This window comes from Chenopodium album, chromosome 23, assembly GCF_948465745.1.
Source record: "Chenopodium album chromosome 23, dcCheAlbu1.1, whole genome shotgun sequence".
NCBI lineage: Eukaryota > Viridiplantae > Streptophyta > Magnoliopsida > Caryophyllales > Amaranthaceae > Chenopodium > Chenopodium album.
Genome location: NC_137856.1, coordinates 36,552,736 through 36,689,795, shown reverse-complemented (window position 1 = coordinate 36,689,795; position 137,060 = coordinate 36,552,736). Strand labels below are relative to the sequence as shown.

The 137,060-nt window shown below is 36.0% G+C and overlaps 13 protein-coding genes and 4 pseudogenes across 20 annotated transcripts; 6 read left to right on the top strand and 11 right to left on the bottom strand.

Annotated features, from left to right (window-relative positions):
- Positions 1–7,462: 7,462 nt before the first annotated feature.
- LOC145606789 (beta-carotene hydroxylase 2, chloroplastic-like) lies at positions 7,463–11,838 on the bottom strand. Its single transcript, XM_081662619.1, has 7 exons — positions 11,249–11,838; positions 11,063–11,122; positions 10,438–10,509; positions 9,479–9,613; positions 8,984–9,109; positions 8,151–8,207; positions 7,463–7,884 (listed from the first exon to the last, which is right to left on the bottom strand). Exons 1-7 carry the CDS (start codon positions 11,684–11,686, stop codon positions 7,807–7,809), a joined length of 966 nt encoding a protein of 321 aa, XP_081518745.1. The 5' UTR covers positions 11,687–11,838; the 3' UTR covers positions 7,463–7,806.
- A 5,736-nt stretch (positions 11,839–17,574) lies between these two features.
- On the top strand, positions 17,575–22,774 carry LOC145606861 (putative polygalacturonase; annotated as a pseudogene). The gene is made up of 6 exons (XR_014105450.1): positions 17,575–17,698; positions 17,799–18,141; positions 20,542–20,662; positions 21,305–21,479; positions 21,649–21,719; positions 21,991–22,774. The product of XR_014105450.1 is annotated as a putative polygalacturonase (transcript).
- A 788-nt stretch (positions 22,775–23,562) lies between these two features.
- LOC145607537 (putative polygalacturonase) lies at positions 23,563–26,194 on the top strand (annotated as a pseudogene). The gene is made up of 6 exons (XR_014105578.1): positions 23,563–23,595; positions 24,054–24,381; positions 24,809–24,929; positions 25,044–25,218; positions 25,310–25,380; positions 25,479–26,194. The product of XR_014105578.1 is annotated as a putative polygalacturonase (transcript).
- Positions 26,195–26,785: 591 nt separating this feature from the next.
- On the bottom strand, positions 26,786–31,104 carry LOC145609043 (protein GET1-like). The gene is made up of 8 exons (XM_081664614.1): positions 30,951–31,104; positions 30,337–30,519; positions 29,779–29,861; positions 29,468–29,538; positions 29,017–29,087; positions 28,853–28,934; positions 28,582–28,631; positions 26,786–27,191 (listed from the first exon to the last, which is right to left on the bottom strand). The coding sequence occupies exons 2-8, from the start codon at positions 30,430–30,432 to the stop codon at positions 27,123–27,125; spliced, it is 522 nt and encodes a 173-aa protein (XP_081520740.1). The 5' UTR covers positions 30,433–30,519; positions 30,951–31,104; the 3' UTR covers positions 26,786–27,122.
- Positions 31,105–32,059: 955 nt separating this feature from the next.
- On the bottom strand, positions 32,060–39,729 carry LOC145607727 (glutaminyl-peptide cyclotransferase-like). The gene is made up of 11 exons (XM_081663322.1): positions 39,369–39,729; positions 38,560–38,616; positions 37,623–37,658; positions 37,301–37,365; positions 36,561–36,624; positions 35,347–35,464; positions 34,700–34,797; positions 33,988–34,058; positions 33,834–33,861; positions 33,453–33,507; positions 32,060–32,681 (listed from the first exon to the last, which is right to left on the bottom strand). The coding sequence occupies exons 1-11, from the start codon at positions 39,642–39,644 to the stop codon at positions 32,578–32,580; spliced, it is 972 nt and encodes a 323-aa protein (XP_081519448.1). The 5' UTR covers positions 39,645–39,729; the 3' UTR covers positions 32,060–32,577.
- Positions 39,730–48,299: 8,570 nt separating this feature from the next.
- LOC145606644 (heat shock protein 90-1-like) lies at positions 48,300–51,798 on the top strand (annotated as a pseudogene). The gene is made up of 4 exons (XR_014105409.1): positions 48,300–48,609; positions 48,712–48,853; positions 49,436–49,716; positions 50,032–51,798. The product of XR_014105409.1 is annotated as a heat shock protein 90-1-like (transcript).
- Positions 51,799–62,804: 11,006 nt separating this feature from the next.
- LOC145609225 (heavy metal-associated isoprenylated plant protein 39-like) lies at positions 62,805–63,818 on the bottom strand. The gene is made up of 3 exons (XM_081664764.1): positions 63,631–63,818; positions 63,405–63,480; positions 62,805–63,290 (listed from the first exon to the last, which is right to left on the bottom strand). Exons 1-3 carry the CDS (start codon positions 63,634–63,636, stop codon positions 62,977–62,979), a joined length of 396 nt encoding a protein of 131 aa, XP_081520890.1. The 5' UTR covers positions 63,637–63,818; the 3' UTR covers positions 62,805–62,976.
- An 8,852-nt stretch (positions 63,819–72,670) lies between these two features.
- On the top strand, positions 72,671–75,457 carry LOC145607535 (uncharacterized). The gene has a single exon (XM_081663160.1). The coding sequence runs from the start codon at positions 72,671–72,673 to the stop codon at positions 75,455–75,457; it is 2,787 nt and encodes a 928-aa protein (XP_081519286.1).
- A 113-nt stretch (positions 75,458–75,570) lies between these two features.
- LOC145607534 (uncharacterized) lies at positions 75,571–76,083 on the top strand. Its single transcript, XM_081663159.1, has one exon. The coding sequence runs from the start codon at positions 75,571–75,573 to the stop codon at positions 76,081–76,083; it is 513 nt and encodes a 170-aa protein (XP_081519285.1).
- A 7,310-nt stretch (positions 76,084–83,393) lies between these two features.
- On the bottom strand, positions 83,394–84,626 carry LOC145609458 (heavy metal-associated isoprenylated plant protein 39-like). Its single transcript, XM_081664937.1, has 3 exons — positions 84,505–84,626; positions 84,179–84,257; positions 83,394–84,035 (listed from the first exon to the last, which is right to left on the bottom strand). The coding sequence occupies exons 1-3, from the start codon at positions 84,508–84,510 to the stop codon at positions 83,752–83,754; spliced, it is 369 nt and encodes a 122-aa protein (XP_081521063.1). The 5' UTR covers positions 84,511–84,626; the 3' UTR covers positions 83,394–83,751.
- A 17,235-nt stretch (positions 84,627–101,861) lies between these two features.
- LOC145609338 (heavy metal-associated isoprenylated plant protein 39-like) lies at positions 101,862–102,919 on the bottom strand. Its single transcript, XM_081664842.1, has 3 exons — positions 102,739–102,919; positions 102,457–102,535; positions 101,862–102,321 (listed from the first exon to the last, which is right to left on the bottom strand). The coding sequence occupies exons 1-3, from the start codon at positions 102,742–102,744 to the stop codon at positions 101,987–101,989; spliced, it is 420 nt and encodes a 139-aa protein (XP_081520968.1). The 5' UTR covers positions 102,745–102,919; the 3' UTR covers positions 101,862–101,986.
- Positions 102,920–108,739: 5,820 nt separating this feature from the next.
- LOC145607532 (uncharacterized) lies at positions 108,740–109,423 on the bottom strand. Its single transcript, XM_081663158.1, has one exon. The coding sequence runs from the start codon at positions 109,421–109,423 to the stop codon at positions 108,740–108,742; it is 684 nt and encodes a 227-aa protein (XP_081519284.1).
- Positions 109,424–109,446: 23 nt separating this feature from the next.
- On the bottom strand, positions 109,447–111,297 carry LOC145607531 (uncharacterized). The gene has a single exon (XM_081663157.1). It carries the CDS (start codon positions 111,295–111,297, stop codon positions 109,447–109,449), a length of 1,851 nt encoding a protein of 616 aa, XP_081519283.1.
- A 1,328-nt stretch (positions 111,298–112,625) lies between these two features.
- LOC145609081 (heavy metal-associated isoprenylated plant protein 39-like) lies at positions 112,626–113,802 on the bottom strand. The gene is made up of 3 exons (XM_081664645.1): positions 113,705–113,802; positions 113,328–113,403; positions 112,626–113,134 (listed from the first exon to the last, which is right to left on the bottom strand). Exons 1-3 carry the CDS (start codon positions 113,708–113,710, stop codon positions 112,803–112,805), a joined length of 414 nt encoding a protein of 137 aa, XP_081520771.1. The 5' UTR covers positions 113,711–113,802; the 3' UTR covers positions 112,626–112,802.
- A 3,082-nt stretch (positions 113,803–116,884) lies between these two features.
- On the top strand, positions 116,885–126,434 carry LOC145608056 (protein REVEILLE 6-like). Of its 4 annotated transcripts, none has more exons than XR_014105710.1 (9): positions 116,885–117,250; positions 119,935–119,992; positions 120,309–120,432; positions 120,674–120,832; positions 120,924–121,046; positions 121,744–121,853; positions 125,151–125,210; positions 125,402–125,522; positions 125,956–126,434. XR_014105710.1 is itself a non-coding variant. In XM_081663660.1 (8 exons), exons 1-8 carry the CDS (start codon positions 117,000–117,002, stop codon positions 125,977–125,979), a joined length of 909 nt encoding a protein of 302 aa, XP_081519786.1. In that variant the 5' UTR covers positions 116,885–116,999; the 3' UTR covers positions 125,980–126,434. The 4 variants fall into 4 exon arrangements, 2 of the variants coding, with proteins under 2 accessions (XP_081519786.1, XP_081519785.1); XR_014105709.1 differs by having other exon boundaries at positions 125,951–126,434; XM_081663660.1 differs by lacking the exon at positions 125,402–125,522.
- A 190-nt stretch (positions 126,435–126,624) lies between these two features.
- On the bottom strand, positions 126,625–127,477 carry LOC145609077 (uncharacterized protein PAM68-like pseudogene; annotated as a pseudogene).
- Positions 127,478–128,332: 855 nt separating this feature from the next.
- On the bottom strand, positions 128,333–136,830 carry LOC145606749 (DUF21 domain-containing protein At5g52790-like). Of its 2 annotated transcripts, XM_081662572.1 has the most exons (14): positions 136,704–136,830; positions 134,647–134,865; positions 132,362–132,448; positions 132,174–132,250; positions 132,015–132,098; positions 131,750–131,863; positions 131,046–131,132; positions 130,748–130,887; positions 130,569–130,656; positions 130,203–130,276; positions 129,922–130,100; positions 129,577–129,821; positions 129,073–129,119; positions 128,333–128,781 (listed from the first exon to the last, which is right to left on the bottom strand). In XM_081662572.1, the coding sequence occupies exons 3-14, from the start codon at positions 132,429–132,431 to the stop codon at positions 128,487–128,489; spliced, it is 1,500 nt and encodes a 499-aa protein (XP_081518698.1). In that variant the 5' UTR covers positions 132,432–132,448; positions 134,647–134,865; positions 136,704–136,830; the 3' UTR covers positions 128,333–128,486. The 2 variants fall into 2 exon arrangements, with proteins under 2 accessions (XP_081518698.1, XP_081518697.1); XM_081662571.1 differs by lacking the exons at positions 134,647–134,865; positions 136,704–136,830 and having other exon boundaries at positions 132,362–132,542.
- Between the last annotated feature and the right edge of the window lie 230 nt (positions 136,831–137,060).

Genomic DNA, 137,060 nt, shown 5'->3' with positions numbered 1-137,060 from the left:
TAGTCATAATAATGTTGTTTTACTTTGTATTTACAAGGTGACACGTAAATGTTTGTCTTGATTGAAAACTTCCAAGTATAAGAAACACATTAACAAATGAAACACTAAAGTAGGATGGGATAAATATCTCTCATCAATAAAATGAGATTGAAACATATTGAGTACACGAGTACATCTATATATTGACTATTAAGCTAAACACAAACTTTTAAATAAAACGGATACTGAACATCCGTTATAAAGTGACAATAAAAGGCGCAAAAGTTACACTAAAACGCACAAAAGTTACTCTGACATATATAAGAGTTATTTATGCTTCATTGATAAATTTGACAAAAGTGATACTAAATTTGACAAAAGTGACACTAAATTAGACAAAAGTGACACTAAATTAGACAAAAGTGAACTCGATGTTATTGAAGTTACAGTGATGAAGAATCATTGTTTGATCATAGTTTGATAGAGAGAAAAATGTAGAGGAGAGAAAGAGAGAATTATCATTGATTGATCAAGTAAGTGATCAGAAGAGAGGATTCAGCTATATATAGTCTAGGCAGTTATAACAACCTGCACTAACTAATTATTACATCAGCTAGAATTTTGTTATGATAGAATATCTCTAACAAACTGTTGTCTAGTCATCATCTGACGTGGCATAAGCCATATCTTCACCAACATCCCCCCTCAAGCTAGGAACTGTATCAGAATACATTCCTAGCTTGGACATAAGCTTGTTGTGCTGGAAAGAGCTCAAGGCCTTAGTCATAATATCAGCTAGCTGTTCTGTTGTAGGAGTATAAGTCAACACAATCAAGCCTTCTAACACCTTTTCTCTGGTGAAATGACAGTCAAGCTCTATGTGCTTAGTGCGTTCATGGAAGACAGGATTCTTCCCAATGTGGATAGCACTCTGATTGTCACAGTGCAGAGCTACAGGCTTCAGATGCAGGACACTCATCTCTGTAAGCAGTCTTACTAACCAAGTAGTTTCAGAAGATGCTGCTGCCATTGCTCTATATTCAGCCTCACTTGAACTCTTTGAAATAGTGGGCTGTTTCTTTGACTTCCAAGAAACTGGAGATTTCCCCAACAATAGAACATAACCTGTTACAGATCTCCTTGTGTTGGGACAAGCAGCCCAATCTGAGTCAGAATATGCTGTCAAGCTGAGTTGATCAGTAGCATATAGAATAATACCCTGACCCAAAGTGTGAGCAATGTATCTCAATACATGTTGTAGAGCTTTCACATGTTGTAGTCTTGGCTGCTGCATAAACTGACTTAAAGTCTGAACTGAAAAAGCCAAATCAGGTCTTGTATGTGAAAGAAAATTTAACTTCCCAACAATCTTTCTGTAATGTTCAGGATCTGAGTACAGCTCTCCCTCTTCTGCAAGTAACTTCAGATTTGCTGGTAAAGGAGTCTTTGCAGACTTTGAAATATCCATACTGCATCCTAACAACAGCTCCTTTGTAAACTTCTTTTGTGTCATCACTATTCCAGCTTGTAAATGGCTTATTTCAATACCCAAAAAATAATTCAAAAATCCCAGATCCTTTATACTGAACACATCATGCAAATGTTCCTTGAACCATTTTATTTCAGCCTCATCAGAACCAGTTACTATTATATCATCCACATACACTACAGCAATAGTGATCATACCATTAAGCCTTTTAATGAACAATGAATAATCATTCTTTGATTGTTCATAACTCATCTTCAGTAACTCTGAAGTCAGCCTGGAAAACCACTGTCTTGAAGCTTGCTTCAAGCCATACAGTGATTTATTGAGTTTGCAAACCTTATTCTCAGCATTTGCAACACCTTGAGGAACTCTCATATACACTTCTTCAGTGAGATCCCCATGCAAAAATGCATTGTTAATGTCCAGCTGATACAAATTCCACTTCCTGCTAGCAGCTACAGCAAGTAGACACCTCACAGTTGCCATTTTTACAACAGGTGAGAAAGTTTCTAGATAATCCACCCCATATTTCTGATTATATCCTTGAGCAACCAACCTTGCTTTCAATCTCTCTATACTCCCATCAGCTTTTAACTTCACTTTATACACCCATTTGCAACCAATGGGCTTCTTACCCTTGGGTAAAGGCACTAGATCCCAAGTTCCATTTGCATCCAGCTCCTTTTTCATAGCTTCAACCCAACCTGCATCCTAAGAAGCTTCTAAATAGCTTGCTGGTTCTGATATTACAACAGTCTTGTTGATAAGAACTTTCATAGGAGAGAGCAGCACATCAAATTCAACAATATTACACCAGTGAGTGCTTATTGTGTCTGTTACACAAACATATTTATCCAGGTAACTAGGTCTTTTTCTGGGTCTACTTGACTGTCTCAATTCTGCAGATTGAGATGTGTTTGGAACAACAACTTCTTGTTGGATTTGAGGTAAGGAAATAGAGGAAGTTTTAGATGTAGGTATAGATGGAGTAAGTGGTTGAATATCATTTTCATGAAATGGTTCAGGTTGTACAGTTTCAGAATCAAACTGGAAAGGTTCAGGAATTGTATATGCTGTGTCTAGGTCAAAAGGAGTATGAACTGGTAAGAAAATTGGATATTTTGTGGGTTTATCTTGTTTTTCAAAATGGTAGGGTAAATGTTTCTCATAGAAAGTGATATCCCTAGAAATAAGCACTCTTTTGGATTCAAGATCAAAGACTTTATAAGCTTTTTGATCTGGTGGATAACCTAATAGAACACATGGTGAAGACCTTGAATCAAACTTTGTTCTACCCATTTTCAAAGTAGATACATAACACAAGCAACCAAAAACCTTTAAATGCCCTAAATCTGGCTTCTTTCCATTCAGCAACTCATATGGAGAAACAAACTGTACAGAACTCAGAGGCATTCTATTTATCACATGTGTAGCAGTCAACAAACACTCTCCCCAAAACCTTTCTGGAACTCTTGACTGAAAAAACAGTGCTCTTGCAGTCTCTAACAAGTGTCTATGCTTTCTTTCCACAACTCCATTTTGTTGTGGTGTATCTGCACAAGATTTCTGATGTCTAATACCATGCTTCCTGTAAACTTGTAGAATGTCTCCCTCACACAACTCTTTTGCATTATCAGTTCTCACAGACAAAACATTGCTATTGTATTGAGTTTTAACAAAAGCAAGTAAATCTGTAAAAAATTTCACAGCATCACTTTTATTCTTCATGAGAAAAATCCAAGTATTCCTTGAACAATCATCTACAATAGTGAGGAAATAACTAAACCCATCATGAGTTTTAGTTTTATATGGCCCCCATGTATCTATATGAAGCAACTCAAAACACTTATTAGACCTTGTAATACTATCAGGAAAAGGTTTTCTGGTATGTCTAGCCTTATGACATACTTGACAAACTATATCCTTCCCTATTTTATTATCAAAATCAGATAAAACTAAATGCAACTTATTGAAGGGCATATGTCCCATCCTAAGATGCCAAAGTTTAACCTCTTCAAGCTTTCCATATACTGCTGCTTCAGCAACTGCTACATCCTGAGATGATTCTTGAACTTGATTTGCTACACTCTTATCATCAACAGCATACAATCCAGAAACCAATTTACCAAGAACCACTGACTGACTCAAAGTTGACCCCTGAATTAAGCACTTATCATGAGTAAAAACAATCTCACAGTCCAAATCTCTACACAATCTATGAGTAGAAATCAGATTAAACTTCAGTCCTGGAACATGCAACACATTCTGCAATACTATACCATTGTCAAAAACAACTGTCCCTATATGTTCAACCAGCACATGTTTACCATCAGCTACAGTAATAGTGTTAGGACTCTTATCAAACACCTTATAATTGTCAAACAAATCTAAACTTGAACAAATATGATCTGTTGCACCAGAATCAACAATCCATTTCTCATTTGAACAAGTTAAAAGGCAAGTACCTGCAACATGAGCTTGGAATTTTGCAGAATGATCTGATTCTTGAGATTGCAAAGCCTTGAGAATATTATTGAACTGATCAGAAGAAATATGGGTAACATGTTCTTCAGATTCACCATCTTCATCCATATGTGCCACAGCTGCTACTTTCTTCCCCTTTCCCTTTGCAAAATTGGGTGGGTAACCATTCAACTTGAAGCACTTGTCTATAGTATGACCAGGAAATCTGCAATGATCACAGAAGGGTCGTTTTCCTGCTACCACAATCTTATTACCATTTGACTGAAAAGTCATTCTAGAACCTTGAGAATAGTTCCTGTAATTCTTCTTATAATCTGCAGCAAAAACCATAGATCTATTATTTGGCTCTTCATCAACCAAACTAGCCTGTCTTTGCTTTTCTTCTTGAACCAGTAACTTGTAAGCCATAGAAATCGTTGGCAAGGGCTGCATCATCAAGATGTTTGTTCTTACAGCTGTGAACTTATTGTCAAGCTTCATCAACAGTTGCACAAGTCTTTCTTCTTGCTGTTGTTTTAGAAAAATCTGAGTACAAGTACAACCAGAACTTGTACAAGAAGGCAGAGGATTCATTTGATTAATCTGATCCCATATTGCCTTGATCTGAGTAAAAAACTCTGTAATAGAAGTATCTGAACCTTGTTTCAGATCTGTTAAAGACTGTTGTAATGAATACAACTGAGGTCCAGAAGTTTGAGAAAATCTTTCTTCAAGATCTTTCCAAATTTCTTGAGAAGTAGTCAAAAATAGAACACTCCTAGCAATAGAATTCTCAAGAGACCTTAAAATATACGAAATGATGATAGCATCACAACGTTTCCAAGCAGCACAGTTAGAATCAGATTCAGAAGGTTTTGGAAAAGTACCATCCACAAACCCTAGCTTATTCTTAGTAGCTAAGGCTATCATCATACTTCTTTTCCATTCTTCATATCCTTCACCAGAAAACTTCTCAGAAACAATAGGTAATGCAGTATTTTCAGAAGGATTGATGTAATAAGGTGAAGTAGGATCAGATGTTACTGGAATTGATGAATGTGCTGCCATTTTCAATCAAAATTGAACTGAAAATTGAAATGCAGACAAAATCGAATGATCGAGACAATGATATTATCAAAGAATTTGTTCAAACTCTCAAGATTTTGATTAAATCCGCAGAAATTTGAATCAAGAATAGCGATGAAAATCGATGAATTATCGATGAAAATACGCTGATTATCACAAATTTAGGAATAATGCGGAAGAATTCAAGCCAAAAACTTACTGAAATCACTGTAAAAGATCGCAGAATCTTCACAAATCTTCAATAAATTCTTGCTCTGATACCATATTGAAGTTACAGTGATGAAGAATCATTGTTTGATCATAGTTTGATAGAGAGAAAAATGTAGAGGAGAGAAAGAGAGAATTATCATTGATTGATCAAGTAAGTGATCAGAAGAGAGGATTCAGCTATATATAGTCTAGGCAGTTATAACAACCTGCACTAACTAATTATTACATCAGCTTGAATTTTGTTATGATAGAATATCTCTAACAAAATGTTGTCTAGTCATCATCTGACGTGGCATAAGCCATATCTTCACCAACAGATGTACAGTAAATTACTGAAAACCGGGTGTATACAAAAGTGATTGTAAGCTAAAATTGAATTAAACGATACATTATCAACATATGAATTCACTTATTAGCGTAAATAAACATTCTAACTCTTTCAACTATGTTACGGGTATTCTGTAGTTATTATTCGTGAGAGATAATTCTTGTTTAAGGACATGAATTTGCTTAAGAAAGCTAAGATTTTTTAAATGCTACTTCGTATTTGATAATTTAAAACCTATGGAAGTACAAATTCTCTAGCTAGAAGATTTACTTTTTACTATAAATCAATCTTTAGTGCTTTTTAATACTTGATAAAAAAAATATACTTGTATATAACTCCTAAAGATACTTATAGAATTATAGGACATATGAAGTAAAGATATTTTGAAAAGATTAGAGCAAGATATTTTTATTGCTTGTTGTTTATCAGAAAAACTTTCTTCCAATAGTAACGTGGACGTAACTAAAAAAAGCATGGTTTTGTTAATGTGATATACAATACTATTATTCGTATCATATGATGAGCTTACTAGATAAAATAGAAAGTGGCAATAATAGAAACGTTAAAGGTGAACTAACGAGAGACGGACACGCATTACTTAAACAAGTCCCCACCATAATTTGTGTTTGTATTATTAGTGTTTAATAAGAGCTTATCTATTACTAATCCACATCAATGTGCTCATGTATGATTTACAATGGATCCTACTGGTGTATTTTAGTACTCCGCATAAAATTATTGTAACCAATGTTACTCTGAATCCCATAATATATCTAGACGTTCGCACATCTTATATTTTTTCAAGATAAGAATAAAAGAATTTTAAAGAACGTCTTAAAAGAGAAACTACACATCTAATATGGAGTAATAATAATTTAAGTTTATTTTTTTTGATAAAATATTAGCCTTTATAACATGTTTAACCAACACAAACTTTTAAATAAATCGGATGTACAATAAATATTGTACATCCGTTATAAAGTTACCCCTAAAATAAGCAAAAGTTACCCTAATATGGATAAATGTTACCCTAACATAAATAAATGTTACAAAGTATTTATACTTTATTGATAAAAGTTACCCAAAAAATTGTAAAAGTGACCCTAAATTTGATAAAAAGTGACCCCCGATGTACAGTAAATTACTGTACACCGGATGTATACAAAAGTTATTGTTTAACCAATCAAGATAATCATAGAACTTACATCAAAAGAAAGATAGCACAATCAAATTAGTGACCAATAAGGGTTTTTTCTTTTTTCAATTCCTTAATTAAATGTTTTACCAAATCTTGTTTTTATTAAATTACCTAACGAATATGGAAAAAAAGAACAAACATTCTAAAAACCTACTAAACAAACCATCTAGTAGTAGAGGGAATGGGAAAAAATAAAAATTTGAAGAAAATTGAGAAGTGGAGCAGATAGTGGACTAATGTTCCCTCAACAAATAATGATTACTCTTATCAACTATAGGTTTCATAAGATCCCTTTCAAAATACCAAACTTTTCATATCACATAAGCTAAGCTTTATTACAAAAGCAGCAACCAACTTAAAATGTGAAAAGACAACAAAGGATTTAGTACTATTACTGGTCAGGACTTGAATAGTTGAATTTACAAAAATGGTTTAACTTCATGTATTATAGCCTTCAATTGAGCATTCGTGAACCTAACATGGTAAGGTCATACTTCTCATGCTTTCCAAAGGGCCAATTTAGTGTACGAACCATCCAATTCATTCATTAGCCCATGATTTGCATCCCTCGTAATCATGTCTCAAATCGCCTTATATGCATGATCTGCCTTGCTCATGCATTTCTAGACTCGGGCTCATACCTTGCCTCCCAGATCATGTATTGAGACATTAAGCATGGCGTATGTTCACAATGAAAGTTAATCACAACTTCACAAGAAAAGCTTCTTAAGCTCCTTGTTTATTATAATATAATCCATAAAATGAACAAATATTTACTATCACTAAAATCAACATTTTTTCCCCATTGCAGGGTCAATTTTACATTCAATCAGTGACTGTTCATGTCCAAATTTCTTCTCCCATTTGCAGGATACAGCATGATACACAGCGAAAAATTCTACATCTATACACAGAATGCAGCCATCCTAGATTAACATTTACTTCCTCACTCGTAAAGAAATCTCTCTTTTTTTTTTCTTCTTCTTTTTTTTTAGATTCCAGCTAAAACTCTAATGATAACAAAACAGGCTTGATCTAGATCATATTGATCAATCATGAGCCCTTGGATGACTTGATCCTACGATTTATTTCTTTCTCCAACTCCTCGAGGCCTCCCACCTCTTCAAGCTCCTACACACATAACACAAAAGGTAAGAAATTGCACCATATAACCATAAACTCTTTAGTCATTGTTATAATAGTAAATCAGTTCTCACATTGATTGTATATTTTCAATTAGCCATGTCTCCATGAGCCAATTACACCAGAACAGAGGGAGTACAGACATAGATGTATATTTATAAACAATATAAAGGATATACGAAGTACTTTTTTTTCTTTTTTAACAAAAATATTTCAACATAAAACAAAACAAGTTTGGAAACAATAGGTCCTACCTTAGGTCCCAAGAACAGCCCATATGGAACTCCATTGAATTTATCTGAGTGGTGTAGCTGACATACCAGACATCAAAATCAAAGAAGATACCGACCGTTAGATTCAGTTACAATATAAAAACCATAATAATGTAGCTATAGTAAAAAATTAACATAATACACCTTACACATGTTACTCGTTCTATAATTAGCAAGTAATTGCATAAGCTATATAAACATAGTAAGGACTTTTTGAGATGCATTGAATATTTGAATCCTTAAAGATAAAATATGAAATAACATGAGGATCACGCCACTAATCTTGTCCCCCATACGTTCATGATAAGGAAGGTGGGTTTCTTTTTTTTTTTTTTTCCTTTTTAATAAAGAAATCAACTGTAAATCCGTTCCTCGTAATGACTATCTACTCAAATTGAGAGTACTAAATTGTTTCTTTAGTTGTACAATATATAAAAAGTAAACTAGCATTTTTCTAACTGTAAAGGTCTTCTTAGATCCAACACAACGCATTCTAACTAAATCAACTGTCTTGGTATAGTGTATTGAAATTACTAAAACACCTATATTTTGGATAAAGTATATTAAAATGTGTATAGTGCAACAAAAATTGAGATTATTTAGAGCAATCATGCAATGAAATATATTAGTAGTAAAAAGTGTATGATTGTTGATTTAACCTTAATTTGTTGATGCTTGCAATTAGTAAAAAGTGTAATTTAAAGCAAAGTTCCAATAATCCTGTCAAACTAAAGCCGGCTAAAGTTGTAATAACAAGGTCCTTTATATCCTTTCTCCTTATCTGAAAGAAAAGGTGAAATCCAAGTTGAGCTAACCTTATGGGCAGAGGCTACCCTTCTGAAATAAGGAACATCGGCAATAGGACCAACTGGGAATCGCTTGTGAACAAGGCCATCATGCACAAACATGTAGGCTATCCCAAAAACTGTAATTCCAAGTCCCTGTAAAGTATTATATGAATATTATCATTCTGTATATGATTTTATTATCGTACCTTAACAAATAATATAAAAATTGATAAATCATCATGGGTGACTAAAATGATCCACTTCGTGAATCATTTGATTAGAAAAGCAGACTTCCACCATAGTCTTGTCCACTAAATAACCAATGTACAACAGTCACATATCCAATTTGGGAACAGTTCTTTTCCGATACATAAAATATTGATGCATTAAGAGTTACTCATAAATAATTGGATCATTATTATGCCAGTAATCTCCAGATTAGGTCACTGATAGTTATAACATCATATTTGCACCCAGATTCATCACGCAATACAATCTAGCAGGACAATTAAGGAAACTTACAGCTCCAAAACAGAGACCGGGTACAAGACCTTTGTGGAAGAAACCATAAGAAAGAAGGCCAATAGCTGGGACTGCATTAATAATGGCAAACACATCATTTAGCTCAAAAGGTCCTTCTCTCGGCTTGTGATGTGACTGCAACCACAAAACACAGTATAACACATACGGTCAATTTCTATGGCAGATGAGTGCAACCACAAATCACAATACATACTACAACACATCGGTCATTTTTTATGGAAAATGTGACTGCAACCACGTAATAAGAAAGATGGACATAGCACACATGGAGTATGCCCATGGTCAGTAAAATAATTGAGCATCTTTAAAAACATAAAATTCATGTTTCTACATATATGACGAGGCCTACAAATCAGTATATATTTAAAAATTCATAATACACTCCTTAATTAACCTCCATTCCGAAAGGAAAACAAATTACTGTTTGAAACAAAAGTTATTTATCCAGCCCCATGATTACCTTGACTAACTTACTATATGCTTCTTACATAGAATTAGAATCCAATTTCATTAAAAAAAATAAATAGAAGAGCTTAGGACTTAAAAGAAGCCAAAGCGTCATACAACACATGGCTGTATGACACCTACAAAAGTACCAAGAACATATCTAAGAAACAAAGATTGAAGCACCAAGAAGACTGTTGACCAAGTCCCTTAAGTTAAGTTCCAAAAAACAAAAAGAAACAAAAAAGGTTTTGTTGTGTTCTAATAATGGTTAATAAGGGCTAACAAAGTTCAATTTACAATTAAAATAAGTTTTATAACGTTAAATAAGTTCTAGGGGAAGTTTAGTGAAACTCAAGTAAATAAAACACACCCTAAGTTTTCAACAAAATTAATTAAATTTAACACACACATTTCAACCCAGTAAAGATAATTGAGAAGTTCAAAAATAAAATCAATAATTTTTCAAACATAAATGAGAATAAGAAATCAACCTCATGCATGTGCCACAAAGAAGCATGCCATAGAGCTCTATGTGCCCATCTTGCCCAGAACTCCATTCCCACCTGGAAAAAGGGCAAATAAAAATATTAAATTCAACCCCAAAGAAATCAGCATTCTAGCAAAATTAATTCAACACCACTCATCATTAAGTACATTAACAATTATTCAATCTATCACTTCAATTGTTTTTCGACGAAAGAAATTTGTTTAAAGGGATGAACATCGTAAATTAGATCATGAACACAAGCGCATGATGACTAAAGACCATTTCCTTTGTTTGTTTACAGGGAAATTGTTGTACAGTAATCAGCCTTAACAAACACCATTAAGGTACATTTGGAATAATCCGTTAACATCAAATGAGACACGTGATTTTGTCATGTATTCCCTTTTCCCAATCGGAAATAAACAATTATTCTTTTTACAACACTTTATCATATGCTAGGCCGGTGGGAAATGAACAATTTTAATACTTCAAGTTGATTATTCCGTATTAAACAAACATTTCCACCAATAATCTAACATTAATTCATTTTATAATAACTGTTTTAATAATTGATTATAAAATAACTAATTGTGTCACAATTATAGTATAGTAATGGAAACAAAACTTACAGCAGCACCAACTGAGAGTGCAAACGTACCCAGCATCTCTGTAACCGGCACTTCTCCACCCTAATTAAAAAAAAAAAAATTATAACAAATTCCAACGAAATTCCAGCATTATTTGCTTAAAAAAATAACTCGACTCGATCGAAACCGAGCCGAGTCAAGGGTTACGTATAAGAAGCTATAAGTTACCTCCATTTGCCAGTAAAAGCGGTAATAAACAGCCATGACAGCCATAGAAGTGATACCCAAGCTAGACATAACAGCAGCAATCAAATAAGTGAACCGTTCAGATTTCTTCCTCGCTAATTTCTCCGATAATCGTGCGGCCAAGATTTGACTGTCATCATTCTCGGCACTTACCCGCGTAACATTAACAATATCATCATCATTACCGCTCGTACTAGTACTCTCCGTTTCGAAACCCCTCAATCCACGCTGTTCTTCCAAAACGAAGCAGATAGTGAGCCTTTTCTCTCTCCTATTTGACCGGTAAACCGGGAATCTCCGGTTAACCGGACGGTAGAGGAAGGAGATTGGGCCGAGGAAGGAAGTGGGCTTGGGCCCAGGCCCAGGTCCAGGCCCGTAAAGGGCCTGGGAACTCCCGACGGTGGAGAGCCCAATGGCCATTGAAAGTGGGCCGAAAAAGTGGTGAAGTTGGAGAAGGTTGAAGAAAGTGAGAGAAAGAGGAAGTGGGAGAATGAATGAATGGCGTAATTAAATGAAGAAAGAAGAGGAGAGAGAAAATGAGGAATTCAGAAAATGTTAAGTGCATGAACACCACATGTTTTAAGGTGTTTAAATTTATAAACTCGGGTTTTGTAAAATACAGCGCCTTTTATAGTCAGGTACTTGTCATCTTCACCGCCCTTCTCTACCCTCCATTTTATAACGGTTTAACAATCGAATTACTTTTTTGGAATATTTTATTTTTTACTTTGGTAACTCCGTAAATTTTACAGCCGAAGTCAAGATGACTAGATGTCTAGATGAGTGATTGTTTAGTTGATGTATTACGAGGGAAATTGATTTTGACTGAGAAGAGCATAGAAAATTGTGCTCTTATATAAAGGTTTGCCAAAATCAATTAAGGGTGTGTTAAAATCGTTTCCCTATTTTGAGTATTAGGAAAGAAAATCATTTCATATCCGACCAAACAAATAAGTGATATACTAAATTTAGAACATACTGTACTCCATGATGAGGGTAATTTGGTGATTAAAAATTCTACTCGTACTTCAGCTTGGAAAAAGTCAATAAATAGGAGTAAATAACTTGATTTTTCAGAATTGTATCCTTTTAGCTCAAAGCTAGCCCCGACATGGTCTAAAAATTCATACCATGTCCAACTCTAATATATCGAATCAAATGGCTAAAATTAAATGTTGGTCGAATTTAGCTTGTGTTGGCCATTTGTGTCATCTTTAGGTTAGGGTTAGGCTCATCACATTGCTTCTCCCCAATGAACCAAATCTTTGAATAGCATATTTCGTAAAGGAAATATCAGTAACCTAAAAAGGACAACTTTCTTAATAGTTCAGTCCAAAGATAAGAGGAAACTAGGGCAATTTTGTATACTAAAATGATAATATATAAATGGTTACAATTTAACCAAGATGTTTGATTGATATCACAATCTATCATAGCTAGTATAATTATTGACATATGCCTATATAATCATATGAGAAATGTGATACTACCAACACTTATTTTCTTTACTTAGGGCATGTTCATATTTACTGAACTGAGCTGAACTGAACTGAACTAAACTGAGCTGAAATGAATATCTTATGTGAGAGGGAAATTAAGAGCTGAACTGAACTGATTGGAACTGAACTGAACTGAAATTAAGTAAATGTGAACAGGCCCTTATTTGGGTTGGATATTTCATTCATCTTACTCAATACAGTATTATTTAGAGCTTAGTATCCTAATTTATGTCACACAAAACACCTAAAAATGTAAGAAAATTTGAAATTATTGGATGAAATGTCCTTGCCCAATGGAGTTATGTAACATAATATAATTAAACAAGAGCAAGAACGTACATTTAAATACATTATTAAAACTCCAATCATATGGAAAACCTAATCGAGAAATTACCATTTCATCAAACTAGAACATCCATAAGTCTTAAAGTAAAAATAATAAAATAAAACGAAACCAAATGTAGACCAATAGTCCAAAATGTGTACAAGCCACAAAGCTAAATAAAACCTCAATACTAGGTGGTGCTCTATTTTATGCAAGTTGTATTGGACTAATGGCACTTAAATTCTTGAAAGAACAAACAAAATACAAACCTCCTCCATGAGGTAAAGGAAAATTTATGGCAAATATGGAGTTTGGCGAGAGAAAACAAAGAGCTGACCACAAGTTGGCACATTATAGCATTGTGTAGTAACACAAATGGACAACTAACGAATCACACACTTAAAGACGGTACACTTTTTGCTGGAAAACGTTGTGCTTTTGTGCGTGTTGGCATTTTCTTGGCCCGTCTTTTGTTTCACCCTTAAATGTGGCTTAGGTTTTTAAGCCATCGTCTACATTAATATAAGGAAAATGATGTATTAAGTCATAAAGGCTATATTGAAAGATTTTAAATAGAAATAATCTATACAACATCTTTTATGTGCATTCGGGTGTACATAGAGGTAGGTGCATCAAAGGTTTGTTCTTTACTAATGAATGAAACGCGTATGTGCCTACATATCTGATGTTATCATTGAGCAAATAATGACAAATGAAAGATATATGTAGCTGACCAATAAGTCCTTTTTTTTTTTTAATTTTTTTTACATATATGCAAAGCCGATCAATATGTTTAGTTGGTTAAACTTTGGAGAAAATGTATCAAAGACTTAAAATCTTATCTCAATAATCAACAATTTCAGCACTCTATCTCAAAGAATAGACTAAAAAATTTAAAATCAAGTCTCGACTACATTATTTGTCTTATTGACTTTCTCTACACCAACCAAAAAAAAAAAAAAAGAGAGGATACTCGTATCTAGGAAACGAAAGAGAAGATGAAATTGGAACGTTGGGCAATAATGGGATGTTATTATAGTTGAGATCGAGTTTGCGACATGAGTCAGTTTTAAGTGGAAGGTGAGACCAGAAAATTCAGTTCATATTTTTTGGTTACAAGGATTCGACATTGGGACCTCCACCAATAATAACATGCACCTTAGAATTCTTTCCCACTCTCAAATTCTTTATAGGCCTATACGCGTCGTTTAATAAAACGGTTTCACGTCCCCTACACCTCCACGTGTCCATCCTACACTACACTAAAGTAATGGCGTAATGCATATCCCATTTTCACCACCCACGGCCCACTCCAACCTTTATATTTGCGTGTGCTCACATGAAATTAAATTACTAGTAGTCCAATTTAATTCAGTCGGTTTGGTTAAACTTTGACCTTATTTATATATTACGGAGCTTTTTGTAATAATTAAGGAAAAAAAATCATTATTAAGTGAAGTTTGTCAAATTTATCTTATTAATTTCGTATGCTTTATATAAAATTATGTTTTAAATATTTTATACGGGATATTAAGTAAATTTTATTAAAATATTGGGTATGATGGTGATTAATGGGCAAATGAGAGTCCAATACATTGATCCACCTATTAGGAATTTAGGATCAACATATTAATAATTATTATTGTTAATTGATAAAAAAAAAAATAAAAAAAAATAAAAAAAATTCTTTTTAATCTAATTGGATGTTCCCCAAAGTCGCGCACAAGAGTTTGATGTGTTAGTTTCGATGACAAAAGTTTTATTTTAATAAGGGTAACAAATAGCTATTGGTTTACTAGCAATTGGATTTAAATCAAGATATGGGGTGTGATAAAAGGGATGAATTGATTTTGCAAGAAACATTACCTAATTCTTTCGGATTTTTTTTTTTTTGACCCACTATAATTATGTCAAAATTGTCAAATGCCAACACTACTTTATAACTATAATTGATCGAGAATTAAAGTGTACATTTTGTTGGTGAAACAATTTGGGACAACGATAACAAATTTGTATGTAGTTCCATTAATAAAGGCTCATGTCAAAGTCCTTGATAACGATGTTATATCTTCAAATGTCATACCTAATCTTGTATAGTGAGCAAAATATAGCATGGACTTCATGTCCTTATATGAATAATGGTTCAATTATGGAAATAGACATCACTTACCCTCAAGATTGTTCCTAGATGTGCATGTCGTAAGGTTTGCATGTGAAAGATTGTGGCTCTATGCATTTTGTCAACAATTCTACGCAAGCAAAATTTTCACAATAATTGACACTGTGGATTTCTATATAATCTCAAATTCTCAATTTACTCTACAATTCGTATATCATTAAATCACAATTTGAAAAATTTCATACAGATTAATTATTCATCAATTTGCGCCTTTTCGAAATATCCTTCGATTTACCCTTTTGGATTTAGATCCGGCACTCTACTTATTTTTGGTGTGGGATATTTTTATCACCCTGGCTGTACAAATATCCAATAATGTGGGATAATTTATTTTTTTTAGTTTTTTCGTAATTAATATTTTTCTAGATCTAGACGTGATATAATACAACGTACAAAGCAACCCAAATTTGTAACTAAGTAACTAGCCCTAAGCTTCATACATTCGGGTGCAGTGTTTAATTTGTCCATCATTCACAAGTGACATATTATGATTGCATTCACGAGTGAGTATTGAATTGGTTGCATGACTTGCATCCAAATCTCATACTACGAAGGCATGTTAGTATAATGTTATCTTATGAGATATTTTATACTAGTATAGTAGTATATATATCTTTTTCTCCATGAAAAGAAGTATATGCTATTCCGCAGTGCTTTTACATGGGGATTGGTGAATTAATTACAATATTCATGATACACAACTTATATAGTTATATTAGAATCATTATTTATAAGTGTCATTTGAGTTGATTTCTTAATATATCCTCATTCATGTATATGAAGTATGAATTATGTAGTTATGAGCTAGGATACATGGACACTTCATCCAACTACCGTGTCCGTGTTGGATATCGTGTCAATTACCGACACTCGTGGGACACACGATGATACGTCTCGGACTGTATCTTATTATGATATGGGCTATTCGGCTTCTTTTTTAATAAGAAATTTTAAGTAGAGTAAGATAAATAAACAAGGTAATTGTTAAATAATATGGGTGCCTTCATATATAGCTTATTGTTAATATAATATATTATGATCAAACGAGATGACATAATGAAAATATATGGTCAAATTCTTAATTTTAAATATATATTATGAATCTTAATATCCTGTACCCGTGTCCCTTATTTTGAGATCAGTACCCGTTCTTGTGCACTCTAGGTTATGAGCTTATGACTATCATGATTCATGAATGAATAGAGTGATGGATTCATTTCATGTAGTAAGTCAATATGTTGAAGGATGCTGAAAGATAGACCAGATAATTTGAAACCCGAAATCTTTACTGGGCCTAAAATATATTTTCCTGTGGTCTACGATCTGAACCATAAATATATAAATATGCGGCCCATATTACTGTAATTTGTGAATGGGCTACGTTTCATTTCTCACACACAGGCCCTATATGTGATGTGTTTATAGTGTTTTCTATTTTTAGAGCTTGTTTGGAGTTTGGACACCCTTTTGTGGAGCTTGGCTTGAAGTCTTGAACAATAGACCAACTCTGCCAAGATTTAAAGTCAAATGAAATTACAATTGTTTGTGTTTTCAATACACTGATCAACATTCATGATGGTAGATAATACTTGAAAGATGCAATGGTAGAACAGTGATTAGAGTTTGATCTTGTGGTGAGAGGTTCAACTTTCATACCTTCTTTCCTAAGACACTCGTTGAATCCCATTGTAGCCCACTTATGAGTGTCCCACATTGGAGAAACAGGAGAGATGGTTTCACTTTATAAGGTAGAGGAGTACCTCCTACTATTGCCAATTGGTTTTAGTATGGAAGCTCCAAAGTCTTGTTTGTGGTCCTAACTCTCCTCCTTCTTGTTCGGGTTGCCCATGCCCATTTCATATTGTTTCGAAATTTAATAGCACTTTACTCTCAACACACTTCTAAATAAAAGCTGTCGAAAGACATCTACAACAGGTATTCTACGGCACCAACTATAATCTTAGGTATATCAGTACATGCAATAACATATCTGACATTATTGGTTGTATATTCCTGATTTTCTTGTTTTTTTTCCCCAATCACTCCTCTTGATTTCATTATTTATTTTTACATCTCTCTAAGATAAATTCAATATACAAAGCATGTAGTTTTTATTTTTATTTATTTTTTTTAAATTTTTTTTAAATAAAAAATTATAAATGTAGCAATTTTGAATATTTTTGAAAAATAATTGGTACCACATTTGCTTCTAGACTTTAATCACTTGGGCCCTCCACTGCCTGTATCTAAAATTACTCCATAAATTCACCCTTCTCTTCATCTTTCTTTCTTCACTCTACTCGACTTCACTCCAAACCAAAAAAAAAAAAAAAAAAACACCACAATCCAATTACTTTTTTTGTTGTTTTTAAATAAAGCTGCAATTTTTATTCAGAGACATCAAAATTATGTCACCCAAGTACCCTCTTGTAAGTTCCCTTCCTATTATTTCATTTTATTTGTCAAAAAAATTTACTCCCTAATTTTTTGTTTTGTTTTGTTTTTAATTGTTGAAAAAAAAAAAAACAGGTGAAAGCAGGGTTGCTATACAATGTAGCAATTTGGCTGGTTTTGATGAGCGCAATAAGAGGAAGTGAGGGCAAATTGGTAAAAAGACATCCAACAATATCATACAGAGCAGTAAACTGCAGAAAACACAGTGCATTTATAACTGAATTTGGTGCCAAAGGAGATGGAAAGACTCTGAATACCAAATCATTTAAATCAGCAATTAATCATCTTTCCAAATTTGCCCCCTGATGGTGGGGCCCAGTTGATCATCCCTCCTGGAAGATGGTTAACTGGCAGTTTCTCTCTTATCAGCCATTTTACTCTTTACCTTCACAAAGATGCTGTTCTTCTTGCTTCTCAGGTTTGTCTCTTTTTTTAGCTGTTTATGATGATCACTATCATGTATGTGTCAAATTGTGTGTGTTATTGCGTTACGTTTCAGTTCAGTTCAGTTCATTCTTGTTACCATCATTTATCAGTGCCCAACTTAAGGGTAAGGAGCTGATAGAGTTTTTGTGAATGTAGGAAATGAAATAGAATGAAAACATATAAGAAAAGTGAAGAGTGATGCTTATTGGTATGGTAGTACTCCTTTCGTCCTATTAAGATTGCGCTGTTTGACTATTTTTATCAGAGCTTTTGGGTTAAATAGGGCTATTTAGAAATTGATTCCCTTATACTTGTATCAAATTATGGATTGATTGAAGAGGGTAACATTTGTAAGGTTGGGAAGGGAATGTGAGAATATAGGAATTGAAGTTTGTTACTCATGGTCATTGTTTTGACTTTTTAATTGAGAGATTTAAAATGGGACAAAATTTTAGGAGCGAAAGGAGTACAAATTAATGATTTATAATAGACTCGACATATACCTACAACGGCTAGTAAGTAATAGTGTGATAAAGATTTATTCCTAATATTTGTTGCTCGTATTGTAAATTCAAGCAGTTAGTTGAGGTCTTTTGACCCAAATTAAATCTTAGGTGGAAGTAGTAGACTAGATATACTAAACTCTACTGGTGCTTATCCCGACAGTACTAGGATTTATGAGTGTTCATTTGTTGAAAAAGGGGTCCATTGACCATGCATCTACTCTTTAATTCCTTTCTTAATCAACCTAAAAAGTGAAACAAAGAAAAAGAATTGCCTTAATTTGCTCCATTAACAAAGGGATACAAATTCTAGTAAAGAAAGAAAGGTATCCCCTGCCTCTCTTTCTTTTCTTTTTTGTCCAACAAACAGGATTTGGACATTCATGTTACATCCACATCTACGTGTAGTGTTGCACACATATTAATCGTGTTGTACACATATTAATACATGTGAGTGTGCAACACATAATACGTTGTTCATACACGCATTGATGTAATGTACGCGTCTTTACTATGCTCCAAAGTGCTCCTTATAATAGGAACAACGGGGGATCATACTAATACCTTACATTTAGATCAAATCCATTTTTGGTGCAAAGATAACCATAAGATAAAATTATGGATAATTGAAAAACACTTTTGCATCGTAAGCTGCTGGTATAATGGTACATATTAGATATGGTACACATTGGAATCCTAGACAAAAAGGAATGAAACGAAACAACACTCTTTTTGACTTAAAGTGTAAAACAAGCAGGAAATAAAGGAAAGATGCCACAACTTTGGGAGTTGGGGAAGTTTTGCATCTTAGATCAGCAGTATGGATGACCCTATACTGATGATGGGCAAAAGGGACAAATTACAGAAAACGTTAAGCACTTCAAACACAAGGCTTAAGGATGAATCTAGTTGCCTGATTTCCTGTTCTAGACTTGTGCAATGTCGATAAAATTTGTTATTTTCGATAAAATTTTTGCAGGTTTAGTTATCATGTTCCAAAGCAATCACAAACTACAGATCATATTTAATTCATCAATCGATAGTTGACTAGTTGTCATATTGTTCCAACCTCTTGTACGTACCTTTATACTTCGTAATTTCGTATATGAGAAAATTTTAATAATGCTCAACATCAATGTATCATTATCCGGATTATGTTGATAGAATTATGATGAAGCATGTCTCCAAGCCTAGATCTTGCAAAGAAAGGTTTCATTATTGCTATCGACTTTTACTGCTCATTTATCTTCAGAAATGATATGTTGGTCATGAGTCTCATGACTCATGGGTAAGTTGGTCCCAAGGGCCTACAGAATTTATGTTTTTGTCTCTAAATTTGTATTACACTTGAAGATGTACCATTTTTTTGTAATAATTAGACATCCTTTATTCTATGAATAAATAGGAAAACAATTAATAAATAGGAAAACAATTAACATTTATATTATTACTTGGAAAGAAGTTGAAATTTATAACATTACAACCTTGCTTTGAACACCCAAGTCTTGCTTTAAAAATCTGTTATAGCTCTCATCCTGGACAGAGTAATGTTTAGCCCAGCACAACCCTGCTACGAAGATTTTATATAAACGTACGATTTTGGACTGACTGTGGCTCGATGGCTCGGTGCCTATTGCCTTAAGTGTCCTGAGCTTGTTTGTAGATTACTATTGGGGTTATGGGACCATGTCAATAACTTGTCACAAAATTCGTTTGTTTTACACTTTTACCCCCTTGTCTCTTGTATGTATGTTGTACTACCTAGTATTCTTTACATCGTAAAATATCGTTTGTCAATTCACTTGCAAATAACATGAGGAAAAAGCAAATATGACATTATTAAGAAAAGTAAATCTGATGATTAAGGTGTATCTATCTGATTATGGCAGGATGAGAAGGATTGGCCCATACTTCCACCGTTGCCATCTTATGGTAAAGGAAGAGACGCCCCTGCTGGTCGTTATCAAGGTCTTATCTCTGGAACCAACCTTACTGATGTAGTTATTACAGGTACTTTTCCAACCCAACTTTAAAACTTGATCATATTCTCTTATAAACTTACATGAGTAGTATTAGGTGAGACCATCTCAAAATATATTATTGAACTCAAATTATGAGAATGTGTGCTCTCATCTTTGGGACCATCGCGTGCTCTCATCAATAGGACCATTGTGTGCTCTCATCTTTCTACAGCATCCAAAGGCAATACGGCGAAATTAGCCAATACATCCTGTGAACCCTAGGTCCCCTGTATCATCCAAACGTCAACTGAAATTTCTTAATAAGTCTTATTCATTTATTGCATTTGAAATTTCTATTGGTGCTAAATTTTTCTATATGTTTCTCTGCTTATGTAACCATAGTAGCTAATCCTCATAATAATTGGTTTTACAATTCAAAAATTGATCTTTAGAATGTACAACAATTGGAAAGATGATTTGCCAGTATTAAATTTCTTTGAGTAGTCATTTTACATGATATCTTTCTTAGTGAATCTCAAAATTATATCAAGTTAATCATGTTCTAATGTACTGACTTTGTTAGGATTATCTTTCTTAGTGATACCTTAGCAAGTTTATTTCAAATGGATTAAGCTATCATTTGTTCCTCTAGTTACAAAAATTGAATGTCACATTTCATGATTGGTTACAGGCGCGAATGGAACTATTGACGGGCAAGGTGAAGCATGGTGGACGAAATTTAGGAGCAACAAGCTAACTGAGACTAGGCCTCACATGATAGAACTCATGTACTCTAACGGTGTCCAAATCTCTGATATCACCTTGCTCAACGCTCCTTTTTGGAACGTTCACCCTGTTTATTGCAGGTACATTCTGCCACAAATTAATTTGCTTATGAACTAGTAATAAGTACTTTACAAAGTTGCCCCTTTTAAGGAAAAAATTAAAGTACAAAAATATGGATGATTTCTTAATTAGTGAATAATGATGAGTAGGTGATTAACTGATTAAATACTCAACATTTAAATATTGCAGAGATGTCATTATTAGTGGATTGACCATCCTTGCACCAACTCATTCTCCTAACACTGATGGTATTGATCCTGGTAATTTTCTAATTCCCTTGTCTATTTTTTCAATTTGTAAATCTTTCGCAATTTTTTTTGGGTGTAGAGAGAGCCACAAATGACAAATGGTGTAGACGGAAAATTCATCACAAATTCACAAGTCTTGAGTTTAACCAATTAAACTAGTTGACATTCCCAGCCTTTCGCATACTTTTTAAAAAAGCTTAAAACATAGTATGTGCTACACTTTGAAAATAGTCTTATGAATAGTTGTTGCTTAACTAATGATCTTTATATTGTTGTTATACAGATTCTTGTTCAAATGTAAGGATAGAGAACAACTACATAGTCTCAGGAGATGATTGCATTGCAATCAAAAGTGTTTGGGATGAGTATGGAAATCGGTTCAACATGCCAACGCAACACGTGATCATCCGCTACCTCACGTGCATTTCTCCAACAAGCGCCACCATTGCACTCGGGAGTGAGATGTCAGGTGGGATCCGCAATGTACAAGCTGAGCACATCACTGCCATAGACACCGAGTCAGGGGTCCGAATCAAGAGCTCCCCGGGCCGGGGAGCTTTTGTCAAGGACATCTTTGTAAGAAAAATGACAATGAAGACCATGAAATATGTTTTTTTGGATGACAGGGTACTATGGGGCGCACCCTGACCCGTATTTCAACCCGCGGGCCCTACCTATCATCAAGAATATTAACTATATGGATATGGTAGCAGAGAATGTGAGCATGCCAGGATATATGGAAGGGATTAAGGGGGATGTTTTTAAGGGGATATGTATGTCAAATGTTACAATTGGTTTGGCCTCTAAACCTAAGGAAATGTTGTGGAATTGTACTAATGTTGAAGGGGTTACGAATCGGGTTACGCCTCGGCCTTGTGGGTTGTTAAGGGAGGATAAGAATGTTATGGAGTGCCCTTTCCCTGAGGATAGGTTGCCAATTGAAGAGGTGGAGTTCAAAAATTGTGTTGCACCTATCGCGGTTTAAGTTATGTAAGGTGTGCTCTGTTTTTGGTTATTTGCTACGAGTACTTATGTAATACTAGTATGTTTATGTATAACTAGTTAAATTACAACTCTTAATAATAATGAAGACTTTGCGTTTATATGATTGTTTTTTAAATATGTTTTGGTTTACCATAAGTTTTGACAAGGGTAGTACTAAATCTTCACCCTACATACATAATGTTAAACTATACGACTATACACCATACACAATCAAAATATTTTAAAAGAAACGGAAGGAATACTAATCGAGAATTCCCTAGACAATTGTACTTGGTTGGAAGATATCGTTCACCAATATCTGCTTTAACAATAATGAATATTGCCATTGAATATCTACTGCCCTACTGGTCTTATATAGTTATATTAAACAAATAAAGTAGGAAATCATAAAGATCAATTAAGATTTACTCGATTTAGGAAATTTATATAACCAAAAAAAAAAAAAAAATCCAAAAAATTAAATTCCAACCATATATCATATGGTATATTGGTATGTACTCCTCCTCATGCAAGCCCCATGAAATGAATTGAAGGGCGACAAACCAAGCGAACATCATTTGGCCTTTTTTGCTGATCTCACTCATCTCTGCTTTACGAAATCTTCTTACTCAGACTATCTTAATTTCTTATCAGATTAGATAGAATTAATAGATAACAATCTATTATTACCATTTTACCAATTTAATGTAATTGAACTCCTTGATTATTTCTTTCCATTTTTATAAATCAAATAAAATCTTTCAGTTTCCTTTAAAACTGATATATTTATTTATTTCTTCTGCCTATAAAATTCTTCATATGACAGTTTTTATTTTGTATTTATTTCACAAATTAAAGTGCTCCTCCAATAATGTCTTCTTCTCTACTGTTCAAAACATACCATGTAAAGTCTCAACCTTTGTCTATCAATTCTTCGTTTAGTTCTTTGATGCACCAATTTATAGGGGGTTCGATTTTATTTTTATACAAATTTTTGTAATTTTTTTTTAAACATTTTCAAAGTTTGGTACTAGTTGATAGTTAAATTCTTTTCTAATGCTCCGTAAATTATTTTAAAGGGAAGATTATTCTTGGTTATTGAATTGAGAGGGGGAAATCCTTTCAGTGACGGGATCCTTACTCGAGAGGATCCCGTCCTAAAAGGACTAATTGTATGCTTTTCATAACTTTTTATTGATTAAAATTATACTTCGTACTTTGTAATTTTTACTCCATAATTTTTTTTTTAATAAATAAATCATTTATGTCAATAATCTTTTGGATATGATGAGAAAATTGACTAATGTTGTTTCATGAATTTTACCAATTGTCTTGATTTTTAACATTTTATAATTGGAACAGGCTTGTGAAGTGGTTTTGGCCTTGTTATCAGTTATCTTACTACTAAGCATCAATTTAGTGGAATGTCGAACGGTTAGTGTTGGAAGATGGAGTTCCAAAAGGGTGTCGAAAGCATGGAGCATTTTTGACGGATTTTGGTGGCGTAGGAGATGGAAAGACATCGAACACCAAGGCGTTTCGAACGGCCATTGCTAGCCTAAGCAAGTATGCATCGGATGGCGGGGCAGAACTCATTGTTCCACCAGGGAAATGGCTGACTGGCAGCTTCAATCTCACTAGTAGCTTCACTCTTTACCTTGACAAAGATGCCGTTCTTATTGCTTCGGAGGTAATAAAACTCAATTCTAAACATAATTAGTTTAAATGTTCTCACTAATAATGTCCCTATTTAGTGTTTAGTCAAATTATATCGTGCACATGAGAGTATGGAGAACCGTGCTTTTCGAGTGATTACATACACGACCTCTCATACTCTTGTTAAATTTAACACTTGGATGGACAATGGGAAGCATGAGATCCTCTATTGTGTATACACGAATATAAATTTAATTCGTACTTATCAAATTTATATATCGATAAAGGAGAGGAACAGGATTTTATTACTTCCTTGGTCCAACAATTGGCAACAATTAGGTTATTAGGATGTCCAAGTCCAAAATAACAGGCTACTTTGTAAATCTTGGAATTTAAACTTTTAGTATACCCATATGACCATATTACACCTAATATTTTGATCATTCTTGTATGTTAAACAGGATGAATCAGAATGGCCTGTTCTTCCTCCCTTGCCTTCCTATGGAAAAGGCAGGGATGCACCGGCCGGGAGATACGCTAGTCTCATCTTTGGAACCAACCTTACTGATGTTGTGATTACTGGTAATATTCTTAACACCTTAATCATCCTATAACCAACTTCTCTAGCTAATATGTCTTGCTAACAGACTGTTATGTTCAAAATCTTATGCATCTGTTTTTTGGTTAAATCAATAGGAGGCAATGCAACAATTGATGGCCAAGGGGCTTACTGGTGGGACAAGTTTAAGAAGCAAGAGCTTAATTTAAGGCGTCCTTACTTAATCGAGATTATGTTCTCTGATCAAGTTCAAATCTTTAATCTCACTTTACTGAACTCTCCTTCATGGAATGTCCATCCTATTTACAGCAGGTTGATTAGTCTTTAGATAACTTGTTTCGACCTGAATATATACTTCTCTAATTCTCTTCCTATGAAATTAATCTTTAGAATTTCGTTGCAGCAATGTTATAGTCCAAGGCCTAACCATCTTAGCTCCTGTGGATTCTCCTAATACAGATGGGATCAATCCAGGTGATTTTTAGAATTTCAGTAACACTGTGGATGTGTGTACAAACTTATATATCGCCAAAAAACTAAACTCTTCAACCTATATTCTTATAATCATGCAGATTCTTGCACGAATGTCAGGATTGAGGATAGCTATATAGTCTCAGGAGATGACTGTATCGCGATCAAGAGTGGTTGGGATCAATATGGGATCAAATTCGGAATGCCAACACAACATGTAAACATTCGTAGAATAACCTGCATTTCCCCTGATAGTGCAACAATTGCCTTAGGTAGTGAAATGTCAGGTGGAATCCAAGATGTAAGGGCTGAACAAATCACAGCAATCAACACAGAATCAGGGGTCAGAATTAAGACAGCCCCAGGAAGGGGTGCCTTTGTTAAGGACATATTTGTCAAGGGCATGACCTTGAGTACAATGAAGTATGTGTTTTGGATGACTGGCGATTACGGATCCCACCCTGATCCAGGCTTCGATCCCAAGGCGTTGCCTATAATCAGCGGGATCAATTACCAGGATGTGACAGCTGAGGATGTTCAGATGTCAGGAAATCTTGCAGGAATCGAGAATGATAAGTTCACCGGGATCTGTCTCTCTAATGTGACTATTTCTTTGGCTGAGAAACATAAGAAAGTTCAGTGGAATTGCACAAACATTGAAGGGACTACTAGTGGAGTTAAACCTCAAGCTTGTGATTTGTTGCCTGATAAGCAGCCTGGTAAAGTAGTGCCTTGTCCTTTCCCTACTGATAAACTTCCTATTGATGATGTTGAGTTGAAGATTTGTACAGTCAGGCCAAAACCTCCTAGACATTAGGCTTAGGCTTATCAAATGTAATTCAATCTTTGTAACTTCGTGATTTTGGTAATAAGATCGGTTTCTAATTTAACTTTCATTTTAAGTCAAGGACTAAAATATTTTCTACTCTGTCTATATTTCCCCTGTTTTCTAGGCAAAAAGCTCTTATTCTTTGTAATTTTACATCTCTTTCGTCTTTTAAAACATTTATATAAATACCATGCTTTTTACTCGTAATACGTCCTAAAACAGTGTCTTTAAAAAAAAAATACGGAGTAGTACATTTAATTAAGCCAACTTGAGGGAGATCTTGAGCCAAATTTCCAGTAAACACAATAATCAGAATGCCATTGTTAAGGACATATAGTGTCAAACTCTATTGGAAATATCTCATACGGATGAATCTAATTCATGCATGAGTTAGTATTTTCATTTTAAATTTTTAATGTCACCATAAACTTAGCGTGAGATGATTTCAATTTCAATCTCGGCTAGTAGTTTCTTAAACCTGATTAGCCACCTACGAGTACTAAATTTGAAAAGCACTAAAATAATATTTACTTAAATCAGTGAAATATGTGAAAATGAAATGATACTTTGTCCTTTAAACCCAATTACAAAGCACATAATAAAGATTTACCTCATATTAGGAATCAGCAAGAGACATGTATTCATCAAAGAATCCAAAAAGAAAAAAGAACATAAGAAGCTCAATTATAATTCGTTTTTATGAGATATCTGCATGAAGACCAAGCAAGATCAAGTTTCAAAGCCTTCCAGCGTGCTATATATGTTGATCCTTTTCTATTGATTTACGCTTGCTTTGTAACTTTGTGCCAGTGCAACAAAAACAGCAACATGAACCCATATATTTCAAAATGCTCACTCAGACTTCAGAAATCTGAATTAAACAGCTAGCTGCTGACCACAGAACACCAGAAACATCTTACATGATCTTCCGACAAATGAGCTTACTAACCCTGGAGCATAATATTAGCCAAGGTACAATACCAACCTGCGTACGCAAGATTAACAAGAATTTCTTGTTATAATTTATTTTTATATTGAAACTAACTGTATCAAAATCAAAATATGAACATCAGAACATGATAACCTACAAACTAAAAGAAAATACATGATAGATTTTTCCTGCCCTCGGAGAGAGATAAGGCTAACAGCTAAATGTAGTTGCGCATGCAAGGTGGAATTGTGAGATGAATGTGGGATCTTTAGTTAACCTAAATCCAAAAATGTCATATAAAAATAGCACCTAGAGGAAATTCAGCAGCTGAAAGCCTGAAAATGGAGACACTTCAGAGTTCAGGCCATCCACTAAAGAAACCCAATGGAAGGGAGTAAGTGGCTCTGACCTGCTCATCCCAAATATTTCGAACAAGGGTGAAATCTGTTTCGATGACCAGAAGGCATTTATTTTGGAGGGCCAACTATCGCATCTCAGATTCCATGTAGGATACAAGTATAGGATCGCTAGGAGCCTCAGACAGTAACCTAGCTGCATCTGAAGATGCTTCTTTTTAAAGAAAATTCATTGTTGTGTGATATGGCTATTAAGACAGGACAAAAACACAAGAGTAGGGAGTAAAGGATAGTTTCACTAATGTCAGGGAAAATTAATTATTCCATAAAGGTTCCTATGAAGAGGATGCTGAGGATGCTCAAGATTTCTTGCACATAGGTCAGGTTCATAAGAGTCATAAAAATCATAAGACATGGCACACTGAACAGGATAAAAAAGATCTTTTCTACAACATGAGCAAGTTACATATGTCATACCATCTAGCAAGCACCCTGGCTGACTGGCAGATAGATGAATAAGGATAAAATCTCAAGGGTCTTGAATGAAAGACATCAACTATGACTCCTATGAAGCCCGTGACTAAGTGTCAGCCTGAAGTCAGACTAGAAGACTCCATTTAAGATAATGGAAGCTGATATCTTACAGAAGGCTGGTGACTGATGTGGGAGAAGTTGTTGGGGAATCCAACCCAGTGTATACAATTTGATATAGAAAAGCATGGGGGTGGATGGATTCTGCCAGAAGTTTAGAGGTAAGTAGTGCAGGTTGCTACAATGGATGCCATGCAAGATTGCTTCTGGGTATAAGGCAGGATAGGCATGAAGCAGGATAAAGACTCAAGACTTGAGGTCTGTGACTCTGCATTGGCAGATCATTATCAGGATTAAAGCTCATTAAATTACTTCAAGCACTTAACACAACAAATGCAATTTTTTTAAATGAAAATTCAACTTTGCATCCTACAAATCTATCTAAAACTTAACAACCATAGCCTTGATAGGTAAGTAGTCAACTTGCAAAATGAGAGGTGCAGGAATCAACCAGTCATGCAAAAATTAAAGAGAAAAGGACCATATCACACTCGTACCATCACTTTGTCCTGTGAACCACCACCAGATTTCCAAGATAGCATCCTTCCTGCACCAAGAAATTATATAAATTACAAGACTGTAGGCAGTAAATTGTATCATGAGCTGACACCCAGACACCATCTCTGATTCTTCCAAAGATTGGTGTAGGTAGTTTCCAAAATGGGTTAGTTGCTAATGTCAAAACGATACACACAAAATTTTTAGATGCTTAATAAAGAAATAAAAACATTGCAATAAAATGACTTGCAAGTGGTTGAAGCTCCTTACCAAATGGTTGTACAAGCTCCTTAGATATTGATGCAACAGGATATTTCCAAAACCAAACTCCCAGCAAAAGATAGGTTAATGCCTGAAACACAGATAAATTAATTAAAAACCTGAAATGTACAAGCACAAAAGAACTAGCACAAGCAGAGTCTGCAAATAGGCACCTTTACAGGGGTCACATACTTCATATATGGATCATATAATGATTTCCTATCTAGAATTTGTTGTTCTTGACCTACAAGTGATGTCAAACACAAGACCGATATCAATATTATGTAACAACAAATTCAAGATCCCGCAGGAATTCTGAATTTGCTAATACAGCTGTATAGTGTATAGTACTGCGCCAAATTACCAAATACTAATCTGACAGTACATATGGCAATTAGTAAAAGCCAGAAGAAAAAGTACATCCAAAGTTAAATATAGAACACAATATACAATATCAAAACCAGCACTTTGGTCTCAACAAAGATAAAAAAGATACACATTAAACCGGCTATAAACCAACTCTGTAATAAATTACAAGTTGCATAACATGACCAACAAGTCAAGATGATTTATTAATCTTTGTTCTCTAACAAATTGACAAGTTATGATTTGCCTTTCACTTACATTTTGTAAGCTCCTTTTCCTTAGCTGCTGCTGTTCTCCTAAGTTTTGCTGCTTGTGCAAACGTCGATGGTCTATTGTCAACAATATACATGAAGGTAAGAAGACACGAATCACACGATATTGCCAAAGGAAGTATAATATCTAGAAAAAGCAGAAAAGTCAATAATATTTTCCTTGAGATAGCTACATGAAGGTCTGTATAAAGAATATGTCAGGCAGCACTAATTCGCTTCGATCCCAGTCCTGGGTGAAGAGTTCAACTTTAATGCATTAATCTGATTTATCTATAGCAGGAAATAACAAGACTCAACTGTGACAACGTGCTAGCTTCTTTCAAAAGCTGCTTTATTTCTGCACGAAGCTCCTTTTCCTCATCACTCGGAGCTAGTCCACTCTGGGGAGAAAAATAAACATATAAGTCAATATAGTCTCAGTTAGTGCTACACGTTAAAAAGGTTAAGCATATTGCAGGATAACCCAAAAAAAAAAAAAAAACAATGCAATTCAAAGAAAACCACGATCATTTAGGTCTTAATCATCAGAATTCATGGTACCATTCTAAAAGAATTCGAAGTCAAAGTGTGCACAATTTTTCTTAGAATAAAATAGCAGTATAGAGTTATATGGCATCTTTTCTGATACCATAACTGACTTGAACAACGACAGCTTTTAAAACAGGAAATGATTAGTTTCATTACACTCCTTAAACCCTAATACATCAAAATGTAATCTACTCGTCGTATTATTCAAATCTTGAGCTCATAGAAATTGATTACACTCTTCCTTTTAAATACCAGCATGTGCACTAATACTCAAGTCGATATAATAATAAACAAAGAATAATGATGTGAGCTAATGTAATGCATTACCTTAATTTGGTGCTCTAAGTATCTAGGAATAAACTGAAGCAGGGCAACGAGGATAAAGATCGTCGGAGCTGCCAAACTACTTCCATCATCATCCATTTTCTATCCTGCTTAATGAAATTACAACAAAACCGGCAACGATTCGAGAGTCACGGCCCACGGGGCACCGTACTTCGGGAGAACAACCTGTTAAAGATATCCAGTTGATGAATTCTACAGCATTGGTACAAATGATGACATACTTAACAACTAAACAAGGAGACATTTATTTTAATTAAAAAAAAATATATATATATATATAAATCTATTACATGTGAAACAACTAGATTGGATTCGTAAATTTAGGATCATTAACTATCACAAAAATAAATTAAAAGCAATAAGACATGAAGAATTGCAATTATAATGACTAATTTGTCAATAAGTAATTGAATTAATTGAAATAAATCATTATCGATAAAGCAATATACAAATCGACAATTAAATGCAACAAATCATCATAAATAAATGAACAAAATGACCGATAAAAACAAATCACATGTAAATATCAGTAGTATAAGCTGAAATTCACTAGAAATACAGCTGGAAATAGAAAATGAAGAATGAAGAACACTTACCAAAATTATTGAGGAAGCCCCTAACTAAAGAAGAATCACGAACCCTAATTTATGGGAATAAAAGTCAAATTAGCCCTAAAAATTGACGAATTGATGAAGGACATAGAAATTAAAAGTATGACTATGAAGTATTGAAGATGCAAGAGGTGGATATTGCGTAATTCAGCCAAATTAATGGTAAGCTGAACCGGGTTTTTTTACTACGAGTACTTTTTTTTTTGAGGGGAAACTACGAGTACTAATTACTTTTTTACTACGAGTACTAATTACTCCGTAATTTTCCTGTTAAAAATGCTATGGAGTTTGCATCCAAAAAAAAAAAAGTTACGGAGAGATTGAATAATTGATTACAAATCGACTAATCGTTTTTACTTTAGTAATGTCCAAATTATTAAAGTTGGTTTTATTGTACAAATGCGGTTAATGGTTCCGTCAATTTTTTTTATGAGCATGATATGAGTAGATAGTTACTTGTAACCTTTTACTTGTATTAATGAAGTTACTTTTTTTTTTTTTTTTTTTACTTCCTACTTCGTATTATTTAATAACCATACGTATAATTTGAGGATTTTGGTTTTTGGAGCTTTCTCTTTAAAAATTGATATATGTTATCGAATTGAAACTGTAGCTTCAAATAATTTGATAAAGCGTTTATTTATTCTTATGCATTAATCACAATATGTCTTTGAAGAAAGTTGAAGATTGTGTGAATAATGTAAAAATGCAATCAAAAGAAGTACTGCATAAGATCTCAAATTTGTAAGTTGTATGTTATATAAAGAACAAGGAGATTGGTGGTTTCCAATCCTACTTTTTGATTGTTGAGCACTTGAGCATCAGTGACAGACATGGCCTTGTATAGTTTAGAGTTGTTGTGCTTCAATTCAAAGGTTTCAAAATCTTCCAAAATAAAAACAGCAGCTTCAAAAGGCAGCAATAAGCCATTCATTTAGGAAGTGTTAAAAGTGTATCCTAGGCCAGAGCTAGGTATACCGAGGCTACGTTTTAACTTAAAACCATCCAAATGAGCAACAAAAACACTCGTAACCCTGCTTCCATTAGTTGATTTTTCCAACGACTATGTAACTAGTTTTCCAACAAGGCAACAATAAAAATTTTAACAACCGATCCCTAACAACACTCAAATAGATATGGCAAAAATTGATCAAACCCAAAGACTGATCAGAATTCGAATCCAAAAGTCTATACAACAATATGCCAAAAAAAAAAGGGGGGTTCAAAACTTCAATCTAAAAGTAACCGAAGGGGTTCAATCTAAAAGTAACCAAAAATCCGGCGTAAACCATAAAAAGAGTTGGACATCATGATAATTACAAGCTTTTACCAAGCCCCCAATGCTTTTCTAGTGATATGTATTCTATGTATAGCCAAATAAATAGAGTCACAAGTTTTGAGATGGAGAAGAGGGCTCGCAGGTCTCATATTCATAGGCAGATAACAAAATATAATGCACAACTATCAGAGCTTTGCTTCACGTTCCAGCTTCACTGACTAGTAGGAACTATCAACCAGATCCTACGGGAACTGTATATACAAACCCAGGTCCATTTGTATCAAGAACAAAAGAATAACTAACTTAATATCTTTGTTGGTGTGCCCGGCTGCTCTAGAAACGAAACTGCTCTCGGATACATAGCTGCTTAATATCAACACTTTCCTTTACTGGTAGCAACTTGATCTCATACAGCTTTGGCCAAAGTTTGCCAGTCACTGCAAAGAAAGAATGTTATAAACCGAACCAGGTCACAATGAACTTAAAAGACCTTTTTATAATCTATTAGTTCTCTTTATTTGAATTTTTTAACCTTTAACTGTAATGCACATGAGGCACAAAGGGAAGGGGCAATTGAACCTAGGTACTAATAAACTTAGGAGGCTAAGGCCTTAATCTGATCCAGTATCTCACATGGTAACACATGTTTATAAGTCTGGCCATTAAAAATAAGACAGGCAGCCAAAAAAAAACATTGATCTACAGACTATCAAGCAAAGAGGTTGCTTAATTATGTTGCCTGTGCATGTCAAAAAACCAATATTTACTTTTCTGTTATACAGATACTTACCATCTATTTGCTGTTATTTATAACAGCTTAAAATAATTAAAAGTTTACATCATAGAGGGAGTGATCCTATTAAAGTTAGAAATATATCAGAAAGGAAAACTTACTCACAATGGAGACAGAGCTAATTAAGAAATTTGATATTAGGCTCAGAACAAAGAACGAATTCAGAGACATTAAGGTAAATAACCCAGTTAAGTCACATAGGGTTAAAAAGTCATGTGGGAAAGGGCATATGATGAGCATTAAAAAATTAAATAAATAAATAAATAAAAATAAATAAATAAATAAATAAACTAGTATTTATCTCATCAATGAAAGCACTGTGGCTTGTGAATCAAACTTTCAAAATATCTCTGCTTATGCATTACAAAAATTGATCGATTCCTCATGCAGGTAACATGTAAAAGAAATAGCTCACCAAAGATGCGCTGTTTACTGCTGTCCCAGGCGATGCCATTCAACACGTCAATACTCTACAAGAATGTAATAATGTCATATATGAGAATTCAGAACCTTTTATCCTTAAAATGGTAAACTTACAATAGTGCCCTATCGCAGGGCTCACAACAAAACCAGTACCCAACCCCCCCCCCCCCCCCCCCCCCCCCCCAATCCCTCAGATAACCCTGTTTACCAGAAATTCCCAAAGATCATGTGCTATCTATATCACTGAGGCAATCACATTACATAAGTAAACTTTCAAGAATATCACTTGTAAAAACACTCGTAAAAAAAAAATTACATAATAATAATAATATAAAAACAAATCATGGGCCATCTGATACAGTCGAATTATTACCTTTTCACCAGAAGCTATCAATCCTTCCCTGAAAAATGGGCAAAAGAAAAGAGTGTCAATATGATATTGGTAAGTTAAAAAAAAAAAAAGGAAAAGAAAAAAAAAAAAAAAAAAAAAAAAAAGATGATAGTAGTTGCATAAATTCACTGAGCACCTCAAATTTGGAAGAAGAATCCACCCAACCACATTGCCATCTCCAGGTGATATTTTAACAATACAATCAGTCTGCCCACGAAGAATAAATCAACTTTAGAAAGCTCACATGGCCCCGAGAAAAACACATGCTATCAAGCCCCATTACAAGCAACCTTCAGGCCTTATATTCACCCCACCCCCCAAATCAACACACACAGACACTTTAGGCTTCCTAGGAAGCATAAAAATACTTTCTAAAAATGGACTTATTACCTATAGAAATCATGAGTTAAAATTATCTTATGTAAAAGAAGAGTTTCAAAGTGATATGAAAGGAGTTACTCAATAAGCACTATTAATTAGCCCATATATAAAAGATTTACAAAAGTTGATGTCAGCACTACAATAGTACAATCACACCCTCTATTTGGTACTTGCATTATCACAACATAACATAATCAGACTCTTAGCTAAATGATAGAGAAAATTGTTAACTGCCAACATAAAATAAGTATAACTTTTTGGAACTGAAGGAAAGTTGGCATCAGATTTTGACAGGAAAAAGATGAAATAGTCCACATGAGTTTGCACTGCAAGCTCAATATGCAAACACAGATGCTAGAAAAAGGTTCAAGCAAAAGTTTACAGACTCAGTGAACTTCTCCATAAGTCCTAAAACACAAGTAACAGAGCAGAAAGCCACAGTATTAAAATTGTTACAAATGTATTACCATCCAAACATTTGCCCACACTTCACCATTCACAAACTCTAATTCATTCAGGTTGTGTACTTCAAGACCTTGATATCTAATGGTTTGCCTTTGAATTTCTGTAAACAAGTGCTAAATTAAGTAAGGTAAAGTATGTCATTAACTAAAATCAGCAGAGCAGGAAAATATTCTTATAATTGTTAAAAAGAACCAAGGGTATATGAGAAATGTTATGTGCACCCACACCTGAGATTACATTCAAATTACACAAGTTTCAGAAAAGATAGCAACAAGTAGAAAAGTAGACACAACACAGACATTGAAGTTGAAGGTGCAATATTGCACACAACAGTTCGTGCACACACTTATTCCCACTGCACAACAGCAAGTGAATGACATCTTGGCACGCAAGTTTTATGTATATGAAAGTAAAACTAGGTATCACCTAAGATATTACCTATTCCACCTTTTTCCTATTGAATTTATCTTTGGGAGGATGGAGGGGAATAGAGAGGTGGAGAACATTCTACATATCAGGCTGAGGAAAGATAATACACCAAACAGCAATGTGTGGAAATAGCAAATGAACTTTGAGATCAGGGATGCTTCAAATAAAATGTTTAAAATCGTAGATCAGGGATGCTTCAAATAAAATCATAAACAGGTACCTTTCATAGTTTGGGGATCATATTGATATAATGTTGAAGAGCCATCACTTCCAAACAATATTTTACCATCAGTAGCAAGTCCCCAACCGTCATTCATTTGATGCGTAAATGCTGCTAGCTGCAAGAACCACGTAGGCATAAATAAGTAAAGCATCTAAACTAATCAATCAAAGGCATTAAAAAGAGAACACGAAACAGGAGAAAACGAATTAGATCAACTATATTGTTTTTAAAATATGTCAAAAGAAACACATAACATCCACAGCAAGTGCTTTCACTACAAGTCTACAATGACCTTCTGATATGGTGTTGGTGAATGAATCAGCAAAAACAGACTGTGAGGCTGAATATCGAAATATGAAAGAATGAATACTATGATATAAAATTTTTATAAAAAAAAATAAAAAAAATAAAAAAAAAAAAAAAACATAAATTATGTGCAGCAAGCACAAGTAAGGTGCAAGAAAAGAAAACATGGGAAAATAAATAAAGAAAGAAAGAAAGAAATGGGAGAAACACAGAATGAAGTGTATACAAAAACTGTTCACTTTGGGCATCATATACCCTATTTGATTCTATCTCATACCTACAATTAAGATCATTTCACAAGTCACAGAACAAGTTTAGCAGTATCCACTTGAACAAATTGGAGTTTTAGTCGAACACAATGAGCAGCCAATTGCATGCCAAATATTTTTGTATCACAGATAAAACCAGACACACATCAAAAAAAAATGATTGAAGTTCACTGAACTGTTATAAAGCTGTAAGCATCAATAATCAAAATGCAACAAATCTCACAACAGCAGACAAAAAGCGAAATGCTAGGTATTTAAACAGAAGACAGTTCTATTAACCAGCAAATGAAACCAGACATACATCAAAACAAATGATTGAAGTTTACTGAACTGTTATGAAGCTTAAAGTATCAATAATCAAAATGCAACAAATCTCACAACATGTCAACATCAGTCAAAAATCGAAATGCTAGGTATTTGAACAGAAGACAGTTCTATTAACCAGCAAATGAAACCAAAAATGGACTTTAATTGAAGCAATGTGATGCAAATCCAGAAGATATGGACAGGCCAGACTTTCAGAGACGTCTAACATCAATATTCTATGGAAAATCAGACAATACATAATACTTTTAAGTCATAAAAAATTATAAACAATCAAAATAGATCAAGATGGGTAAAGAATGTAATACAGACTCTGTTTAAATTTTGTCTGTCATAGATGTAACCCATCTTCTGCAACCAAGTTAGTTGATACAACCTACAAAAGCAATAATCAATGAATTAGAAAACACATCAAAGTATCGTACCACTGAACATTTTCATTCACTTAAGACGAATAATTAGTTACAAAGTAAAAGAAAATAGAATAAGGTTCTTCAAAGGCATACATAAATTATAAGTCTGAGATTCATTAGACAGGAAGTTATAAATTACAGAAATTATAGTACAAAATAGCCATCTTTTTGCCTTGATATAAAAGACCTCTTTTTTTTACCTTAATGAATAATGGCCGATATTAGAGCCACAATTAATTGCTTGCTAATTTAAGATTTCCATTTGGCTAATCGAAGGACTTGTTCAGTTACCATTTTTCTAAGTCAATCGATATGTCCAATACACAATGATTTTTCATTTATAGTTTAATTAATTTCTCACTATCGTAGCCCATATGTGAACTTGCACCAAATGAAGGACAAGAGCGTATGCCGTATATGTAGCATACGAAAGAAGCTGCTTATTTGACAACATACCCAAAAGTTGAGAGCAAGCCAGCAGGAAACTTTGCTAAGAAAAAAGAAGCATACAAACACAGCCATTCAATTGGACATAAATTCATATCCTCTACAGAAAACAAGGACATTTCTACATACAGCATCAACGAGAGAATGACCAAAAGTCCAAAAGTTGTTACCAAACCAATTAGGGATACATACCTTTCACCAAAGAGAGTTAATCCTTCCCCAAAAGAAGAATAATCCATCTTATACTCAGCCTCAACCTGTTAATTCAAGGGATGCAACAATCAGAAGCAGTCAACAGAATTCAATAGATGAAAAGCATAATAAATATGTGCTCACACGTATAACACAAAAAAAATTCCATCTGGACAGAATTCAGGGGGGAAATAGTACAGAAATTTAAAATCTAGAGCCAATTGACATAAGGAAAGCCTCTACAAAAGCAATAATTGGCAAAAGTAAATAATTAAATAATTTACTAAAAAGAACATAAAGTACTACAGGTAAAATGATGTACCTTCCCTGTTTGAAGAGCAACTCTCCTCACGGCAGACTGCAAGATTTAAATTGAAGTCAGAATACAATCTACAAAATCAATCAATCAATCAAAGCCTTAATCCCATAAGTGGGGTCGGCTAACATGAATTACAATCTACAAAATCGCAAACATTAAAATATATAAACCCCAACAACACGGATGAATAATATTATTTTATTTTATGTTTTGGATGATAATGAAAAATAATAGGAGCTCATAAAGCAAAAATAGTTTTGAGATGGTTCCATCATAAAGGCACGTTAATGAACCCTAACTTCCTTTCTTAAGATAGAAATGGGAAACAATATACTCCCTCCGTGTTTTTTTAAGTGTTACACTTCCCATATCCGGCCGTGTTTTTTTAAGTTTTACACTTCTTTTTTTTGGCAAAAAGCTACATTAAAATATTATCTCTCCTCTCATGATCCCCACCCAAATGCACTACTACTTTTTTTATTATATTTTTCCTCTCACATTCATTATTTTTCAATAAACTATTAACCCCACTATCTTTCTTTTACAATTTTAATACTCTAACTACCCCACTTACTTCTTATTTTATTTAAGTCAATTAAATTGCCTAAAACTATGTGCCGGTCAAACTGTAACACTTAAAAAAACACGGAAGGAGTAACAAGGACAGTAACAGTGGCAACAGAAAACCAACAGGTGTGGCAAATAACAATAGTCTAAAGAAATCAAAATGTGTATAGTCTATAACTCTATATCTAATTAGTTTAAACTAGCAGGGAGAGTGTCATCAAATGTAGAGAAGCAGAATAACTTGAAGTAGTAACATCAAGCAATAGCCAAGTTATAACTTGTGCACTAAAAAGATAATCATGCTCGATTCATGACACATTAAAGTTCTTACTTCTTCCAAGCATACCAAATCAAAACTCGAGGAAAAACTCACCTGGCCATAAAGACCAATTGATTCATAAAGAGTGTCATTTTTCCAATATAGAAGCCCCTGGAAAGAGACACATAGTGATGTTAGTCTCTGGCTAGCACACACATGTAAAAATGTAAAATTGCTTGTTTAACATAAAAGAACACCCACTGGCACATTCAGTATTGAAACTTCTAAAACTCAGCATAAGCACACTCAAATGACCCACCCCTCTGAACCTCATTCGATATATTCGAAAAATCTTAGATAGCTCCGACCACAAATCCACAACTAGTAATTTAACATATTGAAAGCTTAACTTCTTAAATCCAGACTCATTGAACATCATATAAATAAATTCAAGGGATAAACTATCGTCGACAAAGTCACCCAATCGATTTTAATCATCCTGATATGGCACATTATCATGATCATCTAATTCCTACAGTTGAAACAACTTCTTGTTGTGACAACATCATTACAATCCACCTATAACAGCACAAAAATTGGAGCAAAAAACTATGAGCTAAGTCTTAAATCAACATATGCAAACCCTAAATCCAGAAATTCAATGTATACCTATCACAAAATTCCAGGCAAATACATTGTTAAACCTCTCATTTATATGCAAATCCCCTTCCCCCCAAGATACATCATGAACTCATAACAATCAGCAATTCAACGATAAATTAAATTACAAATAAAAAACCCTAATTGCTACCAAAAATTCAGGTAATTTAGCACAATGAGCACAATTTCTCAAATGATTAATCAATTGCAACAATCAAAATTCATAATTAACAACAGAAATCCACAACTTGAAAAATAAGAACCTGGGTAAAGGCTTTGGGATCATGGGGAAACTCATTAACAACATCAATGGAATAAATCTGATCAGAATGAAATTTCTGAGAAATGTGAGGGAGTGCAACCCAGGCGTTCGACGAAATGCCAAAAAGAAAAATGACAAAGAGAACAAGCACAATTGGGATAACTCGAGTTAGCCATCGATAAGGAGAAGGAGAGGGAGAAGACATGGATGAGTGAGGAACTGAGTTGGATCGTTCAGTGAATTTCTTCTTCTTCCTCTGGGTTCCTCCACCTGCCATTAACGATCAAAGTATAAGAGAGAAAAGTCCAACAACTTTCTTACATCATTTTCTAGGCACAGTCCTACGGAGTACTGTATTTTGTTTGTTGGGAAACTTTGGACGAAAATATGAAAAACGTTTGTTCGTGCGTTACTAGACGAGGTCCACGAGGATTGGTCAATGTCTTCCCCGGTAAGGACGAGAGTTTGTCATATACATCTTGGTGTACCGTACGCTCATAAGTGATTTGTTTTCCTTTTGATGATTTACTACTACCTCCGTCCCCTTTTGATAGTTCATGAGCATTTTTTAGTTTTTTTTTTTTTAGTTAAAGTACATTGAAAAAGTAAATTGACATTGGATGTGCAAAAAAGTAGAAAGATATTAGGAAAGATATGATATATTATTTGATTACAAGATATATTTTCTTATAGTTTATCTTAGGAAAAGATAATTAGTTTCCTAAGTTAGATAAGTTTTGGTTTCCTTGTTGCTCAAGGAGAGATCTTGTATAAATATGGATGTTGGGTGGAATATTATGATCAAGAAATACAATTCTAATTCTTCTATATTTTCTAAACATTATCATGGTATCGGAGCTAAGGTTGCTTCAATAAACAAATCTTGAATTTTTATTTTTTTTTTTTAATTCACCATGGGTAATTCATCCCCACCAACCAACCGTGTGAATGGAAAGTGGATCGTGGATACCGGTTGCTCCCATCATGTAACCGGCGATCTTTCTTGCTTGGTTGACGTTCATGATGTCCCGTCTTGCAATGTTGGTCTTCCGGATGGCCAAAGTGTTGTGGCCATGAAAGAAGGAGTTGTAAAATTGACGGACAAAATCACTCTTTATAATGTTCTTTTTGTCCCAAAATTAAATTGTAACTTGATTTCGGTTTCACAATTATGCTCTACAAACAATTGTGAAGTCATAACTAACTCTATCACTTGTACTATACAGGATCAACGCACGAGGGAGGTGATTGGCACGGGTGATCTAAGGGATGGACTATACTATTTTCGAGAGGAGGCATCCATAGCGGCCGTTTCTATTGAAGACTCATCCAACTTGAAGCTTTGGCATAAAAGATTGGGGCACCCTTCCGAGAAAGTTGTAAAACTCCTACCTTTTCTCAGTAATTCTAGAGGTCATTTAAATAAAGATTGTGAAGTGTGTCATCGTTCTAAACACACTAGAGACAAATTTCCTTTAAGTGATAATAAAGCTTCTCGTATTTTTGAAATAGTTCATTGTGATTTATGGGGGCCATACGACGAACCCTCTTCTTGTGGTGCTCACTATTTTTTGACTTTGGTGGATGATTATTCTCGTGCCGTTTGGATATATTTATTGATTGATAAAACTGAGGTGTTTAAGATGTTTATGTCTTTTATAGCCATGATTGATAGACAATTTTCTCAGAAAATAAAAATAGTACGAAGTGATAATGGTACCGAATTTTTTTCTTTGAAAAATTATTTTTTGGCTCAAGGCATTATTTTTCAGACCTCTTGTGTGGGTACTCCTCAACAAAACGGGAGGGTTGAGAGAAAACATCAACATATCCTTAATGTTGCTCGTGCCCTTCGATTTCAGGGGGGGTTACCAATTTATTTTTGGGGAGAGTGTGCTCTTGCTGCGGCTCATCTGATAAATAGGACACCTTCAATACTTCTTAATAATAAAACCCCTTATGAGTTGTTATTTGGCACCCCACCTTCGTTTAGTGAGTTACGTGTGTTTGGGTCCTTGTGTTTTGCTCATAATCAAAAGGCAAAAGGTGATAAATTTGCAAGTCGTAGTCGTAAATGTGTCTTTGTTGGTTATCCTTTTGGGAAGAAAGGATGGTATTTATATGACTTAGATAAAAAGGTTTTTTTTACCTCACGGGATGTTCGATTTTTTGAGGATGTGTATCCCTACTTGGATGTTGAGAGTACGAACATTGATATTTCGACACCAAATTTGAGTCAAGTATTGATATGGGAGGTGACTTGGTTTTCCCATATAACCCCGAGGAGAGTTGCACCACTCTCGAGGCTCCCACTCAGCAGCAGCCGGCTGTGGTCAGTGCGCCATCACCACAGTCGGCCGAGGCTCTTGCACAAGAGCAGCCGCATATGGCAGCCACGGACCCCGATGCTATGGGTCGTGGGCATCGTCAGAAATTTGCAAATAGCAAATACAAGGATTTTGTCACTCATACTCGGATTTCTCAAAATAGTCCATCTTCTTCACCTACTCCAAGCATCCCACCTCCCTCAGGTATGCCGTATCCTATAGCACATTATGTTAGTTGTGATAAGTTTTCTGCAAAACATCGAAATTTTGTTGCAGCAATAACAGCAGGTAGAGAGCCTCGTTCCTTCAAAGAGGCAATGCAGGATGAAGATTGGAAATTAGCAATGAGTGAAGAAATGCGTGCTCTTGAAAATAATGGTACTTGGACCTTGGAGAAATTGCCCCCCGGGAAGAAAGCCCTTGGTAGCCAATGGTTGTACAAAATTAAGTACAAATCTGATGGAAGCATTGAGCGACTCAAAGCTCGCTTGGTTGTGTATGGTAATCATCAAACCGAAGGCATTGATTATGATGAAACTTTTGCCCCGGTAGTCAAGATGACAACTGTTCGTGCTTTTCTTGCTATAGCCGCCTCGAAGAATTGGGAACTACATCAAATGGATGTTCACAATGCGTTCCTTCATGGTGATTTACACGAGGAAGTTTATATGAAACTCCCTCCGGGTTTTACTGCGGATGACCCTGATCTTGTTTGTCGTCTTCGAAAATCCTTATATGGTCTTAAACAGGCGCCTAGGTGTTGGTTTGCCAAGCTCACAACTGCTTTGAAGAATTATGGTTTTGTACAATCATACCCGGACTACTCTCTTTTTACTTACACTAATGGGTCCATTCAACTAAACGTACTTGTTTATGTTGATGATTTAATTGTGGCCGGAAATAATTCGAATGCTATACAATTATTCAAAAATTATTTGAGCTCTTGTTTTCACATGAAAGACTTGGGTGTGCTCAAGTATTTTCTTGGCATTGAAGTGGCTAGGAGTTCTAAGGGGCTATTTTTGTGTCAACGTAAGTACGCTCTTGACATTATTTCGGAGACGGGACTCTTGGGGTCGAAGCCTGCTAACACCCCAATGGAACAAAACCGTCGTTTGGCACGTGCCACCGGGCCACTGCTCACGGACCCAGCAGCATATAGGAGGCTAGTTGGACGCTTGGTTTATTTGGGTGTTACACGCCCAGACCTCACATACTCGGTGCACGTTTTGTCACAATTTATGAAAGCACCGAAGCAAGAACACTGGGAGGCTGCCCTTAGAGTTGTTCGTTACCTCAAATGTACCCCGAATCAAGGCATTTTACTAAGGTCGGATAGTGAACTTGCTTTGCAAGGGTGGTGTGACTCCGATTGGGCAGCATGCCCTCTCACTCGGAGGTCCCTGTCGGGGTGGCTTGTCTTCTTAGGCCACTCTCCAATTGCTTGGAAAACAAAGAAGCAAGACACGGTTGCAACGTCCTCCGTCGAGGCTGAATATTGGTCTATGTATGCTATTACGTGTGAAATGAAGTGGTTGAAGGGCTTACTTCTTAGCTTGGGCATTCAACATCCCCGTGCTATACCAATTTATTGTGATAGTCAAGCGGCTATTCATATTGCTCAAAATCCCGTGTTTCACGAACGCACAAAACATATTGAAGTGGATTGCCACTTTGTTAGAGATGCTATTCAGGAGGGCCTCATTACTACTACTCATGTGCGTACAAATGAGCAATTGGCCGACATATTTACTAAGGCCTTGGGTAGATCACAATTTGAGTATCTCTTAAGCAAGTTGGGCATCTTTGATTCAAGTGCTCCAACTTGAGGGGGGGTATTAGGAAAGATATGATATATTATTTGATTACAAGATATATTTTCTTATAGTTTATCTTAGGAAAAGATAATTAGTTTCCTAAGTTAGATAAGTTTTGGTTTCCTTGTTGCTCAAGGAGAGATCTTGTATAAATATGGATGTTGGGTGGAATATTATGATCAAGAAATACAATTCTAATTCTTCTATATTTTCTAAACATTATTTTTTTAGTTTTTTTTTTTTAGTTAAAGTACATTGAAAAAGTAAATTGACATTGGATGTGCAAAAAAGTAGAAAGAGAAAGTAATAAAAGTACATAAAAAACAAAATTTATGAGAAATATAAATTTGCACAAGTATTAAATTGGAGGGAAGTTTGGTAAAAAACTAATATTTATTGTTGTTGGAAAAAGCAAATGGGGTGAACATTTTGGGACTAAAATTAGTCCATAAGGGACTATCAAAAGGGAACGGAGGGAGTATTATTTAATCATCAAATGAAGAGTAAAAGCTAACCTTGGGTCAGTTGGGTGTACTGTACACTCGGGTGTATATAACAAATTCTAGGTAAGGACGAGGGGTGAGCAAAATTTAATTGAAAATAAGGGGGTTGGCAACTTGGCACTCTTGGCAATTGTCGAGTCAAATGGTAGATCTATTTGGCTGTTTTACGGGGCGGGGTGGGATGAAGGGAGGTTTGGGGGGTGATGGGGCAGGGACTGACATAAAAAGTGTACTCTTCACAAATGAATATGGAGCATGTGTAGAGTTTAGAGAAAACCTACCCCATCCCCTCTCCACTTCAAATACGGAGAGAATATATAAAATTAAAATAAATAAATAAATTATTGACATTATTCTCATTAAATACTTATTGTTTATGGAAAATTGTTGTTGTACATTATACTTTGTACTATTTGATTGAGCTAATTTTGAAAAAAAGTTATGAGTTCAAGCTTATGTTGAGCTCAACCGAGCATACTATGAATAACAATAATTTGATCATTTATGAATACCTATGATTAGGGGTGACCATAATTCGGATAAAAACCGAAATCCAATCCAATCCAATCCGTTTTAAGTTGATGCCTCATGTTGCCTTGTGTTGGAATTAGTTGCTGAATTCTTGACAAAAAGTCGTTGCTTCTTACTTTGAGCAAAAAAAGTTGCTATTTAATTGTTGTAATGAACTCTTAGTGTTGCATCTTAGACTAACTACTTTATTTGAACAATTTAATTTGACTTGATGTTAAACAAATTATGTTAATTATGACTACAATTTTATATTATCGTACTAGATTATTAGACATTATTAATCTACTTATTTTTATTCGGATTTTCGGATCGGATCTAAAATAATCGAATTTTAATTCGGATCGGATTGGAAGAGTAATTCGGATTGGATAGGATTTGAAAAATTGAAAACCGAATTATAATTCGGATTGGATTTGGCCAAAATCCAAACCGAAAACCGAATAAACACCCCTACCTTTGATTTGCTCATTTATGAGGTACGATCTCTCTCACTTATATCTAATCTTTCTCTATCTTTTTCTTTTAAAAAATCTCTTATCTCCTTTCTTATTCACATAAATTCAAATTGGCCTTATCATCGAAGTGGTTATCCTTGAACAAACGTTGAAATTAGCTGATCCATATTGACTGTGTAGGTGCTTAGCTGGACGATAGGCTTTTACTAAGCCTGGATACAAGTTATTAGAGCTCATCGATCATATGTTCATGAAATCATGAGTGTATTAACTAAGGTTTTGTTTGGTTAGAAGATAATTTCCTTGGAAACAGTGGTGGAGCCATAGGGGTACAAAAGGGGACAGCTCCCCCCCCCCCCCCCCCCCCCACTTCCGCAAAAAAGTCAGTTAAATAAGTTATTGTGTGGGATATTGTACTAGACAAATGGGATGGTGTGGTGGTGAGTGGAGTGCAATTGTTAACAAGTAACATGAGTTCAAACCTTGTTAGCTGCAAATGTTGGAATATTTCAAAATTCCGAACTCATAAACAATTATTTTGGAGGAAAAATTGGTATATGATGTTGCTTTTTTATTAAGTACTCCGTATATTGGATTTTTTGAGCTATAGATGTTAACCATTGAACTTTCTGTGTGTTTAAGTATTGAAGTTTTTTTTCTCCAACATTTTTGTCAAAATATGTAATGTTCATCTATCCTCCCGATTTAAAATTTCTGGCTCCGCCACTGCTTGAAAATAGAATTTCCTAAATAATATTAAAATGAATGTGTGTTTAAGTGGAGGGAAATAAGGTAAACATACGGGGTAGGAAATATCAATTCTAAGGTCCTTACTCCTTAGTGTGTATTAGGGGTGAGCAAACCGGGTACCCGGTCAAAATTTTAGGACCCGGACTTGGAATTGGTTGGAACCGGGTCCTAAAATTCGGAATTGGAATTGGAATTGGTTTAACCAAGTCCTAAAATTTAGGAATTGGAATTGGAACCACCGGGTACCGGTTCCGGTTCCGGGTACCCACTTATGTATGTAATTGTTAAAATATAATACAAATTATAATTCTTATTTTAGTTAGTATCATTATTAGTGTTTAATACTTATATTTATATATGCATTAAGCTATTTGTATTCATGTTAGGTATTAATAATACTTTTTTATTGTACAAATAAGATACATTTAACATATTTTTATTATTTAAAATTTATTTAGTTTAGGATATATTTGGTAACCGGGTACCCAACCGGTTCCGGGTCCAAAATGTTGAGAATTGGAATTGGATATAACCGGGTCCTTAATTTATTACCCGGAATTGGAACCACCGGGTCCAATCTCGGTTCCGGACCCACCGGTTCCTAACCGGTTCCGGTTCCAATTCCGGGTACCCAGAATTTTTGTTCACCCCTAGTGTGTATCAAATATTACTACATCAAGTTATTGATAAAATATACTCTTATCAACGAAAATTTTATTAAAATTTTTTACTCCGTACTAATTTAAATGGATTCTTACAAAAATTATCATAAATGACATACATTGCCAAGTATTTCAAAAAAGATAACCAAGTTTTTCAAAAATAGATATACGTAGGATTTGTACGTAGATAATAACATTTGGTTGGGGAAATCAATTATTATTAACCTATACTAAAAGCAAATCTAAAGTGACACTTGTCACGATATCATTACAAAATTTCCCGCCTTTTTTACTTTCCTTTTTTTTTTTTTTTTTTTTGTGTGTGTTTGTTGTTGAAATTTAATGACTTCCATTTTATAACATACAAATAATTCTTATTTCCATTTTGATAGCACATTTAATCCAATCATACTCAATTAATTTTTTTAACATATATTCTTTCTATATACGAGATATCTATTAATTACAAATATTGAAATATACTATAGATTAAAAATAAGGTATTGAAATACATCATTATCTAAGATTATTATAATATTATCAATTTTTTTCCTATTTGACAGTCTAATTTATTTAAATTAAAAATAGAAAAATAATTTTGGTAGCATACTTTGAATAAATCTTAAAATTATATCTAATGTTTACAAGAACAACTAAACAAAATCATAAAATCATTCTATTATATTATACTCCCTCCATTTTTTATAAGCTAGAATTATCGAGACACAACTTTGACCATCTATATTTTTAATTAAATATTATTAAAATTATGGAAATAAAAAATTATAAAAGCAAATATTATGACAATAATCCAACAACATAGGATGTGTTTGGTAACTAGCTTATCTGACCTACATTAGCTTATTGACTATTAAATAGGTCAATTCAAGGTGTTTGGTAAGTAGCTTGTTTAAAGAGCTTATTCCACTAAATAAGCTCTTTTTCAAAAAGCTCCTTTTGGGAGCTTTTTCAATTAGCCTATTCAATTCTTATATTGAAATGACACTTATATCCCCATTTAATTAAAATTTCTAATATGAACTACCTACCCTATAATTGGTTTATTGGTCATTTCACATAATCAATTAGCTTTAAACAATCAGCTATTTACCAAACACTTTTCTACAATCTAATTACTTTGATCTATGCATTTATGCAATGTAAAACCCCTACTCTCACTAAAAATATATATTTTAAAAAAGTTAATTACATAATACTAATTATCATAAAGTAATATAAAATCAACTAAATTTTTATATTATGCCGGTCAAAGTGTGTCAACAAATTATAAGGACAAATGTACATGAGTTCATATATGGGTCAAAGTGCGTGAACAAATATAAGCTAATATTTTCATTTTCTTATGTAAAACCTTATAGCTTCTAAATTTCTATTACTATATTATTTATTTTTTTTAATAAAATTCAATTCAATAACCTTTATGAATTTGGTATTAATTGGTATAAATTAAAATTCAAGTTATTTTGTTACAATTTTTTTTTGGATAAATTATTGTTGAATAATTAACACCATCATTTATAATTTTTGTTGTAAAGTTTAATTATGACCGTGCATGGCACGGGAGTTAACCTAGTTGTTAATGACAAATGAATGAAAAACCACAAAAACGTTTGGTTTCCCATTCTTTTCGTTACCCTCAATCTTTCATGTAAACCTTCACGAAAAAACCGGGAACATTCCAGACCCAACTAGCTGGCTCGAACCTTCTCGAATCCCCCCTCTTAAAAAAACACGACTTCATCAAAATAGTAAACGCTCAAAACGCTGTCGTTTCACTCCAAAAAATTTCAAAAAAACCCACCAAAAAAAACACACACACTCTTCAAACTCTAGAGAAGGGTAGAACACTCCAGAACCTTAAACACATTCCACTCTCCTATATAAACCTCCCTTCCTCTTTCTCTCTCCTCCATCACAAAATCTTCCATTGTTAATCGCAAGCAAATCTCAAAGCATTTCTCTAATTCACAATCAATTTTTTCTCTCCTTTAAAAAGCGAAATTTCTAGGGTTTTTGTTGTTCTCTTGAAGGTTCATCAATGGCGGACGTAGCAATGGGTGAAGCAGAGACATTTGCATTCCAGGCTGAGATCAACCAGCTTCTTAGTCTAATTATCAATACTTTTTACTCTAACAAGGAGATCTTCCTTCGTGAACTCATCTCCAATTCTTCCGATGTATGTTATTTCATTTCCTCTGATTTTTTAATTTTTTTTTTTTGATGATTTTGATTTTTGTGCATTTGATTGATGTTGATTTTTGTGGTTTTGATTTTGTAGGCATTGGATAAGATTAGATTTGAGAGTTTGACTGATAAGAGTAAGCTTGATGCTCAACCAGAGTTGTTCATCAGGCTTGTTCCTGACAAGGCTAACAAGACCCTGTCGATTATTGACAGTGGTATCGGTATGACTAAAGCAGGTAATGTATCTAATTAACCTGAATTTGAATCACATTATACTCGTATCAAATTATCTTCTGATTTTTTTTGTGTTTTTAATCCATGAATTTTATTCTTCTGGAATTTAGCTTAGAAATTTCGGATTATGTGATGCTTAATTTATTTGCAATGGCCATGATTTAGATCAATTATGTGTGCTGTTTGCATTGTTGTTAATTCTATCTGATTATTATTGTTCATATTTACCTGAGGTTGAGTATGTAAATCATAATGTAGATGAAAATACATGATTATTAATATGTATTTTGAAGGACATATTTTGAAGTTTTACCTAGATTTATAAGAAATTTCTCAGTTCTGTTCTTCAGTAATCAATTTAGATATGTATATTGTAGCACAGTTGTTTATGTGATGTTAGTAGAAACAGAATTACAGAAAGTCTATACATTACATTATGTACAATGAAAAGTTTGTGTATTATTGTTGATTAATTCTTATGTTTATCAATCTTATGAAATTTCTTGTGCACTATAATAAGATAAATGTTTGGTGTATACCAAAGATCTGTTAGAAATATACTCATCATGATTGAATTACTGCAGACTTGGTGAACAACTTGGGTACCATTGCCCGATCCGGCACCAAGGAGTTCATGGAGGCATTGCAGGCTGGTGCAGATGTAAGCATGATTGGGCAATTTGGTGTTGGTTTCTACTCAGCTTACTTGGTTGCTGAAAAGGTCATTGTGACCACCAAGCACAACGATGATGAGCAGTACGTGTGGGAGTCTCAGGCCGGCGGTTCCTTCACCGTCACAAGGGATACAACTGGTGAACAACTTGGAAGGGGTACTAAGATCACTCTCTTCCTCAAGGAAGATCAGGTACATTTTAATTGACCACATTGTATTCTGTTCATTGTTTCACATAATCTTTCTGTTTTGTTGATTACCTGTGAGTGTTGGTTGTGTTATGATCAATTAAAATGGTAATTGCAAGCTAAAATGAGACTGCCACTTGACTTCTTGAGAGTTAATTTTGATATCTAATTTGTAGTAAGAAAATGATTATATTATCTGTTTATTTGAAGATTATGGAAATGAAATTTGAAATCAGGGGTGAGAATAATTAATTTGTAGTAAGAATATGATTATATGAAGTTCTTTGAGTACTAATGAGTCTGATATGTTTATGTGCAGTTGGAATACTTGGAAGAGAGAAGGATCAAGGATCTTGTGAAGAAGCACTCTGAGTTCATCAGCTACCCAATTTACCTATGGACTGAGAAGACTACAGAGAAGGAGATTAGTGATGACGAGGATGAAGATGAGCCCAAGAAGGAAGAAGAGGGTGAGGTCGAAGATGTCGATGAGGAGAAGGAGAAGGACAAGAAAAAGAAGAAGAAGATCAAGGAGGTCTCGCATGAATGGCAGCTAATCAACAAGCAGAAGCCAATTTGGCTCCGAAAACCTGAGGAGATTACCAAGGAAGAATATGCTTCCTTCTACAAGAGCTTGACTAATGACTGGGAAGATCACCTTGCTGTCAAGCATTTCTCTGTTGAGGGGCAGCTTGAGTTCAAAGCCATCCTCTTTGTTCCTAAGAGGGCTCCTTTCGATCTCTTTGACACCCGAAAGAAGCCTAACAACATTAAGCTGTATGTCAGGAGGGTGTTCATCATGGACAACTGTGAGGAGCTCATCCCAGAGTACCTCAGCTTTGTACCTCAGCTTTGTCAAAGGTGTTGTTGACTCAGATGACCTTCCACTCAACATTTCTCGTGAGATGTTGCAACAGAACAAGATTTTGAAGGTGATTAGGAAGAACCTGGTGAAGAAATGTATTGAAATGTTCAATGAGATCGCTGAGAACAAGGATGATTACAACAAGTTCTATGAGGCCTTTTCGAAGAACATCAAGTTGGGTGTCCATGAGGATAGCCAAAACAGGTCTAAGTTGGCTGATCTTCTTCGATACCACTCAACTAAGAGTGGTGAGGAGATGACTAGCCTCAAGGACTATGTCACAAGAATGAAGGAAGGGCAGAAGGACATCTACTACATCACTGGTGAAAGCAAAAAGGCCGTTGAAAACTCTCCGTTTTTGGAGAAGCTCAAGAAGAGGGGCTATGAAGTTCTGTACATGGTTGATGCCATTGATGAGTATGCAGTTGGGCAGTTGAAGGAGTATGAAGGCAAGAAACTTGTTTGTGCTACCAAGGAAGGGTTGAAACTTGACGATGAAACTGAGGAAGAAAAGAAGAAACGAGAAGAAAAGAAGCAGTCATTTGAGAACTTGTGCAAGGTGATCAAGGACATTTTGGGTGATAAGGTTGAGAAGGTTGTGGTATCTGACAGAATTGTTGATTCTCCTTGCTGCTTGGTGACTGGCGAATATGGTTGGAGTGCAAACATGGAAAGAATCATGAAGGCGCAGGCTTTGAGGGACAGCAGCATGGGTGCATACATGTCTAGCAAGAAAACTATGGAAATCAACCCTGACAATGGTATTATGGAGGAGCTCAGGAAGAGAGCCGAGGCTGATAAGAACGACAAGTCAGTCAAGGACCTTGTCATGCTGCTATTTGAAACTGCTCTGCTGACCTCTGGCTTCAGTCTTGAGGATCCAAACACCTTCGCTGCTAGGATCCACAGGATGTTGAAACTCGGGTTGAGCATTGATGAGGAAGAGACTGAGGATGCTGACATGCCTGCACTGGAGGAAGATGCTGCTGAGGAGAGCAAGATGGAGGAAGTTGATTAAGCTGGTGATTATCTTACATAAATTTTTTCTACCATTGTTGATAAAGTGGATATATTCTAGTCTGACAAAGAAAGTTATGTTTTTATTATTAGTTAAGTAGTTATTTCCTAAGGCGAGTTTTTGGTCTGGTTGCTTTAAGTGTCTTCTAGTATTGAGTCTGTTCTGTTTTCTATGTCGAACTTGATTGTATTGCTCTATGTGTAACTTGGTCAAGTTCAATAATCAATAGAAAAATCTTTTGGTTATTAATTCTTTTGATTTGCCTCTTTGCCCCTCATTTTGACAAATCTTAACGGTTTCTGTAATCTGAAACTTGTTGGTCTTTTGAAGGCTGTGACTTACACAACTCGTTTATCTCCTTGCATTTAGTTTAAAGCCATTCCAAACCCTACTGCTGCACATTGAATCAGACTCTAATTGTCTGAATGACCTAGAATCGGGGGATTGTGCGCTTTGTTTGAAAACTTTGGTTAGTGCAAACACTGAACTGTAGAAGTTTCAGATGGAAATCTACTATACTATAACTGTGCAAATCACCATCTACTTCTTTTTGGCAAACTTACAGATTGTTTGTCTGTCAACTGAAATGGATATCTGTGCAAATCACCATCTACTTCTTTTTGGTGAACATACAGATAGTTTTTCAAATGATTTTGTTCCTAATATGTTCACCCAAAAAAAATTTCACGGCTTCTTCGTTAACATTGAGCATTAGGAACAGAATAAGGATACTAACAAAGCATCAGTCATACTGTGATTATCATTACTTGAGCATTTTTCTTTTGACTCCAAGTGGACAAAAGTTTAAAGCCACGCCTACTCAGCTCATTGTGCACCCGTATTTGCATATAATCCAGTTTAATGGTTCGATCACGTCAGGTCTCATGGTCTGTCTAGTTGGTTCATTGTATAGCATACTTTCTCTTGGTCCAATTTGAGTATTCAATAGTGTCACTAATTTTTTAGTCATTTAGATGTTGATGAGAGGGTTCTGGTAAAAAAAAAACAGGTAACAAAAGAGGACAATGCATCAGAATAAGTTTAAAAGTGTGACCTGATCCAAGAACAATGGAGTCTCTTTTCGACTTCATAGTGGGGAGGGTTTGGGTATGTCAAAATAAAAATGCCTATAGTCAAAATTCCTACTAGTTCTTGTTATAGTTACACTGAAAATAAAGACAAGATACAAAATAAAGGGTCAAGCCTTTTAAAAATGCTTGAAATTATACTCTTATACTCTAAAAATCTTAGTACAGAGTATTTTGTTCTAATATATGTGTTCAAACCTAAGAGGACAATAATTTGAAGACGGAGGGTAGTATATCTTTATGTGTTGTTGGCCTTGAGTTCATGAAAGAGTACCACCACATTGAACAGCAATGTAAAAGGATCTCCCTCAAGAGTCAAGACCCTAACTAACGTGGTTGGCATTTTAATACGTGAATATTAAGTTTAAATCAGACACTAAGCATATACATAAACCCCAACAAGTTATGTAAAGCAAAATAAGAAGGAAAAAAAAAAGGAAGCAGAATTAAGTAATTCATAAAAAAAAATAAAAAATTGGAGTGTATAACCTTACGTTGATAAATTTTAAACAAGATAAGGTTATAATTACAATTATAACTTTATCTAAAGATAATACAAGTCCATAGAGTTAAATAGCTAGGTTTAATTCAAAAAGAATAGGTTTTTTTTTTTTTTTTTTTTTGACAAAGATCAACTCATTATATAAATAAAAACATGATTACAACCTAAATAGACTAATACATGAACATAAAAAACCTACACACACTAAGAACTAGTACAGGAAGATCGAAGAGAACAAAATTCTGAAACGATTGTGTAGCAAACCATGAGCTGCGGAGTCCGCACAACCCAGAAGACCAAACCGCATCCAAACTGTGGACCAAGAGAAGCCGAATGAACTGAGACAGTCGAGATGGACCAAGAGCGCAGAGCACGAACCTTGAAGAGAACCCGAACTGGCATTGAAAGCGATGGGAACTCGTAATAAAAATTGTAGGGAGACGAAAGGACCCGAAACATGCACCTTGTTGCTGAAGAACTAACCTATGACACCATTCCACTCCTAGGGACCGAAAAACATAACTGCATCCTAGGAGTCTCGGAACAAAACCTATAGAGTCATATACTCTAATGACTCTCTGAGAAACCGTGCATCCAATTGCAGGTTCTCCTCTTGCAACTCTACTGACAGAGAATACAAGAAAATGGAGGATTTTGCTCAACCCAAACATCAAAGATGGGTAGCCTCCGTCAAGATCTTGATTAACAGCGATGACAGACCTTGTCATCACCCAAACTAACAAAGGGATGATAGCAATTGATTGAATGCCTATATCATCCCACAACCTAGCAACAAGACCTACAAACCAAACTCTTCCCTTATAACCACACTCCTCCTGCAAACTCCATATGCAGGGAAAACCATCCACCACCTGCGCAAATAACTTCTCCCCTAGTAAAACTGTTTTAACTACCAGAGGAACACATTCACATCCCAACAAGGCTACTACTCGGACCACCAACCCAACTAAAAAGGGATAGTTAAATCTTACAACCCTCAAAACCCACCAACTAGGCTCCAAAGACCATGAAAACACTTCGATAACTTCCATAACTAGAATTACTCTATGGAACTCTAACTCAAAACCAAGAAGAGAAAGAGAATTAATGAAAAATAAAAACCAAATCAACAAAACATGCAACTTCTTAAACAAAAACAACATAAAACGGCTAAAGCAAAAAAAATAACAACCCACTAAAAGAAACATACAAACAAACTTGCAAGAGAACAGAGGAAAAGACAACGAAGTTTGATCAAACCTCACCGGCCCAACCGCACAAACCCAACCCACACTGAGAACAACCGTCAACGACATCGCAAAGAACCCCTCGTTGAACTTAACCTTGGGTACACGAGGAAACCCTAACCCTAACTTTACCTTTACCATCGGGAATTAATTAACAAAATTCCTTTCGACGGCGGTGTTAAGACTAGCCTTTGGTTCTTGATTTGTTGAAGCAAGCCGCCAAGAACTGACAATGAACCCAAATAACGGACGACCGAAGAGGAACCCCTGTTCTTCACTAACTGACCAAAAAAAAACGAAAATTAAATAGCAAAAAAGAAAACTACGGAAGAGTTGGGCTCGCCGGCGACGGCTAGGCAAAACCCGCCAGTCGCCGGCGAGCAGAAGCTGCGAAAAGGGGAAACGGTGGAGGTGGTGGAGGATAGAGATGAGGGTTAGAGAGAGAGAAAAGAATAGGTTTGGATAAGTTAATACATTGAATATGAGTTTATGACTGTAGTTTGTAAGGTATCAATAATACTTGGAACAACCCCTTGATAAACAAAAAAAAGTCATTATCACTTTGTAATTTCTATTATTATTTCTCATTCTTCTACTATCCAGCTTAATGTGGTTAATAAATAAAATACAAAGAGAGTACTAATTAAGTATCAGTGGAGTTATTAAAAGCTACCAAAAATTTAGTATCAAGTTAAAGTTGAAAATAACATACTCCGTAACTCTAGTTTGTTTAAAACTCAAATTGAAAAATTACCCGGTAAAATATATGTTCCGTACATGAGTTAATAACTACAAAATTCGGAGTACTAATTTACTAAATATCGACCATCTAATAAGCTAATTAACATTTACAAAACAAGACGGGATTATAATAAATCAAACTCTTTCATACACACGTCCGTTCGTTACGAATAAATATTCCGCGCATATCTTACTCATTTTCCCATCAAGTCGATATACTGATTTACACACTCCTCCCCTTCCTCTCTCTTTCCACTCTCCCTGTTTCATTACCAATTTTAGCAATCTCTTCAAAAGCACAATTTTACTACACAATCAAAAACCCTATAAATCTCCCAACACTCTTCTTCCTTCATTTCTCACCCTAAATTTCAATTTCATCTCTCTTTCTCTGCATTTTCCTCTCAAATTAACTTTTTCTCCTCCATTTTTCTGCAGAATTCTGTAAATTTTCTCTACTTTAAGTTCGATCATCTTCTTCCTTCACTATTTTTCCTGCAATTCTTCAGTATTTCATCATTATTTTTTCAGTTTTTCGATTATCTTAGCATCTGTAACGTCAAGGTTTTGCGTTTTTGGAGGAGAGAGAATTTCGAAGAATGAGCTGCGAAGGCGAATGTCGAAGCAGTGAAGTAGCTTTGAAATCGAACGAAGATTCTGGAGGAATCCGGAAGTAAGATTTCTGTAATTTTTTGTGCTTTTGAAATTCGCTGTACTGTAATTTGTACTGAAATTCATAATGTGTGCAATTTTTTGAAGATTCAGAAATTCGAGGATTTCGTATTCAAGAGATTGCTTGTTGTCTTTCGCTGAAGTGAATTATACGAAAGCGTTACCTGCTGGATTTGATCGGTCTATTCTCAGGTGAAATTCGCATTTTTTTCATACTATATTTCGAATAATTTTTGAGCGCCTTTTTGTTGTTATTATGCTGTGACGATTAATCAATGTAATAATGCTGCAATATTATCAATTATCACTCCAAAAACTTTGAAATTTGATGCAATGTGGCTTGTTGTTTACGCAATCGTTTCGCGCGCTAGTGTTCTGATCATATAGATTTATCTGTTGCATGTAACAGTTCAATTGTTGTAGTTATTTTTAGCATCTGTGCAACTTTTATGTTTGCTTTTAGATTATTTGTAGTTTTATGAAGATTGATGTTAAGAAAGTTTTTGTTTGAATCAAGGTTTACAAGATTACTGTACCTGTCAGTGTTTTTAGTCTTCTTGGAGGTTTTAGCTCTTATATAAGAAATATTTGATGTGTACTACTCCATAATGGCATGATGTGTATGTATTCTATATGTATGTATAGAAATTGTATATACTCAATTTATTTGCAACATTCTGGTTAATTTTCGATTGAAAATTTGTTGATTTCGTATTCTATGCGTCATAAAACTCATAACCGTGGCTGAAAGCCATTATAGACTACGGAGTAGCTAATTTGCAACGTTCTAGTTATTTTACAGCATGTTAACTGGACTCCATTATGTGTAGTGTCCTACACAAAGCATAGATAGATCCAAGTGTAGACATGACCTTTTTTTTTTATTAAATATTGAATGATTTAAGTCCGAATTGAAGTATCTAAGTATCATATCCAGACTAAGTATCCAAGATGGATCTGGAAGCAAAATGAAGTCAAAAGTAACACAATATTTACCGATTAATCACTTGTTGATTTCTTATTCTATACGTACCATATATAGAGCTTTTATGTACCTGCTCATTTGCAACATCTGAGTCAAGTTTTCCCATGCATGAATTGTTAATATCTTGTTTTTCATGTTATGGATGTGGCCTAAATCTTTAAACAGCTTGCTGGTTTTTTTTTTTTTAATATTGATCTAGTGCTATCCTAGGAGTCTAATTAGATACCTTATCAGGTTGCCTGTTTTTTTTATGTATGATTATTTTTTTTTTCCATAGCCTCAACTCGTTTCGCACAAGTTTGAGGGCATAGATCTTTCACATATTATTCCTTATTAAATCTGCTTTTGAACAGTGAGCTGGATGATGCTTGCAAGAGTGCACCTGAGAACCAGAAACTACCGGGTCTTGAATCAGTTTATACTGGCAGGACATGGGGTGATTCAAGTCGAGATTCATCAGAAAAGTGGGGCAATTATAATTTGAGCTCAAAGGACTGCAAGTTCACAGGTATTAACGCTATTACCTCCTTTCTGCGATGTATGTATATGTATTATGTATACACATTTCTTTTGGCTTAATAATAATAGTCTCATTTATGTTGGCCCAAATTGTAAGAAATTGGGAACAAAAGAAAGCATGAGAAACTATATAAAAATAAAACATTTTTCTATGGGAAGGTCAGCCATTTATGTGTTAATGAACTTTTTTATTGAGCAACTGACAACTGGCATCTAGTCTGGGATATCGTTGAGCTCTACAATCTTGATCGATTTTATTCTTTGATTTGGATGAATTCTCATCTTTCTTATGGTTAATATTGAAGTAGCTAACTAGCCATCTTAGCACCTCACTTGTAGCTACGCGTTTCTCTTCCATCTTAATAGGATGCAAAGTCAACTGATTTCTTTGCAAGAGTGCACCTGGACACTAGAAACTACCAGGTCATGACTCAATATTCACTGGCAATCTATGCGGTGATTTTAGTTGAGATTCATCTCTAAAAATGGGAAGTTTTAAGTTGAGCTCAAAAGATAGCAAGTCCTTATGTCTTATTGCTGTTACCTCCTCTCTGCCACACACAAACACACACAGTGTATCTTTCTACTTAGTAATAATAGTCTCTCTTATCGCGGACCCAAATTTTCTTAAAGCAGGAACAAAAGCTACTAGCTAGCATGAGAAAACATAAGAATTTAATACACCTTTCTATTGGAGATTCAGCCATATCGATTAATCCTACAATTTTGATGCTCTTAATATTGAGGCAGCTAACTAGCCTTCAAAGTGCCTCTCTTGCAGCTACATTTTTCTCTTAAAGGAAGCAAAATCAACAGGCTTCTATTGTGCTCTTAATTTGATTGCATTTGATTGATTTTAACTGAATATTGCACTTTTATGTGATTACTTCTAAAAAAAGTCGCTGAAGCATTTGATATACCACAGATCATGGCACATTTCATAGCAATCAATCTCATCATTCCTGGCAAAAACCTGGAAGTACTGCTATTATGACATCAATTCGAAATCCTGAACATAATAGCATTCTAGGAAGCTGGTCTACTTCAAAGTTACCATCAGCTGGATCAGAAGGGTCAGTTAAAAAACTTCCAGGGACTGATAGCGGCCTGCTGAGCAGGTGCAACGAACCATATCGTCCTCCATTTTATAAGGTCTGTTTGTCTTTGTGCTTCTCTTTATGTGCGGAGAGGGGTAATAGGGATGAGGGGAAGCAGTTATTCTTTATTGTAATTTAGTTGCAGATTTGATTGTGGTTTAAAATGTTGATTTAGAGATTTTTAAAAACCCTTTGTGCTTTGTTCAGGCAATGAATCATTCAGGTAAACTAAAATATGGCACCTCTAGCAATGGAATATCTGAATGTGCTGAATGGTCGAACAAGGCAAGGTCAATGGAGGGAAATTGGAGGAAAGGTGATTTTTGTGTACCCTATGCTATGGATAGTGTCTTCTGTATTTATATAGGCTTTCAGGTTAGATATATTCATGATTTTATCTAAAGTGGTACCTAAATTGCTGGTTTACTCCTAAGCTTTCTTAACTTTTTTCTTATTCACAACATAGAAGGAGTAATGAGCAATTGTGGGCAATTCATTATAAGTTTGACTTGATTTTGCCTTTCAATTGTGGGCAATTCGGGAAAGGCAAAAACAAGTCAAACTAATAGATTGAAAATTCTGATGCAGATACTTGTCTAGTGCTGGAAGACCATTCAGCTGCGCCAGCAGCTACCAGCAACAAAAGTCCTTCACCCATCTCTCCTTCTATTTCTGGATCTGTTGAAAGCCTCTGTTCTATTGGGGAAGCTTCTGAAAAGTACCATACAGAAGAAAATCCTGACCACCACCCTCCGACACAGGTAAGTATTGTAATATGTATTAAAGGAATGGCTGTTGTAGTATCATACTGAATGACCAAGTTATACGTTAATTTGTTTTATTGGTGCAAATTGTTCACTGATCTGTTTATAGGAGATATATGATGCCGTAAGCTTCTCATACATGTGATTGTGTGAATGTGCAATAGTGAATGATAATTTTTAAAATAAAATGACTAGATTTTACCTCAAAAGTTTTATTGCCATATTATTGTGTCAAAAATGAATTTCCTGTATCAATCTGCTATGGAATGATGTCTAAGCCAACTAGTGCTTCAGTTTCAGTTTACAAACCTACAAGCTATGCAATGACCACACAATTTGCTTAAAATGGCTAAAAGGTGAACTTACTAATCTAGCTATCCAATGGTGCAACAGTTTACTTCTAAAAACCAATTGATTGAAGTGGATTCTGGAGTGGCAATCAGTAAAGAGCAGTTGCAGCCTTTTCAGGGTCAAATTTTGGATGGAGGTCGGTTCTCTGTCCTTATGAATTTAGAAGAAGCAGAGGATATTGATGCTTACTTTCTCGATGAGGTATGCTTGTTCATCACTTCTGGTTGAAGCCGTTGAACTCAAGGTGATTTGTATTAGTAACTTCATATGTTACTTTTGCAATCATTATTCTTGAGAGAGGAATGATAAATGTCCTTACCTTGCCATTGCATCCAAGGCCAATAGCCTATATGAATTCACTACTTCAAAGATAATCTAAATGAGATTTAGTGACCAGTTACTCATTTCTATTCAAAATTATATGCCAGTAAATATTTAGTGCTCCATTATGTGCTTAATTTGTTGATTGCAAACCTGTTTATTCCGTGCTTCTTTCCTTTTTTTTTTTTTTTTTTTTTTTTTTTTGTCGTCTTGCTTAGGACTCGGCAGACTTGAAATGTAGCAATAAGTTTCGAGTCTTTGATCCCCGTTTCACACCTGCTCTCCATTTGGATATAAATGATTTAAAAACCTACATGACATGCATAGTCAATATGTATTTGGATGAGCTGCCATTTATGTAATCCCACTTCAACAATCCAAATCCATCTGTTTCTGTGAATGTATGATTAGATTTTGTCAATCACTAAGGCACCAGGTTAGTTTTAATGATGAAACAAGAGTCTTTCAATGGGTAGCACACTAGCACTACATAATGCTATATTTGATATTCATGTAATCCAGAAAAAGAACTAGCTTTCTTTGCTATCAAATCAGCAACATAATTTCCTTCTCATTTCGTGAAGGTGACCTTTATATGTCTAAAAACACTTATACAGCACCCTGCAATGATTAGCAACATGAAAATAGCAATTATCTGTTATAAAAGGCTGGTGAACTAAAGAGGGAGCCTGTGAGTTGTCCAAGTATTATATAACAATTATGTCAATAAACTAGGCCATTTTTTTAAAGTATGTTGCCTAGATCAACATATTATATACATTGCTATTATGATTGGTTTGTTTAATAGCAAACCATCATTGTAAATTTGTGGTAAAGATCAGACCAGACCTTAAATAATGCCAACAAAATTATATTAAGAAGAGTACTTAATATATTGATTCTTGACCTTTGAATTTTCATCCTTGGCAGAAATATGATGTCATGGCGAATGGAAGAAACAGCTCCAGAACTAAATCAAAATTTATACACTGGTTTCCAGATAATGGTATGTTAATACAACAGTGGTCTCTCTGTCATAGACCCTCCTCCCTTGGCCTCTTGGTTTTAGTCTTTCGTTTCCTACTGTTTGATACCAGTGTTGATAATTCTTTTGCCATTCCTTACCAGATAATTATGATGGTAACATCTCGTCTGAGGCTGAGAGAGATGGGTGGAAAGTTTGGGGAGAACCTACTGGAATGTCAACAAAGGAGAATCCCTTGGGTCAAAAGAAGTCAAAGGAGGCATCAACGAATGGCCAGAAAGCTCCATTCAGGGAGAAATCAAAGACATGCGTTATTGACTGCCTTGACTCTGACAGTGTTGTCCTAAACAGTTGCTCCCCTGATCACAAAAATCTTGATTATCGGATTGTTAAAGAGCCTGAGTTGGAAAAAATAGCTGATGAAGCTGGTTCAAGTTTGGAACTCAATCTGCCAGATGAGGATAGTTTGATTACTGTTGATGGGATCTATATCTTCGAGCAAGAAGAGCCAAATAGTCCTGAGATCCCTATCAGAGGTGAAAGAGGTGTTTCTCCTTTCCGTGGTTCAAACAAGCTGAAAGGATCAGAAAGTGTGCAGCAAAAGTTGAGCTCACCAGATCCACAGTATCATGAACCTCAGATAAATTCCAAGAATCAATTTGTCCATCCTTCTGATTCTCTGGCTTGTGTCAGTACCCCTCCTACAATTCAAAATTCATGGAAGAATCGTCACAGCCCCATTCCTTTTGTTCCTCCTCCCTTTGGTCATCTGCCTTTGAAGCCAAACTTTGACTCTGTTGAGAATTTTCTGTCGCCTAAAATGCCACGTGCTGATGACTACTGCCCTGACCTCGACAAAATTCTTTCAGCTGATCCTTCAATCTATCATCAGTTTCTTCAGTCTCCAAGATACAATCAGGAGTCTAACGTGTTAAGAAGTCTTCCTATCAATTATCAGACAAATGTGAAATCAGACATGTATATGGGAAAGAGAGGTAGTAATCGACTAATCACACTGATTCTCTATGAGATGATTCTACCTGATACGTCTAAACTTAGTGTTCCAATTCTCTTTGTAGGTTTTGTTGCTGAAGAGAGCAACCATTCTCCAATTAACCATCACCTCCAGATACAAAGGAAGTTGGCACAGATGAGTCTTGAAGCAGCAGAGCATAGGGCTTACAGTAAAGCAATCAGCAACCGTTTCTGGTAAAGATTCAGTAATACAAAATTACTTAATTAGTAGTCTTGTTGATTTGCATGAAAATGAGCTTGTTTGTGAATATAAAAGTCGGGTATAGAATGTTGTTACAGACAGTAGAAGTATCAGTACACAGTCCGTGCTTTTTGGTGAAGTGCGAAATGTGGAAGGAAAGAAGAAAAGAAAAATGGATTCATTAAAATTAGTTTCACAGAGTAGAATCTTGTCGCATGTAAATAAAATTAAGTGTGAATTGTGAATAGCAGAAAAAGGGTAGAGGCAAGGTCTTAGTAGTGTAAGTACCCGTTGATGGCTTGATGCCCGTAGTCTATGGTACATAACCCCAAAGAATATATACATATCCTCAATGAGAAGTATAGTTCACTTTTGGCAAGTTTTTACAAGTACTCCTTTGGCTTTCTTTGCTCTGACTGATCTCATTTTACAAGTAATTTTCGAATGAAACCATGAAACTGCATATTGTTTATGATGATGTGCTTGGTGCACCATTTTTGTGTGGGTATATTTACAATGAATATGATTATTTGAGGAGCCAAGAGCCACTTTCTCATTTATTGTTGATGAAATGGTCATCGATAATTCGATACGTTAACATAAATGTTGTAGAGCCTTTTATCTTCATTTTAGTGGTATAATATGTATAATATATTTGAGCCACTGCATGCAAAACAAAATTTCCAGTACTTCTGATGATACAAACAACAAGAACAAAGCCTTAGTCCCAAAAATTCCAATACTTTTGGTGTTACAAAAATCTTTAACAATTTAACATTGATTGACTATTATAATATTCAATAGTACAATTATGAACTATACTACTCAACACTATCTCGAATCACACATGAACTTAAGCTAATATGAATAATAATTTTCTTCTTCTACTTCAATTAACAAATAACACAAGTATTCGGATCTTCTTCAATGCTTCTTGCATAACCATTGTATCTTGAGTATAGTGGATTATTGTAGTAAGAGTTAGTGTAGGAGTTATGGGCCTGCATAGCATGTATAAAGTCAGACACTTGGACCACAGTATTGGGCTCCTCTGGCTTTTCGGGCTTTTCGGGCTCTTTTGCTGGCCCAACGGTGACAATGTCAGTAAAATAGTTTTTCCTCAATTTCTTCACCACTGCCACAGGATCCATGTCACCTATTACTGTCAATTTCTTTTCCTTCATATCCATTGAGATTGAATCAAGCCCTGCAAAAATCAAACCTCAATTATTAATATCCAATCCTTTGTTTAAGAAACTAATTATTCTTGAAAATATTGCCACAAAATGAAAGGCTATTTTAGGAAGAAAAAAAGGTGTACCAGGAATAGAAGAAACCAATTTTATAGCCTTTTGCTTGTTATTATCATCATGGATATCCAATTTCACCACCAACTTCTGAAGCAAAATCCAACAAAAACGAAATTATGAATACATGAAAATAACAACTAAAAATTCAATAGCAAGATGAGATACACGGGGTAGTTATGTGTGTATATATATGTTGGATCTTATCGACTTGTTCTCTTAAAGTAGTAGAGATCTAACCTGCATGCTGTTATCCTTTTCTTGATTGAGGGATATGAGAGAGGAGATAAAAACAATTACAAGTAAGAATGTAGAAAGCAGTGGCAAATACTGTATTAAGCATGTAGGAAGGAATAAACATGAGTAGTCCTATTTATACGGGGAAGGGGAAGGGGAAGGGGAAGGGGAAGGGAAAGGGTAAGGAAAAGGGAATTGACGGGTTATGATTTTTGCACACTCTTATATGAGAAGAGCATAGAAAACTGTGCTCTTTTCATATAGGGGTGTGCCAAAATCAATGTAGAGTGTGCTAAAATCATTTCCCGAAAATTGACAAGCTGGTAAGTGGTAAATGAGCGACAAAGTCCAAGTCTTTTGTGCGTACTACGAGTAGTAGTAATCATTGATTCATTAGACATTTAGACTGTGTCTTTGTGGATCAGTGAATGCCGCGTGTCAGTCGGGTAAGGCTATAGGCAGCTTCCAATGTCTCCAAGTTGTTGATTTAACGTAGATTAGACAGACACTGTTAATAAGGTGAACAAACCTAAAATAAATGTATATAGGCAATAATATATTACGGAGTATTGAAATATAGTACGGAGTAAAATACTATGCCATAGCTCATTAATTATTTTAACATGAATTTATCTTAATTTAACATTCATTAATCCTGTTGATTGAATATTAAAACTACTCGTACTACTTTTTCTTTTTTTTTTTATTTTTTTTATTTTAGGGAACATTAAAATTACTTTGTACTCAGTATTTTGCAACACTTAGCTTCATCTGTTTCACTATAATCAATTTGGTCATAATTTAAAACGTTTGACTGAAAATTAGCACCCTATACAAACATCAAAATGGCACCTATGACTCTAATTCATAATTTAAAACTCGTTATTTATTCTTTTAATAGTAAGAATTATAAGAATGCTACTAAGGAGAGTATTAATCTATTATACTATTATGTGTCTGTGTTGATGGACAACATTTTTTGTACTGTTTTTTTTTTTTTGCTCGATGGGGTTACAAGTTTTGAATTATTGATGGAATATTGAGCCTTGATTATCATAACTTATTACTTTCTTTGATCTTATTGTACTCCCTCCGTCCCCTATTGATGGTCACTTTTGCTAAAAAAATCACGGAAATTAAGGAGAAATAAAAAAAGTACATTGCAAAAGTAAATTTACATTGGGTATGCAAAAAAGTAGAGAGAGAAAGTAATTAAAGTACATGGGAAAGTAAAATTTACATGGAAAAGTTAAATTTGCACAAATATTTTTGTAAATGTTAGAGAATTTTGGTAAAAAAATAATATTAATAGTACTTGAAAAAAGCAAATGTGACTAACATTTTGAGGCACCAAAAATGGCAAAAGTGACCATCAATAGGGGACGGAGGGAGTATTTTTTATTTCCCGGTTAGTAAAGGTCAACATTATACGGAGTATAATTTTTTACTAATTGAATTTCCTCATATATGATTTCAACTTTTTAATCATCATTCCCACTTCCCAAACACCATATTAAGTATTTTGTCCTTATTTTTCAATTCAATTTTTTTTTCAAGTGAGACTATCTAATTATGATTCACTTTTCTTAATTTACTTCTCAATTTCATGTGAGAAGAACAAGTTTTTTCATGTCTTATGAAGCTAGTTTTGAAAAGTTTTGAATATTGATCAAAGATTGAACAGTTATTATCGTATTCGATTGAAGTATTGAATATAAAAGTGACATCTTTGTATTGTCTTGTTTGTGTGTTTGACTAGTAAATACTCCCTCCGTGTTGGGTGAGACTTGAATCCCGAAACCTCCTTAAGCGACATCAAATTGCTTACAACCTGAGTTAATTCTTGTTAAAAAGATAATACTTGTCATAAGTAGACGACTTATACCAAAATTACAAAATTAGAACTGTGTCATGTTAATCCAAAATGATCTGCATTATACGGTCAGTTTGTCAAAAAAAATTATTTTCAGTTGAGAAGTTTCGTACTCTTTGCAATCGTACTTGTCCAGCAGCGGAGCCGCCAACATAATAACATGGTCTTTCCCCATTCGCTTTTCCAAACCTCAATCACGTGATATCAAACTATTCTTTAGGAACACGCTTATTTATAAACTACTTCCTCTATTTTGTTTACCTGTAACAATTTGTTTGTCAATAATTTCAATTCGTTAATAATACAGTGTAATTATAAGTATCATTATGGAAAATTATACAATTATAAAAAGTTGATATTTTGATGGATAAAAATACTCGTATATGTTAATAAATAATTATGATGCATATAGACAAACTAAGGGTTTTAAGTATTTCAACCATAACTTAAATTTTTTGTTGAGTTGTTGTCTTGTTGATCACTTCGGGTTGATCCTATAACATGGTATTAGAATTAAAAGGTCACCAGCTCAAATCTTTCACCCTTCATGTTAAGTGAAATATTAGCGTTATGCCGTTAAGGGCCTGTTCTCATTGACTGAACTCAGCTGAACTGAACTGAACTGAACTGAACTGGACTGAACTCAGCTGAACTGAACTGAATTGAACTGAACTGAAATGAATATTTTATAAGAGAAGGAAATTAGGAGCTGAACTGAACTGAAATGAATATTTTATAAGAGAAGGAAATTAGGAGCTGAACTGAACTGAAATGAATATTTTATAAGAGAAGGAAATTAGGAGCTGAACTGAACTGAACTGAACTGAATTGAGCTGAACTGAACTGAACTGAACTCAGCTGAACTGAACTGAACTGAACTGAATTTCAACGTAAGAGAACAGGCCCTAAGTATTGGAATTTATGTTGCATTTACATTTCGGGCCCAATGAGAGTGGAGTGTTTAAAAAACACCTATAGATAGATCAAAATTAATCTAATTAGCATTGTATTTTAATACCACTAGACATGGAGTATAATACACTAGACATTACAATATTGACCAATTCTTTGAAGTGTTTTTAAGATTTCCAATTCTTACAAAAAATTTAAAATTGCTTTGTATATTATTAAAATGGCTTTGCACATGGAAAAAACTTTACAGCTAAGTGGACCAGTAATTTAATTAATTCACTGTAGTTAAAAATAATACAAGTATACATATTCTGCCCCACAAAAGTCACAATAGCCATTTCTATCTTTTCAGGCAATTTCACTAATTAGTAGCTCTTAAAGTGAAGAGCTTAATTATTTATGTTTGAAAAAAAAACTCCAACTTACTAGCTAGAACCGGGAAAAACTAAATTTTGGAGAAAACAACGATTTTATTCTGAAACAGAGGGAGTACTACGTAATTAACAAATAACGCAGCCGTTTGGATCTTCTTCCACGCTTCTTGTATAACCCCTGTATCTAGAGTAGCATGGATCAGTGTAGTAATAAGTGTTATGTGCATGGATAGCATTAACATAGTCAACCGCTGGGACTACAACTTTGGGCTTCTCAGGCTTTTTGGTCACTTCTTTGGGCGCTTCTTTGGGCTTCTCAGGCTCTTTTGCAGGCCCAACTGATATAATTTTAGCACTATATTTCTTCCTTATTATTTTCATCACATCTATTGGATCCATCTCCCCTATAACGGTCAATTTCTTTTCCTTCATGTCCATTGAGATTGAATCAATCCCTACAAAAAGTCGAAAAACCAACCCAATTTTAACTTTTTTTTTTTACAAAAAAAAAAAAAAAAAAAAAAAAAAAAAAAAAAAAACCACATTTTAATGAAAAGCTAGTTATTGTGAACATAAAATTACCAAGAATAGAGGAGACTATATTTATAGCCTTTTGCTTGCAATTCAAATCATTTTGGACATCCAATTGTAGCACCAATTTCTGAAGTAAACCAACCAAAAAAAACACTAAGATTAAACAGATAGGAAAAGAGGTGAATAGTAATTATAATGTTACATTGCATCAATTTGAAGAAAAAAAAATAAATTAGGAAAAAGGACAAAGAAACAATGTTGAAAGGCGAGAGATTTAACCTGCATTTTTGCTATATGTTTGATTGTTTGTGGTTTTCCTAGTTGGAGAATTGTGCAATTTAGAGAGAGTGATGGATGAAAGTGAAAGCGGTGAAGTAAGAAGTGTCGAATTATCATGTGCAAATTACAGTATTTATACTAGAACCCGTAAAAAAAACAATAATAATAATAAATTAGGAAAACGGACAAAGAAACAATGTTGAAAGGTAAGAGATTTAACCTGCATTTTGCTATAAGTTTGATTGTTGGAATCTTGATCAAACCTTAATTTTTTTAAAACTCAAGATATTAGGGCGCGTGCTGCAGCTCATATTTATTAGGATCGGCTTTTCTATAAGCTAAAGAATTGGAGGCTCATATTGTATCTCAACTTCCCACTGATTTTCTATAAATTGTACTCCCTCCGTTTCTAAATTACATTCCTACTTCTCTCTATTATGTAAGGAATAAATGCTAGAAATAGGAATGTAATTTAGGGATGAAGGGAGTATATCTTTATTTTTTTAAGATATAATAATAATAGTAATAATAATTCGTAATACTCCGTAATAATAAAAATAATAATGATACTCCGTAATAATGGTAGACGAGGCACAAACCGGGAGCACCGCCGCACAACGAGGAAATGGAAATTATAAGCCATGTCATTTTTATTTGTTACGAGTATTCTATAACTTATTTTATAGTTTCTTTGTCCTTTTACTCGTTGGGCTGTTAGCCTGTTACGTCGTCATTCATATGCCACGTGGAATTTCCAACAAGTAGTTTCCAATGTCTAACTTTTTTTCTTTAAAAAAAATATTACGGAGTAATTGTATTATTGTAACAATGGGCATTATGGGGATTGCTGTAAGCAATGGCGGATCCACATTGAGCCTGGGGCACGTGCTATCCCTAACAACAACAACAACACACACACAAAAAAAAAAGTCCTTTAATTTATTTCTTAAACGAATGGGATCAATGCGCTTAGAATAATTCTTAAAATGGCATTCTCTTGTAGAATATTCGGAATATTTAAAAAAAAAATTAGTAGGGGAATTAGTTTTGTACTTACAATTCTTTATTTAGTAATCGTGTATCTTAATAATGGGGACACCAGCTAAACTCGTTTAGTTCCTCAATTAATTCATAAACTACGAGTAATAATTAATACACACTCATATCTTTGTTAGCACCGTAAAGTATTGTATAGAACGGACTCACGTGAGTCCGATCATACAAGCAGAAAAATATCTAATTTCTGACGAAAATTAACTTATTCCTAACTAGAATGATTTTATTCCTGACAAAAAACATCGAATTCCTGACGAAAATTAACTTATTCCTGTCTAACAAAATCTTATTTCTGATAGTATTTTTTTCGGGTTTTAATTGTCAGAAATTAGACAATATTGATCAGATATTAGACCATATTGATCAGATATTAGACACATTTTCCTCGTGATGAAGGTGCTGCATCAATGGCGGAGTTTTCCAATGTTATAGACTTATAGGACCTCCAGTTGCATTGTAAATCATACACTTATAGACTTAGTAGCAACGCTACTACCACAACGATCAACCAGATTTGCTGCGAAATTGTGAGCACTCACATCCTTACCATCAATGTTCTTCATTAACACTGCTGCCTTAGGTCGGTCATTTTGGTTCAGCGTCTTCTTGTCTTGATATTCTTTCATCTCTTTTAATGTTTCGTTTGTGATGGGAACTCCAAATACGTTTGCCATTCTATGAATCGTAGCAAAAATATTCATAATTTAGGGGGGAGAGGGAGGGTGATGGCAGTGGGGTAGGTCGGAGATGGCGGCATCATCGCCAGCGTGAAGGAAGGGGTGGCTGATTCTGGGTTGTGTGTGGCCACAAGGGTTGCGGTTTGTGATAAGGGGAGTGCGTTATAAACTGGACTCACGTAAAACGGACTCACACAAAACCTTCTCTTGTTAGCACACCGTTTATGCGTTTATACATGTGAAATGTCATTATGAAGTATACATTTTCCGTACTTGCCTTTTCTTTATATACATACAAAAATTTAGTATTAAGTTTTTATAATTAATTTAACAATACCCTTAGGTGCACCTTATTCCTAAATCCCGAGTATATAATCTCAATCTCAAGATATGTGCCACAAGGTCATGTTGTAAATAAACAAAAATGGAAGAAGTGTGTTTTACTATGCATTATATATGTAATATTTTTATGGCAAAAGTTAACGAACGTCTCAGAAGTGTTGGATAAGATAACTAAAAGTATGAATATATATTAACTTGAAATAAACATTAATTACATCAAATCGACGCGCGATTTTGACATACATTCCCAAATTAATACTATTTTAAGTACTTTTTAAAAGAGTTAACTTACGTCTTGGGGGCGTTCGTTAGCAAGATCCTATTTTAATTAAGGAAAATGGTAAGCATAGCCCTTGTATAAGAAGCTAAAAAATAAAATATTGAGAAAAAGTTAACATTAATTATATCGATTAGAGCGTGATTTTATCATGAATTCCTAACTTAATTTCATTTTAAGAAGTAGATTTTGTGTGTGTGTGTGTGTGTGTATGTAGTACTCTATCATTAAACTTTTATTAATCATATTGTTTGCTAATAATGTATATAGCGGTGAAATATAATTTAAGAATCTTTTTAAACTAGATGTTTAATAATTTTAATCATAATCTTCTCATACCTTGGTTAAAGGTGTTAATGAGCCGAGCCTGCTCGTGAACTATTTAGTGCTCGGCTCGATCAAAGCTCAGCTTGAGTTGGCTCGACTCGACTTCGAGTTCGTCTCGAGTTCGAGTTCGGCTCAAGATCTTAACAAGCCAAGCCCAAGCTTTCTTTGGCTTGGCTCGAAAGCTCATGAACAAGCTCGATTTTTTTTATAGATATTAATATTTTATTATAAGCTACAGTAATTAATACCTAAAATAAATTATTAATAAAAAAACTAAGCTTTGTGGGGTTATTGTCTTATTAGACATTTCCTGTATTGGGCCTTATAATACTGGTAACATCACATGTTTAGAACAAAACACAAAACTCCAAAACCCTAACTCCTTTCCTCTTTCGTATCCCTTCTCAATCGCCTTTACTCTCTAAGTCTCTATTATGAAAAAGACATCGATCGGAGGCGGCGGTTTACCAACTTGTACCACTTTGAATCTCTTACTAGAACCAATCACCACATGAATTCTAGAAAATTACAGGTGTTCAATTTTAATTACCGTACCTTTTTTTTTTTTTTTTAACAAAAGATTAAGAATTGATATAATTTTTTGCAAATTTTGATAATTTTTGGGTGTACGCAAGCAGAAAAAAGGGAAGACTTAATGAAAATGAGCAAGTTTGGTACTTGACTCAATATCTAAAGAACGATGGTTTCGAGCTTGATTTGTTAGGCTTGACGAGCTTCGAGCCGAGCCGAGCCGAGCCTAAGCTCACCGAAGTCGAGCTCGAGCTCAAGCCGAGCCTAGAGAGGCACGATCTCGGCTCGGCTCATTAACACCCCTAGCCCTGGTAACTGTCCAGCACTCCAGCCGCCGTACTAAAATAGACTTTCCCAATTGGCCTTGGGAATATCTTAATCAAATGCTATCAAACTTTTCTTAGGAACACGCTATTGCATAAACTACTTCTTCCATAGTTCCATCTAAAGTGTTGGCGTGTTGCCACACCATCTTCTTTGCTAAAAATATTTTCCAACGACAAAATTAAAAATGCTTGTCAATGACAAAAAATAACGTCAAAATTAAATAGAATGGTTAAATATAAATTTGTGAATAGTAATAAATGTCAAAGTGTTGTAAGTAAGATAAAATGAAGGTATTTATATAAAAATAAATAAATTTCAAAAAAATAAAAATACCTGCACCACTGGAAGGTTTGAGCATGTAAATATGTAATGTATCATCAACAACAATTCAACAAAGAAGTCTTAGATAGGCTTAACTTAATTTCGGATCAATTAACATAGTGTACGGGATAATACCGGTAATAATATCTAATTAGCCGGTAATGTCTTCTAATACCACCAAACAACTGATTAATAAGAAAGCTCAAGTATCCATAACGGCCTTTCTAAACGGCCACGTGGAGAGCTGCTTGAGGCCACGTAGGCACCTGCTGCCTACGAGGTCGGTTTGCCACCTATCGTTATAGGTGGCACCAGCTTGGTTGTTTCCCTATATATACCCAAGCAAATGTTCACCCAAAGGTACAATCTTTCTCTCTCTCTCTCTGTCTCTCTCTCCATATCTAAAATACTTTCTCTCTCTTCACTCTTTCTTCTATCGGATTGTTGACTTTAGCATCGGAGAGGTTATTCCCGGATAACCCCCGGGTTAGCTCATCTGTGTTGACTATGCAGGTGCGTAATTGGACGGTAAACCTTTACCAACCCACGAAGATTATCTGTACCGGAGCACACCCGGAACAGTTGGCGCTAGAAGGAGGGGATAGTAATAACTTCTATCGTCCAAATAACCTTCGCCAGTCATGGAAGAAAACCAGGAACACGTAACACCTATAGCAGAAGCTGAAAACCGTCAGTATGATAGTAACACTCTGAATGTCAAAGCAAACAAAACCGTCAATGCAATACCTGAGATTGAGGTGGAGGATGAAACTCATCTTCTCAACAGGAACACCGTGAACACACCGGTAACACCTGAACGGAGTCCCGCACGGATACCGGACCCCCTGGAGGAATTTACCCCTGAAGAGTTAGAGGTAACGGCAAGGGTAATGAAAGCGATGTCCCGGAAAAGAAAGGAGGCTGAAGCTGCAGCCAATAAGGGGCAAGTTGATACGCCGGCCATTCCCGTGATTGTGAACCTGGCGAGCCAGTTCAACCAGGCAGACCAGCAACCGCCGCCACAGCCCCAGAATCGGGGAATAATTGTCCCAAGTGAGCGTCAGCCAACTCATGGAACACAGATAGAGGACTCAGGGTCCCGGCAGCACGAGATCAGTAGCGGGCCAGTAAGACGTACGCCAGAGCTATAGTCAGGCCGAGAGTATCACCTTTCACCCAGGAGGTACTGGATCAGCAAATGGAAAGGATAAAAATGCCGGCATGTACCTTTGATGGCAAGGGAGATCCCAAGCGATACGTAGCGGCATTTGAAAGCCATACGTTGCTTTATACCGACACCGACGCGGTGTGGTGCAAGGTGTTTCCGACAACACTAACGGGACCAGCCTCGGATTGGTTTTCCAATTTGGAGAATGGATCAATTGATTGCTTCGATACCTTGGTCGAGCTGTTTACCGGTCAGTATATCAGCAACAGTGCAAGGCAGAGAACTTCTGGAGAGCTTATGTCGGTCAGGCAAAGAAGAGATGAGTCCCTTAGGGATTTCATAAGTAGATTTAATAGTGAGGCTAATACGATACCAAAATTGCAGCAGAAAATAGCTGTAATGGCTTTAATGAACGGTTTGGGAGATAATGATTTCAAGAAATACATGGCAAGGAAGTCATTCCCGAATTTAGGCGTGGCCTTTGGCAAGGCCTATGAATACATAAAAAGCGAGGAGTTGCTGAAAACCAGTAACCAGATAGCGGCATCAGAGCCCTTTCGAAGACAGAATGACAGTATTGCGCCTAACACTTATGCCGGTGGAATGAACAGACAACAACAACAACCAATCCAGCAAAGAACCGGTAGGCCACCCAGAGGTCTTGGCCGGTACAGCAGTTACACGCAACTGAACACACCTAGGGCCGCAATATATTCAATAAATCAGCACAGAGAGGAATGGACACGACCGGCACCAATGATAACCAAAGGTCGAGACACGAAAAAATATTGCATGTTTCACAGGGACATTGGCCATTATACGGAAGAATGTACTCAGCTGAAAGAGAATATAGAAGACCTCATTAGAAAGGGCCACCTGTCCCAGTACCGAGCTCAAGCAGGGCCAAGTCGGCAGCAAGCCTCGCAGCCCAGGCAAAGTGAATATCGAAGGCAGGGTGACTCGTCCATGCAAGATGACACCTACCGGCGCAATCACAGCGGAGAATACCGTCAAGGGAACAGTGCGCCAGGTCACAAGATTACAATAGAGGTTATTACCGGTGGTCCGGTGCATGGGGGATCAGTTAGCGGGGCGAAAAAAAGTCTGTCTGAGCACAGGCGCACAGTGAATGCATTGGGTGTGGATGAACGGCCAAGGCCTGCGTCTATGCCGTCAGTATCCTTCTCGGAGGCAGACGCCAAGGGTTTGGTATTTCCTCACGATGATCCATTGGTCTTAATTTTGACGGTCAATGGAGCCAACATCAAACGAGTGTTGGTTGATGGAGGGAGCTCCGCTAACATCCTGTTTGTAGAAGCATTTGACGCAATGAGAATAGGCCGGAAGTACCTGACTCCGATATCGTATCCCGTTATCGGTTTCAACGGATCCACAGTTAGGCCGGAAGGAAGTATAGCCTTGCAAGTTAGAATTGGCGAAGGCATGGCGGCCAGGGATGTTATGACGGAATTTTTAATAATTGATGTGCCCTCAGCGTATAACGCTATTGTCGGTAGACCCCTGATCCATGATGTGCAGGGGGTAGTTTCGACATATCATTTGACGATGGTATATGTTTCAAATTTGGGGAAGACAGAACGCGTTAGAGGAGGTCAAACAATGGCCAGGGAGTGCTATGTGACAGCTCTAAAGCAGCCTAACCGACAACCCCAGGCTAATCAGGAAACACAGAAAAGGGGGAGAGCCATATCTGCGCATGACTTAGCAATGGAGAATTTCGATACACGCCCGGCAGCAGTTCCCCGCCCTTCGCCGGGAGGGAAGACGGTAGAAATTGAGTTGCAACCTGGGGTATCGGGAAGAACCGTACGAGTTGGGTCCGACATGGATGTTGATACCCATTGTCATTTAATGGAACTTTTACGGGAGAACGCTGACGTGTTTGCTTTCTCGGCAGATGAAATGCCCGGGATCCACCCAGATGTTATAGTACATAAGCTGAATGTGGATAGAAATGTCAGGCCGGTTAGGCAGAAAAAACGAAACTTCTCAACAGAAAAGATAGAAGCAATACAAGCTGAAGTAAACAAATTGCTAGCGGCAGGGTTTATTGAGCCTTGCACGTACCCTGAATGGTTAGCAAACGTGGTCATGGTAAGGAAGCCGTCGGGAAAATGGAGGATGTGCGTGGATTTTACAGACCTGAATAAAGCCTGCCCAAAGGACTGTTATCCACTGCCCCGAATAGATAGGCTGGTAGACTCCACTTCCGGCCATGCTCTGCTTAGTTTTATGGATGCTTTCTCGGGATATCATCAGGTTAGCCTGTATGCACCAGATAGAACGAAAGCGACATTTATTATTGATGCCGGAGTATTTTGTTACAAGGCAATGCCATTTGGGTTACGAAACGCCGGGGCAACGTATCAGAAACTGGTAGACAAAGTCTTTGCAAATCAGAAAGGAAGAAACGTGGAAGTATATATTGACGACTCCATCGTAAAAAGCCGGTTAGCCACTGATCACGTTGCAGATTTAAGGGAGACATTTGAAACTTTGCGTCAGTACCGAATGAAGCTCAATCCGGAAAAATGCGTCTTTGGAGTTCGTTCAGGGAAATTCTTGAGGTTTATGGTTAGTGAACGGGGAATAGATGCAAATCCTGACAAAATAGAAGCTATACTTAGCCTACTGCAATCGAAGTCAATAAAGGACATACAGAAGCTTACCGGACGCATGGCAGCGCTGACAAGGTTTATTAGCAAATCGGCTGATAAAGCCTTACCATTCTTTGTAGTCCTCCGGCAAAATAAAACCTTCGTTTGGGGGGAGAGCAGGCAAAGGTGTTGGAGGTGGTCAAAAACCATCTAAGGTCCCTTCCGACCATAGCACGGCCGGAACAGGGAGAAAGCCTGCAGTTATACATCTCGGCATCTCCAAAGACGGTTGCAGCGGTGCTGATAGTGGAACGAAAGAAAGCACAAATGCCAATTTATTGTGTGAGCCATGTCCTGAACGCGGCAGAGAGACGATACCCACTGATAGAGAAAATTGCATATGCAGTGGTTATAGCCGCAAGGAAACTTCGGCCATACTTTGATGCACATACCATTGAAGTGTTAACAAATCAGCCGTTAGAGAAGTCTCTGCAGAAAATGGAGACGTCAGGAAGATTGCTCAAATGGGCGGTAGAGTTGTCGGAGTACGTTATCATTTACAAGCCACGGGTATCGATAAAGGCTCAGGCATTATCAGACTTCATTGTGGAAACATCGTACACCAAAGAAGAAGAAGTCAATGGAGTGTGGAAGGTCTCTGTTGACGGCTCCTCAGCATCAACGGGCTCCAGAGCCGGTATCGTTATGATATCACCGCAAGGGGACATATTCGAGTATGCTATCAAATTCAAGTTCAAAGCCTCAAATAATGAAGCTAAGTATGAGGCAGCACTTGCGGGAGTACAATTATGTGTTGCGGCTGAGGCAAAGCGGATATAACTCACGACTGACTCACAATTGGTAGCAAGTCAGTTTGACGGCACCTATGAGGCAAAGGAACAAACAATGATGGCCTACTTGGCCAAGTTGAAGCAAATAACGGCCAACTTGGAAACGTTTGAAATACAATTGGTGCCGAGAGCGAAAAACACAGGCAGACGCCTTGGCAAAACTGGCTAGTTCAAGCTTCAATGACCCGGAACGCACTGTGATGGTAGAGCTTCTAGAACACAAAAGTATTGACCCCGACAACACTCCAAAAGAGGTGAATTGCGTGATTATCGGCCAAGAATGGTATGATGGCGTGCTAGCCTACAAGGTGCATAACGTCTTACCGGCGGATAAAACAGAAGCCCAGAAGATAAAGAAGGATAGTATCTGGTTTGTCATGTTCAAGGGAATGCTGTATAAAATGGGGTTCTCGCTACCATTGCGAAGGTGCATATCGGCCTATGAGTCAGCTAGGCTGATAGAAGAAATCCACGAAGGGGATTGTGGAAATCATGCCGGAGGCCGGTCAATGTCCTTAGAAGCAATGAAAAGAGGGTATTACTGGCCAACAATGAATGCTGATACTCTAGCGTACGCGAAAAAGTGCGATAAATGTCAAAAATTTGGGCCGGCAATCAACCAGCCGCCAAACGATTTAACACCAATTCTAAATTCGATACCGTTTGCACAATGGGGAATGGATATTGTTGGGCCTTTTACGTCAGCAACAGGGAGCAGAAAATTCCTGATAATAGGGATTGACTACTTCACAAAGTGGATAGAGGCGGAACCGGTAGCAAAAATAACAGCGGGTGAGGTTAAGAAGTTTATCTGGAAAAGTATATTCACCCGATTTGGCCTACCGGTTGCAGTGGTCTTTGATCACGGCTCCCAATTTGATTGCAGCCCAGTTAAGAACTTCCTCAGCATATACAAGGTTAAATTTGCGTACGCGGCAGTCTGTCATCCTCAGTCAAACGGCCAGGCGGAAGCCGCAAATAAGCAGATACTAACGGCACTGAAAAAGAAGGTAGAAGATGCGAAAGGCTTGTGGGCAGATCTGGTCCCGGAAATATTATGGGCAAATAGAACGACAACAAGGGAAACTACTGGGGAGTCGCCATTCAACCTTGCTTTCGGCTCGAAAGCTGTCATTCCGGCTGAAGTAGGACTCCCTACGTTTAGTGTTCAGCATTTTTGTGAGGATCAAAATGACTTGCACCTAAGACAGCAATTAGACTTCTTACCTGAAACGCGGCTTACGGCTGCCATCAGATCAGCGGCATATAAAAGTCGTATGAGTCAAGCATATAACAAAAGAGTCAATTATCGGCCTCTGGAAGATGGAGACTTGGTCCTTCGTAGGACAGCCGCTACGGATAAAGGAAATGCAGATGGTAAGCTAACCGCAAACTGGGAGGGCCCCTACCAGGTGTACGAAACAGTCCGCCAAGGATCGTATCGGTTGATGACTCTAGAAGGATTACCGTTAAAAAATGTTTGGAATACAAGATTCCTCAAGAAATACTATGTTTAAAAACCTTTTAGCTTTTCATGTTAGGTACCGGCATGACATGTAGTCATGGTTCAGCGTTCTTTGTTATTTCCTATGTTGTAGGCAAACTCTATGGCTGTAATTTGTTTTAACAATTTTGGCCAAGGTCGTTTATAAGAAAAGTATGTAGTATAACATATGGAGCCATCCCCTGCTTTCGATATGATTTGATAAACAGCCTAGCTAGCTGTCTCTTTCATTCAAGTAAGGAGGAAGGTTGGATAACTATTGCGCCTCAAGGCAAGTTGAAATTGACGGTCTGATCCACTGTCAAATACTTGGCCTGCTAAAGGCTGCATATACAGGAAAACCAGCAATACCATAATGATAAGGAATTCCGAAATCAATTTCTAAGGAAATTAATTGCGGAATTCGGGGGCATATGCCTGATGTGCCAATGTGTTGGAATCAAAAAAGTTGGAATCGAAAAAACAAAAAAGCCGATAATTTGTTAGAACTAGAAATAGTTTAAGTAGCAAAGCGCTATAAAATTTTGCTTATCTGTACGCAAACGAATATGAGATAAGATTTTTGACAAGAGAATTGTTGAGCAAACGAATATGCAATTATAATACAATTACAATACAGTTATAATACAGCGAAAACGTGTAAGTCTCTTTCAAACAAAATTAACGGCAAAATCATTCAGAATGCAAGTATGACGGAGAAAATGTTTAGTTCTGCGCAATTAAGATAAACAGGTTGCCAAGTTCAAATATTGCAGATAAGTGATTAAGTCAACAGAAAATAAAAATTGTCAGAACGTACACACAGGAAATCGACAGCCATTACCCAAAAAAGACAAGGGTCAGATCGGCCAAAATACAAGTTTGAAAAAAAATTATCTTAAACAAAAACAAACATAAGTTGCTCAACAATGAGCCTTAGAAATTACAGACAAGGAGGACCCGCATGATTCCGGTGATGACTCCCCGCCCCATTAATCTTTCTTCGATTCAGGCTCCTTTTGGGGGGCAGGTTCAGAAGTGCCGACAGCTTTATCCTCTTTAACAGGACTAGCAATGAGGGCATCAGCAAACTCCTCTTCCGGCAAATCACATGGATCCAGATTCTTCATCACTTCAATTGGAGGAGGGTTATCAAAATAGTCTCCTTCATAGCTGGTAGGGGACAGGTGCATATCTTCACTATAAGCGTTCTCAGCTGCCTACCATTTTTCTGCATCCCAGTTCTCGGCCTTGCAGACACAGCGGTGCGCAGCTACTCATCCGCCAGTGTATCGGTCCACCAGCAAGTTCCGGTAATGGTCAGACTGCATGAACCGATTGACTGCTCGGCGCCTGATATCGGGCTTGTCCTCCTCAGCCTTTTTCAAGCTCTCCTCCAATTTCGTTTTGGCCTCCTTCTCTGTCTTTAGCTGCAGCTCGAGGTCGGTAATTCTCTTTTGCATGGATTCCTGGTTGGCCAGCTTAGTGTTCAGAACAATCATATTGTTCTCCAACGTTTTGACCTTGGCCGTCAGTTGATCCTTCTCTTTGATAGCAGCTTGTCGGCCGTCATCGCATTTTTTAAATTTTGCCTCGGCCTGATCATGACAGCGCTGATAGTATCGGTACATGTGTACCACCTCGACCGCCGAGTTGACAGTCTATAAAAAGAAAGAGAGAGAGGACGAAAAGAGTTGTTACACAACTGTGTATAATTATCATATAAAAAAAATAATAATAATAAAAAATAAAAAACAAGATAAAAATATACATATATATAAAGACTATCGTACCCGGAGCATGTCGTTCATCATTTGGCCGCAAGGAGCGATAAGCTTGTCAACGGGCATATCTGCCGGCGTGGCCAGATCCTTCAGCACTCTCCAACCCATGCTCCCGCCGGTATTGGGGTCATCACAGATAACAGACTCCCCTCTATTTACATTAATGCGAGGATGCCACGGCTCGCCAGCACTGCCGCTAGGAACTAAGAACTCCTCAGCAACCTTGGTAGGAACCTTCACATGGGGAACCTCGATATAGTCCCCTGTCATCACAGGTATGAAGGCATTCTTGCTGCTAGCAGACTTGCCCGACAACCGATTTTGTCGTTCCCTCAGAGAAGATTCTTCGGCCGGTATCAGTTTATCAGCCGTTACAACTTTCTCCGCCGCAACAACACTTGCCTCAGTAGGCTTGCGCAGAGTAATATTTAATTTCCTGACACCGGAAGGAGCGTCATCCTCCAGATTCACGACGTTCAAATCCTTGAAGGCCTCTGACGGCTTCTACTGATTTTTAGCGGCCTCATCTTGTTTTTGCTTTTTGTTCTGGTCACGGCTTGAGAGGTCGCTAGATCTTTTCTGGGCATTTGCTCCGCCTTTTCTGACCGGAAGAGTGCGAGGAATTCTGGTCCTACGTTGCTCGTTGGAAGTCATGTCTTGTCGTCTTCTTTTCTTCCCTTTAAGAGCACGCGTGCAGTATACAGGTAATGTATCGTAACCGTGTTTTGGGTTTGGAGGGCACTGAAATTTCACCCTGCCGTCAGGATGTAAACCCAAGTTGGCAAAATCTAACTTGTTAATACCTGCACCACAGTAAGCACACAAGGAATAAATACGGGTAACAGGGCTGCGAAACTTAAGTACTCTAAAAATCGAGATACCGACATGGCAGTCAGTTATTTTGAACTAACTGGTTCTGGACAGTAAAGTAACGATAATAAAAAAATAAAATAAAATAAAATAATAATAATAACAATATACATATAATAAAATAATAATAATGATGATGAAAATGATGAAATGAAACAAAGCTGTTAATATGAGAAGAACCATACCAAATTCGTCAGTCCAGCAGAGACCGACATGAGACAAAGGGGCGTTACCCAAGATATAATTACAGTTGGGTAGCCACACCCTCGGTACAGCTTTGTTCTTACTACCGGCCTTTACATATGTACAATCAAAAAATTTACAAGCATACTTCTCTATCTCACCTAATCTTCTACGCCTAATGGTATCAAACATGCTATGAGCTGGATAGAAACGCCTGCGAACTTTTTAGTCTTCAGGAACACTTAGAAAATAGAAATTCTCCATCCAACCTTTACAACTGGTCAGTTTCGGCCAGACTGTACATTTACCATGGGCCGTGAACAATGACCAAAACCCTGGTGACTGACTATCTCTCTTTAGCCAGTTAAGAGTGCGAAATAAGTTCAAAGTAAGAGGGAAGTCCATGAATATCATAACCCACACCAGTGAGATAAGGTTACGGATAGTAATGGGCGTTAGCTGCGCCACACATACATTCCAAGCCCTGAAAATTTTCTCGATAAAAGGATGTAATGGAAACCGTAAACCATACTCAAGATGTTTTGCATATACGACTATATGACCGTCGGGACAGTCAAGAGCAGTTTGACCCTCCTTAGGTAACTTCAAATCATAGCCGTCAGGAAGGTTGAAGAAGTGAGCACCGATACGGCAATACTCTTTCTCGGTAGCCTTCTCGAGCCATTCTGGGTCAACTTTCGTCGACACAACCTTATACTCGGCCTTTAGTTCAAGAGGTTCTCGGTATTTTGGGTCGTCATTTTCAGAGTCATACCCTTCATCCAAACTCTCTTCTTTCAAGACGGCATCGCTTCTTTCAGCGGCCTCACCCTCCCTCACTCTTACTCCCTGCTCACTCACCTCGGTATCCTGACTGCCATCCCCACTACCGGCTTCATCAGATTCCTCACCACCACTCCCACCTACACCCTCATCTTGACTGTTGCCTACACTCTCCTCATCCATATCCTCCAAAGACCTCTCTACAGACTGTACGTGCTCCTCACCGACATCAGAGGTTTCCTCAACCACAGGTTCTTTACCTGCACGGTGTTCAGAGGTTTCACCTTCCCCAGGCTGGTAACTAATTCTTTTAGTTCTCGGCATCGCCGTTGTTTTACGACCTATCTTGCCTAAGTTTGATCCGTATTGAATAATCTCGAAAGTAGACTCCAACTGAGAACAAATGCTTATCGGGGAGACTGAGATGATCTCAACGTCTTCTAAAATATTAGACCAGGTAGGCTGATAAGAGTTTTCAACTTCTTTCACTGGAGCTGGGGACAAGGGTGCAAACGGGTCAGCCTCGCCGGCCTTACCCGAAGTCGAGTTTTGAACAAATTCAGGCATAAACTTAACAAACACAACCACAGACACAACACTAAGGCGAAACAGGCAATTGACACTCTAAATTACCAAAATAAACGAAAAGTTAGGGCTTTTTACCTCGTTGAACCGATTGAACTTCGCAGAACAACTCTAACAGAAACACTGAAGTGAGAAAGTCGAGAAAGTTATATCTTCAAGCAAGCAATTGAAATTATTCTCCTCTTGATGATGCAAATTGATCGACGAAACCCTAAGTGTGTTCGCAGAAAAATACTTAGAAGAAATTTTTTGGAAATGAGGAAAATTGCTCATTTTCGAGGCTTAAATACCCCCATGAACAGTGGCAGTTGAAGTGACAGTTTGTGCATGCAATCCAACGGCTGGGGAAAAACGCCTTTTCGTAAACTAAGACGCAGGATGAATGACACGTGCCCCACTCAATTTTAAAGTTTTCCCGCCCAGGCCAATTTTGGAATTTTTAAATTTTTCATCAAAGATAATAATGCCTAAGCGCACTATCGGTACTTTGCTCACTTGTGGGGCAAATCGGAGATTTTTAAATCTCAATTAAATTTTAAGTGACCAAAGCACTATCGGTACTTTGCTCACTTGGGGGGCAAATCGGAGATTTTTAAATCTCAGTTAATTTTTTAAGTGACCAAAGAACTATCGGTACTTTGTTCACTTGGGGGGCAAGTCGGAGATTTTTAAATCTCAGTTGATTTTTAAATGACCAAAGCACTATCGGTACTTTGCTCACTTGGGGGGCAAATCGGAGATTTTTAAATCTCAGTTAATTTTTTAAGTGACCAAAGAACTATCGGTACTTTGTTCACTTGGGGGGGCAAATCGGAGATTTTTAAATCTCAGTTGATTTTTAAGTGACCAAAGCACTATCGGTACTTTGCTCACTTGGGGGGCATACCGGAGATTTTAAAATCCCAGAACAAGCTTTCCTTACTTAACTCCCTCTCATAATTACAAATGAGAACGCCGGTTTTACCACCGTCCTCACTTGGGGGGCTAGTTGTACGGGATAATACCGGTAATAATATCTAATTAGCCGGTAATGTCTTCTAATACCACCAAACAACTGATTAATAAGAAAGCTCAAGTATCCATAACGACCTTTCTAAACGGCCACGTGGAGAGCTGCTTGAGGCCACGTAGGCACCTGCTGCCTACGAGGTCGGTTTGCCACCTATCGTTATAGGTGGCACCAGCTTGGTTGTTTCCCTATATATACCCAAGCAAATGTTCACCCAAAGGTACAATCTTTCTCTCTCTCTCTCTCTACATATCTAAAACACTTTCTCTCTCTTCACTCTTTCTTCTTATCGGATTGCTGACTTTAGTATCGGAGAGGTTATTCCCGGATAACCCCCGGGTTAGCTCATCTGTGTTGACTGTGCAGGTGCGTAATTGGACGGTAAACCTTTACCAACCCACGAAGATTATCTGTACCGGAGCACACCCGGAACACATAGATCACCAAATCATCAATCATTCTTTGATGTATATTTGACTGATATGAGTAATGTGACTGTTGTAATATGTTAGAACAACTTATAGAGATATACGGAGTAAAAGTTAAGCTAAGAATAGAAATATAGAATGAAGCTTTGTAATAATGTAAACTACTAATAGTGGACATTGAAGTAAAATACAATGGAGACACTACAATATTTATACACATGTTTTTAAGTTTTACAATCTTTCAAAAAAATTAAAAACAATTATACAAATGGCTTTGCACATGAAAACAGCTACACGCCTAGTGCCTACACTCTAAGTGGACAAATAACAATTTAATTCATCCACTGTAATAAAAATTTAAAAATAAAATAAAAAAGTTGTTATGCTTATACATATTCCACTACACATTCACTTATTCAAATAAATGAACACAAACTCCAACACTAGACGGAAATTTTGTTATGAAATAAAGGGAGTACTCCGTAATTAAAAATTAACGGAACCATTTGGATCTTCTTCCACGCTTCTTGTATTAATAACCCCTGCATTGAGAATAGTATGGATCGATGTGGTAGGCGTTGTGGGAATGCATAGCATTAAAATAGTCAATCACTGGGACTTCAACTTTGGGCTTCTGGGACTTTTTGGGCGCTTCTTTGGGTGCTTCCTTGGGCTTCTCGGGCTCTTTTGCAAGCCCAAAAGAGACAATTTTAGCACAATATTTCTTCCTTAGTATTTTTATCACATCTACTGGATCCATCTCCCCTATTAGTGTCATTTTCTTTTCCTTCATGTCCATTGAGATTGAATCAATCCCTACAAATATTAAAACCCGACTTTAATTATTATTATTGAATTCGAAATTCATTATAAAAAATAAATAAATAAAAAATAAAATAAAAAATAAAATAAAATAAAATAAAAAAATTTACAATGGCATATTCAGAATATGGAATTACCAAGAACAGTGGAAGCTAGATTTAAAGCCTTTTGCTTGCAATTCAAATCATCGTGGACATCCAATTGTAGCACCAATTTCTGAAGCAACATCGAAAGAGATCGAAAATAAGAATCATAAATAAATATGTGAAAATAAAAATTAATTTCATTTATTACACAAATATTACTTCCGTTTCATATTACGTGCAACTTTAAAATATCTCAAATTGCAAATAATATGAACCATAGGTACCAAAATACATGTGTGTAGAAAGTAGAAATGAAAAACGTGTGTGTAAAAGTGAAAGACAAAGAATACATAGAATAGTAAGATAAGAGATTAAACCTGCATGTTTGTAATATTGGTAATGTTTGGGGTGTTGGTAATTGGAGATTTGTGCAATTTAGAGAGAGTCGGAGAATGAAAAGATGAATGTGGTGAAGTAAGAATGGTGCAGCATGCATGTGAAATTCTTCGTTATATACTAGTGGGAAGAGCCACAAAGCCCGGCCCCACAGCAGCAAGTCAATTTTAATTACTTTCTTCCTTTGTACACGTCGACTCGTCGTTCTACAATGTCAATTGATTAACACGTGTCAAATTCCCATTGGCAGTTCCAATCTTCCAATAGATCTAACTTGATTTATGTTGATTTTTTGTAAGAAAAGCTAGTAAAAGGAGAGTATAATGTACTTCCTTTATTTTTTTATACTTGCAACACACCTTTTATTACGCTTTTCAAGGAGTTGATTAAACTAGGTAAATGAATGAATTAATGTATGAAATTTAAAACGTAACAACTTATCCCTTTCTTCTAATAGATGGTAAAATTTTGTAAATTAATTAATTTGTTTACCTAGTCTAATATCTTCCTTAAAATGTGTGCCAAAGGGGTGTGCTGCAACTAAATAAAAACGGAGGAAGTATATTTTTATATCAAAAATAACAATCATCCCTACAAATATTCAAAATTATTGAACACAATTCTCATGAGTTCATATAACAATTTCTTGAAAGACAGAGCATCAATTTTTTTTTTTTAATATATTTCTTTTTACAATTTTTTTTTTTTAATTAATGAAACAAAACAGGTAAGGAGATTTAAGTCATTTAACCTGCATTTTAGACTTATTGTGATGTTTCACACTTTCACCTAATCAGAGATTTCAGTTTTACACAATGAAGTGGTACATGGTGAGCAAAACAGGGTATCCTACTAAATTCCTGAAATTGGAACCGAAATCAGAACCTGTTGCAACAGGTTCCTCAAATTGAGAACCCAAACCGGATTTTGGAAACTGTCAAGTTTCGGTTCCAATTTAGGGTACCATGTCTAGTAATAAAATTTTTTTTACAGATTTTCGTATAAAAAACTCGCAAATAAAACAAACTAATAGTAATTGTTGAAAAAATTAATACAGACAATTGTAATTTTGATATTTATTAGTTAAAACAATACGAGTAGTATAGAATTGGTATAAAATTTAAACTTAAATGATGTTTTTATCAGATTACAGCGTAATTTTGGTTCGATCTGGAATATACGGTTCCTAACAGGTTTCGGATCTCAGTATTATGATTTTTTGCTCACCCCATCATTGGCAGTTTTTTATGTCCCTACACTTTCCAAATTCCAACTTGGTCTTTTTAATGTTACAGTATTATGTTAAAAATAAAACAATAAAAAAAAAAAAAAAAAAAAAAAAAAAAAAAAAAAAAAAAAAAATTGTTTCTGTAATGTTACCACGTACCAGGTTGTCAAACAAGGAACGTGATCAACTGAACGTAGACAAGTTTGTCGAGGCGGTAAGGGGCTTTCCCGTCATTTCGAGCATTTTTTTTTTATTCTGGAGGCACGTCATTTCGAGTAGTTATTTCTATTCCTTTTGCCAAATAGTTTTGTCCTTTCTTTCTTTTTTTTTTTTTTTTTGGTTTTGTTTCTCCTTCTCGTCTCTTCCATAGATCTCTAATGTACTTCCTGTATTTCTTTATACTTGCATCACTTCTCTAAAATGAAAATATTACAATAATTACAACACACTATATCAAAAGTTATACTATTATGCTTTCAAAAAAAAAAAAGTTATACTATTATTATCTTTATTATAATCTCATGATCCACTACATTATACTCTTAACTATATCTCTTCTTTATTTTAATTGTTTTAAATTACATAAGACCCACTTTTCTTTAATAACGTGAAAAGGGTGTGTTGTAAGTATCAAAAAACGGACGAAGTATCTTTTTTTTTCATTCTTGTTTGTCCATTATACTCCATCTGTCTCAAAAAAACTTAACACAATCAAAATCTTATATAGTTATATGCATGTTGATTCATTAATTTGACCTTAATTTTGTATAATCATCAATAAAAATTATAAAAAATATACATAGATTTTATGAACATATATTCTTATATGCGGACGACCAACCATCAACGTTAGCATTATAGAGGCTTACTCATCCAGTGTTACAGAGGGATATTCAGTTAGTGTTATAACTTATAAGGGTTACTTTGTTATTTTACAAGTAGTCACATGGTGTGTCCAATCGAACACAAAACGCTTTGTATTATGAAACTTTATATTAAAACCTATCTAATTTTATAATAAAATATGATTTTATTATGCTAGTAAAACAAATTATAGTCAAAGCTAATATATGAATAGTGAAAAAATAAAGTTCAGCTTGTCAATTATGTTGGGACGGAGTGTTACAATAGACTTGTTCTCTTCACCCTAAATACATTCTGATTTGAACATTTTTGGTTTCCTTTGGTACTTGTATAATCTAATGTATTATTGTGGCTAAATTTTAATCGTATTTTCACCTTAATTTATAAGGAGGAAAAAATACCTATCAAATTGGACCTTCTAAAATTGCTTCTCACTTATCAATATTCAGGAATTAAACTACATTGTGGGATGGAGAGAATACTTTAATTTTTTGTATCAGTGTATGTGTAGGTGAGAGAGAGAGACAAGGAATTAGCGTTGAAAGGTATGTATGTGTGTGTGTGTCTGTGTGTGAGAGAGAGAGAGAGAGAGAGTGAGTGAGTGGAAAAGTATGCTTGTATGTATGTGGAGTGGAAAAGTATGTAAGTAATGTATCTATGTATGTGTGTATCTATGTATGTGTGTGAGAGAGACAAAAAAAAAAAATCAATGTTGAAAAGAAAGAATATAATGTATTTTTGTAATGTTTGTAACGTTTTGGGTTTACCTAATTTGGAGATTTGTGCAATTTTGAGAGTGTGAAATGAATTGTGGTATACTGGTATTGAATAAACAATTTATTTGAGAATCATTGATGAGGTGGATTGAGGCTCAACAATTTTATAAGACTTATTTTAATGGTTCCGCAATGTGACAACACGTGTCATGTGACCATTGGTAGTTTCCAATGCAGCCACCTGGTTTACATGAGTTCTTAGTTGTATCGTAGGAATTCTGTTAATGAACGTGCTCACCTGAACATTGACGAGGTTTTTTAAGTGGATAACTATACACTCATACAGTCATACGCATAGAAAACGTACAGATGTTAGTCGTACCACCACCACAGTGTCATATTTGTCATTCTATCATTCTATGTCATGAATTTCCCTTATGCACACAGCACACATATGGTCGTTAAACGATATCATAAAAACAATATGAAGTAGATAATATCATCCATCTAATAGAGATATTATCCAACCAACAGAGAATATCAAAAACCAGCTGGATTGACGAAACATTTAGTCAGTCCGGACTGACGTAATACTTTGTGAATACTTATTCAGTGATATCAACGAATGCAAAAATGTTTTGTTAGTATCGATATAATTCGTTGTTGGTATTCATCTAAATACAATGTAATACGGAGTACCAAAGAGTGTTATTAGAGTCATTCATAACTCTAACTATTAGAGGCTAAAAATTCCTCGTGTTTGAAAGACTCGTAAACTTCGTATAATTTTAAATTTTTATGATAAAAGTTAAATTTATTGTCTTGTGCTAAGTTAGATATAGTTGGTGTTATGATAGAGGAAGTGTTTTGGAGACATTGCAATGAAAGTTAGATAGGGAGAAAGGAGGCATTGCATTTAACCAACGTACCAAACCCTTCAACCATGCCAACAAAAAACATAAAAGTGAACATAACTATTTTGGGTCCATTTTAGTTTAATGGACCAACGTTATTGTTGAAGGTAATAAGAAATTAGATCCACATATTATAAGGCATGAAAGTGACGACCCGATTGGATGATATGCGGACCCTCCCAACTACCCGTTTAAACGCCACGAGATTGCACGAGGTTAGTTTTCTTCAGTTTGTTTTACTCGCACTATTAGATTTTGGGAAAACTCCTCATCCTGGAGTGTGTATCATTGATCATAATATATAGAGTTACAATCCTAGTCCTAATCTCGTTAGGAATCCTAGTGTGATAAGTATACAAAATATATCAAAAATATATACAAAATATCCTAGCTCTGCAACAAATATTATCGTAATCTATAATATCTATCACACCCCCGCAGTCGTAGCGGGAGGAGGACGTACGCTAAGACTGGACCTAAATTCCAGAAATAATTCTCGCGGTAGGCCTTTAGTGAAAATGTCCGCAAACTGATATCTAGTAGGAACATGGAGAACCCGAACTTGCCCCAAAGCAACCTTTTCTCGAACAAAATGAATATACATCTCCACATGTTTGGTGCGTTGGTGTTGTACCGGGTTGCCAGAAAGGTAGATAGCACTGACATTATCACAATAAACAATAGTAGCCTGCCGTAGAGGACAATGTAACTTAAGTAAAAGATTACGGAGCCAACACGCCTCAGAGACAACATTTGCGATGCCTTGATATTCTGCTTCTGCACTCGATTTAGACAAAGTATGTTGACGCTTAGATGACCAAGACACGAGGTTGTCCCCAAGGAAACAACAATAGCCCGAAGTGGAACGCCGGATGTTGATGATATTATTTTAGCTACCTCATCTGACAGGTTGCGTACAGGGATCATCTCTCGGTTACAAACTAAGTTTCCTATGTCTGACTTGGGTCCTTTGAGTTATTTTTTAGGGATTGCGGTGACTCGCAAACCTTCTTATTTACTACTTTCACGGGAAAAGTATGCACAGGAGATCTTAGAGCGTGCAGGTATGGCCTCTTGTAAACCTGCAGCTACTCCAGTTGACACTAAGTCCAAACTTAGTGCAGATGCAGGACCACCTTTTCGGGATCTTACTTTGTATCGCAGTTTAGCAGGTGCTCTTCAATATCTCACTTTCACCAGGCCAGATATTTCTTATGCGGTACAACAGGTGTGTCTATTTATGCATGATCCCCGGGAACCTCATTATGAGGCATTGAAACGCATTCTGCGTTATGTTCAGGGTACCATTGATCCCATTTGCAAAGCGCTGGTATCAAGCTCTGGGAGCTTGTTTTAAACCATATAGAGCTTTTTGAAGCCAGCAAACATGAGTGGGAGCTCTCCGATCAATAAAACCCGGGGGTTGATGCATATAAACGGTTTCCTGCAAATCACCAAGTAAGAAGACATTTTTTACATCTAATTGATGAATCGACCATTGTTTAGCCAAAGCTAAACTGAGAACAGTACGAATAGTTGCCGGTTTAACTATCGGACTGAAAGTCTCATCACAATCTACACCAACTTCCTGCGACCTGCCATCACAAACAAGACGAGCTTTGTGCCTCTCAAGGTCACCATTAGACTTGTACTTGTGCTTAAATAACAACATACAATTAACAATGTTCACCCCCGTAGGCCTAGGTACCAACTCCCAAGTCCCTGTTTTAATAAGAGTATCATTTCAGTAGTCTTGTAATAGAAACAAGAGGACTAAGGGTCTGTGCTCTTACGTTGAAATTCAGTTCAGTTCAGTTCAGTTCAGCTGAGTTCAGTTCAGTTCAGTTCAGTTCAGTTCAGCTCCTAATTTCCTTCGCTTATAAAATATTCATTGCAGTTCAGTTCAGTTCAGCTCAGTTCAGCTGAGTTAAGTTAATGAGAACAGGCCCTAATTGTCTAATGTCCCTTTGATTTGGAAATTGAATTATAGGTGTAAAACCTCTATTATACTTAATGTGCATCTTGTATTTATAGTTGTATCTTGTATAGATTAACTAATGGTTTGACATTATTTATTTATTTATTTCTTAAGAGAAAGTTTTTAAATTACGCTGATTTTTGTGCATCTGATGAAAACAAAATAGAAATATTTTAGTATATTTAAAATGCTGTGATTTGTTAAGAAATGTGTACGTACCTTAGGCTGACTTAGTCAATATAATTATTTTTTTGTTTTTCTGTGCGGATAAGCCATTAGAGTTATTTTAAATCTATACTTATATACTACGTATTAAAAAGCGCTCCTAAAACGGAGTATGTGTCACGTGGCACCTTTCACATGTATTAGATATATACCACATCACCTTTCACATGTATTATATGCCACATCAATAAAAATGCTTATTACAAGTTTTGAACACAAGACCAATAAGAATTAAACTAATGTTCTAACCATCTTTGCTATCGTTTAATCATGTTTCATATTCAATTAAAATAAACTAAATACTTTGTATTAAACATCAATTTGAGAGCACTTATTTAGTTTCATAGTCATTATTGTTCACTCTTATTTTTATTATATAGTTTATATTGAGGTCAAATAATATTTGTTGATATTCAAAGTAAAATCCGGGGCATCGTGCGGGGTACACACTAGTTACAAATTAAATGGAAGGATTTGAACCTACTATCTATCGTATACAGTCTATACTATCCTATCTCCCCTCTTTTGTATACTTGATCGTTTATTCAATATTTTTATTATACGGAGTACATTTGAAGTATTCCGTATTAAGAAGTGGGCAAAATTTGAGATGAGAGAAAGAGAAGTGGGTAAGATAATACGGAATTACAGAGTAATAATTATTGACAATTTGACATGCATAGTTATTGCCTTGGTGGTGTAAGAGCATCCACAATTTTTGGGGTCTCATCGTAAATCTCCAAGCTATAATGCTATATGATTTAGGTATAACCTCTATAACGGTAAGTTACATTCTTTTGTTATAAATAAACTATACAAAAATACAGTAAAATAATAAATAAATAAATAAATAAATAAATAAATAAATAAATAAACGAACAAACAAATATATAAAATATACTTCCTCTATTTTTTTAGTTGACACCGTTTGACTTTTTTACTATTCAGACAACAAGTTTTGACTCGCTTTTGTGGTTTATAGATACGATAAAACATATTTATGTGGTGACTAGCTTTTGTGGTTTATAGATACGATAAAACATATTTATGTGGTATTCGAATCGTTTCAATGTAAATTTTATTAATATTCACTTTTTATAATCTTACAATATTGATAGTTAGAGATGTCAATCATTAAAATTATGCGTTGACAAGCGTGATGATAATAAAATAAAATAAAATAAAAAAAGATGAAGGGCACGTTCTCATACAATTATTTTCAGTTCAGTTCATCTCTAATAAGTTCAGTTCAGTTCAGTTCAGTTCCTAATTTCCTTCTCTTATACGATATTCATTTCATTTCAATTCAGTTCCTAATTTCCTTCTCTTAATAAATATTCATTTCAATTTATTTCATTTCAGTTCAGCTCAACTTTAATAAATTCAGTTTAATCCAGTTTAGCTGAGTTCAGTCAATAAGAACAGGCCCAAAATACAATGTTAAACCAATGTTAGTGTTGAATTAATGATTAGTGTTGAAATTTTTTATTTCTTAAAAATTATACTCCCTCCGTCCCCTTTTGATAGTCCCTTATGGGCATTTTTCACGGGAATTAATAAACACAAATAAGAATAGTTAAAGTACATTGAAAGAGTAAATTGAAAAAGTGAGGGATAGAGCTCCCTCCCGATTCCAGGAGATCCTGGGTTCGATTCTCACCCCGCCCTTGTGGCTTTCTAAACACCAAAAAAAAAAAAGTAATAAAAGTATATGGGAAAACAAAATTTACATGGGAAATATAACTTTACACAAGTATTGATGCAAATTGAAAGAAATTTTAGTAAAAATTAACATTAATGGTTGTTGGAAAAAGCAAATGGGGTGAACATTTTGGGACTAAAATTTGCCCATAAGGGACTATCAAAAGGTGACAGAGGTAGTATGTAAATATTGTTTGGCTATAGTTTATTGATGAAATTCCTTTTTCTTCCGGTCAAAAAAAATTAATGATTAAGTTCTCACTTTATTTTATTTTGATTTCAATGGCTACATGTCCAATGCAAAATTGCATGTAATAATTAAATTTATCCGCACAAATTCCAAATTCATAGTGCCATGCTAAATTGCTAATGACAGCATGACGTGGCCTGCATGGTCAGATTGTCATTTTAAAAAGTCTTCTAACTTTCGCTTGAGAAGTTTGAACATCTGCCCACATATTTATCCAGCCGTCACTAGCATAATAACGAGTACGGAATAATATAAACAAAGAAATCATCCCCTTCAAAGACAGGTTTGACGTAGATCATCAGCCAACAAGATACTCCTTTTGTTTTTTTTATTTTTAATATCACTTTAACCGGCATATTTGCCGAGATGCTACTATGACCATAAATATCTTTAATTGTGTATTAGTAAAGATTATAACAAAATTATATTATGAAATTAAACTACACATTATGACAAATCTAATGATATACTCCTTCCGTCCCAAAAAGAACGACCCATTTGGCCAAAACTTTGTCCCAAAAAGAATGACCCATTTGCATTAAAACACCCACCAATTTGCTACAATATTTGTGCAAAATTAGCTTCCCCATATAAAAATTTGATTTTCCATGTTATTTTATGGGAGAAAATCATCTGTCCCATAATTTGTGTCCCACTGGTGTTCCACTAAATATGATTGGTTCTTAAAATATTTATTTGCCTTTTAAAACTTGAGAAGTGAGACCTTGTAATTATTACAACCAATGATATTAAGTGGAACACAAATGGAACATGAAAAATGGGACAGAGGATTTAAACCCGTTATTTTATTACTTTCTCTCTCTATTTTTTTACAAACTCCATGTAAATTTATCTTTCCAATATACTTTTACTTCTTTTTACTTAACTTCCTTAATACCCGCGTAATCAACCCAAATAGGTCGTTCTTTTTGGGACGGAGGGAGTATAATACAATAACATTTATTCAATTTTTAGAGGTGAATAAATTAAATCAACCGTGGTATGTGAATAGTGAAATTGTCAAAGTGATGCATTTAAAAAAAAACGGAGGGAGTATAAGTTTCATTATTCAAATAATTACACGTTGACTAACATAAATTACCCATCGTATATAGTTAGGGCTTGTTCATATTTACTAAAGTGGGCTGAACTAAACTAAATTGATTAGAGTTGAACTGAAATGAATATTAAACTTAAATGAGCAGGTTCTTAAAGAGAATGATCAATGGATAGAGCCGTAGAGGGATAAGCTTATATTTCTTGATATTAATTAGGGTGTGTTAAATTTATGTTTTTTCGTGGTGAATTTTATTATAGACAATTATTTCAAGATTTTCCAATTCTTTGAAGGAAATAAATGTGTCAAGTTTTACAATCTTACAAAGAAAATTACAAATAAAAATAACATGCGGAAGAAAAATAGGGTCTTTCTAAGCTATGCTTCCCCCTCAAGTTATTAAATTTCTAAGTTGTACTATACGCCTGTACCCATGCTTTTTCAAAGTTATAAGCTGCGCCCTCCACGTTACGATATTTTATCAACAATATCCTTTGACAGCCATATCCGTTAACGAAAGTTAAGTGATGTTATTAATTTGACATGTATCCTATTCTAATTGGTCTAATGCTTTAAATAAACTAAAAAAATCAGAAAATAAAATAATTAAAACATAATGGGAAATTCTATGTGGCGGCCTCCAACTTTTACAAATTCTATATGGCCAAATCTCACACTCTTTTTTTTTGTGACACCATATAAAATTTGTAAAAGTTGGAGGCCGCCACGTAGAATTTCCCAAACATAATTAATTAGAAAAAAACCAACCACCCCTCCCATGCCAACACCACAATAAGTCCATCAACCCACGTTGTTCGGTTTAGGTGGTTAAGGTGGAGTGCCGGCCAGTTTTCCGGCGAGTTTAGGGGGGGTTAGGGTTTGGCGGTGGGGGGGAAATTTGGGATTTTTTTAATGTTTTTATTTTTCTAATTTTTTTTAATGTTTTTAATAAGTAACTAGCAACGACAATTAACGAACCCTAGCATCCATTAATTAATTTTAACGTCAAAGGTTATTGCTAATTAAAAAAAGTGAGGTTTAGGGCATAACTTAGACGTTTGAAAAAGTATGGGCACAACTTAAAAACCGAATAATTTTAAGGGCATAGTCCTCCACATAGGACTGCAAACGATCCGACCCGAGTTGAGTTTTTACTTGTTCGAGCTAAGCTTGATAAAGATTTCAAGTGTTCGAACATGCTCGAGCTTGAACGAGCTTCATAAATTTGTGTTCGAGCTTTGTTCATTAAGGTTTTGCCTTGTTCGAGCTCGGCTTGAGCTCGTTCGTTTGTGATTCGAGCTCGAGCTTGAACAAGCTAATATTAACCAACTTTGAAAAATTATAAGTGTTCTCCAATCGGAAAAGTCGCTTGATGATATTCATCATAATAACAAGATAGACAGTAATAAGTATTTGATATTATACTCCATATATTTTAATTTTATATGATACTCCGTATTATTAACATGATATGGCTAATTTGATTATATACGATAATTGATTATAATTGATTTGGTTCCATATTAAAATTGTACTGACATCGTAGTTGGTCATTGAAACTTGCTGAGATGCTCCTGCCGGTCAGCGCGAAAAGTCTCTCTCAAACCCCTTAGGCGCAAGTGGTAGAACCTCGTGAACTGGGCGTACTATTTCCCAACCTTCTGTGGACCTTTCTTCTTCCAGTCTATCGCTTTCAATACAGCGAGACTTCGCCGCCTTAACACAGGTAGGTCGAACCTACCCCAAGCTTGCGATAAGCCCTCATGAGTTAGTGCGGCAGGAGCATCTCAGCAGTTCCCCCTCGAGCTACGCTTGTTCGAAAGCAACCCATTTTAAGAATAATTAAAACAGTGAAATTAATTGTTTCGAGCTTGAGCGAGTTATAAATGAGCATATGAACGATCATATGTACGAGTTTTTAACGAGCTATGAACGAGTGTTTGTGAACAGTAACGAGCCGAGCACGAAGGTGTTCGGGCTCGTTTACTTAATGAGCCTCATATTTTTGTTCAGGCTCGTTCAATACTTAATAAACAATTTTGACCGACCTTTGACCGAGCTTGTTTGCGAGTTGTTCACAAATGTATCGGCTCATTTGCAGCCCTACCTCCACACGGCTAAGTAGACAATTTAACTAGTCCACAATGGCAAAAAAAAAAATTAGTTACACACTTACACCTATACATAGTCCACTTCACAATTACTTTTTCGACCAATGTTATTCATTAGTTACTATCCACAAAAAAAAGTTGACAACAGAGCACATTACAGAAAAAAACGCTCTCGATGGAAAACTCTCTCGAATTAGCCCCCCCCCCCTGATATCCGTGACCAATTTGCTCGATCAACAAAGAAAACCAAACGCAAAATCACTCATTTGATCTTTTCAAAAGACAATGAGCATAATCATGCTGAGCCTCAATCTGTTCAAAAGCAAACTCCCCCTGTTCTGGACAGAAATACTAACATTTCTTTTCGAGATATGGTGAACTCGAACATTGGTTTGGGAATGCAGCAGACCCAATTTGATATGGATGAGGAAGAGGATGTTTCGGATGATGATGAAGCACCGGATTACATCAGGGATGACCCAAAATGCCCTGTAATTCTACTATCAAAGGAGGAAAAAGGAGGATTCGTAAGCCTTGGCAGCACACTCTAATTATCAAGATGTTTGATAGTAAAATTGGGTATATGTCCTTGATGAAACGATTGAAGAAAAAATGGGAATTGAATGGTGGATTGGTGTTGACTGACATAGGACATGACTATTTCATTGCTCGATTCTCTAATCTAGGGGATTATAATCATGTCCTTACTCAAGGACCATGGATGCTTGATGACAACTAACTTACCATTCGAAAGTGGGTTCCTAATTTCATCCCGGATGACAAGCCGATGAGATTCTTAACTGCCTGGGTTCGTATCCCACATCTTGCAGTGGAATATTTTGATAAGGAATTTCTCCTTAAAGTTGGAAGCAAAATAGGCAAGGTAGTACGTATCGATAACAATACTGCCTTGGCTCAACGTGGACAGTTTACCAGATTAAGTGTTGAACTTGATCTGTCGAAACCTCTGCTGTCCAAATTTTGGTTGAAGGGTCAGATTTGGAGAGTGCAATACGAAGGCCTTCGTATGATTTGCTTCGATTGTGGAAAAATTGGGCATAATAGTGAAGCTTGTCCATTAGTTAAACAGGTGAATCAGATGCAAGAAGAGGCAGACTCTGAGGTTGAACATGATAAGAATCCTAAAGTCCCCTCGACAGTGGAGTTGCAAGATTATGGTGAGTGGATGCAGGTCAAAAAACCTCCTCCAAGGAAGAGGCAACCAAGGCCGGAAAAAGCTACACCGATGGCTGGAAAAGTTGGCGGGGAAAATAATTCAAAAGCAGGTCAAGTCAAGGCAGTTACAGGTCAAGGCAAGAATCCTGGGGGATCTAGATTTTCAATTTTTAATGTGGAGGAAAATCAGGATAATATTGTACCAATTCAAAATTCTCCAATTGATTTGGGTGCTGAAGATAAGGATGAATTTGAAGATGATATCAATACGGTTGATTTAGGTAAGGATTCCCATAATTTTAGCACTCAAGCTAAAAAATTATCCTTCAATGCTGGCAAATCAACTAATCATACCAAGGCTAAGGGACAATTTCTAGGAAATTCAAAAAAATGGCAAGAAATTGGGAAACAAAATAAATCTTTTCCTAATCCTAGCCTAAATGATATCACGAATAAATCTTCTCAAAAGATTCCTTTTGAGCCTATTATTCCATCTCCTTCCAAGATTTTAGGCAAAGAAAATATTCCCAGTATTCCCCAAGCAAACATCGAAGCCAATTTTGAAGCCAACCCATCAGGAACCATCCTAAGCTCTCTCAAAAATACCTCACCAAGCCAATTTGACCCATCCATTACCCATGTCTCACATACTCCCTTCACCAATCCTGCTTCGAATTCCCCCGGAGAAAATAATTTGTGCAACCACCCCAATGGAGGAGCCTTACCTGGGGGAAGCCGACCCCCTGACCCACAAGATGGAAGTGGAGATACATTCATGGCTTCCACCGACGCCGGGGACCCTGGAATTAGTGGTAACCATGAGGTTGCCAATGAAGATTAAGCATGCCCTTAGGCATATGTCTGCTACTTTCGATGCTATATTCCCTCACTCGAATGTGTCTATGAATAGTGTACCCAATCATATAACTAATTCCATTCCCATAACGTGTATGGTTTGGAATGTGCAAGGTGCTGGAAGTCGTGAATTTGTGACTGTTCTCAAAGAGGTTATCCGTGTCAATAAACCTAGTGTGTTTGCCTTGATTGAAACCCACGTGGGTGGTGATCAAGCTCAGAGAATTGCTGCGATTCTTGGTTATAATGGTCAAACTAGGGTCGATGCTCAAGGATTTAGTGGTGGAATTTGGGTTTATTGGAAACCCGAGATTGTTAGTGTTGACCCTATCGAGCGCTCCAATCAATATATTATCATGACTATTACTAGAAACGGGGAGGAACCATGGTATCTTTCTACTGTCTATGCAAGCCTGAACCCAGCTAATAGACAGGAACTCTGGAGGGACCTCTCGGATTTTGCTCAAAGAAATAATAAACCATGGCTCATCGCTGGTGATTTTAACGAAACTAGATTTGGGTGGGAACGAAGCTCCAGCTGCAATGAGACTTCTAGACGGAGTGCCAAATTCAATCAATGGGTGAACGACACTCAACTCATTGAGATCGAATTTTCTGGCCCGGCTCACACATGGGCTCGTGGTAATTCCCCTGATACGAGACAGAGCGCAAGGCTGGACCGTGCTCTTTGTAACACTGACTGGAGCATGAAATTCGAGCAAGCAAGGGTTAAGCATCTTCCCGCGCTGCAATCGGATCATTGCCCCCTCCTCATCTCTTCTAATGGGTTTGCCCCATTAGACTCCTTAGATAGGCCCTTTCGTTTTCAGGCAGCATGGTTAGCACATGAGAAGTTTGCCGAATTCCTTGAGAATAAATGGAAGCAGGACGCCCCCCTCATTCCCCTTCTCGCATCTTTCTCCAAAGATCTCCAAGATTGGAACAAGGATGTCTTCCATAACATCTTTAGGGAGAAAAGAACTCTAATGGCTCGAATTAAGGGAATTCAATCCTCTTTGTCGACAAATAAACAATCGGGGTTGATAAAATTGGAGGCCAAGCTTCGAAGAAACCTCGACGAAGTGCTTCATCAAGAAGAATTGTTGTGGTACCAAAAAGTGAGGGTTGATTGGATTGAAAATGGGGATCGCAATACCACATTTTTTCATTTGAGCACTGTGATTCGAAGATGGAAGAATAGAATTGTAGCCATCAAAAATGCTGATGGTGGCTGGGAACATAATAAGGAAACTGTGAAGCAGTTGGTGGTGGACTATTTTGCTTCCTTGTTCACTGATGAAGGTGGTTCGTGTACCTATGAGATTCCAACTGGTGTGTGTACTGCTATTTCGACAGAAGATTGGAGCAACTTGAATCGTGCTTACACTCGCAGTGAGATTGATTATGTGGTAAAAAATATGGGGTCTTTAAAAGCTCCAGGCCCGGACGGGTTTCAAGCTTTATTTTACCAAAAGAATTGGGACATTGTTGCTCCCAATGTGTATGAATTGGCTCTTGCAGTGTTGGAGGGAAAAGGGATCCCAGATTCTGTTAATGACACTTTCATAGTGCTTCTCCCGAAAATTGATAACCCGGAGTTGCCTTCCCAATTTCTTCCAATAGGGCTATGCAATGTGACATACAAAATAATTACAAAAGCGATCGTTAATCGATTGAAGCCCATCTTGCCAAAAATAATCTCGAGTGCTCAATCAAGCTTTGTGCCGGGGCGTCAAATTACGGACAACATTGTCATAGTCCAAGAAGTCATACACACCATGAAGCGTAAGCAAAGTGGAAAGGGTTACATGACGATCAAGATAGATTTTGAAAAAGCGTATGATCGGCTTAAATGGTCGTTCATTCGGGATACGCTAAAAGAAATGAACTTGCCTATTAAGATGGTAGAGGTAATCATGGAGTGCGTGACCTCTTCTTCTTTGAGAGTGCTATGGAATGGTGAGAAGACGGAGGCCTTTAATCCTTCCCGGGGCATTCGGCAAGGAGACCCTCTTTCACCATATTTATTTGTGATATGCATGGAACGTCTCAACCAAGTGATTGAGGAAGCCATAATCACAAACCGATGGCAGCCTATATATGCTAGTCGTGGAGGCCCTATGTTGTCTAACTTGATGTTTGCCGATGATTTGATCCTCTTTGCTGAAGCTTCCGTCCAACAAGCAGAGGTAGTGATGGATTGTCTTGACCGTTTCTGTGCAGCATCAGGGCAGCGTATAAGTTTGCTTAAATCTCGAGTTTATTACTCGAAAAATGTAGATGTTCAATTGCAATCTTAGATCAACAGTACCTTGAGGATGGAATCAACAGAGGACCTTGGGCTATACCTTGGAATGCCAACTTTAACAAGTCGGGTTACTAGGGAAACGTATGCCCACCTTTGTGAAAAAATTGACAGGCGATTATCGGGGTGGAAGACTAAATATCTCTCGCTTGCGGGTAGAATTACACTTGCTAAATCAACCCTTACAACCATGGGGAACTATTCAATGCAAACGGCCAAGATTCCTCGCTTGATTTGTGATAAAATAGATAAAAAAAGCCAGAAGGTTTATTTCGGGAGGAAGTGAAGAAAAAAGTCGTATCCATCTTTTATCGTGGGAAACTTTGCAATTACCACGAGAGAAGGGTGGTCTAGGCATTCGATCAGCAAGGCAATCGAACTCCGCTTTCCTAACAAAATTGGGATGGAGAGTAGTTCAAGAGCCAGATTCTCTATGGTCAAGGGTGTTGCGCTTCAAATATTGTAAGGGCCGATGTGACATTGATATGTTCTCCCCTTCCTTGAACATGTCTAATGTTTGGAGAGGTATCACGGATAATGCTAAGTGGATTGCAAAAGGTTCAGCTGTTGCTATTGGTAATGGTCGAAGGACTCTATTTTGGGATCATTGTTGGGCGACCTCGAAGCCTCTTCGTGACTTGGTCATAGCTCCCATCCCTGATGAAATTGATGGAGAGATAGTTGAGGAAATGTGGACTGCAGGGGAAGGTTGGAATTGGGATTTATTTGCTAATTTATTACCAGCTCACTCTCTGCAACAAATCGCAGCTCATAAGGTTATTTTCAACTCTGAAATTGAAGACACTAGGTACTGGAAGGGGTCCAAATCTGGTGCCTTTTCTGTTAAACTAGCAATGCAAATTATAAGGGATGCTGATCATGTTTCGAAGGATCCAAAATGGGAGTTAGCTTGGACAACACAAGTGCAGCAACGGGTAAGAGTTTTTCTGTGGCTAGTCTTACACGATCGAGTGTTGTGCAATGCCAATAGAGTCAAGCGTCATTTATCTGAGGAGCCACGCTGTCACAGATGCAACACAAATGCTGATGAAACACTGCTTCACATGCTGCGAGATTGCCCCATTACTAGGGAGTTATGGAGAGCTGTAGGAGGGGCTGCTTTCTACCCATCCTTTTTATACGGGTGACTTGCAAACTTGGATGACTAAGAACCTCAAAGCTGAAGACCTCATTTACTCTGAAAAATGGTCTACCTTGTTCGCACTTACAATCTGGTGGGCTTGGAAGTGGCGAAATTGTGAAAGCTTTGGCAGAGAGGCTGATATACCTTTGAATAAAGGTGAGTTTATTAGGGGTAAAGCTGAAGAAACTTGGAAAATCTTGATGGGAGAAAGCATGAATTCTGTTTTTAATCGTGCTACCAGGAAGCATCAGGTGCTCATTAGATGGCAAGCACCACCTACAGGATGGCTTGTCCTGAACACTGATGGCGCTGCTAGAGGTTCCCCTGGCCTTGCTGGTGGTGGGGGAATGCTACGTGATTGCCAAGGCAGATGCATTAGAGGATTCACAGCAAACTTTGGGGTATGCAGTGCGTATAGAGCTGAACTCATGGCAATTGAAATTGGTTTACAAATGGCAGTTTCTATGGGAATAAGCAAGTTGGAAGTTCAAATGGATAACAAGGCTTGCATAGAGGCACTCCAATATGATCAAACCCCCGGGGGTGAAGGCATTCATATGCTTCGTTCGTGTCGTAACATCATTAAGTCTTTTGGTTGTAATTTTTGTATTTTTCATTGTTTTCGTGAGGGTAATAAAGTAGCGGATAGACTAGCTAATTTAGGGGTGGTTCAAACTGATAAGTGCCTTTATTTCGATGTTCCTCCTATCGAAATAAAGGAGCTTGTTAGGGAGGACATTGTGGGGGTTACTACCCCTCGTTTTATTGCTGCTTAGTTTGTATTTCTGGGCTTTGCCCCCTTTTGCACCAAAAAAAAAAAATGTTATTCTTTAGTTTGGAGAGCTCTGAGTTATTTGATACGAGTACAAATAATGAATATATCTAACCTAGTAAAATTGGGACAAACGATAAAAAAAAAAAAGAAACATTGTTACGTAATTAACAAATAACGCAACCGTTTGGATCTTCTTCCACACTTCTTGCATAAGCATAACCATTATTGTATCTAGAATAGTATGGATCAATGTAATAGGTGTTACTCCCGAAGTTATGGGCTTGCATTGGATGAACATATTGAATCACTGGGACTCCAGCTTTGGGCTCTTCGAGGTTTTTGGGCGTTTCTTTGGGCTTTTCAGGCTCTTTTGCAGGCCCAACTGATATTATTTGAGATGAATATCTTTTCCTTAGTTTTTTCACCACTGTTATGGGATCCATGTCTCCTATTATTGTCAATTTCCTTGCCTTTATATCCATTGAGATTGAATCAATCCCTACAAAAAATTATAACCCAATTTTAGATTTTTTGTATGAAAATATAATTGAATTTTTAAAATAAAAAAATAAATTAAAAAATCCAATTCCACGTTATTATGAAAGCTTAGTTATTTTGGGACATATAGAATTACCATGAATAGAAGAGACTAATTTCAGAGCCTTTTGTTTGCAATTCAAATCATCGTGTACGTCCAATTGTAGCACCAATTTCTGAAGAAAAAAAAACATTAATATAAGAAAAAATACGAAGTAATTATGTTATATTGACAGTAAACATATAGGAAAAGAGGTAAGTAAGTCGCATTTAATCTATTTGACGAGAACCAAAAAAAAAAAAGAATATCACTAATAGATACAAAAGCCGTCTTTAGACAAAAGACAAAGCATCAAAATTAAAAGGTAAGAGATCTAACCTGCATTTTTGCTATGTTTTTGGTTTGCTTGATTGGAGAATTTTACACTTGAGAAAGAAATTAAAATGATGATATTGTAAAAGAGAGTAGAAAGTGTTAACAAATGAAAGTGTTGAAGTATGAAGAATTACAAATTATGTGCAATATTTATATGAATAGGGAAAGAGGAAATTAAGTCAAGACTACTTACCAAGTCAACTGACTAATAAAGCAAAGTCTTTTTTATTTATTGTAAGCCTTGTTTTAATCCACCTTTGTACTGTTATAGTGTAAATGCCGCGTGTCAGACTAATCAGGTGAGCCCAATGGCAGCTTCCAATTTCGTCAAATTGTCAATTTAAATTGTTTTTAGTTGTATTTTGGATTTTGGTGATTATAGTGATAACCAGATCATGAATGTGATCTCTGAACTTAGACATATACAACTATACAAGTAGCTTTATTCACCTATTTTTTTTATATTTGTTTTAAATACACACTTTAGAATTAGTTTGTAAATTATTGAGTTTGTTTATTTGCTATAAGTTGCTTTAGTTAAGATCAGGCTTACTTTAGGTTTTGATTTTTATGTGTGATTTGAGTTTTTCAATGTCTGTAATCACTTAATTTGATATGTTAAGGGGTCGATTTAACTTACCTACTTGGCTTAAGATTAAGCAGTTATGCACGTTCCATGTTATAGCATACTCAATCAAAAAATGAATTACTTGAAGAAGTAATAATTGATGACAACGCTCCTCATACAAGAGGGAAGGGGTCCGAACAGCCTTGTACACACGCTGATACAAGTAGGTGTTACAGGCTTAAAACAAATTATTTGTACTAGTTCAAAAAAAACTGCTTATAAAATTGCGAATACTAATTACAGTATAAGTAATAATCAAAGTATGTCCCACAAAATATAGGTGATAGAGGCGTATAAATGCAGATTGTCCAAGGAAGAAACGATGACTTCATCATCGTCAACGTTAGTCGTCAATGAATTATTTGTCAAAGTCTTCTCACTTTTTGTTATGAAGTTTCTTACCCCTTGCCTACGTTCTCGTCGTTCCTTTTCCTCAGCCATCAATATTGACCTTTTTTTCTTTACGACGACATGCATTAAGGATACTCCATATATAGTACTCCTCTGTGCTCCCTCTGTGTCCGAAAGAACGATCCATTTGAGTTGATTTAACGGGTATTAAGAAACTTAATTTGTAAGTACAAATGTATGGGAAACACAAGTCAGCAATAATTTGCAATTAATACATAGACAGAGAAAGTCCTAGATGTAAGTTTTTCACTTAGAAAACCTTTGGGTTTTTATCTTTATCCTATGCCCAATAAACATGTTGTAATAATGCACTAATTTAGAAAGGAGATGACACAAATATCTGAAAAAAAATACAAGGTAAAATTGGGAGAAAACTACATGACAAACACATTTGAGGATATATTGGTAATTTTGTGACTTTAATAGATGTTGGGAAAAATAAATGGGTCATTCTTTTTGGGACTAAAATTAGGCCAAATGGGTCATTCTTTCGGGGACGGAGGAAGTAGTAAATTAGTATTCATGAACTGACTAACCGTGCATCTTGATAATTTTAGATAATTTACCTTTAAGAAAAAATATAGAATTACGAGTAAAATTCTTTTAGCACGATACTTTTATCAAATAGACACGTATTTTCTAAAGTGACGCCCTGTATTTTTTGAGCTTCTGAGCAGAGTATATCATAACAGCTCAAAAGAACATGGCTTTATTTAGTCAAATACACTTGAATAAGTTATTTGTATATATTAAGAAGCTAAGACCAAGCACGCATAAAAAATTAACAATCAATTAATATTTAACGGAGGAAGTATATAGTTCCCAATTTGGTATGGTTGTTACTTATTAGTAAGCATCATGCATCAAATGAATTATTATTGTCATCATTAGATTCCTATCAACACACTATGTCAAACTTAAATATCGATTTGGTAGTGCATGATTATACATAATAGTCAAAATTCTTATAAAATGTCTTAATTAGAGACATCAATAATATCATGCAAAATCCCATATTAATTAAGATGATTGCGAAATAGGGAAATCGATTATTGGCATATTTAACGGATAACAGTAGTAAATTGTCACAATTTGTATAACAAGTGTGAATTTGGAAAGTGAGTGGAGCATTATTTGGTAGGTGATCAAACGTTTTGGGTGGGGTTTTATATTTATACATTGACTACATTGTCACATTTTTACAATGACTCCAAATTAAATGTATGCAGGAAGTGGTTAAGACTAAAAAAGGAACTACTTTGGCAATACTTATTTTTTTTTTTCCTTTTTTGGAAGAGGAAGAGTGTAAGAGTAAGATTAATCATTAATTATTAGCCTTGTTTTTTCATGGTAATACAACCTAATTTATCAAAAACCTAATTAGAAAATTTAATTTAAAAGAATTTATCTCTTGATGCCTTGATGGGCATTCTTCTAGCATCCAAGCTAGAAAACATAATTTGGATATCAGTATGGAAATACAAACACAATATGGCTTATATGACAATATAAGTATATAATTACAAAGTTTCAAATATTACATAATCCATACATACTTCTTTAATCATCTTTTTTTTTTTTTTTTTTTTTTTTTTTTTTTTTTTTTGTGATTTTACACGTTTGGAAAAATAAAATAATCACATGGGATCGTAGCTTGCTAGCTAGCTCCAACTTTCGAATTATTATTGTAACATTTTATAAGTTTTACTACGTAATAGGTAATTAAATATATTAGTATTATAAAAAAGACGTAAATTGACAAACCTAAAACTCCACACATCACGTGCACGACTTTTTTATTTGTCCAAAACTTATTAAAATAATACGCATCATATACCTTTAATTCAAGCTCCTTTAGGATATACATGTATTTGTCAAAAAAAGGATATACATGTAATTATGCAATTGATCATTCAAAAATCACAACAAGAAGTTAAGAGCCCTTTCCCTAAATAATGTTGGGAAAACACACAATTCCCAAAATACAGCCAATCTTTTTTTAATTCCCACCGTACCGTCCACGTAAGCTAATGAGAACAAACCGGGTTTTTTTTTTTCGGTCCAGCAACAAACCGCTACTTGAAGTAGCGGTGTTCTGAGAAAAACCGCTACTTCAAGTAGCGGTTTTAATTGCATAAACCGCTACTTGAAGTGGCGGTTTTCATCACAACACCGCTACTTCAAGTAGCGGTTTACAGATTATACACCGCTACTTGAAGTAGCGGTTTATATAACAGACACCGCAACTTCAAGTAGCGGTTTTTGCTGTAAATTTTTTTTTAAAACAAAATATTAGTAAATCAACCAAAAAAAAAAACCTGCAAGTGTACCTGTAAAACCTTAAAACCTACTATTTTCAACCTGCAAAGTCCGTATACCATATCTTCTACACAACCACCACAAATAACAACTTACTTAAACATTCTAATCCATGGAAGTCAAAATTGTATTAAGGTAATCTAAGAGCAAAGTCAAATACTTATCAAATATTAATTATAAACAAAGTCTGAAATACTAATCATTTGCAAAATAGCATATGTCAATGGTACCAAAATATACACCTAGCTCGTACGTTGCTTCTTCCCATGAAGTGATGATGAAGGTGATGTAGGTGTCTCGTCCTCTGGAATATCATGTAGGCCAACTCCAACTCCAAGCTGAGACTTACTATTTCCACGCCATCGAACTCTTTGATACCGGTGTTGCACTAGTGGAGGAGATGTCATGATGGTATGTTGAGGAGAAACAAGTAGAGTTTGAGGAGGAGGAGAGGGTGGGGGAGGTGGAAAAAGTGGAGCAGAAGTGACAACTGGCGGATGTCGAACTGTAGGAGAGGGAGAAGGACCATGTAAGGGAGAGGGGGAAGGAGCATGCAAGGGAGAGTGAATGGGAGTCGGTGGACGAAAAGCACGTGATGAATGACCACCACGACGGGATGGTGGTCTAATCGGCCGAGTGTGCACAATAGAAGCAGAAGAAGATAGCGAGGTGGACACTCGAGGCTGGTCAATAAGGTGTGAATGCCCCACCCTAGACAAGGTCTGCCCACAAAATGATGTAAGACTCTGTATCATTTGAATGGCAAATGGTAGAGCCTTGTCTGGTGGCAAGTCAGAGATGGTCTCAGTAGCTCCCGATAGCTTCGCGTGCAAATCAGCAACTGCATGTGCCTGCATTGAAGTTAGTTTTAATGTTAGTACAATGAATTCAAAAACGAAATAACTACTTTATAATTGAATTGAAATGAAGTTCATACAAGTACTAGGTCAGAGCTAGATGGCTGGTAATGACTTGGGGGGCGTGGCTGCGAAGGTGGAGTAATGATCAACCTCGTGATGCGATGGTACCAAGCCATGTACTCTGTCATGAGTAGTGAAGAAGTCCCAGTGAACGGGTTACCATGGACTACTAATGCCTCTCGTCGACCCCAGTCATGTACATGGTCTGAATGTCGAATCTCCCAGTTACGCTGTCCCCTTCGATCCTTCTTGTGTAGAGCAACGTCCGTGTCTACTGCCTCTGGGATCGGCTGCTCTAACCCGAACTGACGCATGACTCGATCTGGGAGGTGGAACTCAACGACGTCAAAGCAAATAAGAGGGGCGCGTGTACGCCAAATGTGAATGTCAGAACGACAAATCTCTGGAAGTCGCTCCATAACCGCCTCGGTATATGGCTGCCAAATCATCTAATTCCCAAAATATGTATATTATTTGTATAAGTTAATATAACTATTACAATGAACAAATGCCAATGCATAACAAAGTAACGATTATACCTGGTCCTCTTGCTGATGGTCAAACGCATCTCGATAGTATGAGAGTCCAGAAGCAGTATGCGCACACGAAAGATGTACACGTAGCCAACTGTAAAAATAGTTAATAATAATTCTTAGTTCTCATCAGGGACAACAATGTAAGAACTAAAAATGTAAGCAATACACTACCTGCAAGCCAAGGAGTCAACACCTCGCTCATGCTGAGTCCCTAAAATATCATCCTCCTCCTGAAGGTCCTCTTACGGCTGATCTCGAGGCTTCCTTACATAGGGTCGACCAATACAAATATGCTCCCATGACCACAACTGCACTAGAATAAGTGGGCCTCCAATCTGACACGCTCCTCTCTGACATGCTCGACAGAGCTGACGGTACAAAAAACCAAGAGTCGCACTCCCCCAACTATAGGTCGAAGCTGTCTCCCAATCTCTAAGTAACGGCAAGTAGTAGAGTGACACAGCATCGCCACTCTTGTCAGCGAAGAGAATAGATCCCATGAGAGTAAGAATGTAAGCACGACTATGTCGCTGAACAGTAACCTCATCAGCTCCCTCTGGAATCTGTGAGAAGTGTCGTCTGAGCCATGTCAACTTCAAAGAAGATCCCTCTAGAAATGGCTTACCCTTATCATCAACGCCAGGTCGAACTCCAAGCAACTCCTCAACAAGGTCATGCCATCCCTCGAACGGAGGACCAATGACAGGTGGGCCATGAACTCTCAAACCTAACAAAACGGCGACATCCTGTAAAGTAATGGTGGCCTCTCCCACCACAAGATGGAAAGTATGTGTCTCCTGCCTCCACCTCTCAACCAACGCAGTGAGAAGAGAACGGTCAAGCAAAAACCCTCCACCTGCTATTCTATGCACACCGTAAAACCCAATGTGCTTCACATAGTCTAGTACTCTACCCTCTACCCTCCACTCACGTCCCAAACTGACCACATGCTCCCTAACTGACAAAACTCTATCAGCCACACCACTCCAAACATCATGACTCCTATGGGAAGTTTGCAACCGTAGAACAGATGAATCAATTGGGCCTGGTCGAATCACCGGATCCATGGGACCTGCATGATAAGAGGAAATTTAATTAATTTCAAGCATGCATAAGGAAAAAAATAATAATAAATAAGATTTCAATTTTTTAGAACATAATTTAAGCATTTTAGCAATATCTAATGGTCGTTACCCAGATGATCCAACACCACCACTAATTATAGGACATGTCTTCTTGTTATGCCCAGGTCGTCGACAAACACTGCATGCCTTCTTGACACGATATGGACGCTCATCCATTTCATTTCTGATTCTAGTAGATCGTCGGCCTGAGCCTCTTTTTAGATCTGGGTTGGCTACAACATTAGGCCCATTGTAAGTGGACCAATGGCAAGGATCAGGAACTGGTGTGAAACACTTCGAGTAAGAATGTCCGTATTCGACGGTCCTAAAAAAAGAATCCACAAAATCTGAGTGTGATAGGCTTCGATGCCGACAAACTGCTAGGACATGAGAGCATGGTAACTTGTATATTTTCAACTTCTCACAAGTACATGTCTTTCTCATCAAATTCACGGTGTGGGAGTTACCACCTTTACCAGCTTTTCTCCTTCCACGACCTGTCCTAACTTGATACAACCCTATGGCATCATAGTCAAAAGCAACAACCTCATGGTGCATGGCTTTCTCCATGTTGGCCTCTATTGTCTTTGTAGCCTTTTCTGATAACTCATGGCCCTCTTCAAGTCTTCTTTTACTCCAACTTCGTCTAGTTGCAAAATAGGAGTTCACTCGAAAAAAGGTCATTTGCACTAAGGCAGTTATCGGGAGACAACGAGCCCCTTTTAAGACTCCATTGAAAACTTCTGACATATTTGTAGTCTTCACACCAAACCTTAAACCACCATCATGTGGATGGACCACTTATAGTATGGAATCTCCATCAAGTACCGACGAGCCTCTACATTCAAGTGACCAATTTTGTTCATGTAGTGATCAAACTTCTTCTTCTGCCTTGCATCAGCTGCTTTGCCAAAAAGGTTCTTTATGACGACACTTTTAAATTTTGAATTCACATTAGAAGCCAAGTGACGTGTGCAATACTTGTGATAGGCATTGGGCTGCTCCCAACCACTTCCAACCTCATCCATTGCTGCTAAAATGCCAGCATGTCTATCAGATATCACACATAGACCTTTTCTATCTGTTACCCGAGCTCTAATACAAGCCATGAACCAAGACCAACTATCATTGTTTTCTCCTTCAACAACCGCAAACGCAAGGGGGAATAATTGAAAATTAGCATCGGTTCCCATAGCAATAAGTAGAGTCCCTTTGTATTTTCCATATAAATGAGTTCCATCAATAGTGATAAGGGGCCTACAATGACGGAATCCATCAATACATGGCTTGAATGCCCAAAAAACTCGTTGGAAAACATAAGTTCCAGGTACCGTACTCTGTAACAACCTCCACTCAACAACAGTTCCAGCATTTGATTCCTTCAACGCTTGCATGTACTTAGGCAACTCTTGAAATGAACCCTCCCAATCCCCATAAATGAGTTTTATTGCCTTTTGTTTCGCTAACCATGCTCTCTTGTAGGTTATTGAGAACTGAAACTTCTCTTTCACAAGTTGCACTATTATCTTGATTTTCAATGAAGGGTCAACGCGAAGGACATCTAAAAGAGCATTGCAAACAAACTCAGAAGTGAGTAGCTTATGATCCACGGAGTCGATGTCACCAACACAATTACTTGCATGAGGGCCGTTGTACCGAACAATTTTAAAAGTAGATAGTGTTGGATCTTTCACTCCTCTAAGCCTCCACGAACAACTACATTGTTCTTTCCTCTTGCACTCAACAACATATTTCTCTGGCTCTGCCTCCACAACTCGAATGGTTTGATTTCTAACTATGGAGTAAGACTTCACAGCATCTTTCAGTTGTTGCAATGAATCAAACTGTTGTCCAACCTCAAATTCCCCACCCGTGTTATATGTCTCATTTCCTAACCAAGTCATCCATGAGTTATTCAAATGTGGATCAACTTGCGGCACTTCATTGAAGTCTGTAGTAGGAGCGCTATCTTTAATTGCCTTATCACGAGCTTCAATTACATATTCATCATCATCTTCATCAGTATCATTCATCTCAACATCCCCAAAAACATCAACATTGTTTGGGTCAAGAGAATCGAGAATGGCTTGTGGTTGTGTGCTTGTTGAGGTTTCAACATTAGGCAATGAGGTCGGAGACCTAATCTCTGAAAGATGTTCATTGACATATTCGGGATCAACAAGCATTCTTGTGAATGAGCCTATCCCCACACTTTGATTAGTAAGGGAAATTGGTTGCTCCTTACTACAAAAATAATCCGTTTCCGGAAAGGAACTAGTATCAGTTTGCACAACTGGCTCCTTTAAAACCTGTTCAATGTACAATTGCATTGCGATAGAAGAAGTCTGAGTCACAGCAATCCACATAGCCCTAAGAGCATTGTCGTCATTCAATGGAATTGCGACATATGCCCCATTCATAGGATACCGCATAACCACCTTCAACTCCACAAATCTAGGATCAATACTCAATTCTTCATATAGCTTGTTGAGAACGTGTGAATATGTCATCCCATGATTTACAAAAACAAATTTTTGATTTCCACCCCTATACGTTACATCACCATCTTTGTGATTAATTTCCCCACCCCAATAGCAATATAGAGGGTAGTTTGGTACCTCCATGTTTCATTCTAAAAACACCATGATTAATTTAAGAAATTAGTTTTGCAAAATTTTAATAAGACGAGCACGAATATAAATTTATTTAGAAACCCCTTGCACACATGTAATGGTGGTTAATCATCAGCAAACTTAATAACAAGACTAATAATTAAACTAGTTATAATAATCCTAAAGTTCCACTATGCATTCATTGGCATTCCATATTTTATACTATATGAAGCATGCAAACACCTCTATATAATTAAAACAAATAAGCTGTTAATGGGTCCTAGTAAAAATATATGATACAATCAAAGCCAATGGTCCCAGCAAAATGATAAGATACTAAGAAAGAGACAACTAACAATTTAATATTTCATGTATGCATATGGTCCCATGTAATTGCTTAATGTTGATGGTATACTCTAACATCATTAATCTATAAATAAGATACTAAGAAAGAGAAAGCTAACAACTGTTTTTCATTTTTTTTTATGAAACCAAGAGATTGAACTCTACAAGTCTACAGCAAGCATACTACAATAATATTCAATTAGTCCTAACATCAACACTAAAACTACACACTTAAGCACAAATTGTCAAACACATGAATTTAGCATAGAATTTATTTGATTTTTTTTTTAATGAAGATGCTTACGGGATCAACAAAGAAAAAGCAACAAACTATATTTTACAGCAAACAAAAAGCAACGAAAGCTAAATACAAACAAGAACAAACTAAGAAAGCTATTAATTCATAAAAAGCAAATCAATTAATTTGATAATTGAATTAAAAAAATAATTAGGGCACAAACAACGAGCAACTTACCAGTAATTTAGCAAACCCAACAACAATTTCACTAATTCTTTGCCATAGTGTCGGTAAACAACCGTGAGCAAGTCGGTGACGGCGGCGATTACAACTTCCGGCGCGGGGATTGATGATGGTGAGGACTGAGGAGTGTCGACCTTTTTTTTTTTTTGGGGATGATCAGTTGATTTATTTTACAAGGGAAAAGGGAAGTGATTTTGTTAAAAAAATACTTAGTAAATACAAACCGCTACTTGAAGTAGCGGTTTCTCGTAAATAAACCGCTATTTCAAGTAGCGGTTTTCAATCGTATACCGCTACTTCAAGTAGCGGTTTTTTAATAAACCGGTTTTTAAAAAAATTCCCACTGAACCGCTGACGTGGACGGTACGGTGGGAATTAAAAAAAGATTAGCGGTAATTTGGGAATTAGATAATTTCCCAACATTATTTAGGGAAAGGGCTCAGAAGTTAACAATGATTCCACGTCTTATAAGTGGAATAGCTAAGCTTAAATAATGAATACATATAATAGATAATGACCCTTCATTAACTAGAATAATTATGTTTTATACAATTATACCTTATATATTATTGGCTTATTGCTGATAACTATACATTAAGCATCTCTACTACACTCCAATTAAAATACAAGGCAAAACTCATAAAATGACTAAACATTATTAATTATGATTAAGCTTCGAAAATTAAACTATTTAACAAATAACACAAGAGTTTGGATTTTCTTCCACACTGTGATTGCTAACAGGATGATAATGAACATAATAGGGAGGTGCGTAAAAGCCCGTTACAACCTCACCGACTTGGGCCTGACTTTTGGGCTCTTGTTTCTTGGGCTCATCTTTCTTCTTATTGCCCTCTTGTTTCTTGGGCTCATCTTTTTTCTTCTCGGGCTCTTTTGCAGGCCCAACTGAGACAATTTCTGTATGATACACTTTCCTCAGTTTACTCACTAATGCTACTGGATCTATGTCTCCTGTTAGTGTCAATTTTTTCTCCTTCATGTCCATTGAGATTGAATCAAGTCCTACAAATTCAATATAAGTTTGTCAACACTTTTCAACATTCATTTAATTAGATCATTTGGATCGAGTCAGTTTAATATATTCGGATAATGAGTCATTCAAATTGAGTCTAGGTCAAACTGAGAGAGTTTTACGATTGTTATAAATAATGATAATATGAGAAATTAAAATGAGGAATTAATTAGCTATTCATACCAATAACAGAAGAGGCCATCTTCATTGCCCTTTGCTTGCACTTCTCATCATGAACATCCAATTTCAACACCACTTTCTAAATGGTTCAACCAAAAAAATTTAGCCTTAAAACAACATACTTGCATATAGGCATATAGCAAGATTGCATATTTGCACTAGTAAGTAATTAAAAAGCATAATACCATAGAGTCTATAAAACAATTAAAAAGAGATCGGAATTTTTATATTAATAGTCATGTTAAGAGCGTAATTAGACACTACAACATGAATCTAACAACTAAATAGGGATAGAGGAAGTAATCGACTTACAATAATACATAATATATGATGCATAACTAATTGACGATGAATCGCCAAAAAAGGGAAAAGGCATTTACCTTCATTATTCTGAATTTTATAAGGAGAGTAATCCGAGATCTGCGTTTGTACAATTTGTTCCTAGATTGATTAAGAGAAAGATGAAGAGTTTGAGAAGAGAAAGAGTTACTATACGTAATAAATAAAAGAAGGAAGTGTATTTATATTGAGATGTAGTCAATAGTGAGTCAACCAAATCAAGGAATTTAAAGCAGTGGGCTCGACTAGTGTACTCGTACTATGCACCGTCAACAGTCTCAACCCTCAATAATAAAACCCCTTTTGCCGTGTGGATTGGAGTTGGATCGATGTGGTGACGTTCTTCCTTTACTTGCCTTCTTTGGGAAGCTTTGTTGGCTTCTTTGAGAACTTTAGGGTATGTTCACATTTACTTAATTTCAGTTCAGTTCAGTTCAGTTTAGCTTCAATCAGTTCAGTTCAGTTCAGTTCAGTTTCAATCAGTTCAGTTCAGCTCTTAATTTCCCTCTCACATAAAATATTCATTTCATTTCAGTTCAGTTCCAATCAGTTCAGTTCAGTTCCAATCAGTTCAATTCAGTTCAGTTCAGCTTAGTTCAGTAAATATGAACAGGCCCTTAGTAATAGTGTTAAAATTAGGGGTGTTTTAAAAGCATGTGATCTTGTCAAGAGCAAATGGTGTGATCTCCAATTAGGCAATTACCCATGTTGGATTGTACTTATGTGATTCACTAAAAATTACTCGTACTTTTGTATTCTATTGTAGTAGAGTAAAAATATTATGTTTTCTACTCTCTTTGGTATGACTTTAACTAACTAAACTAATACATTACAATCTTATGCGGATTAATACCTCATAAAATAAGTTAGTATCAATCAAAAATATTTTTAGTTTTTTTTTTCCCCAATTGGATAATTTTAATCGAATTTTCAGTTGTTGTGTGCTGTACTGCCGGTAGTTGCGCTCAAAATTTGTCCAGTTATGCTGGTAAGATCATGTATCACAATAATAAGTCATGTACTCACTATTCAATATTCATGTGCAAAGCTTAAGGAGTACTCGTATATACAATTAAGCCTACCACGACTTTCTAGTCAATGTTCGATCTAGTTTTAATTATTTTTTATTTTATTTTTTTAGATTTCCCAAATTTTGGTACTTTTCTAAGAGTGATAAGTAGATTTAGAAATTAATGCGTGGGATACTTTGTACTTAGTAGATGTAAATGAGATTATGAAAACTAAGAAGTTCGGAGTAATGTCGTGAGCTAAAATTTCCATTACTATAACTCGTAGTTGTATAGTACTGTATCATTTTAGCTTGAGTATACTACACTACTACGAGTATTATAACAAAACTATTTAGATTGAGTTGAGCTTCTTAGAAGACTACGGCACTACGCTTTTCTCATGGGTTAATTCGCTAGGCCTTGTGCCCTCGTATCAAATGCAAGAGTGTGAACATTATGTATTGTTAGTTTGTTACACATCCTAAAAAAATGGTTACATGAACATTATGTATCTGTTTTTTCCTTGTAGGCTCAAGGATAAAGATTGGGCTCGAGGAGAAGGATATGCTTTGACAGAGTTCAAGTTGGGCTCAAAATAGTAAACAAAAATTTTGGGAGCCCACGATTGTTCTACTATTCGGCCCATTGTCAACAGATCACTGAGGTGAATATAATGTACGGAGTAGTTGCTTAATGCACTTCATAAGCACAAAAGGGACGATATTTATTTTCTTATGATACATTAGGAATTTTCCTCGTCAGAAATTTTCATCGTAAGGAGCCTGAGAATTGAGGAGGGCTTTCTGATCAAAAAAATTTGATGCAAAAACACAATGTTTTGAATTTTAAATTAAAATAATATAAAGCTCATTTTGATTTTATTTAATTATTATAGAAAATAAATTTTAAGTGCTAGATAATTTTGGATTTTTTCTAAATGAATTGATATTAATTTTTAATAACTTATACTTAAAAAAATAATTAAATTTACGAAATATATATATGAATGGTCAGAGTTGTGCGTTGTCAAACGAAGTGAAAATAAAAATGAAACAACTAAAACAACATATGATTGTATGGTACTCCATAAACTGTAGTAGACTAGTAGTCGTAGTAGTAGACTAGTAATAATGGTAAGAAGAAGAAAGGGCAAAGAAACTTAGCTACCTACGGTGGTTAAATTAGGTAATACAACTATACAAGTACTAATTTTTCTATGAAGAGGAAAAACTTCTTTGAAATCAATTGATAACTTGTAGTCTTGACTAGGTAAGGGAAGATGATGAAATCTCAACCCTAAAAACCTAGAATTCGATAGGAAAAAAAAAAAAAACTTGAAATTTCAATTGGAAAATATAAAAACCTAGCACGTACAACAGTACACAACTATAGAGATGGAGTTGTTGAGGATCAAACTCCCACCTTGTGATTGGGTATTTGGGAGGAGGTATATCTATCATACATATCTTTCCAGCTATTATGAATTAGTAAACTTATACTTCTTTTAATTATTTTTTATTTTTTATTGTTGCAATGTTGATTATACAATCAAGTATACCTAAAGGAATTTATTGAAAATGATGTGTTTACGACACTTGTCCCAACTTGTGCGATGTATCACATCTTATATCTGATCAAAATGAACATACGACATTATATGCTGATCACTCTCCACTTAATTAACCGTATACACGCATAAAATATCATTAGAATCAATGCCCACCATACATGATAATAGAGGATAAGATATCATGTGAAAAGTATAGGCAATTAGGCAAACTAATGTGAAGTAGACCTTACTCAATTACTCATCTTTCAATCAATCTTTAAGTGGCCTCTAATTGTATCAAGCTCAAAAAGTAGCCAAACACAAACATATGTTGATGGACAAAGCTCCACCTTTAAGAGACCACCTAGGAAGAAAGGATATCAAGGCTAAGATATTTTTCACCCCTATGTGTCACAATCTTGTTGGTCAATTTTTGCCATAAAGTATTCTCCTACCAAAAAAAATTCCTAAAATTTTGTCAATCTCCACAACCTTAGGCTAATATGAAATGACACATTAGTTATTACTTAACAAAAAAATTAACAAAAATTTCACATTATATTATACTAATCGATATCGTGTCGACTTCTCATTGGCTAATTAAACTCCCACTTAAAAACTCATAACACCATATAAATAAGTATCCTACACTATTTTTTAAGCTGCTCATCATTTCTACATTATTTTTTTCCAACCCTAAAAAAAAAACAAACAAAAAAAGACTTCTATCATCTTCTTCTGTTATCTTCTTGCAAATTTTCTCTCTCCTTCCCTTTAATGGTGTCGATGAACCCTAGTTCGCCGGAAGGATTCTACTTGGACGCTAATGGAGTCGCTTTGCCGGGATTGAACCCGTTCTCGGCGCCGCCACCGGAGGAATCGCCGGCAGCGACGGCGGCTACTGCGACGGTGTCTTCTCCGACGGACGATTCGAGTAGTAAGAAGATTAGGAAGCCGTATACGATTACGAAGTCTCGAGAGAGTTGGACTGAACCTGAGCATGATAAATTTCTTGAAGCTCTTCAGCTGTATGTTGAATTTTATGCTTTTTAGTTTACTTTTTTTTTGGTAATTTCAAAATTGATTGTTATTTTTTAGGGTTTGTTAGTGATTATTACTCTATTAGTTGAATTGACTTAGATTGTGCTAGGAAACTCAGAAATTAGAATTATGCCTTTTGAGTCAAAATTTGTGCTATTCTTTTCCAGAATTATGAAGAATTGGTGAAATTTTAGGTTAATTACTGTATGCTAGTAATGATTAATGTTATTGCAAAATTTTCACTGATTTGAGGAATTGTTGGTTGGATGTTTGCTTGGTGGGTGCTCTTGATTCCGGGTGGTGAGTTATCTGATCGATTAGAGTTTATTTATCGCTTTGAGAATTCGTGAAGATGCGATTCTAACTGGGCAATCAAAATTGGGGTTGATTATTAAAACATTTTTCCAGACTGATTGGTAAGGGTGTTACCGTGTTAGGTAATGCTTTGATGATGGTTTAATGTGCATTTTTGTGAAATGGTCAATTGTTACACAATTAGGTTAATTAGTTGTTTTTGTTGGGAAAGGCAGTTCTTTTTTGTCTTTATGTTATGAAGATGAAGCTAGCATGGTCAATTAGGAAACTTTCATGTTTGTGATTTTAAAGGCCTTCTTCATATCCGCTGAATAGGAGAGGTACCTACTTACCTGTAAAAATTCGCAGATGGAAAATAAGGTTTTTTTTTTGGGCTGATTTCGCCCTATAACACTTTTCAGTCCCTATTTGGTTTTGCAGTTGTCATTTTGCTTTGTGCTTGTTTGATGAATCATCATGATCTATTAAAGCTGCATCCTGGAGCAGTCTTGCAACACAAAAGATGATATATGTTTTACTCCTTTCACTTGTTTTTCCTGTTTGCCTGTCTTGCTTCTATATTTTCCTTTTAGGATTTTGATATATGACTTGGATAGAGCTCAAAATGTCTGATGATGGATATTCAGAGGGAGGAGCTTGAGCCTTAGACTTTGAGGCCTGTTTGGTTGAGGGTAATTGAGAATAAAAAGGCGAATTATGAACCTAAATTCCCTTTGTAAGTGTTTGGCGGACATTTTATATTCCCGTTCCCTCACTTCTCAATATAATTTTGCCCTTACCCCCTCTTCACGTTTCCCCACACTCCCGTGGGACTTGAATTCTTCTAGTCAGGCATTTTGTGACCACAACCCTTTCACCATCTTCTATCAACACCATTGGCCTTCAAAAAATGTGCCACTGACAGCCCTGGCTTAATCACATCACCCATTGGAAACACCACAACATCACATCATTGCCACTAAGCCTCTTTTCCAATGCCATTACTTTTCCAAACCACTGTGAATTGTCGGCGCTCTATCAACATACCTACCACTGTGATCACTTTGCCAATTAGTTTTTGCCAAATTATAAATCCAAAGGTCTTGAGTGGTAGACGACACTTCAAGTTGGCCAAAAAGTAGAGTTGAAAGTCAACCATAAGAAGGCTACTTTGTGGTCTCATTGGTAGTGTTTGCGAAGAGTGGGAGGGAAGAATGGTGATGATGAAGTGTGGGTCATGGATAGTGGTGGTTAGTGATGGTTTGGTGATGTTGGGTTTGTGGCAGTGATTAGATGTCTCTGGTGAGTTGTTATAAAGGGAAGATTAAGATATGTTGAGCTTGATGGGTGCTGGTTGTCTTTGTTTTTCCTTTTTCTTCTTTTTTTTCAGCAAGCACTTGAAAATGGAATTAAAGCTCTTTCCCCTCTCCAACCAGACAAGATAAAAATTGAAGGAATGTTTATTCTATTCCTTCGTTTCTCTTCGTTGTTTCCTCTCCTCATCTTCAAATCAAACTGCCCTTTATTGTTATTAAATTGTGATGTAAGGAGGGTCTGGCAAGCAGAAAGGCCAGGAAATTGAGAAGACTGAGAACTTGGTGTAGCTGCTCATTTATCAATTATTGAAGGAGGTGTATCATGTATGTATCCTTGAGGCATATCATAGTAGAAGATATGAACGGTTTATAAGCTTAAAAAGCAGCATACAGATTACTGAACATTGCACTTTTCTCATATTTTCTACTAAGAAGTAAAGTGTCGTAAAAATTGCTGAACTGTGAGAGATGAACTGAAAAGTAACAGGTAATTCTAACTTTGTAATGCTATGGAAATAGAGTAGAGGATTACTTACTGTTGTATTTATAAAAAAAGATCAGTAAGACAACAACAAACATGAAGAGATTGAGTGTAAAAATGGTCTTTGAGTGCTCTGAGATTGATGAGATCAATTGTATGTACTTCTTGGACTTATAGTGAGACTTTTGATCATAGATAAATATGTATGATGTCATTAGTGTTAAGTTGAAAGCATTGAGATCTCTGGGTTTACAATTCAGCAATAGAAGCAATGAAGCATAGGCCATTTTAGTCCAAACATAGTGGGATGAAGTTTTTTCCTGGGATTGTTATGGTATTTTGAAACTGGTGTAGCTGGGTGATTACCTTACAAACTACTACAAGTGGTATGACAGGCAGTTTGTTGATGTTTTCTATCGGTGACCTTTTTATATTAGCTATCCACCCCAAATAGCATTACACTCATACTTTCTAGCTAAACTTATATTTCTATAATATGCGATTTTTCCATATTCAATCAAATCTCTATTTAATATATTAAAGTAGGTAGTACTAATTCTTTTTCCTTTGCTTTCTGAAGTTTTGACCGTGATTGGAAAAAGATTGAAGCTTTTATTGGGTCAAAAACTGTTATTCAGGTAAATTTATTGCAACTCTTCTGGATCTTTGAAGCAATAAACGTTTTTCCTAGCAGTGATAAACGTTCATACTGAATAACAAACAGCTTCTGCAAATTTAATATGTATGATTTGCCTTCCTACAGTTTCTGTGTTAGTTACCTTAAAAGCTAATAGCTACTGTTTAAAGCCTAAACTGTTGTCCTTTTCATGAAACACTAGATTTTTTTTTTTTTTTTTAAAAAAGCTATTTGTTAAAATAAAATGGGTCTCTTAGTTTTATCAAATTATGAGAATTCCGTATAAACAAGGATAATAATGATAGTAGCTTCTGCAGATACGCAGTCACGCTCAGAAGTATTTTCTGAAGGTTCAAAAGAGTGGCAGCAATGAGCATCTGCCGCCTCCTAGGCCAAAACGAAAAGCTGCGCATCCGTATCCACAGAAAGCTCCTAAAATAGGTTAGCATCTGTCATTTCTGAAAGGCAATATGGACCCCCACCCCCTCTGCAGCTATGTATTTTTGAGCATCTTCCCATTTGTTTCCCAAAACACCATTTCTTTTTCTGGTTTCATTACGGGATGTGAGGAGGATTTCCATGATGGAATTGCCTGGCTGATCCCTAATTTTGTATTTTGTTATCTTTGTTGCACATTCTGTTTGAAATCACTGTGTGAGCCAGCTCTTGATCTTTGTAACAGGTCCATCAGTTTCTCAACCAACAGGTTCTTTGCAAGCATCTTCTCTTTTGCTTGAACCTGGGCTTCAAAGGCCAGATTCTACTACAATACCCCAATATCCTAATAACACCGTAGCTGTATCTTCATGGGTCAATAATTCTCAGCCTAATGTGGCTAAAGGTTTCTTTACTCTTTGTTTAGATTTTTAACAGATCTACAAGCTGACTTTTCTGCTTTTAGTTCTTAACCTGTTTGAGTTTTGTTTGATCAGGTGAATTAAAATCCCCAGTGCCGCCAATTGCAAATAACTGTTCAAGCAGTAATGAGAGCACAGCAATGGCACGCAATACCGGTGGACTGAATGAAGCAGTAAAGCATGCTCCACCATTAAGAGGTGATTTTTAAATTCTCTACTTATTCATGTTTAAGAAACTGAAATTTTGTTCATAGATAATTGCTAACTATGTCTGTGATTAGTTTCATCATTACCACTTCACCAGTACAGTATGTGTATATTTATACCCTGCATGAACCATGAGTCAAAGGAACAGCTATGCTTGGTTGTTCATGGTCCCTTGATGCAGCTTTTTTCATCTTTGTGGATTGCCGGTGGGGCCGATGCAATCACTGTCTTAAATGCAGTTGTTGTAGGGATGTGGTTCTTTAACTTATGAACTGTATACAACAAGGAATGCATGATTTTAACCCTGCTGTTACGTAGTGGGATTTTTCTGTTACATAGTGGGATTTTTTATTTATTTATTTATTTTTATGTATGGCTTTATTCTTTTAATAGTTCAAGCTAGTGTCATTCATGTGTTCCATATGGATACATAACTATATTTTGTTTACTGTTTGGATTTGTGTTTGTAATATTTGGAAAAAGGTGAGTGATCTATTAAATATAAGTCATGCCTATCTCTGATGACTGATTTGTGTTAATTTTGAAAGGCTCTTCATTGTTGTTCTGGTCTGTTTGATTTTGTTTTATTGTTGCCAAATTATATATGTTGTTTTTTTTTTCCTATGTCCTTGGCTGTTTGCTATATGCTCATTATACTCGTTCTAAGTATGTGTTGTATTTTCTGCAGTTTTGCCTGACTTTGCTCAAGTATATGGCTTTATTGGCAGTGTCTTTGACCCAGAAGTTAGTGGTCATATGCAGAGGCTTAAGAAGATGGATCCAATTGATGTTGAAACGGTGTGTTATTCAGTTATCTGTCATTGTCTTGTTGCTGATATGCTTTTTTCTTCTTCTTAATCACTGTAGTTAATTTATTAACCTTTTGCTTGGTCTTTCCAAATAATGAATTGATTTGATTAGGTTTGTCATTTTCAAACCCCCCCCCCTCCCCCCCCTTTCAAACTATTTCCCGGGGTTTCAAATCAACTTTATTTAGCTTGTAGATATTAGAATTGGGTCTATGCCTCATCGTCAAGGTATATAACATTCTTAATAGTTAATATCTATATTCAGAAGCCATTGATAAGCTGGGTCATCATCTAATCTAGGAGTCTAGGACATGGCATACCCCATCCAAACCTTAAATCAGCTATGTTTCACCCCTACTATATGCTTTGCTTTGAGTACTTGTGGACCTTTCCAAGGAGGTGCATGCTCCATTTGTAAGGATAAGGCATGTTTGAGGCAAGGGCACATGTAACATAGAGGCCCGTACCACTGTATTAGTAGACCAAGAATTTGACAAAAATCTCATTCACAGACTAAGATATTTCAAAAATTAAGGTAAGGCCAAGCAAAAGGCTAAGCCGCTAAGGGAAAGGACTGGGCCAAGGCCAAGGACTAAAGCATGGCTTCTTCTGATGTCCATGCAAGGTATCTGTCATTCTAGGATTACCAAGTTAACCTTACCTGCCATCCCCTTTCTTAGTGTGATCTATATCACCCTTTCAATTTATGGGCATATGGCTTGCTTGAATACTTAATCTGCTACTCTGAAAGTGCAATCAAAAGCTGAAATTTTGCAATCATGAAATGTCAGTTTTGGATTTGCATGAAAATGACTTGGTTGGAAGGAGATACGAAGGATATGAAGCATGGGCGGAGCCAGGGGGGGGGGTGCTGGTGGAGGCCCGGCCCCCCGTGGCCCAATTGGTGATATTAGTAATATATAGTTTGGCCCCCTAGAATAACTAATAAATAGCTAATATTTGTTCTATATATCATGATGTTAGTAATAGCCCAATTGGTTTGTTGGAGTTTTTCATGGTGACTAGGTGGGAGAGAAGTCTCAGGTTCAATTCCCACTGAGCGTTTTTTTATTTTTTTTTTCGGGGTAATTTTATCGTTTCTTGGCCCCCATAGATTTTTATTCCTGGCTTCGCCCCTGATATGAAGCTTATGGATTTGCATGAGAATGAGGCATTTGATCGTAAGGGATGGAGGAGGGACGTGATCTTGCTCGCGAGGGTAATACAATTATTCGTGAGGCTAGCAACCGATTCAAGTGGTACGTGAGTTGGGTTTAGAACGTCGTGAGACAGTTCGGGGATGAAGGATAGCGGACAAAGCAAGCCAGCCAACAAAGATTGATCCAGTTGCTGTTGGGGACTAGGAAGATTTTTGTGGATGACTATACGTAATAATCAGTTTTAGTTCATGTAGCTGACCCCACTTATGGGATTAAGGCTTTGATTGATTGATTGGAATGTCAGTTTTTTGGGTCCTGTTCCTGGTGACGTCAATATCAAATATAGAAACATTCAGAATAAGCAGAAGATTTTTTATTTTATATTTTAGAAAAGATATACAGGGTATTGTAATTTGCTAGCTGGAATTTTCTTTCGAGCTTTCAATTTGCATCTTTTTATATAAATAAGAAAATAGTCAAACACATGTAAAATGTATACTCCATTTAGATTATACTGAGAAGCAAACTGTGTTTCCATTGCTACATCTTTGTATTAAACGTTTGACGATTTAGCTGATTGTTTGTCGTGGCAATAAAGATCAAGGCATCATGCTAAATAGTCAATTTACACTTAACAAATATAACAACCTCAAAAGGATGTGGGAAATGGGGCAGTCAAGCAAAGTCCATAAATAAACTTCAGAGTTTCCTAGAGCTAATGAAGTGGTGAGGCTAGGAATGATATTGGATCCAAACTGCCTAGTTTAAATCTTTTTGAAAGTTTAATGTCATGGTTGTGAATTTGTGATATTTTCTTGAAGGCTGGTGTAGCATTCTTGCTGAAGTTAAAATGTAGGATGACTTACAGCCTTACTGGTACCCTTGTTGTGAGTGAATTGGAATTGATGCAAGGTCCAAGACCAATTTAATTTACAAAGGCCATAAGTTATTCGAAAGATCTTCTTGGATAGATCCTGGAACTCTAGGAATAAATGGGGGAAAGCTCTGCTATGCCTGAAATATTTACTGGGTGACTGGGAAAATTTTGGACAGAATATGAGACGATGGAGGGAAGTACTTAAGTCTGTCAACAGGCAATGGCCCTTGAGGCGATAGATCATATTAGATTTTAGATTGATTTCTTCTAAGTTCTTACAGGAGCCATTATTGAATCTAATGTAAGATATCTTCAGAATTAGAAGCAAGTCCTGCATGTTTTATCTAAACCGTAAATGAAATTCACTCTGTAATTCACTACTTTTTTGAAGTCACAAACACTCGTGAGAATATCTGGTGTGCTGACACAAAAAAAATTGATAAAAATATTAGAGTATTAGTTTTCAAATTCTCATGTCTATTAACTCATAAATGTCGCTAGACCTAAGTTTAATTTCATTGACATTTAAGTTTTCTACTTGAGTTAACATGTCTATTGGCCACCGAGACTGTAGGTGATGCTTAATTCCAGGTTTCTTGAATTTGTTGAAGGTTATAGTGTACACTTTATGAGTCTATGAGACCTTTCACTGGCCAAAAAAAATTTCATTGTGACTTGGAGCGTTAGTTGTATTGGGATTTGGGATGGCAAAACATATAAAGACAGTAGAAGCAATTGATAGTTTCCAAGTCCCTGTTAAATCATCTTTGAGCCTTGAGGCCCATTGAACTTCACTGTAATTTGGGAGAGTTTTGTGAACATAAAGCAGCCTCTGGGTCCCCATTAAATATCAAGACCATAGATGATACTGGAGCAGACATCATTATGCAAAGCCTACATATAACCATATCTCACATCCTTAGAAGTAATTTTTAAGTTCTGACAGAAAATCCTTGTGCAAGCTCACTGGGAACCTCCTCAACTTCAAGTAGTCCTAGAAACTCTATAATCATACCTCTATTTTTCTATTTTTGTAACCTTGTTTAATTTCTTTGAAATCTTACTCGTGCTTATGATTGGTAGCATCTAGCATGTAAAACGTGCATGTCATACATTTGTTTTCACATTTCTCATTAGGAAAAAATTGTGTTTTCATAGTATCTTTTTAGTTTCTTGCCTTGATTTCAAAAATGTGGTATGTTGGACTGTTGGTATCGTGGCTTAACTTTATTTGTTTGGACTTGTTCAGGTATTATTGTTGATGAGGAATCTCTCAATCAATTTGAGGAGTCCTGATTTTGAGGATCATGTAAGTAAAAAAAAAAAAAAAGCATTACAATCAAATTAGTTTTCCTAAATATCACTGTTGTTGCTTTCTCTCCTTGCCTTTTGGATTGATCTTCTTTCTGTCTCACATCTGCCTTAGATTTTATATGTGGATATGGTGTTTTATTTATTTGTATCTGACCTAAAAACCAGCGTATCATGTTCTTTCCCCAGGAAATTTATTAAGAAACACAAACCACCCTCCTTTGATTTGGTAATTGGCCTGCCCTGAGTGAGGGTGTTAAGAGCAGTGGAAGACATCATTCTGGAACCTCAAAGCATCTGCAGACTGCAGGTGTTTGTAGTTATACTCTTGCTGATCTAATATGAGTGCAATCGAAGATTTAATTCCAGTGTGATTGCATCATGAGTGTGACATGAGCTGTTTCAGTATTATGTCTAATGTCAGTGCTTTTTAGGCTTTTTTGGGGTTAATTATTCTGGCTATATGAACTGATACCAACTGTCTTATTTCCCTTCTCTATGAGTAAACTGCAGACTGGGATAATTGATGTTACGATGCATCAATCCTTGTATTCCCGTATTTATATGGGTTCCTATCAATGTTCTTATTTTCCTAAACATTCTTTTTGTTAGTTTAGTCCCACCAACTCTTTTTTTATTATAAGGGTTCTATTGGTTGTGGTATATCCGTATATGTATATGATCACTGGTATTCTTGGTCTCATAATTGTTTATTTTTTTCCTTCTTTTTCTTGGCAGAGAAGACTACTCTCATCCTACGACATTGACTCTGACAAGGGCATTCCTGGTGGCATGAGAGATGTCGTATGTGGCAAGTGATGAAAGAAGTACAGTGCTGCGATGCTGCCATGTCCTGCGCAAAAGGGCAGAACCATGAACGACCACTTTCCCTGACCTTTTTCAGTTGATAATTGGATGTAGGATTAGCCTAGTTTTTCTTCAGTATCCTTTCGTGTATATAGGAGAAATTCGTAGAAGTAGCTGAAATGTCGTTCTACTGGTTGTAAAGCTCTCAGTTTGTTATTGATGGTTTTCGTGTATAGGAGGGAGGCTCTGTATATTTGAGGGTTTTTTGGGGTCTCAGACAAAATCTGTATGTTCTGTGCAGTAAGTTATCTTCTGCTTCTAGATGAACTTTAGTTAAATGTAAGTTGGTTTGTATATTTCAAAAGCTAATAAGATACCAGACAACTGATCTCCAGTGTTGTCCATGTTGATTGTATTCGAGGTTGTAGTATCTTATAGACTACTAATTCATGGCTTCATGCCTAATGTTAATAATCATGTTTATCAATGCCATTATCTCCGTGCTACTGCAGCATAATTGATTCTTTTTGGCTAAAAACTTGGCACAACATTTTTTAATTTTTTTTTTTTTAAAATTTTTTTTAAGAAACTTTAAAAAAAAAAAATTGTTGCTTAAGAGTAGTATAATTATTTCAATTGCAATGGGGGTGTCTATTTTTCCCATAACTTAAGACGAGACAATGTAAATTTACGTAAAACACGAAGATAGATTCGAAACACCCTCCTATTTCGAAAAACTATCATGTACTTTACATATTTCCTATCATATTTGAAAAAACAACATATTTCCTATCATAATCAATTCTTATTCTCTTCCTCTTTCCACATCTCATCCCAATTCTGTTTCGCTTCTTCAAAACCGAGCAGGGAGCCTTTCTTCTCAGCATCCCAACTAGTTGATAAAGATCCATATGGAACACCAAGAACTGAGCTTCCAAAGAACACAAATGTTGTTAAAAATGGGACCCAAATCGGCACATCCCACAACTGTTTTTCCTTCAATGTGTCAAAGAGTTTTAGCAACAACACTCCCATTACCATGGGCGCACCCACTGAGGTCAAGATCCTTCTTACCATCCTATCGAAAACAACCGATGGGATTTTATCATCATCATCTTCTTCTTCTTCTTTGTTTTCTTGACTCGAGCCTTTTTTTGGTGCATTCGCCTTCTTCTGCATCGAGTCATTTGCACCCCCAAATCCTTTGGATTGGGCATGCAACTTCCAAGAGCTTGTGGAATGTGAATGATGGTTATTTATTGTTGTAGAGTAGAATGGTTGGCTTCTTTGATCCCACAAAGATGGTTTTCTAATGGAGATGGGTTGATGAAAGGTTGCCAAAGTGTTCATGCTTTCTTCTTGTTAAGCACTCTAAGTTTAGTGCTTACCATACAATACAAGATAATACAAAATACTTGTATGTTTGCAATATTGTCAAGGTTTATCCGAAAACAAATGGGTGGTGGTGACCTCATTTGGTATGTATCAAGTGGAGTTTCAAGATATTTTGAAAGAGCCTTTTGTCTCATTGTTCTATCATCCTTTTTTCAGAATTTAAGGAATCAATTATCAATCAACCAAACAGAATAAACCAAGCCAATAAGCGCGAAAATTCTCAAAATGAAGTTTCAAGTAGTTACTAATTTGTGCTTGGCTTTTTATCTAAAATCCCCTGTGCAGATTAGATGGTGCACGTAGAAAAATTAAATTTTTTAATCCCACTCTCCTTACCAACCAAAAGCCAATGGAAACCATGAATTACATTACCACCCCTTCTTAAATTACTACTCCGTAATAAGGAACACAAGAAGAATTAATACACGATTCAAACCCTTAAACACAGGGTTATATTGTACATGATGCAACCATACAATAATACGTAGTATATTAGAAAATACTTATTACTTCGATATCATTTTTAACCATTTAAAGTTTTTTGCTATCCCCAGCATTTTTCAAAATTTCTAATGTTTGACCCCCTTTTTTTATTAAAAAAAATACTACCTCCGGCCCAATTTACTCGCAATAAAGGAATATTTTATGTCTCACAAATAATACCCTTTGTTACTGTTACTTATGTTTGTAGGGGGTAATTCCCTTTTCTCAGCTGTCAAAAAAAAAAAAAAAAAAACAAATAATACCCTTTGTTGCGAGTAAATTGGACCGGAGGTAGTATAACCATAATTCATTTTGGAACTAAGGCTTTGTTGTTATGGCGTAATTTAATTATAATCTCTTGCAGGCACAGGGTATCACAATAAAGTTATTTAGTTTCACTGTTGTAACTCCATCTTCTCCTTTGACAGGCAGATGATATTCATATATCAACTTCAGGATGGCATCCCAAAAATACTACCATACATTGACCATATGTAGGAGTCCTTTGTTCTGTACTATACAAATACAATAAGTACATAAAAATGACGCATAATACGTGTGGGCCAGCATGTTGTCTGAAAATACACGATCAACGCCGCAGCTTCTCATATGAATTAGTTGCCACCTGCCTCAGTGGAGAAGTACGCATAGGACTACCTGAGTTTGTAGAGGGAGAAGGTAGTCTGGATCTCATCGGAGAGCTTAATAGAGATGGTCTTATCAAGGGTGAAGGAATAAATGCTTGCGTAGGAGACTGCAGGATTGGAGTATTATGATATGAAGAACGAGGTGATGCACCAGCACTCTGACTCAGATGAGAAACTGGTGTGGCTCCAGCAGATCTTGGGGATGATCTTATGACAGGCAACATATTGATTCGTATCCTACATTAGCAACAACTTATGTTCAGAAAAGGTGACAGTAATGACATTACTCTTTCCATCCTAACATAGTTTGCATCGTTCACTAGATGTAACTATGTAAGTAGTGAAGACTGAAGAGTACTAAAAGTTAGGTTTGTAAGCATATCAAGGTAGATTAATTGACCATCCTAGCACTGCAAATCATCATTAATAATGGTTTGGCCTCAGAAGTCAAAAATAGGGCATGTAACATGGGATGAAGAGAATGCTTCTAATTAACAAGATAACACTACATATTAAGTAGCCTCGTACCTGTTGTGTACATCGACATAATCGTCAGTCTCATCATAAATTTCCTCCTGTAACACAATGCGCACAGCATTAATGCACATATTAGCAATGATTGGGAAATAAATAAAAATAAAAATAAAATAAAAAATAAAAGAAAACCCAGGCAAAGAAGATGACAGTTATGCCAAGATAGTAGGTGGGACCGTGGGAGGACTACTTCAGCTTCATGCCACAAAAATGCTAAAAAGTACAATATTCGTTGCTATACTGGTACAGATGTAAAATGCATTATTTTCTTCAATTGAAGCCATATAAGTGTTTTTTAAAACTGCAAGCATCAAGAACTTTACAAACATACATATACGAATATATGTGATTTCAATGTTCATGGGAGTCTTACCATAAACTTCAAAAAAGTACTTTCAGACTGCAAAATATCACTCACAGTAGCTCAGTACCACTACTATCCCTGCACTAGGAAGCAGTAATAGAAGGAAGTAAACAATACAGAGCCTTTAGATTTACCTGCAGCAATTCCTCCAAAACGTCTTCCATTGTGATGATACCAATAACTTCTTCACTGGGATCTGGACAAGAATCTAGATCAGGTACCTGCAATATAGTATCTTCGTGATGCAGAATTATGTTTTTTCCTAGCTCCATGGCATCAAGCATTGGAAGACTATGAGGTCCAGTTTTAGTTGAATGCACAATGGATGTGTTCCTCGATGTTTTCTTTTGTTCTTTTCTATGGTTTTGATGATTTGCCCCTGCGAAATTGTGTACAGCTTCAATGTCAAACATCTCTGCAAAATCTACTATTACAACACAGGAAAGTTTGCAGATTTATGTCACCTATTCTACTCATACCTTTTCTTCCTGATTGTTCGGGTCTTGGAATTGCATTCGCCTTCATCACAGATATTGCAGAATTGGATGTAGCATCTGACATATCTTTCACGCCTTGTTTCCTCACAACTATACCCATATGACTATGACCCATTTGAAACAGGTTCAGTATATCATAAAGTGGCAAGTGATCATAGAATCTGTAACAGTTGAAATGCTCATTAGGTAGCTAAAGAAAAAGATGACAGCATGCACATCACTATAGAGAGAAGACAGCCACACAAGATGTAGAAAAATAATACCTGGAGATCTTCCTAATAGTAAGATTTCTTATTGGAGTTTCATCTTCAGGTCGGCAAACAACCAAATTTTTTACCTGCAATCGAAAGAAAATTACTGTCAATTGCCATGTAAATGCATAAATGAAACTGCATAGTCACGTAATGTAATACCCTTATTCAGTGCGGAAAAATTACAAGCCCAATACTTTAGCCCCAATCCAGGAATCCCCCCACCCCCCGCCCACCCCCCCCCCCCCCCCCCCCCTCCCAAAAAAAAAAAAACACCAATTACACCCAATCTAGGAGGCACCGCAGGGGAAGATTAACTTCCCTGGTTAAGAATAAAAGACCTAGTATTATTATGATTATAAATCCCAACTCCCTTACCAAAATAAGGCCTATGATATTTGAAGGGTAGCCAGAGTAAATAGGCACTCGACTATGCCCCTCCCTCATTATCAGCTCCATCGTGTCCCTGAAATCAGCCAGTGAAGAAAATTTGAGGATGGAAAATGTGAAAAAAAAAAAAAAAAAAATACAATACCAGGGCTAATGAGAAAGCTCACTTGTCAAGTTTAGCGTCTATATCAAGGGAAAATACTTTTGACAAGTCAGTCATAGCATCTTTAGCAGTCTTTGTTGTTAAATCCAAAGCTCCACCAATGATAGTAGTTTCATCTTGAGTCAATTCCCCACCTTTGCCTGCCTGATGTGATAAAAAATATTTATATATTATGACACTTGCATCAATTATTAGCATGTTGTAAATTTACAACAAAACCCCATCCTTCTATAACGCTATAGGCATCAGACTTTTACAGCAAGGAATATAATTGAAAATGAAGTAGAGGATACACTACATACATCATTGGCATGCAGGTCCACAAAAGTTTTCAGCTCTGAGCGTCTTAACAAAGCAGAATGGCCTCTTCCTAGCAACCAGTCCAACAGCTGCCATGGCATAAATTTGGGACATGGAAAGGCATATAGGATTAAATAATCGAAAGGACAAGGAGACAGAAATACCCTCCACGTTTTTATTACTATTCTACCATGTACTAATTATCAAGAAGAGATAAAATAAATACTTCCTCCGTTTCTAAATAGATGCATCATTTTGGCAAGACATATTTATCAATGAACTACTTTACTAATATCTTTGATTATGCTGTAATAAAAGTTTTTAGAAAAATAACATTTTGAAAATACATAATGAGATAAACTCAAGAACGATTAAAATAATGAAATTTATTTATATACTGCGTATGTTAGAAATAAAATGTGGTCAAAGTTAGTATAGGAATAACATCAAAAGTCAATGATGCACCTATTAAGAAACCGAGAAAGTATTTTTTAAAAAAAAAAAATTACAAAAAATCAAAAAATTCAAAATTTTCCTCTAGAGGTCATAATTACCAAAGACTGTATATACCCTCCACAATTGATACTTATTCTAAGTATCTTAAAACTGATTAAGAGATTAATCAAAGTGTTTCTCGCTTTTATTTTCCGCCCCCTCCCCAGTTTTCACCACACTTGCTGGTGGCTTATGAAGCAATAATACTTACCTTGCTGATAGGATAAGAAATGGGCAGCAGTAGGATGACAAGTAGACGGACCAAAACAGAAAGTTTTGCACCCACACTTAGTCCATACTGAGAGCAAATGGATTGGGGAATTATCTGAAATTTAATCATAGTGTCACTAATAAACTTTTTAAATTACTGCAAAAGAATCCAAAATGTGGGGCAGGGGCAACAAACAATGAAAAAAGGAGGATAAAAGGAAACGACATCTGAAAATTTTGCAATGACGCATATTGTTCCCAATTACCTCTCCAAATGCAAGTATAAGAGTGACTGATATCAATATGGAAGCCCATGCAGGGAGAAGCGCATCAAGGAAAATTGGCAAGGCCTAGAAGAGAAGAAAATGGTGAAGGAAGAAAATGGCAGGAAAGACAACCATCGATACATTCAATCGCAAACATACCTCCATTGCCATGGCATTATATATCAGGAGGGTGCAGAGTAACAAGTGCTGATTTTTAACAAGAGGCAAAATCTTCTCTGTAATAATCAGGAAATGCAAAAGAAATGAGAATTTTTTATGTTTTTAATTTTAAATGTCAAGGACTATTCAGAATAATAACTTAAGAGAAGAAATTGTTATACAGAGACCTGCATTTCTCCTGTCCTTGGGCTGGCCAGACTTTGAAAGAACCTCAAGATCAACTAGGCTGAGAGACATGAGCCCTAGGGTAAGACCTGACATAAGACCAGCAAAGCACACTAGAGTCACACATATGATCAGATAAACCCAAAACATGGTTTCACAGCAAGGCACATCATTTGCAGCCATCTTCTCTCAGAAACAAATGCAGGAAACTTCAATAGAGATGCCTTAATAAGGGAAGTTCCTCAACAAGAAAACATAAAATGAACAAGAAGCGGTAAGCACTGAAGGTTCATATAGAAAGGAAAAAAAAAGGTGGTTGGGGAATATTAAAGGAATATAAGCATAGCACAACTTGAAGAAGATAGCATTAAAAACCACTAGAGAGAATAAGGCGCAGAGTTCAACAATCTCTAAAGAAAGGGTGACAAAACAGACAAACCAAAAGAAACAAAACCCCAAATTTTAAACCCTAACTGCCAAAAGTTAATAAAACAGTAACTATCACGCACTTTATACTACTTAAATTTAAAAAACAATAACAATCACCCTATGCAAGATGAGTCAGTTCTACGGAAGTCAAAATAACATAGCCTAGCCTCTGACTAGTACTAACTTCATATCACAACGACATTAACATCTGCCATTTTGGTCCGTTTTAAAAAACTCTTTAGTCTTTACATGTTGCTTTATTCTGTTTTTGGCAGATCTCACTTATTCACTCGCCCTCTATTTCTTTATCCACTTTTTTCTTACAGTCACCCAACTTTAAACACACTCTCTCTTACTTATCCATTTTTACTCTCTCCTTTGTTTAATATTTGTGCAAACATTTAATTTAAGTTACAATACCAATTTATATTCATAATCATTTCCCTCGTCCCTCAAATTAGAATGATTGGTAAACCAATCAAATGTACACTGTCTAACTCAGTAACTCATTGCAAAAATATACAATAAAGAGATTGTACCAGTTAGACCCTTTAATGATACACGTATAATAAAAAAAAAGGGAAATTCTCTTAGGTGAACTCCAACTTTTCCATTTTCTAAGTGGTAAACATTCTTAAATTTTATTATCAATGGTAAACCTAAATTATTGATTACCATTGATAAGTGTTATTTCCTTAACTATAGTTAGTTTTTTTTGTTTTTTTTTAATTATATTGAAATTATAAAAAAAAAAAAAAAAAAAAAAAACCCAATCCCTCCCCCAACCCAGCCCCCTCCCGGCGGCCGGAAAACGCCGACCTCCCCTAGCGCCGACGACCACTACCTCCTCCACCTACGACACCTCCACTCTCACTGTCGGAATTGGCCCCCCTCCCGCCACCGCAAAACCCCATGACCAACCCCCATCTCGTCAGCAAATGGTCGGCCGCCTCCCCTATCCCCCGAAATTGGCCCGCCAGCCACTCTTAACCCCAAAAACCACCCCTAACTGGGCCACTCCTACCCCAAAAACCGCCCACTCTCCCTCGAGAATAAACTCCCACCACCGCAAAACCCAAACCCATTTCCCCTACTCCACGACCCTTTCCCTGTCGAAATCGGCCCTCCTCCCCTGACCCCTACCCCGATTCGACCCCTATCCCCTTCGCCTCCCCGAAAACCAGCCCCCTAAACCACCTAAAAACTCAAACCCGATTTCTGGGTTTGGGTTTTTTTGGTGTTTTTGGGTTGGGTTTAGTGTTTCTGGGGTGGCGAACAGATGTTGGGGGAGGTCGGCGTTTCTAGGCGCACCGATGAAGGTTGGGCGGCCAGTGTGGGTGCAGGGGAGGGAGAAGTGGGCCGGTGCGTGGGTGGGTGGGTGATTTTTTTTTTTAAAAAAAAAAAATATTTCTAAGATAAATGTAAAAAAAAAAATAAAGGAAAAAAAAAACTAACTAACTATAGTTAAATGTTTAGTTAAATTAACCATTAATGTTATAACAGATTTAAATAAAAAAGTTAAGTTTACCATTGATAATAAAATTTAAGAACGTTTACCACTTAGAAAATGAAAAAATTGGAGTTCACCAAAGAGAATTTCCCTTAAAAAAAAATTAAAAATAAAAGCTTTTGAATGTTTACGACACTACAATTTCATAGGATATACGAAGCACAAGAAGTTTATTGAGCTTATTATATTGAGTCCCCATAACCCAAAGCTATAATGTTACTAATAAGTAATAACTTTTGCAACTCCATAGAAAAATGACAAGTATACCATAAAACTAAGGAGGCTTAATAGAAAAACATAGGTAACAACTACAGCGGAATTATTACAGATAAAATAGTAAAGCATTACCTTAGTGGAGATACATCAGCAATTGGACTCAATTTGCAAATTGAGTGGTCCTTCCACATCCATGATAATAATCAGCCTGAGAAACTAACACATCTTTCTGAAGGCACAAGCTTATAATATGTAAAGCTTTTCCATCTCATCATCAACTTTAAAGTGCCATGGACAATCATAAGTATTCATCCTTCCCGAATTTACATTAGAATACGAACTGGTTTAAACCTGGAGGAAAGTGAATTACGTCAACACATCATTTGGGAACTTGATGATACATTGTACAATTACTGTGGTTTATTTGACAGATAAAATAACATAATAATCTTTGTTTATTTTTCATACATTAGAATCTACAGTCCTGGGATTAATTGAAAAGTAACAGAATTGGACTCAGGACCACTAAAAAGTGAACAACTACGTAGCTAAGATCGACAAGTCACCAATGCAACCTGTACGGCTGTACCTTATACCTTAATAGTTTCATCAGCATAGTTGTGACTTGTATATAACCACAAAATCATGAAAGGATCTAATGACAGATACAAGTTACTTGGATTGATCCCCAGACAATGTAACTGTGAAGGTATAATGTTTCTTTGTTTGTTACTGCATGTAATCACGAACTACCCTAAATGGTGATAAATGAATTTCTCCATGCCACCTAATGACTGACAAGAAGATCCATCCAAGAATGGATGTAGTGGGTTGATTAATGCCTAGAGATAATTCCAGAATGTCAATAACAAGCTATTTATAATTGCCGAAAGGCAAAAGCATCATAAAGACGCACACTTTCCTATCCATGTTGCAATCCCTCATTAACCTACAACATACAATCAAAATGAACATAAGGTTAGGTACAATTAGTGATTAAACTATCTAGAATAGTAGTTTCCATGATATTTCTCAAGCTTGAAAAAAAGGCACGTACATGCAAAAAAGGTTTGATCTTTCCATAACAGCCATTGGCATCATTTTCAACTCCCACTGTCCAAGAAAATTAATTTACCACTACCAAATTTGATAAGCAATTCTTATAATAAGTCATGCCACAATAGCATTGTCTGTTTTTATATTCGTAAATAAAGGGTACGTGTCAAACTTTTAAGACTTCTCAAGCACCTTTCAGGCTTTCACAACTAAAAACAATCTTACAAATTCACACAAGATAATAGATTTGTATTTACATATGAATATGTCACATAAATACAGGTATATCCAAAACCAATACAATGTAAGCTCGGCCACTTTCATTAATTCGCAAATAATTGGCAAAATTAAAGCATCCATTTAAATATAATCATGTTGGATGGAGTGCCTAAGTACCCAACCTATTAATCATACGGATGAACAATCAACAATATCATCCTAAATGTCACATCAAAAAACCCATCAGGAACAAATTCTACACTAGTCTTGACTAATAATAGGTAAAATCGATAAGATTAAGCCTAACAACAACAATGTCAAAGCCTTAATCCCGAAATCAAATCAATTCCAACCTTCCACATACTTTTCTCCGAATAAAAAACGATTGCAATTCCAAATTCAAAACCTTGTCAAGGCTGGCACGGGCATACCCACCCTAACATCATCATAACTCGAATAAATCGAATGAAGCACAATTCTTTAATCAAATGGTTTTGATTTTTTAAATAATTAAATAAAAAATGTTAGCAATTGACAAAAAAATTCAACCCATAAACAACATACCAATTACAAAAAGATAAATAAAAAATCAAAGAACTAGTTAACTGAAAATCTAAAGAGCTAATATTATACTCCTAAATTACAATGAGTGGGACTTGCCTCATCAAGCACCACAAAGTTAACCACATTAACTAAAGAAACCAAACTCAATTTAAATAATTAGGTTCTGAATCCAACTATACAAAGCCATAATTAACCAATAATTTATTTCTAAAGCACATAAAAACCCAAAAATGATGCACCAAAAAGTAGTAATTTATAATTAAAAATAGAGTGGAAATATAATTATGGCATACAAAACATAAATGGAATTGAAAAAAATAAATCAAATGAACAAGAACACTGAAGCTCACCTGTTTTTGGTGCCCTTTGGTTTAATTAAGGGTTAGGGTTGGAATCGCCAAATCTTCCACGCCAATTTAACATCAAACGACGCCATAGTAATATGGCGTGCCCTCTAACCCCTCTCCATGCTTCCTTTTCTTATTTGACATTTTCAGGAGTTTAAAAGGCTCAAAGGTTAATTATTTTACTCCAACCTTTTTTTATCAAAGGTAAAGAGAAAGACTCTAACTGTCCTTTAACTCGCAGTTTTTTTGTCTAGTATTTGTGGGTTAGGACCTGTTCACATTTACTGAATTTAACTGATTGGAGCTGAACTGAACTGAACTGAACTGATTGGAGCTGAACTGAACTAAACTGAGCTGAAA

Excerpts from the sequence above, each read along its gene's own strand:
- LOC145607534 (XM_081663159.1), top strand. The coding sequence starts at position 75,571 with ATGCCAATTTATTGTGTGAGCCATGTCCTGAACGCGGCAGAGAGACGA.
- LOC145609338 (XM_081664842.1), bottom strand. Across the intron at positions 102,322-102,456 it reads ATTAGTCTCTTCTATTCATG|GGATTGATTCAATCTCAATG; the intron begins GTAATTCTATAT and ends AATTTTTTGTAG.
- LOC145606789 (XM_081662619.1), bottom strand. The coding sequence starts at position 11,686 with ATGGCCATTGGGCTCTCCACCGTCGGGAGTTCCCAGGCCCTTTACGGG. Across the intron at positions 9,614-10,437 it reads CTTTGTGGCACATGCATGAG|TCACATCACAAGCCGAGAGA; the intron begins GTTGATTTCTTA and ends TTGTGGTTGCAG. Across the intron at positions 7,885-8,150 it reads GGCTGTTCTTGGGACCTAAG|GAGCTTGAAGAGGTGGGAGG; the intron begins GTAGGACCTATT and ends TTATGTGTGTAG.
- LOC145609225 (XM_081664764.1), bottom strand. Across the intron at positions 63,291-63,404 it reads ATTGGTTTCTTCTATTCCTG|GGCTTGATTCAATCTCAATG; the intron begins GTACACCTTTTT and ends TGATTTTTGCAG.
- LOC145609043 (XM_081664614.1), bottom strand. The coding sequence starts at position 30,432 with ATGGATGATGATGGAAGTAGTTTGGCAGCTCCGACGATCTTTATCCTC. Across the intron at positions 29,539-29,778 it reads GAAGCTAGCACGTTGTCACA|ACCATCGACGTTTGCACAAG; the intron begins GTTGAGTCTTGT and ends TGTTGACAATAG. Across the intron at positions 27,192-28,581 it reads GTTCACAGGACAAAGTGATG|GTTGGTATTGTACCTTGGCT; the intron begins GTACGAGTGTGA and ends TTGCGTACGCAG.
- LOC145608056 (XM_081663659.1), top strand. The coding sequence starts at position 117,000 with ATGGTGTCGATGAACCCTAGTTCGCCGGAAGGATTCTACTTGGACGCT. Across the intron at positions 121,047-121,743 it reads GCATGCTCCACCATTAAGAG|TTTTGCCTGACTTTGCTCAA; the intron begins GTGATTTTTAAA and ends TATTTTCTGCAG. Across the intron at positions 121,854-125,150 it reads ATCCAATTGATGTTGAAACG|GTATTATTGTTGATGAGGAA; the intron begins GTGTGTTATTCA and ends GGACTTGTTCAG.
- LOC145606749 (XM_081662571.1), bottom strand. The coding sequence starts at position 132,542 with ATGGCTGCAAATGATGTGCCTTGCTGTGAAACCATGTTTTGGGTTTAT. Across the intron at positions 131,864-132,014 it reads TTATACTTGCATTTGGAGAG|ATAATTCCCCAATCCATTTG; the intron begins GTAATTGGGAAC and ends ATTAAATTTCAG. Across the intron at positions 128,782-129,072 it reads TATGTCGATGTACACAACAG|GATACGAATCAATATGTTGC; the intron begins GTACGAGGCTAC and ends TTGCTAATGTAG.
- LOC145609081 (XM_081664645.1), bottom strand. Across the intron at positions 113,135-113,327 it reads GATGGCCTCTTCTGTTATTG|GACTTGATTCAATCTCAATG; the intron begins GTATGAATAGCT and ends TTGAATTTGTAG.
- LOC145607532 (XM_081663158.1), bottom strand. The coding sequence starts at position 109,423 with ATGTCAGAAGTTTTCAATGGAGTCTTAAAAGGGGCTCGTTGTCTCCCG.
- LOC145609458 (XM_081664937.1), bottom strand. Across the intron at positions 84,036-84,178 it reads TCTAGCTTCCACTGTTCTTG|GGATTGATTCAATCTCAATG; the intron begins GTAATTCCATAT and ends TAATATTTGTAG.
- LOC145607531 (XM_081663157.1), bottom strand. The coding sequence starts at position 111,297 with ATGGAGGTACCAAACTACCCTCTATATTGCTATTGGGGTGGGGAAATT.
- LOC145607535 (XM_081663160.1), top strand. The coding sequence starts at position 72,671 with ATGCCGGCATGTACCTTTGATGGCAAGGGAGATCCCAAGCGATACGTA.
- LOC145607727 (XM_081663322.1), bottom strand. The coding sequence starts at position 39,644 with ATGGCAGGTGGAGGAACCCAGAGGAAGAAGAAGAAATTCACTGAACGA. Across the intron at positions 37,659-38,559 it reads CAATTGGTCTTTATGGCCAG|TCTGCCGTGAGGAGAGTTGC; the intron begins GTGAGTTTTTCC and ends TAAATCTTGCAG. Across the intron at positions 34,798-35,346 it reads TGATCCCCAAACTATGAAAG|AAATTCAAAGGCAAACCATT; the intron begins GTACCTGTTTAT and ends ACTTGTTTACAG.